General features: G+C 37.4%; 1 protein-coding gene across 2 annotated transcripts; it reads right to left on the reverse strand.

Moving 5' to 3' along the window:
* Nucleotides 1-18,065: 18,065 nt before the first annotated feature.
* Nucleotides 18,066-79,431, reverse strand: AHR (aryl hydrocarbon receptor). 2 transcript variants are annotated; one of them, XM_042816629.1, is made up of 11 exons: nt 79,335-79,431; nt 73,088-73,275; nt 41,290-41,402; nt 37,355-37,444; nt 35,061-35,184; nt 30,857-30,987; nt 29,768-29,970; nt 28,016-28,125; nt 27,010-27,151; nt 24,927-26,193; nt 18,066-21,209 (listed from the first exon to the last, which is right to left on the reverse strand). In XM_042816629.1, the coding sequence occupies exons 1-11, from the start codon at nt 79,388-79,390 to the stop codon at nt 21,054-21,056; spliced, it is 2,580 nt and encodes an 859-aa protein (XP_042672563.1). In that variant the 5' UTR covers nt 79,391-79,431; the 3' UTR covers nt 18,066-21,053. The 2 variants fall into 2 exon arrangements, with proteins under 2 accessions (XP_042672563.1, XP_042672564.1); XM_042816630.1 differs by lacking the exons at nt 73,088-73,275; nt 79,335-79,431 and adding an exon at nt 44,671-44,959.
* Between the last annotated feature and the right edge of the window lie 64,748 nt (nt 79,432-144,179).

Here is a 144,179-nt window from a genome sequence, read left to right on the forward strand (position 1 = left end):
TTGCAAATGCCTGCCAGCTCATTTCCCCTGAGTGTTGATGGCCTTGGTACCCTCGGGACACTGTGTGGTTGAGGAACAAGCCCAGCACCCAGCAGCTTGATCTTGTCAGAAAAGGGTCCATTATGGGAATGTGCTGAGATGCGATGCTCAGCATCTCTAGCGTATGAGTGTCTGCAGGATTATATGACAGCTGTGCAATGGTATTAATGTCTTAATTTTGCATTTACCACCCACTTTCTTCTAGGAACCCCTAGTTTGCATGCAGGGTCTAGTTGCTGTGACCCTTTTGAAATATGTTAGCTGGTGCACAGAATCATCCATGACCTCTCTAAATAGCAGTTCTCCTCTCCATTAGCTTATATTCCAATATTTCACTTTTTATGAACTCCATCCCTTTATTCCCTAGCCTCCTCTTCCCACTCCTCCAGGCCTGCATGGAAGGACTTGTATAGAATCATAGAATGTTTTAGGTTGGAAGGGACTTTAAAGATCATTTCCAGTCCCATTCTATGGGCAGGTTGCCACCCAACGTATCAGGCTGCCCAAGGTCCCATCCAATCTGGTCTTAAACACCTTCAGAGATGGGGCATCCACAGCTTCTCTGAACAGCGTGTGCCAAGGCCTCCCTACTCTCTGAGTAAAGAATTTTTTCCTAACATATGAACTGAATTTCCTTTCTTATAGTCCTGTCCTTTCCTTTCAGCCTTATGTGTGCACCATACCTGTTGTTGATCTGCCTCAAATTATTACCCAAATATTTCTGCTTGTTTTCCAAGGCTTCAGTCAGGACCCCTCCATCATCTTCCAGGCATGACAGCATACACTGCTTTTCCCCGAAGTCCTAGTTTCCAGAGGAGAAGATTGATTTAATGTGGGAATTGCAGGGTTTAGATAGGTTTTTCTATAGGATGTTTCCTGCCTAAAAGTCTTACTTTGTGAAAGGATCCCAGGTAATTCATCACGGTGTATTGTGTAACCTCATGCAATTATGTGCTTGTGCTGTAAACAGTGTAGAACGTAACCATTTCCCAGATTTCATACGTTCTCCAAATGTTTTCACATGAAAGAATTCACATTTCACTTCCTCTGTTGTTGTAAAGTTTCAAAGCATTAATTCTTAGCATATGGGCTTGTTTTATTTTCTTTTTTATTTTCTCTTGTATTCCCTGAATATAGAAGCTACCATAACTATGCTGTACTGTAATTCAAATACATGTTTAACTACATAGCATAACAATGAAAAGCAATTTTAAACAAAAAGTAAATGAACTCAACACTAAACCACAGCATATTTCTAAATGAAACCACTACTGCCCAACAGAATCATTAAATTTCCTGCTTGGTGGGATGAGATGAAAATTGCCTCCACAAACATTTTTCTGCAAAATGACAAAGGATATTACATACATATATATAATATGTATTCATAGGTATATATGCATACATATGGGCTAGTGTCACTTGAACTTTGCTCTAAAATATCCTTGATTACACATCTATTACCTTTTGTCTATTTCTATACAAGTGAAAGATGAATCATACTGTACCACTTACAGGCAATAACACCATCATGCTCTCAAATGTAACCTCTGTACTGAGTATGTCTCCTGTAATTTCTGTTTCTTCATGTACTGGGAGCTGATTTTTTTGTTTATCTCTGTTGTGATTTTTTCCTTCTTGGGAAAAAAAAAAAAAAAAAAGAAGTAGAAGAAAAGGGCTTCTTTGCAGGGCAGAGCGTTGGATTAATTTAAACAGCTGTTGAAAGTTTCAAAATTAGAAAAAATATTTTCTATAATTTCCTAATATAGGTTTATATTAAACAGGTCATTTTGTCCAAAATTCATATTTCTGAATTGTTTGGAAGTGAACTGTATATGGCACAAAAGGCAAACAAGGTCAGAATACATAGTCCTAACATAACATTCCGCCTGATAGTCAAACAAAAGGCAATTCTGTTTCTGTGAAAAAGTGAATTTATAAGTTAGGAAGATAGTACTTTTCTAGCTAAAACAGCATTAGATGTGGGATTTATTACTGCAGGCAAATTCAGTCAGTTATTACCCCTTTGACACAAAGTCAGTGTAGGTTCGTAGAATTCCTGCCAGTCACAAAAACAAAAAACTGTTCCAACCAAAGAAGGAAACGTTGGCAAAAACGTGGAGGAGTCATCGTTAATCTCACAGAGAACAATGAGATCTTCAATAAAAAAATTTAAAAAAAGCAACAGGGAGTTTCTGAAGTGCAGCAATTTTATATCCTCCATTTAAAATGAAATGATGATCAAATAACTTGCTGTAAAAATGCGTTCTCATTGCATTAATTGCGGTGGGATGAACAAGTTCTAACAATACAGAGGTTAAAAACGATCATATTTCTATCCAGCCTGGAAGGTTTCAATAGATAAGTATTGCGAGACAACCTCTTTCGTCTGTGTACAGTTGGCATAAAGAAATCCAGGTCAGTAGTAACTATGAGATTTTATTGTTCTCGATAAGGATCTCCTGAAGGCTGTTTTCGAAGTGCGGCAAAGCAGTAGTTTCAATTCCACAAACTCATAAATCTCTCTGTCAGCTGGGGCTCTGTGTACCAGGAGTCTGGCACTTAGGACTGCATTCTTACTTTGCACCCCTAGAAATATTCCCCTGCAGGGCAAGTTTAGGGAACTTGTGGGAGTGTGAAGGACAGAAGGCATAGAAGTCATCCAGACTAAAGTAAATTGTAAAATATACAATTTTTTCCAAATATTTCTCCATATATTTTTTTAAATTTAACCTTAGCTAAAGACCTGCCACAGACCTGCTGAGCATCTGTAGGAGTCAGTCACATGCTGCGTGATCCTTCATGAAACTGGAGAGTGCAGGAAGACTTCACTTTGCCTTCGCCTGTTGGTTGTTCTTTCATAACTGGGTCATATTAATACTCTGTGAGAAACTTACAGTGCTTGCTTCCGAGTTTGAACCAGTCAAGAGGAAGTCAGCATTAAACTGAGAAAGAAAGCTTTGCCTTTTTTCCTTATTAGTACAGATGATTTTGCAATGAGTCAGTATAAACCCCAGAACTGTAAGACTTATGGGAAATGAGAAGTAGGTCTCAGCTTTGCAGGTGGGAGAAAAGGGTGGGAGGGCACTGCAAATTTATTTGTATGAATGAGAGTATTTTCTTTTATAGCATGTTGCACAGAGTTTGAGGCAGTCCTGTTGAGGAGTTTATGTTCTGGTTGGAAAACTACATCTTATAAAGAATCTAAGTAGGTTTACAAAAAAGGTGGGAAAGGGTGGAATGGTAGGTGGCAAGGCAGGAGCAGTGCAGAGCCCCCAGAAAACAGGATTCTTGCCTAAATAAAATGTAGCCTTCAGCACAGCTGACTGTCCAAAACCATTGTATCACCTTATCATGAGTCACTCAGACCTTACTAGAGAGAGCTTACTAGCCCTCCTGGTAACTCAGCTGAGTTAGTGAGCTAAATTCATAAAACTGAAGAATATAGTTGATGTCACAGTTCAGACACCTTCTATGTCTCAGTAGAGCATTTTGTGTGGAGAAGAAGTTAATTTCTCATTGTCCTGGATCTAATCCATTACAGTTCTGGACAACAGGATGGACAGTATGCCTGATACTTCTTATTCATTCTCCCCTAGCTTTAGAACCTGTAAATATATTCTCAAATGAAGAGTCCATATTTTCAGAGATCTCAGTCCATGTTCAGAGGATCACTGTATCCCTCCCTGACTACAACCTGTATATGACCCCTGAGTATGAGTAGAAATTTTCCATGTGATGGGAAAACCAAAATATTCAACAGTAGACTGTCAAGGCAATGTATTTTTTAACAGATGGAAAAAGAATAATTCCAAATTCAAGAAATCTTGGATTTTTTAGAATGCAAGCAAAGCCCAGGAAGTTTTGTAAAACAAAGAGGTTGAAGAAAGAAAGCCAAATAAAGATGCATAAACATTTTTGACAGTTGCTGCATGTGTTACCAAGAAAGATGAGAAAATCAGTCACTTTGCACACATGACAATGTTACTTCTTAGTTTGCGTCTGCCATTGTATGAAGACTTGTTACTCTGAAGATGAATCAGAATATGCTTTCCCATTATGCCTTAAACTTGGGCAAGAATTAATTTGACTGTAAGAAAGACAGCTAGAAGGCAATCAGGTAAATGAAAAGGACACCCATTAGAAGCACTCATTCTGCAAATGAACCCCATTTTGAACTTTAATGGATTCTGTTTTGGCTGTAGTGTTGTGTGCAAGCTTCATTTGCAATGTTTTATGTACATGTAATGGTAGGTTAAAGTTACATGTTTATTAAAAGAAAAGCTAAAGGGCTTAGCCAATATATGATCATCCTAGATAAAAGCTGATTCATTTTAGCCCAAAGGCAGAATCACTGAAATAAATCCTACTAAGCGCTAAAATCAGAGAGAATCAAAGCTACAAGTCTGGCATGCAAGAGCTTTAATCTAGAAGCACTATATACATTGTATTATAGTTTGGATTTTAATGTACTCATTGCTTGAGGAGAAACCATCTGCTTTATATTATGCCTGCAGTGCAGAGTACACTGATTTCATCACATCACTGTACAGAATAACAATAAATGGACTGTGAACCATTCTTCAAATAACTTATTTAAGAATACAACAACCAGCATAATATTTCAAGGTATGAAAACACAAATAGAGTGAAATAGGATAATTCTAAAAATTTACTTTATTGTATGTCTCAGAACTGCCTCAGTCATCTTCCATTTATTTTATTCTAAAATTTGACAGTTGGCAGTCTACGGGAAGCACTGAAGAGATTCACTCAAAGCCTTCACTTTGTTCCTATTTTGGTGATATTTTATTACAGCGAGAAGAGCTATTGATCTACAGTGTGAAAGCTGCAGAATAAGTCCTGCAGTGCTTATTTTTGTCACTGTCTGTTTGACTCCATTTGGTTTCTTTTTCTTTTTTTTGTTTGATTATTTGATTTGCAAGAAAGTTATTGCCTACAATACAGAGGAAAAATGTAGTAAAATTTTAGATTTTTGAGAATAAAGGCAGAAAATATTTGCTGGTTTTGCAGACAGCTGTGTTTAGAAAAAGCAGATTACATAGTTTTCTGTAGCAGGACTTCTGGCTTAAAACAAAAACAAAAGCACAGTGCTTGCCAATATTATTCAAGAAAAGTAATGTTTTGACACAGAAACAAATGCAGTTACCTGGAACCTTCAGAAAAGGCAGAACTGACATGATGGTGGAAATGATGTTGCACAGTTCATATATTGCTTTGTTGTATCACTTGAAGCCTACAGTGACATTCATGGTTATTACTGTCCACAACCCGTAAAATAAGGTTCAAAGGATGAGGTAGAACAGTAAAAGAAAATACAGTCAACACAATTTTCCACTGATTAGATGACAAATCAATGGTTGTTCTATGCAGTGCAAGGCAATGATACTACAGGAGACAACTCATCCACAAAAAACTGTCAAATCATAGCCTGAAACTTCTATAGCAATCAAAATGTACAGAGTTGGATGTGCATAACTCAAGAGTAGCACGGCATGAGGGCTTTCAAATCTTTCTCTGTCTCTGTACAGAGTGAATACTACTCCTTTGGAGGATAAATAATCACTGAGCAACAATACTTATGGTAGAAATTACAAAATTCTACCTATGCAGAGACATTGAATGTCTCTTTATGTGTGGATTATATGGTCAGATTGCTTTATCACTGGAGAGTTAGCTTTGGTGGCTCAGAAAGCCTCCTCAGATGAAACTGCTGAGCTGTTTTGTGTAGGCCACAGCAAACTCCGATATCAGAATCACTCTCCAGGCTTTACTAACTGCAGACTGATGACAATAATTGCAGTATTGACACCATTCTCACTTGTAGATATCTAAAGTTAGGTGCCTTGCTCTAGTGCAGACTCCCCACTCTTTCACTCTGCTGCTATTTCTGTTGTATTTTTGCATACTATGAGTTAAGACAGCATTAAGTTATGACCACGCAGACTGGCTGGCATGGCTTATTCTGATTCATGCATGAATCTCTAAATCAAAAGAAGTTTCAAATGCTTGGTAAAATAGTCTCAGATGCTGAGTTCTGCATACAGGGAATATGGAAACGTTTTCTGACTCAATCTTAATTAAAGTAAAATGCCTCATATTTGCATGGGGAGCAAGAGAGTAGTTATATTTTATCACTGGGGTAATCTCCAGTGCTTTAGGTCAGCCCCATTAAACAGGTCAGCATTTCACAGGAGTGCAACCAGGACTGCAGGTTCCTCACTTCCATCAAGATTTAGTCATAACTGTGGAGGGTGGGAAGGTGAAATATTTACTTTGGAATGAAATCTGCCGGCGTAAAGGCAATAAAAGTAAAACAAACAACCTTCTCCATGAGAGCCCCTGCTCAGATTAGAAATATCCATGTCTTGAGTTGTTCAGTGCCTGCAGGTTGTGAATACTGGCACTTTCTCTTGTCTCATTTTACGAGATGGCATTAGCAACGTCTTCCTATGCAGTCTTGAAAATCAGAAAGTTTAGAAACAAACTGATGTCATTTTGACTCCAGTAATGACATGCTATAACTGAGCTGCTCTGACTTCTTCACAAGAGAAAACAGAGTAGTCTGGAATGAGGAGATGATACACGCGCAAACACAGATAGGGATTTTTACCTGTTTCATCCAGTCCTCTCTGAACAAAACTGGTCACCGAGGACCTAAGCACTACTTTTCCCAGTCCTGCAGTCCTTTCCCAGTCTTCACAACCATCATCTCTGGTGTTCAGCAACTCCTGCCTCCATTTTGGAAGTTCTGCTGCTGCCTCAGGTGCACTGGCCCACAACAGTCACTGCCACTCAGCAGCTTCCGTGTCTGAGTCTCTGCCAGGAAAGGTCTGGAGTACTTTTGGGAATGTATCAAAATGAGCTGAGTTCCTCTGAATCTATTCTGACATACTTGTGAAGATAAAGCAGAAACTGGAAATACTTAGTAAAAAAAGGAAATATAGAAAATAGGATACCAAACTAGTCTAGTCCTGCTTTATATTTTACTTCTAGCTAGGGACTGAAAATGAGGTTGGTATATGGGATGTTATGCTCTCCTTTATTTTTTCATTTTCTGGACAATGCACACTTTTTCCATTGCAGTAGGCGGAGGAAGTGGCCACACATCTTCAGTTCCCTTTTTGGTATGTAAAAAAAGACTGGAACTGAATGAAACTATGCTAAAACTGTCTGATGTGACATGATTTTTTCTTCCACAAGGTACATCAGTGCTCACTAACTGATAGTAGAATCCAGATAAATGTGATAAAACATGATAAACATGGATTTAAATAGAAGAAGGTTCTTTTGAAATTATAATTCAAGGGATAGGGACGGACTACTACGGTGAGTCAAGGGGGTGAAAGCAAAATATTATGTTATCATTACACCAACCACAAAGAAGGAGTCTGAAGGCTGATGCTATCTAGCATCTGTTGGGACCCAGATGTTGGAATAGATCAGCTGTGTTGACAGTTGGGCACACGTGACAGTGACTGCGTAACTTCAAAGGAAGTCATTCTTGTGTGTAGAACTGCAAGGAAAATGTGTCATACAAACGCCGAAGTAAGTGATCTTTCTGGAACAGATCATGTTGGTATTTTGGGTAAATCAGATTATAATAATAAAAAAAAAAGTTATAAAACCTTAATGAATGCATTGGAATTTGGCACAAAGCCAAGGAAAAATGCTGTACCACTGCTTTTTTTGGGAAAGTGAAGTTATTATTGATGGGTGTGGGATAATTAGTATGTACTTCTTTGAAGCAGAAGTATTTTCAAAGGTAATTTAAAGCTTCAGGTAAATTGCATGTATTTGAAAAATGAAATGCCTGTATTGTCAGCACACACATTTGGCCAACAAGCCATCTAGGAAGGGAGAAGGCTTGTTGGATGAAGTGACAAGAGGGCATAAATCAGGACTCCGCAATACATTACACATTTCTTTTGTGACTCTTATTTACCTCTATTCCAACAAGCACTTGCAGCCCTGAAGGCCTACAGTATCCTGGGCTTCAGCAAGGGAGGGGATTGTCCCTCTCTGCTCCGCCCTTGCAAAGCCCCACCTGGAGTATTGTGCGTGGAGTCTCCAACACAGCAAAGACGTGGAGCTTTTGGAATGGGTCCAAAGAAGGGCCACAAGGATCATCAGAGGGCTGGAGCACCTCTCCTCTGAAGAAAGCCTGAAGGAGCTGAGCTTCTTCAACCTGCAGAAGAGAGGGCTCCGAGTAGTGTCACATTTCAGTACACTTCCTGGCGCCTCTGTGAACATATTTTTATTTTATTTAGAGTAAAATGTTCTCCTGGATAGACAGCCTGCATGATTTAATCACTTACAACAACTTATGAGTCCCAGGTGACCCTTTCCACACAATCCTCTGAGACTGAGTCAGTGATCAGCCAGCTTGTAAAAAGGTGCAGAACTGTTCACAGAATTTTTGGCCTGCTCAGAAAGTTTGTCTTTGGCCCATTACCTCAGCTGCAAACAAAGACTTTTCAGAATGATAAATAGGAGATAAGAGAGGAGCAGTTATGGCAGGAGATCTACTAGAGGAGTAGATGCATCATCTGTGAAAAACAACCAGCACTGTTCCAGCGAGCTGATCCTACCCAGATACATGCAGAGCATATGCATCAGGGATCACAGTCAGGTTTAAAACAGCCCACTTCAGGAATACATCTTCAGAAATTGTCTAATTCCCTCGTCAGGCCAGAGAACTAAAGTAAGAAGAATGAACATAAAAAACTAAGTTGGGTGCCAAGCAGTATCAGCAAAACAGAGGTGCCAGATTTGCTCTTATCTAGGTGTGCCCAAGGCAGCCTGGAATGATTGCTGCAGCTCCCATCCAGTGCCATGGGAACAGCTTTCTCGTCAACGCTCTCTTTCCCCATTGCACAGGGGGGAACAAACTCCCAAGAGAGAACTTTTGGTGACAGGATGCTTACAAGCAGTATGTAACTCAGCTAACTGTGTTAGGTAATTAATCAGAACGGTTTTATGTTGAAGGCTGTTGTGTGGTGACATTCATTTATACAATTAACTTGGGCACACTAAGGCTTAAAAAAGTTTAATCATTGCAAGCTCAGTGCTAATCACATATGAGCAAAAAGGGACTATGATCTGCTGATTAACTAGAAAAATAAGATATTACTAAGGTCAGTTTGCCCTCCTAATTTCCACGTCCATGAGATGGAAGGTAATTCAAACTGTTGGCCTTTTTACATGCTAAACATGCAGATCATGACAGAATGTAAAAGGGATGTACGTGTTTACTATATTTTCTGCTCCTAAGTGTGCCTCAGAAATGTGAGAATGCCACAACATGGCAGTGATTCATGTGCCTGGCTTAGGCTTAGACATCTGCTTGTTCTGGTCTACCAGCTGCTGCTCTAAAATGCTGTGAAATGCTTATGTACATGCCATGGATAGCCCAAAGCATCTAAAATGGCACTAGATGGCTGTGATTAGGTACCTGAATATCTCCCAGAGTGTCATTCATTGATGAGGGCAGGGAGATAAAATTTTCAAGTTCAGAATTTCAAGATTTATTTGTGTAACCACTAGCTATATATATCCTGAGTAATGAAATGACTGATCTCCATCTCATGCTCTAGTCACGTTAATATTCCATAACATACAGAAGAAAGCTACTTCTAGCATTACATGCAGTAACAGATCCTTTCCCTTTGCAACCGTGAATTATTTCAAATAGTCACTCTCCATTCCTCAGAGTTAAGAGAAAAATGGATGATGACATTATCGCTGAGCAAGAAGGAAAAGATGCATACCAGCAAGGCTTGCCAGTAGATTGCTAATACAGCAAAAGTTTCAATTTCTCAGTGAAGGGTAGGGATTATGTTCTGTGAAACCATACAGATGTTGAGAAGTTGCTGAGTGGCTGAGAAAGAAAAAAAAATAATAAAGGAAAAGGAAAACCACACAAGCTCTTTTCTCTATCTGTAGAAAAGATAAGCATCCAAAGGTGTTTAGAAAATAACATACGTAATTCTTCCTATTGCATCAGCCACTCTAAGTGGTATATAGCCAGTTTAGAAAAATACCTAATGGACTAAGCAGGGGGAAGCCAGAAATTAGGAAAGAACTCTATTTTGCTCTATTCTGGTTCCAATGTAATATTTTCTATCTTTTTGCTTTGGTTGTAGAAGAAGTCAGAAAAGTCTGTCAATATAAATAAATAAAAATGTTTTCCAATCTTACTGCATATTCATGTTTAAAACAGGCATAAGAACTTTTCTCTGTTTCATATGAATGATCATCATCTCCAGATTCAAAGCAATAACCATCACTGCTGGAACAGGAGCAAAATAGGAGACCCAAAAATGAGTCAGAGCCAGCAACTGCCAGGGCTCTTTTAGGTGCTTGTGGAGAGTGGAGTTATTTTTACAAGTATGGTCTGCGTTTTTCTACATGGATAGTCACAAGCAATCTCCTTCCTGAGGCATACTGTTCCTAAGTAAGTTAGGCCACTTCTAAACCCACCTGTCACCATCAGACAAGTTAATTTTCTTACTTTGCAGGCTAAACTAAATCCACCATGACTGGGCCTCCAGGTAAGGAGGAACAGCTGGGGAGAGGACACTGGTGGGAGCACAGAGGAAGACAGAGGACCAGTGGGTTATATATAATACACTGTGTTTTGTTTTTGTTTTTTTTTCTTCCCATAAAAAAAAGGGATTCCACAAACAATGCCAGAAATATTTTAAAGCAGCTTTACATGGAATTTCTGTAAAGAATCTGAGAAAAAATTTATGCTGTAGTTTGTCAAGTTCTGTGAGATAAAACAATGTCAGAAAGGAAGATGTATGCTCAGCTGCTCTGAGAGCATGCTGATGATAGCAGTGAACACCCACTGCAGGCCCAGATATGACACACTCAGGCTGTCAGCTGGGGAGTAAACACCTCCCCCTTCCAGTATCTCTGGATTCATTTTGAAACAATTTGGTGAGTTGCTTCCAAAGGTTTTGTACGACCTTCAGAAATACTTGAAACCAAAAAGAGAAAGCAATTTGGCAAGCAACAAGGAGCTGTTTGAAACACACACACAGGCAAGCATCTCCTCCTGGGCTGTACACACACACTTTTCCCATAGAACAAAAGGCCTCAATCATGGACTAAGCAGAGTCATGAATTAAAGATGGGAGAAATCCATTAAGTCACATAGGCTGTTCCCGGAGTACAAGCCAGCTCAGCTGAGCTCTGAGTGCCCAACACATTTGCACCTCCCACTGACACCCAAGGGGCCATCACTGGATTTCCTAACATTCCCCAAACATCACTTGATATCTTGGTCTATCTTCACAGTTTTATCCAAAAACTCCCTGCTGCATCCTCTTCTATCAGAACAGTTCTCACTTTTTATCTTTATCGTCTAAGAAACGCAGGCTGTCACCTCTTTTAGTGATCACTGAGCTAAGTTTGCCATAGTATGCTTTTGTCGCAAAGTATGAAGAAAACAAAGAATTCTCAGTGATTGACAGTGAGACACTAGAGAAAACATTTGACATAAGTTAGCAATGCAACATTCCCAATGTAAAACCAAACCAATGCAAATCTGGCATGCATAAGAAATTTCCTTATATAAAGAAGAAGCAAGACTTTTTCCCATGTATGTATCTAATATGGTGAACAAATGATTCAAGTAACGTTTCTTCATCCAGCACTGATGTAATGGACTATATTCAGTTTTGGCATGGATAAAAGGAAATCCTTGATATTGTTAAAATGCTTCAGAAGCACAATGATAAAAAAAAAAGGAAAGACTTGAGGACTTTCTCGAGGAAGATGCTTTCTTTTGATGAAAAAATAGCAGCTGTTCACCTGCCCTTTCTGCTGGATTGGTCTATTTCATTAACTTGTCTTCTCATACTGGCTGTTTTATGCATGTCATATGGAAATGCCAGTTACTGAATATGTTCTTCTCAACTACAAAATGAGAGAGTAATAGCCAATAAATATTTTGTTGCGTGCCTGCCTGGGAGACAGTACACACAGACAATGACTTAAGGAGAGAGGAAGAAGTGAAGAGCAAGAAAAGAGATGATGAATGGAGGGAAAATGTTTTTTCGTGGAGAACTTGTATTAACTGATCTTTCTCATCACTGGAGAAGGTTTACCAGAGCTGCTGTAATCAGACTGATGAAGCTCTTGCATACCACATACCAGTGAGATATCTTCCTCTGTCAGTGAGGGAGAGGAAATAGATGATGTAAGAGGCCTTTGTATCATTCTGTGATTCATCTGCAGTATTCATGTTTACTGATACAGTTGGTTAAAGTCAGTCAGGTGATGTACTTCCACACAAGGCTGTAACATGAAATAGCAACTTTGAAGGTTCAGGACTGATAAGGACAGCTTCAACAATCTTATGACAAGCTTAGAAAGACACAGGTCCTAGCTTGTTTTATGCAGCTCACCAGGAAACACTCCAGCAGAATGATGACAAGAATATGTACTCAGGGTAATGAGCACAGTGTAGTTGCAATTCACAGTGCTTGATTATTTTTAGTTTCCACTGTGCCTGAAAAGCAGGCTTTGAGACATTAAGAATCAGTAAAATCAGAACAGGATACAATTTATCCTGCAAGGCCAAAAATGCTGGCCTTAAGATCTCCTTAATGTGATCTTAATGGCACCGTACTGACATTCATCAGATATGAACGATTTTATTTAGGTGAACTAACTAACAACAACAAAAAAAAACCTTGAAAGCCACAGAGCCCGCACTGTGGTTACAAATGAGCATGATCCCAGGAACAGATAAGTGGCTGATTGGCTCCCAAATGTTCAGGATCTCAAAATACATGCACAGCGGGTGAGACTTTTAATCTTCGGCCAAGAGTTACTATTTTTCCTATTTCTGCTACTAGGTAAAATCTGCCTGGACATTTTACAGTGTGCCATAAATTAAAGAACACCAAAGGGACCTTTTCCCTTTATTACATCAATCTACACCAAAACCACAGTCTGATTTTATATTGTAAATAAAACAACATATCTGGTTTCTAATTCCAGTAAGCTGAGCAGCTAGCTGTTAATATGGCTCTGGAAAAGGACTTCATGCATGATTTCAGAAGCTGAGTGTAGGTAATTGTATCTGAAATTATACTACTAAAAATACAGTATGGTGAAGGAAAGGTCAAATACTGGCTCTTGAGGGATGGAAGGGGCCCTTCATCATTTGTTGCATGCTATTTTTAGACTAGTGTTTCTCAAATTTTAGGTTACAACTAGGAAGTTATAAAAGGCTTCAAAGAGGCAACGGGTGGAAGCAGTTTGTAGAAGCTCCACTCCTCTAAGAGAACATGAGCGGGCTGCAAGACTTCTCTGGGTGTTTGCCTTACCAGGGAATTGATGCCTGCCTCTCACTGCTGGCACTGCTTTCATTCCTCCTGGGCAGAATTAACTGCACAAAAACTGAAGTTGAGAAAGAGTGCTCCAGGGGAAGGTCTGACTCAGAAGCAGATGGAGTGCTCACCTATCACAGCCCTGAGCCTGGCACCAAGGTGAGGCCTCTGCACCCACCACAAAGGGGGCAGAGGGGAGGAGTGGTGGTGGCTCAGGAGAGTTGTCCCGTGTGCCATCTCTGCTGTAAGGCTGAGCCAAGCCCTAAAACAAGCAACCTACTAAAGTGAATATAGAAACTCCCTGAATGCCACAAAATAGGAAAAGCTGTTGAAGCTAACACACAAATGTGTATGTTAGATGCCTTTGTTTTTGTCTGTGCCACCTTGACCTTGCTACCTCTGAGCTGCAGTAGTGACAATCACTCAACAAAGTGCTAAAGTACAGTGGTATTAAAGTGTGGCAAAACTGGAAATAGTGGGTAGCACAAACCCAGCAGCTGTGCAAACTGGTCACATCCCCCAAGGGGCTTAAAGAACTGAAAGCTGAAAGTGGGCAAGAGCTGACCCAACAGTTGCTTCACCAAAGGAAAACAGACTCTAAAATAGATTGGTATTTGCTTTAGGCATTTGGTGTTATAAATCATCCTGTTTATCCAACTCATTGGAATCTTCTCCCTCCCCCTTTAAGAAAGAAAAAAAAAGAACAAAACAAAACAAAAAAAAAAAAAAAAAAAAAAAAACAACCAAGAAAAAACACTGTTAACTGATCTGTGTTTGCAAGGAGGGAAGTCAGCTCATTTTGAGCATTAACATGAATAGATCAATTATCCCTATTTCCTGGCCGGGGGTTCAACTGATGTGCTGGTTGTAATGCTCTGGATTTTGAGCACAGTGTGCAACCAACCCAGCCCTGGCAGGAGGAGCTGTATCACAGCTACAAGGCTGTTGTGTAAAAGGGAGCCACCACTTTCCCATGACTGTCTCGGACAAGCCCGGTCTTCACGGAGCTCAAGGCTCCATGGCGAGACACACGTCATGATAGGGATCTTCCTTGCAGGGCCTGTTAAGGGGTTAAGAACTTCAACAGCACTTTTGGGTACTGCCTGCCCTTATTCTTCCACCTTGTGAGCAGCACGTGGGCACGAGACTGATCACCTTATTCCCTGAGAAACAAAAAACTGCCCAGCCTGTGAAGCAGCTACTGCTGTGCAGGCCCCAAAGGGTAACAAAACTGCTTGGCCATACAGGTGCTGTTTGCCAAGGTCACCCGAACAATTCTTAAAATGCTTTGTCCTTCCTGCAGAAGCATTCACCTCTCTTAACTAGGAAGCATCACAGACTACAAACTGCATTTACAGCATCTAAATGATGGGCTTCAGTTGTTATGCTAGCATCTTTTAGAGCAGGTTCTAGGCAATGTTTACATGACTGCCAAGAGTAAGCAAACAGGCGTGATCATTACTACACAAATATCCCACTTCTAAAAATAAATAAAATGTTCCTAGGGCGCATCCACTCAGATCTGGGTCTTTTGCCACATGTTTCATTTTGGTTCACATTTTATTACTAGAGAGAAACTGACATGCTGACTTCAAAGCACTCTGAATTTCCACAAGTTTTGAAGTCACAGCTGAATCTGAAATTCTGCATCTTTCCCGTCTTTAGCAAAAAAACACTAAGTGCTGTTTTTGGATGTTTCTAAAACAGGGAGGGAATCTAACCATCTTGATGAATGCAACTTCACTCAGTTATATTTGAGTGGAAAAGCTTGACTTTAGAAGCACGTTAATGAGGTTTACTCACATTCTTTTAACTGATTATTTCCATATTTTTCCTGCTTAACAATAATATTCTTGGCCTTAAGTTCCTGCCATTGTTATTTTACCTGGCAAGATTAAAATTATAGTGTTAAGTTAGCAACATTTCTCTTTGCCTCAGAATTTTCTTATTTATTTTCTTAAGAACTATTGAGGGACTGAAAGTAGACTAGAGCCATAAAGCTACATGCATGCAAGTTTATGTGCTAATTTTATGCACAGATCTGAAACTTGAGGCAGATACTTCTTTACAATTGCATAAAGCAGCACAGGCTCTTGTTATCTTTCAAAGGCTTGATTAGATGCCAGTGTTATTAAAATATTCTTTGGCACACGTTCATGTGCCTTCCATGATCACAGCGTGCCCTTTGTGTGTGTGCATGTTACACAGCAACAGACCTGCCACCAACCATGGATGCATCAATGCTGCACCATTTTGTCCAGTAATTTTTGGGACTTCTGGAAGCAAAGAACAATTCTGTTTTTCATAATGATTAGTGCTAGTGGGAAACCATGATTAGCTGTATTTGAAGATCTACCAGTAAGTAATCCTCTACAGTTCCATTTCTAGTCTGGAACAGCAATCTACAGCTTTTCTAGGAAAAAAAAAAAAAAAAAAATCTAATTATAATACTGTTAACGAGAACTTGGAAAATATGTGCTTTAGAAACCATATACATAAAAATGGAGAGTTAAAGGGAATACTCTCTCTGCTAAGATCATCTCTAACATTTTCTTTCAGCCACAGAGACCTTTCATCTACTGTAGATGCATAAGCATGAAAATCGGGCACTTCTTAATTTTTTTAAAAATATATTATTTTACTTCAAAATCTCAATTGAGAATTGATGACACTTCACCCCACAAGAAGATAAGAAAGATGATGCTGTTGATGAGCACATAAGTACCCTAATTGCTGGTCCACAAACTGTCCTGGATATTCAGCACCTCCTTCTAAAGAACCCAGCTGTCCTAAGTGGATACCGTAGGTACTAGACTAACGGATACATCTCTTGACCCCTCTTCTCTTAGTTATTTGCAAACTATTTGTTTAAAAGTGGAAGATTTTTTTTTAAAACAAGAGAGTTTGTTTCATTTCAGGATATTTTATGAACCACTTCAGAGATCTTGATTTTATTCCTATTGCCAAACAAGCTAGAGGAGGGAGCTGATTTGTATCTCTTGCTTGTCAACTAGTTCATTTTGACAGAAGACTTTATTTCTGGCTTCTTTCAGATACATTAGTTCAGTATGTTCTGAAACCACTTAACTGGTGGGCCCCACAGAGATGCAGGAAACACCTGGTTTGCAACCTCTCAAGGACTTGATAGCCAAGGAGTTCAGTATTGCCAGGATCTGAATAGCTATAGAAGAATTGAGGTAGTTGGCAGCTAAGCAGAGACTTTGAAGTTTTAAACTTTACTATTACAAAAAATGTCGACCTTTCCACATGATTCAGAAACTAGAAATGGATATAAATACCCTCAGATATATTTCAAGTACATTACAGATGAGGTCATCCTCTCGCTTTCTGCTTTTCCCTATTTAACCTTCACTGACCAGTGACAAAAAAAAAAAAATAAAAAAATAAAAAAAAATCAATAGTTTCTTCTAATTTAGCTCTTACTTTTAATAGCAAGGGCCAAGCTCCTCTGGCTCATACCACCTACCACTGAAAAGATGCTCACTGTTCTATGTTACGAGGGAAGCCTTCACCTCCATAACCAGTGAGTGGCAGAAAAGGAGAAAAATAATTTTTTTCTGCTGCTTTGTCTTTCCATAAATACAGAAGGAATTGTTATATTTAATATTATTTTTATGCAGCACAAAACACTTCAATCGCTTCCAATATCTGTCAATTTTCCTGTTCTTATTCTGATAAGAATATTTATCTCATTGTTTTGCTTGAATGTATCTTAGACATCCAGACAGTCATGAGCACAAAGAACCTTTACATTGGTGTACAAAATCTGGTTTAGTTAGTAATTTCTGAATATTGCTTGTTCAGAGCCAAGCCGGTTTCAAGACAAAATAAGACTCTTTAGGCCTCCGCATACATTATAACCACTACAGTGATTTTGTGTTGAGGAACACATCTTTCTCAGAGACTTACATGATGAATCAGAAATAGAATTCCATAACAAAAAGAAAGTGGCTAAGTACAGAAACTATCTTCCTCATTCAGAGAGAACTGGACAGCGAGGTTGTACATTTCTGGGAATAGGCTGACCACGTGCCTTGAAGATATCTCTTTAACAAATAAAACAGACTATAAAAAGGATGGCTTGTGTGGTTCACATTATTGATTGATTATTCCCAGATGTTACTTAATAGATTTGCAGCCTTGTTAAATAACTTTCCTATTTTAGCTTGTTGTTTTTTTTTTTTTTTTTTTTTTTGTGTTGTGCAAGAGGAGTAAACAAGATGACTTCTGTGCAGAGTTATTCAATAAGATGTGTGTCTTAATACTTTATAAGATAATAGCATATACGTAACCACTTAATGTCTTGTCCATTAAGTCAAACAAAATTTTAAGTCTGGTAACCGTAGAGAGAATTACAGTGAAACATCTGCTTTAGAATTGTAATTGATTTTAAAAGATTATCACACAAAGTCAACATACCGTATCTTAAAGAGTAATATCAGTAATTAGAAATCAAGTGAATTGTTAAAAATCAGAACTTACTAAATAAACAATGAATAGGCTACAAACTGAGCTCAAAACAGAAAATGCTTACCTTATTTTTTGCAACATCGACGTAGAGATCTAACCCTGCCGGAACTGTAAACTTACTGTTCACTAAGCAACGAATATAGAAGCCTTTCAACTGCTAATTGTGGCTTACTTTTTACAATGTTTATTAATAAACTCATTTTCATGCAAGTTTAAAAGGAAAATACTAATTCCATGGGCAAATACACACTTGTTCATTACTCTAAATTATGTACATTGTATTTGCATCTAATATTCAGAAGTGCAAAGTCCACAGTGACATAAATAACAATAGGTTCATAAACTATTAGATGACAAGTTTCCAAAAACATTAGTAACTGCATCATAATATATCATTTTGTATACTGCTGAAATCAAACATTTTGCAGTAAAAGAACATACATTTCCGCTACATTCAAGTGATTATTTTATTACCATATATTATGCCTTACAAACTTTATTGAAGATCAGCAACAGCGCTACAAAACCATACCTTAATGCAAAAGATGTACTGCATGGTATGTGCAGGCATAGCAGATGAAAGAGAAGACCTGGAAAGAAAAACGAGCTAGGAAAACTTGTACAAAAATGGATAGTAATACTGTCTAACACTGAGTTATATCTTACTTATAACAGACCTGAAGGACTAAGAGATCCAATTTAGAAACATCTGTGCACTGTAGGTACAGTTTGGTGCAGATCAAGAGTGCACTAATGCAGACAATGTAGTACACGTAAGATAATGCACAAAATCAGCTGATATTCATACAAACAACTAATTTGTTTACAGTAAGTAGGGCAGCACAATTTTAGTGCTGCATCCTTGGCACTTGGTGATAGGACAACATGTATTTGGTTAAACTAATGTAATAAAGAGGATTTACACTGGTTTGTAAGATGTAAAACATATCCCTTTAAACCTTCTTGTTTTACAGCATTTTCTTCTAATTTTCAAGTTCAAATGAAAACATCATACACTAACTAGATATGGAAGACATTTTAGATATTGGTTTAAAGCAAGATCTTACATAAAAAATGACAGGGCGACCAAGTAATTCAAATGATGTTAATCAAATTTGCTAGCGATATCTCGTGCTGAAAATGAAGTCTGAAACACTGTTGTTTGTTCTTAAAAAGCAATCTTGTATTAGAACTCGCAATCTCCTTATGGTCTTTTCCTGAATAATAATTTATTTTTTAATGCCCCTTTCATATATAATAATTTCACTTAAAAGACCTGAAGTCAGTCATCTGAGAAGCTGTAACCAAATTAAGTTTGGCTTAGGATATAATATCCCAAAATGAAAGATATGCTCTCCCAATAAGAAAGCATGTTTCATCTGAGAAAGCATTCAAATTCAAAAGTGATTGTCTTTGTATTAAACAATGTTAACATCCATCTGAAGGGAGCCTGTTTACTTTTGCCTGCTTTAAACTGGCTACATTGCCACTTTATATTATATATAACATATGTAATAAAATATTAAGATGGAATGATGTAACGTTTAAAATTAACTGGTTTAAGATATTTTACAAAGACATTTTATCATATATGAACTACACAACACGCAAGAGTATGAAATATTTTGAACATATACACACTTCTGTACTTTCATGTAGCCTATTATTTCCCACCAAACATTGGTGTCTACGATTCTAAAAATCCTCTCAGGAAAAAAAAAGAACAAAAACCAGATAGATGCTTTGTCGGTGGTTTTTTTTTGTTGTTGTTGTTGCTGCTATTTGGTTTTTTTTTTTTAACCTCTTGAAAATCAAACCAATTAGAAGTAGAATTTCTCTAGTGACTTTTTGTTTCCTTTCCCATTTTTGTATTTTGCACAAAGCTCTTGAAGTGGATCCAACATACATTAAAGGAATAGCCTCTCGGTCCGTTGCAGTGCAAGTTGCTAGGAATAAAATTTTAACCCAAATTGACCCCTTCCCCACTATGAACATTGAAACCTGCGGTCAAAGTGTCAATACCACTCGTTATTGAGACTCCTTTCCCCCTTATTTAAAATGCAAATCTTTTCAATATCCATTTTAATGAAAGTATTTGCATAGAGCAGCCTTGCATTATTTCTAAAGAACATTATGAGTGTTTTAACACAAGATAAGGCACATGTTTTTCAACATTAATAATCTAAAACTAATCCTGAGGAACTGCTCTTCCCCATCGGCAAAATCTGCTTTTTTAACATACCCTGTATTACCTGAAGAAAGCAGAAAAGCAGTACGGAATAAACCAAAATTCTTTTGATGAACTAAATTCAGAACACTAATAGCTCCTGATCATAGTGTAACAAATTCATAGATAAAGAATTAAGTCATACTCCAAATAAATTGTCTTTGGGGGGAGGAAAGGATACAGCCAGTAGCACTGTAGATGTTAGATAAAAGTTCACAGAATGTGGACGAAATCTATAGTGAGTTTTGCTAAGATAAGCTCCTGTCAGAAACAAGGTAGCTAAACTGTGAGGCACTTAAGGTTGACAAGAAAAGGAGGAATGCAAGGGATCTGTTTCATAGAAAACCTGAATTTGCATATCGTATCCTTGTATTAAGCCTTCTATTAAAGTGCTAGAAATGGAGACTTAAAACAAAAGGATTTACATATAAAATAAGTGATTAAAGAGCTTAGTATGCATTAAATTAAGTGCTTTTGATTCTCATTTCAGAGCTTTTTAATTTTTTAATTATTTTTTTTTTTCATGAAGTCTGGAAATAATCCAAGTGTGAAATTATCTTCCTTGTGCCAATGGTGCTATTTGTAAAGTGCCCAATTATTTTTCTAAATAACAAAACCATTTGCCTTATCTTATGTTGTATAGCATGACATAGTCTTTAGTACATATGTAATCCATATCACAATGACACAGTCAGTCTGATGGAAAACAGCACGTGCATATTTTTAAGTCAAGAGTTTTAATTCCACCTGCCACCCTAAAATGTTAGGGTCTTGGATTACATATCCACCAGTACATAGTGCAATCAACCTCAGTTTTTCAAAATCTAATTTAGCTGTTGAAGTCCAACGTTGAAAGACAGACTTATCAAGCTTTTCCTCAGAGCAGCCTGATACCCAGACAAAATCACAGATGGAGCTCTAGATCTGAATTACATAAATCCACTAGATGCCAAATCTGGGAAGGATCTGGGCTCTGTTGGATGATGAACAGGTTGAAGATGTGTGGCAGTTTGTGAATTACTTATCACATCTAACTGAGAGGGATATGCTTCATTTACATTTCCTCCATTGAAACCATTTTGGAACTGGTGGGAAAAAAAAAGATAATATGAATGGTTAGTATGGAAAACTGATGCATTTATCTTTTAGAATCTGCCTGAATGAACAGATTGGATAAGCCCATCTTAAAATACAATCAATAGCTTTAAAACTTTGTGTTAAAGTACGGGCTTAATCACCAGTGAAGCCTACCCTTGCTGAAGTTAGTGAGAGTCTTGCTTCAGGTGAAGGAAAGAAACATCATTATTTTCTAAAGCATAATATAGTTTCCATTTGTAGAAAGCAAAATCTGAGTATTTCTAAATTCCAAATCCAGCTGTTACATTTAAAAGCAACCTATTTACATAGCTTCATGTCTGCAGTGGGATATAGATTTACAGCTCTTACAGGAATGCGTATTCAGTCCTATTTGGTTGCTGAAATGTACTGCATTCAACCCACAGGCTAAGCTATCATAGGATGGGCTTTCTAATAAATGGTCTTCATTTTGACAACACCAAATAATAGCAGTGAATGAGTTTCATCAGTCTTGACATAATTGTTCATAGGATTATTTTAACCATATGATGTAATGCTTCCTGTCATGCTATGAAAAAATATTTTTTTTCTACAAAATACTCCATTTGATCACGCAAAGAAAATTCACAGAAATATTTAAACATTTCTATTATCTCTTTGGGAGTAGCCTACGTTGGAAGTATTCATTCATTCACTCAAGGTTTGTCTTTAAAACATACATTATACATTCACTCATTCATCTATCAAAACATGCTGGTTTTGTGGAAACTTCTTTTGTTCCTGCTGGGCAAACATGGAAATTTGGTAAAACATGCAGTTGTTCTTCTAAATTCTTAATGACCAGACTACAGCTGTGTGAATTACGCTTTAAATCAAATATGCCATGCTCATAAAGATAGAATAACATAAGTTAGAATAATTTGTGGAAGCAGTAGATTACTTCAGTGTTAATATGAGAAGTGCATTCATTAAAATAAAATTTCTAACAAAGTTCTCTGCACAGAATCAAGTAGTCAGCATGTTTTCTCTTGTTTAGTAAAGGAACTGACCTTAAACAAGCCATCAGTTTATCCAATGCCTTTCTGCCCACTGAAACATTTTTGGTGATGGAGACTACGCTGGCTATTTTCCTAATGCAAATGCATGAGTTCAAAGAGTTTCCGTGGGTACCACAGGTTAATCACAAGTTAGGCAAAAGGAGAAGGCAGACGATCACAACAGACTCTTTTTAATCCCACTGGTTTTTTTTGTGTAGAAACCATTGGGAGGCTGAGGAAAGGACAGCAATCTGCACTGGCAGAGCTGAAGTCCACCCACTGTCCAGCCTCCAGGTGACATCAGGAGGGCAGACTTAGTCCCCCACTCCGAAGTGACACCTGCTATCCACTTACTCACAGCTTTACTGCAGTTACCAGTAGCCAGTAAAGTCAAACCTAATTTACTTATTATCATATGTTGTGATACATTCTCCCTACTAACAATAAATAAAAGTGCTTTATTTGCTTTGGTACAGATGATGCTTTACAACACTACAACTTCAAGTGCAGCAGCTATACTTCTAACATACTACTTCCTATGAATGTGCTTATTTTAAAGTTCCACTATCTCCTCTGATACCTCTGGAATTCAAACATATGCAAATACTGGGTTGTCTTTTCCTGCAGCAAGGACACTTCCAGGTAACATGAAAACAAACTTTCTTTGTATTTAAACATTTATCAACAATTTCAGAATCTTACTTTGCACTCAGACAATAAAAATGTTAATTGGCAGATGAGAATAAAGGTCAAAACTAAGTACAGTCTGATACAAAAGGATACAAAAGGTTGCAGGTTTTTGTTTTGTTTTTTTTCTTTTGTTGTTCTGGGGGGTTTGCATTTTTCTGATGGTTTTTCATTTTGGGTTGTTGTTGTTTTGTTTTTTTTTGTTTTGGTTCGGTTTTATTTGACCAGTATGAAGCAGTATGGGTTGCAGAAAACCATGCTATTTGTTTTAGGACAGGCAGTTTCTCCACCCATAAGTAAGCTGTGGACCTACTAAGACTTGGAGATAGCTGTCAGCTAGCTACAATCACTCTTATGTAAACAGTGTAAGGGGAATAATTCTTTTTCATCTCATCAAGAAGTGTGCCACTCTTTTAAGCTATGTGGACAAACATTCAGCAATTCTCTTCAGAGGTAAACAAGAGCTGACACGCAGAAGAGTAGCATCAATTCTTCATTAGGCATCCGCTTATGCAATGCTATCCAGATCCATAAAGCATGCATACATCATGGCAAAATGAATGGAAATTGAACACTCTGACAAAGGCTAAATTTTCACAAAAGTAGCCTTTGTTCATGCTTTTATGACAACCAGGTTAAAAGAAATGTTATTATGGCAGTACACTGTTCCAGCAAATAAAAAGTAGTAGGAACTCATTTAGTGTATTTACTGTCATAGTCATATTTACTGTCTTAGTCATTAGTGAAACTTGGAATTATTTAGGTACTGGCTCATCAAAACCTTTGAGTTATATCAGCATAGCTTTTAAGAAAAAAAAAAAACAAATTTTTAGCCCTGTTACAGGGGTGAACTTGGATGATCCTGGAAATGCTTTGCACCCCTGTTATCAAGCACTATCTTGGATTAATAACACTGGCCACAGCTCTGCAAAAAACACTCAAGTGCTGTGCAAGCCCTGTGCCTGCAGCTTGTCAAAGTACTCGCATGATATTTCAGCCCTTGGACATTTTCTGAACTGTTTTAGCTAAACTTACGTAATTTGGTAATTAGATTTTTTCCACAAATTAAACAGTTTTAAGAACTGTATGTTTTGTAGTTGTATTATGCATACCAAGAACTGGGTATGTTCTACTTGCATTCCTCACCGATGGTTTGTGTAGTTATTTAACAATTAATATTTTAATTTGGTAAATGCTTATACACACGCAGAAACATTTACAGGAGGATCACTACTTTACCACATAAACTCATTGGAGTAAAAAAAAAAGAAGTGTGTCCCTGTACTCAAGCACCATTAACAGAAATAAAGGTTATAAATTAAAAGACCTCAGCAATGGCTATGCAAAAATCAGGAACTGTGTTTTCTTCTTTTAATTTTAAAATTAATTTTATCCATGAGAAACTACACCTAAAACTGTACTTTGTGCTAGAGCAAGACTCCTCTTTTCTTCTGCTTTTATTTCCACTTTCTGCAGAATAATGTAAAAATGCAAAACAAAAGTCAATGTAATTATTTTCCCCCCTTTAGCTTTCAGCAGACTTAAATAGTAGCTTGAGAAAGCTGGCTTTTCCTTACATCCGCACTACAACAATATCTAGATACTTTTCCAGACCCTTACAACACATTCCATGAAGATAAATCTGTCAGACAGTATTGCTGATATCATCTTGTTCCCCTAAAAGCATACACAAACTCCAAACTTTTGACCAACCTGCTTCTCCTTTGCTCCCTTTGGGAAAATTACTGGTAGGTACGACATACCAATTCACTAGTGCCAAAGAGAGCTACCAGGATGCAGATACATATATACAAAACCTTTATCAAATGCAACTCAGTTCAGTCTCATGAAAATAATCAAAGCAAGGACATTCACTCACTGATAACCCACCAGCTGCAAACTCAGCAACTCAATTATGACAAACTGCATCCCAGCAGCCACTGAAAACAACTAAAAATGTGATTCAAAACACAAGCAAAGTGACAATGCTGTTTACCATACCTTGTTTAACAATGTTTGCTGATTTGCCATCATGGGATCATATTGCATTTGATCCATGCTGTTTGGCTGTGCTTCTTGTGTGCACTGGTACATAGAAACAGCACCTGCATAACACGTTTGTGGGGTTAGCATAACCGACTCAGAGTTTATCCCACAGTCAAGATTTTCAGGGGCCTGCTGCAAACAACCAAGAAAATCCTCCAAGTTGGAAGAAGCAGAATAGGCTGATCTGTCAAGTCCTGCTACAGGGAAATCCATTTGGGAAAAGTTAGAAAGCTGTGGCATCATTGCTGTGGGTTGCTTGTAAGGAACAAATTCTTGCCTGCATGCATAGGGTGAAGTGTTTACTTCTGATTTGTAAGAAAACTCAGCAGCAGTGGCTTGCATGTCAGGGAATGTGTATTGCTGGGGCTGCTGCTGTGAGCAAAGAGGCATGCTGGTGCCAGGGCTCCAATTTGTGAACATCCCATTGACTTGCATATGTTTCATTTTCTGACAGAGCTGATGTTGCTGTTGTTGCTGCTGCTGCTCCATGAGCTCTTTCTGATGCTGACGAATTTGATGCTGATCTAATTCTTGCTGTACCAAGCAACCAGCATTCTCGACCAGGGGCTGCTGCTGGTTACAGCCCAAATATAAGAAGTCAGACTTATTTAAGGAATCCTGCACATAAGTCAGGATTTCATCAGTGATGTCAATGTCCCCAATATCATCCATACCAGATAATTCAGTTTTAAAAAACTCCTCATCCTGCTGAATACACTTTAGATCTTCAAAGTCAATACCCAGATTTTTCATGATGCTATACAAATCATTTGTTTTGTTATCTTGAAAGAGCGCTGCACTGTCTTCAGGAAGCGGCACACTGCTGTCCTGGGAACACTCCATTAATTCCCTCTTGAGAATATTGTGACTTCCAGCAGGTAGGAGACTATCTGTCCAGTCACTGCTAACAACACCACTCAGTTCATCCCTGCTGTCTGCAAAGAAGTTCCGCTCAAAGGAAAGTTTGTGAGATGCTGGAGGACAGAGATACACAGACTCATCTTGCCTTAACATGGCACCTAGAAGGGAATTTGGATCCACAGAATCCCTGTGTAATGTAGTTTTGCCTCCTTTTCCTGTGGTGGTTTTATTCCTTGGCTGAGAGGCATCCGATAAGCTGGACATAGGGAAAGACAGCTCATATAACACAGCCTCACCAGTGGCAAACATGAAGGGCAATTTCATGTTACGCTTCCGTAGATGTTCTGCTCCTTCTTCATCTCTGGAAATAAATCATGTATATAGCATAATACTGCAGCACTCAACAGTTATACAGTAATCTTTTTGTCCCCTGGAATTTATATAAAAAAATAAATTATTCTATTGGAAGACATTTTTCAAATTCCTAGCTATTCCAGCTCAACTTGACTCAATGAGCCAAGAGAGAGATTATGAAATAAGGAGCTTATGACTGTAATATGACCTTTATGTGTTACATTTGTAATTAAATCTAGATAGCATACACCATTTTCTGTGTATTAGTAGCTGAAATGAATGCAAGTGGCCTTTTACCATTTGTTGTGGTTTTCTTGATAAAGCAAGTAAATGAATACTTCAACAGTGAAGCATTAATTTTCATCATTTTACAAACTCCTCTAGAAAAATTATTTTACCTGTAATCCTAAATTCTTTATTATATCGAATCCAATTAAGCACCAAAAGACCTTAATATATATTTTTTGCTGTTTCCTCCACATAACCACTACTGGGATTTTTGATCTTTACTAACGAGAATTCTGTATTAAGTATACCTTAGATGGAAAAACTTGGTACTTGTACTACTCTTACTATTTACATGAAATAAAAATGTCAAAGATCTCATACATAAATAAGAACTATGCCATACAAGAAATACCAAAATCCTTTCCAACATTTGCTAGGAAATAAGATTTTCTTTTTTTTCTTTTTTTTTTTTTTTTGGAGTTCCAGATTTGAAGGACACTTATTTAAAAATGAAGAACAACTTTCTGAATGTAAACAAGATCAATGAAAAATGTTCAGTTTCTGAAGCACAGTGCTTTATATAATGATGACTCACGTAAGAGGTCTTTGTGTGGCAATGATGTAATCTGGTCTTCCATTTTTATAGACAAGGCGTGCATTTGCCTGTACCCAGGCCCACCGATTTTCTTTGGTTAGAAGCCTGAAGACAGTCATTCCACTCTCACCTGTCTTCATCACTAGAGTTAAAGAGTAAACATACTGTTTACTGTCAAGTGAAGTAAAATAGGAAAATCTTGCTTGTCATGAAAGTTATCCCATTCTGCAGAGCAATGTACAATCTCACATCCTCAGTCACACATTTCTGTAAAGCACTAATAATGTATTCCGAGTGCAATATGACAATCAATCACTTTTTTAAATGTCTATTTTAAATTATCAGTAAAATAAAAGCAATAATAGCCAAAATTACAAGTAATCATTAGATATCCACAACATACAGGCAACAACATCCTGAATACAAGGGGACTAAAGAAACAAAACAGCTTTCCAGGAAAAAAAGCAACAAAATCTCACAAAGACATTTTTATGCCTTCCAAAGACAATTATATTACAACTAACAACAAAATAAAGAAGTCCATCAAATAGTTACTTATCAAACACAGTACTCTTGTCACATTTTTATCTAAAACAAATTATGCCACCAGACTCAATAACAGAAATTTATAAGACACTAGCATGCTAATTCAGAAATTAATCATAAAAATTTATCAAAAGAAAATATATTATTTCCTAATAAAAAAGTAATCTCTGAAATATTCACTAAGCCCAAAGGAACCTGCTGAATAGCAGAAATCAGATTGAGCAGAGAAGGAAAAGAGCAAGATGTGACAGAAACTGAAATTTAGAACCAAAAAGGCTCTAAATAGGGATATTAAATATATATTTTCATTGAGTATAAACTCTTACAAAGAGCAAAAGATCATGTAAAATGAATAGTATGTTTTTTGTTAATGATGACAGAAGTTTAAGAGTACTTTGATGTTTTTACTGTGAATACACGACTTGATTTTTCATAGTCTTTCTTGAAGAATGGAGCTTACTTCGGACATGATTTTCAGCACAATAAAGCATATCAGCTGCATGAATGAACTGGTATCCTGTTCCTCTCATACACAGCTCTGCTTCAGTGTATCCCAAGACAATCTTTCCTCTGAAAGGTAAGAGCAAAAGATTGCAACATTGCTGATGAACCATTTCAATGAACAAACGCCAGGCAAGATAATTATGGCTAGAACATTTTAGACGTAAACGTTACCTACATTTAGCAGCAATACCGGTTGTATGCAGAAACATGAGTGCTCTAATAAAAAATGCAGTTAACAAATCATTAAACTTTTACCAGTTGGCTTCAGTGACTTGAAACAGGTTTGCAAAATTGTTAGATCATTAAATAAAGATGCATATTACAGTTCAGCTACACTCCTAAATTCCAAACTTTTGAACAAATGACTACACCACTCACCATATACTTTTACAAGAGCCAGCTCCCATTTGTTTCAATAAAACACACTTTTTACTAGGCCTCATCTCACTGCATTTACCTATTTTTACTTCTTGCGTGTAGTATTAAGTAGGGGGCCTAACTTTAGTTATGCAAAACTGTAGAGTTTATCATTTGCAATTTTTCAAAATTATTAAAAAATAAAGTGCATCTCTGAACTACACCCTTTTGTTACTGAATGGTTCAGGGCCTTGGGATTTGTATTTAAGCTTTCCAAGAGATACATCACAGAAGCACAGGCAACAGCTGTCAGGGTTGGCCATGAATAAAATGCAATACTTCAGTGCACATCAGGGAGATGGAGAACTTTAAAGAAGTTGTGAGTGTGCAATGAGATGCATAGAAAGATATAGAAAAAAAGTAGTAATAAAGAGTAGGAAATGGGATGTGTGGTGATCCAAAGGTAGAAAAGAATGGGAAAAAAATAGGAAACAGGAACAATAACTGCACTGTAAAACACGACAAAAATTGAAAGCTTCTGGCAATGTATAATGAAAATAAAAAGAGAGAAAATTAAAAGCTTGAGTTAAAACTTTATTATTAACTTTCATTTGTAGCACCTCAGAGAACTCAAGAAAAATATTTTGGTTTATCAGTACAAATAATATTGAATAATTCAATTCTAAGTTATTCCCTAAGTATGATCACAGGAAATATCCCACCAGAAATGAGTCTGAAAACTCAGTATTATCAGCCAAAAATAGGAGGAAGGGAAGAAGGAAACATATTTCTTTTACATAAGGAATCATCTTAGCGGGCTTAGTGCTATGCTGATACATAGTTGCCTTGTGTTGATCCAGCAATGCAAAAGCTTTCCCAGTTTTCAAAAAGGAAAAAAAGAAGTGTTTGGAACCAGGCATTCATAGCACAAAAAGTTAACTTAATTTGTAGTGAATAACATTTCAACTGCTTTCACATCTATCTGAAGTGCGCAACATAGAGCCAAAAAGAAACACTTATTCTATCATTTCTAAAACCAGGCTTCAACCAGATGAAACAAAATTTTTCTTCTTCTCCAATTTATTAGTATATTATATGTTACTGCAGACTAAATGAGACTGGTGTTTGCCTTTTTTTATTTTTTAAAAGATTGAGAGTAAGAAATCAACATGTTTTTCCAGAAAGCACACCAAGTAAACTTTACTTCTCTATGTACTATCAGGGCTGAAAAGAAAAACTGTAACAAATTCTAACTCAGTACTGACTGAAATACTAACTAGCTTTACATTTTAAAGCCATACTTGAAACTCAACAGCCAATGGGAGAATGCTGTGCAGAATAATTTACTTACTTTGCATCACAGCCAATAGGTGTGAAATCCAGTTTGTGTTTTGTTCTGAAGATGAAGTTTTTGGTTCGTATCTCAAGGATAGAAGGTGGTTGTAGGGGAGTTGCTACCGCAAACAGAGCCAGCTGTGGAGACAATGCAGCACCATCCTTCCCTTTCTTGTTTTGTCCATGGAGAAACTTTAATCGTCCTTGAAAATTCATAGCCTTAGGATTATGAAAAAGTAATTGTTACAGGTTGGAGATACTTAAGATGCAGATATTTCTGTTACTAAGCAAAATGTATAGTGGTGGGTTTTTTTTAGACCCACCAGGTTCAAGATTTATAGAATGGCATACACAAAAGTTAGATAGTAAGTACTGAGTACTCTTGTTATTCTTCTTAACATACAACTTAAAGATATATGAATTATTATACTTACTAAAAAAAAGAACTAGTGGGAAGGATGCTTTGTGAAATAAATACATAGAAAAGCAAATGCCCTTTGAGATTTTAAAATTTCTAATGAACACAGTATTATATATATTTGCAATTAATATAACTTTTCATTTATTTCAGTCATTAGCACAGTATATGCAATTACGTACAACTGCAAAAATCTTTTATAAGCAGTTCTATTTGTACAAAGTCACTTAGATTATAAACTCATATTTCTTTTAAAATCCACAGTATTGAAAAATAAAGCGTATACAGAAAAAAGAGCAACGGCAGTAAAGGAAAAACATAGTTCTGTTGATTACTATAACTCCATAATTTCCTTCATTTCAAGACACTCAACTGAAATAATCCTTAAAATACTCTTTAAAATAATCTTACATGTTTGTAATTCACAAACTATGCAGTGTTCCACAAAAAATTACTCATACTTCATGTAGAAAACTAAGCCACGAGAAATTAGAGAATTTGCCCGTAATTGCAACATGTTAAATGGGAACCTAGAAATAAAGTCTTTGTCATTTAGTGTCACTAACTGAAGTATACTGGGTAAAACCCTCACACATCAGCAGTATCAGTAATGAAACTGCAGTACATATCGTAAGCACAGTGTAGATTTAAGCACGTGTGGAAGTTTTTACATAACTGCAAACTCACCAGAAACCCAGATGAGTTATCCAGGAGACATCGTAATCTGCAGATGAAATTCCTTTCCATAAAGGAAGAATTCTCTGGAGGAAGTTGGTCTGGGTTATAATAATTTGCTGGCTGTGAAAAGCCATTATCTCCTACAGGAAAGGATTATTTATAATGATTATTTTTAGAAGAACACCTAGTGAAGGCTATCTATAACAAATCATCTTCCGCCTCATAAACAAAGCCTTAGGTCATGACCTGAGCAAGAACAATGTAAACTGAAAACATCCTCAGAATTTATATCAATTACAGCACTAGGTTAAGTATCACTTCTTCTAACTGGATTACAATTTAAAGGTTACGGTATTTTAAAACTGCAAACAATTTAAAATTGAAAACAACCAAAAAACACCCCAGCAAACAAAAAAAAACCACATTGTTTTAGATTCTGAATCAGTTGCAGAGAGCAGATCTGCTAGAGAATATAGAACCACTGCTATAATGACAGATCTTCCACAGTGAAGTAGACATTCAGTAACAGAAACTCTTAAGAACTGATCATTCAAATGCTCAGTAAATGGTATCAAGCTGTGAAGCCATTGCTCTCCAGATGCTCAGCTGAAAGCTGTTGGGAGCAATAAATGAAGAGGCAACTTTAGAGGATCACTACAATAAACCAATCTGAGCACCTTTTGTATTAGATGCCAAAAAATAAAATAAAATAAAATAAAAATTAGTAGTATTTCATAACTAAACAGTGAAAATACTTCTTCAAGACAATGCTGATCAACAAAATGTCATAGTTACTGCTCCAAAGCTCCAGAATCTGGAATTCTTCTGCTTAAAAATGGTAATAATAATAAAAAAATAAAACAAATGACAGTCACATGACTAACCACTAGGATTAACAACCTGATTATCTTCTGCCACTTTAGGATAAGCATGTGCTGCCAAGTGGCATTTAGGAAACAGACTTAAACATTTGGAATATAAAGTAAAAACATAAGGTAGATCAATAAACTGCTGATAGAATACATATGTTCTGTATGGGGCCACATAGAGACATCAGAGCAAGTCTACTCAAAGCAAATTTAGCAAAGCAATCTTGTTTACAATACATATTAAAATTAAAAAAGCTTAAAAAAGCTCATTCCTGAGTAATTCATAAACATATACAAATTAAGAAAAACAAACAGTGTAAAGCATTGCTTTAAGACTGCTGTATCTCCATAATTTTTAAATTAGTCCAGATACTCTGAGAGAACTGTTTACCATGCATGTACAAATAGCACTACTGCAGAAAGATCCTGAATTGACCTTCTAGACTTTGCAATGGATTCAGAGATTGTATGCCATTTGCTCACCCACCAGACTATGTTTTCTGAAACACAATTCTGTCTTTTGGACAGCTGGAAAAACTTACAGACAGGCTACGTGTTTGGTGCAGTGACAGATCCATTACGACTAACTGCCCGTTCAGTTTAATCTCTTGTTAACTCAAGGGACTGAATTGGAGACATACGACATCGTTGATGTGCTCGAGCAAGAGACCTTGCAAACTACAGGCTATATAAATCTAACAGGAACGCTGAGTCACCCAGCTCACCAGACAACAGCATTAGGAGACTCCATTTTTTTCTTAAAAGAACAACTGTGCAAGCTCAATTTTTGATGAACAGACCTCCAGTCATGGAGGAAAAAAAAAAGAGTCTTAGTTGGTAAAGCATAAGAGAGGGGAAACCGTGGAATTACAGCCATCAGCAGAACTGTACGTTAGCCAAGGCCATTATTATGAGCTGAGCTGATCCTACAGATAAGAACATTCAGATTCAAGATGGTTGCCACCTAACTTTGATACTAGAAAAAAAAAAAATTAAAAATTCCTGTCACATGGACAGCTCTCAGCAGGTAAAAGCAAACTTACTTCCTTACATTCTACTGCTGCAGATCTTTTTATGTTTCATTTTTTTCTTTTTGAACTGCTTCACCGCAGGTGAGAATTTTCAACACTTTTGTATCTGAGGCATTGTTTCTCCAAGAGGTGCTGAAACAAGTCAGATGCTCTCCAAAGAAACAAGCAAGGATAGTGAAGAAAGGGGCAAGAAACTGTTTGTAAATTTCAGCTCATTTTTCAAGGATATCAACTCTGACACCCCCTGAAAATCTCTGCAAACACATCAGTTAAGGTTTTCTCTAAATAGTTAATGCACTGCATTTATCAGCACTGATATTTCACAAGTATCAGCATGAAGTAAGTCCTTAAAACATATTTTCGTCCAAGTATTCTTAGTATTTGTGTCCCTTTGCTGTTGCCAGAATCTTACTCCCGTGAGACCAGCCACAACTGAGAAAGGTGTCAACTAGTGTGACAGAAAGACTACAGTCCGTTTGAGAAAGTTAATGCCTTAAAGCAGATATTTGGGACTGAAAAATCAGAATCTTGCAAACTTCTCTGAGCCAGGGTTGGGAAGTATGTCTAGGAGGCCCAGGAACAGCTGAGGAAACCCGTGGTCTAGCAGCATACCAGAGCACTGAGAAGCAACCAGGCTAAGCTAACTGGAGCATAATTAGTTCCCAGACTGAGACTGGAATCCGTGATTAAGCCTGAGCCCAATTATAACATATCTATAAATATCTACATAATGTTTGCTGGATGCATTTAAAAGGAAGCAGATTAAAAATAACAAAAATGGGTGGTTCCTTATGATCATAGCTTTTATCCTATGTTATGAATATAAATTCAGTTTAGAAATCCTCACCATCGAAACACTTTACACTATTTGAGGCATGAAAATAATTCAGCAGCTTTTAGTAAGCTAGTAACACAAGGTACAAAACATACTATTGTTTGTAATCCTGCTCAGCATTTGCAATACTTCCATTGCTCAGTAAAATCTGATGCTAAGGCAGGCTGGTATCACAGTATTCAAACACCACATTTTCACACTGAGGTAAACAGAAATCCACCACATAAAAACATAACTTCTGAGGGGCAGTTGTTTTCTACACTAAATTACAATATTAATTAATTGCGTAGAATGTTTTCCATTGGATTTTGTGTAGATTGATCCACTAATAATGTGTTGTTCACTAAATGAGAAACTTAAATATCTTAGCTGTGTGCCATACAAATAACATCAGCTGTTTTTTGGGTTTTTTTTTGAGATTTCTCTGTCAAATCATGGCCTTTCTCAACTATAAAACAGTAAATGGGTAATTGTTAAGGCTTTCAAATTGCTTTAAGAATGATTAATTTATTAAAACAACAACTTTTTTTCTGGATTAAAAAAGCCTATAATTAAACAGTAACATATATTTAAACAACTATTGTGCAAAACGAAGTATTACAATTGTTTCAACAGTTTTGTCATCATTGTTAGGAAGACTAACACTTATCACATGGCACGTAAATACCTGTAAAAACATCTCTGTTTTGATCTGCATGCAACATATTTTTCTTCAATAGTTTCCCAATACTGCAGGTCAGGTAAGGATCAGTCATGATAATGTATGGCAATCTAAAACTAATATGCATAATTCTTGGTTGTAAAGGCTCATTTATATCATCTTTCTTTCCCAAGAGAAGCAGTGATTTACACAGTAGCACATGTAGCATAGTCTATAACACCATAACACTTTAACTAGTATTAGTCATGGAAAACATCTACCAGCCTGAAGTGCTTTAAGAAGCTGTCATACCCTATTGTCTGCTGGCCATCTTAAGCTAATAAATTTGGTGTCATAATCTGTTATCAGGAATAGCAGACTTGAAAGGGAGAACATTATTGCAGAGAAATCACGTTTCCATTCATACAGTGATTAGGTATGAGGTATAACTGAGCATGAACAAAGAGAAAAAAACCCCACAACTTTCTGCATTTATTATACCACCAAAAGAAATTCCCTATTCTCGCTGGTCGCAACACAAACTTGTACGATTAACTGCTTTGCTATTTTCCACAATAAGTAAATCAAATGAGACATTCAGTCATTCTTGCTCCAAATTAAAGTATTTCACTGTAGAACAAAATTGGTGTGCTTGTGGTGCTGTGCTATAAATAGCAGTACTTATTTAAAACGCAAAAAGAGCATTTTTATATTGTTGGCTGAAACATCCATAAAATTCAAGTAAATTTAAAAGTCTCTATTCCTTCCTTTGCTCATACAAAAGGATCTTTTAGAAAATTAATCTGATAAGCAAACATGAAAGTTAGCTGTTTCTCACCTTGCACACTAGGTCCAGAATCTGCAGACTGGGCAGGATTTAGTGCCCAGTGTAGCTGACGTTGAAACTCGGGTCTGTCTTCAGTGTGAATCAATTCAAATACACTCTGGTGTATAATATCAGACTACATACAAAAAGGAAGAAGGAAGGAAATAAAGAATATAAGACTTCACTGACAATATGATGGAAGTTGTGTGTTGCCAACATTGCTACTGGCACAATGGAATAATCTTTGCTCAGGAATAAAAACGTACATTTGCATGCAAATAGGAAAACTTCATGAAACGCTTTTTGGCAGCAGAGAGAAGTAATCAGTCACGCCCATGACTGCAAATACGTAAAATCATAATAAAAATATTACCTTACAACAACAAAAAAACCAACGATTTCTATTCTTTTTTTTAAATCTGTTTTTATCTAAGAAGCCTAGCACTGTTGTGCTTATGTTTTGTTTAAATCATTTCCTCCAACATACTGGTAAATAAAATACTTGCCAGCTGGTTCTTTGACATGGCCCATTCTAGGTGCTCCAGGAATACAAAAGTCACTGAAGACCATAAACTCTCAAAACTAAGTCAAGCAGATTTTGAACACTAGTTCAAAGTCTTATCAGTCCTTAAGAATGCATTAAAATCTGTACTTGTTAAGTTCCTGTATCACCACCATTTGTGTGGTTAGGAGTACGATCTAAATGACAAAGTTACAACATCCAGGATCAATTGTCGAAAGCAATTAAAGGAGAAAAGACAACCATAATGGGAAAAATTCCACCTACAGTATTCAATAGAAATATAAGTCAATTGAGAGGAATTAAACTGCTTGTTTTCTACATAAATCAAAAATCCAGCCATTATATAAACACAAAATATTTTAAAATAAAACATAGATCTAAGAAAATTAAATTGAGTTGGCAAAAGTAGAAGTCAAATTTTGCCCTGATAAATTTCAAAGAAGAATCAATATTTTCCAGAAAAGATTGCCAGAAATGCAAATTTCTAAACCTTCAAGACTCCTAAATCATGTATATGACTTATTGGCACTACTATACAAACATTATACAAAATCTTTTTTTTCCAAGTATTTTTCTTCATTTTCCAACACTGAAACAATCTGTAACTTAAGTAATAATAATGTTTTGCTTGGAATGTTTTCTTTTATGCAAACATTCCACAAACCCTTATCAGTTAGCTAAACTTGTAGACCAAGTAGAGTTTTTCTCTATTTTTAGGCATCAATTGTATTTATCATTGTCCAGTACTCAACAGATGTGAAAATAAATATAAACTGATAACTACGTGGAAATATTTCACCACAGAAGCGCAGTAAACACATATGTGTTTTGCAGAGATGTAGCTCATGGTTGAACAAGAAGGTCATTTGTAACTCAGCACATTTTTAAAAAAATCTTATGTCACAGCAGAAAATTATTCAGTTTATGTACCAGTGTACTTAATATTGAGCTAGATTTAATTGTTGTCATCTATGCAATACTCAGTAATTCAAGTGCAGTCTCCGATATCATCCAGAAAAGGGCTACTGCCTAACAGGAATTCTGTATGCAGGAAGAAGAAAAGGGCAGGGATTGCCAAAGCCGGCATCACTGGACCATCTTTGGATCAATCTGTTCATTGATCTGCCTAACACCCACGCAGAGATAAGAACCAGCACAGCTTAACATAAACTAATCCCAGGAGGTGCATTACGCACAGAACATGTGATCTCTGGATCTTGGCCTTCACTATTTTAGTACATGTTTTGCAAGGCCATACATGATATTCATGATAAATTATAATTAACAAATGCTTGTTTTAAATTAATAAATGAGTGGGAAGGAATGGAGAAAAACAGTGAACTAAAAAACCTACAATTACTAAAATCGTTGAATAGATACTTAAGAAAGCCTCAGAGCATATGGACTTAATTTTTATATGAAAGGTTCCCATTAAAATAATTACCTTCCCACTGAATTATGTCTCATTCAGCATCATAAACTGGGTAACACCACAGTATAAATTTCAAACAGTTGTTCCAGTAAAGACTAATTAAGTGTGAAAATTTCCTATCTTGCCTAACTCAGCTTTGGAAATGGTATTCCTGTTGTGCTTGGCTTGAGGTTCGATTTTAGCTACATGAGCTGATAGAAAAGTAACACAATTTCAAAGTAATCAGCTCAGAATATCTGACTGTGAATTTTATCACACAATCAGACCCTAAACACTGGTGCACTCAGAAATTAACAAAAATTTCTGCAACAAAAAAAAAAAGAACAAACAAACAAACAAACAAAATCTTACTTGCTGGAAACCCAGGTAGTCTTGGATGGTAGATGAGACGTAAAAAACCAGAGCGTCTGCTGTCACAACTAATACAAAGCCATTTAATGCCTGGGAAAGAAATGCAGCAATGTCAGCTTCAGAGACAACTTTTCAGATAATAATTGTGGCTTTAACTTTACCTATACCCTAGTGTCACAATGAATTGTGAAGTTCAAGAACACACCATTATCTTACAGCATAAACAGAAGGATTCGTCATCACCTCTCTCTAAAGCACACATGACGCAATAAAGAAAACCGCATCTAAGGAAGAAAAACGTTCTGGAAAATTCCAGGAAATGAGTCAGGGGAGAAGCAAAAACTTGTTGATGACTTGTTTACTCCTAATTGTTGGAGCTGAGGGGCAGCATGAAGAGCTATAGGCTAATCGAGTAACAACCCTAGTTCACAATGGTTGCACAGTTCAAGTCTTCAGGACATTCAAAAGCCTGCAGTACAAAAGGGAGAAACATCACAAACTGATTCCCAAAATCTCTTCTATTCATAGCACAGACAGGCCTAAGTGGACAGGAAATCAAGCGATCAAGAGTCCCTGTATAGCCAACAAACATTTTATAGCTTACTTAAAATAGAAGACCTCTGCACAAGCTGACTGTTGCAAGCAAACAATGTTTTCGAAGAGATTTCCCCCTCCATGTAGAAGCAGACTCAGTGGCTCCTTGTTCAAAGTCACGCAAAGGACATTTATCTGAACTCCAAATCAATATGGTTCATGGCAATTGTTGTGATAGCAAACAGAACATTTGTGACTTGGCAGCTCATCTGAAAGGTGCTGATTTACTTCTATGGATTTCAGTCAAGATTTAACAAAAGGCCGTCTCGAGAGACTGAATTAAGTATGTTGTGCCACTTAATTTCCTCAGCTGTATTCAAAGTTGAATTTGGCCAGCATACCAAAAAAATATTTTAAAAACTCTTCATTATGCAAAATTATTGTAACTATTAGAAAATGTAAAGTAAGTGAAAGATATTCTATTTGTTACTGTAACAACATAATAGTATATTTTTCTTATGAAACAAAATTATTTATTCACAAATTAACCCCTTTGGCACCATACTACGGTAACCAAGAGAGCTGCTTCTCTGTATTGTGCAGTGATATGTTTTTACTATTTCTTGTTCTTCTACTCATCTAATTAAGACAAGTTAACTATCTGATTAAAACACTGGTGACTTCTGTGCAAAGTACACGAGATGCAATGAATAAAATTTCTGAGAAGTGTTCCAATTTAATTTGTAGACACTTCTTAACTTATCCTCACTCGTCATCACAAGCTTTTTAAAACCTCCTTGTTTCAGTTTAGTGAATTCTATCTCAAAACAGTATTAACTTATAAAAAAGTCTGAAACAGTGAAGCCAATCCAAGACATCTTGAGGTTCAAAGTGTCTCAGAACAGTTACATAAAATCCTTGAGTTCGATAAAGTTCATACCAATCCCAAAGGAGTGGGAAAACTGCAACGGCAGGTGCTTGTGTCCTCCACTGACCTACTTTCCAGTGGATTTCACCTCAAGTGGTTGATATAAAACTTCTGTGAACTGTACAGTGTCTAACCCTGTGCCACATGTTAAAATTACTTATTCTGCTCTGCTTCATTCAAAGCTTCAATTTTCAAAAAGTTCCTTTACCTGGAATTCAATCACATTTTATAGTGGCTCTGTCAGGCAGTTCATTTTGAGGCTGTTACTGCAGAAATCAGATTACCTTAGGTAATCAATAAGGTAATCAATACCTTAGGTAAGCCAAAAATCCTGTAAAACAATAGGGCTTTTTTTTTTTTTTCCTCCCCCTCAGATATCTATGACAAAGGATTGCTAGTAGTTTCTTAAAATATGCAGGTATCCACCGTATGTCAATAAACCCAGTACTGATTTTTAGGGAGCTTTTAGCAAAATCTATTCCTAAATTAACTACCCCTAGAGTTATAATGAAATTTTTCATTGATTTTATTATTTCAGAGCATTGGAGACTATATTTTTGCTTATACAAAAATACTCTCATTACTCCTATACTCCTTGATACTCTAAGTATCAAGGCAACTGCAAAATTGTTCATTAAAGTGCTTTAAAAATTCCACTCGCATATATCATAACACTACAAGACTATGCACCTAAGTTAACACTTTGAAATAATTTAAAGTAATTTTAAGGGATATATGACTTAATTTTAAGGAGGGAATACTGATGTATTTGATCCCTACTTCTACCATATGTTGAAATGGTAAGAAAATGAGTTTTATATGGGAAAGTAAAGATATCTCAATTTTCTGTTTGTTATAAATGAGATAGAAAGGCAATGAGCAATGAACAACGCAGTATATATTCATGCCATCTATGCGAAGAACAGAGAATAAAAAGGAAACACTCATCATCAACAGTATATGGAAATAAAAGTGATGAAAAAGCTCCTTAGCTTAGACAGAAGACAAGGTGGTTACTACTATTTACGTCTTATCAATATTCCATATCTTCTAGGTAATTCCCATCTTCGTCACTTAGCTTCTTACATTCTCTAAGAAAAGTCTACCTGTTTCTTCATTCTCATGAATGACTTTTTGAAGTGTAAAATATTTAACAAATCAAGAAATTCAGTTAGAAGTTCAGTTAATTTATTCCCTCTCCAAGGGGTTAGAATTTATAGTAATAAATATAAATATCTATTTCATTTTCACTTTGGAAAGCCTTTTGTTACAGCACTTCCATCACAGAATATCTTAGCAGTCATAAAAAGTAACACCACAACCTTAAACAATAAGATGACTCCAATGTAACTGTACCTTTTTAGATAATTTACGTAAAAAGATGCTTACCTTTAACACCTCCCTTTTTCATATTTTAATAAAGTTAGAAAAGTACAGTCATGTCCTACCTTCTTCAGTTAGTTGGGAAACCATTTTCCATAAGCATTAAATTTACAGTAAATGTTTTGCAAGATTCTTGGGAGCTGTTTTCATTCCACTTTCTGAACAGTCAAATGTATCTTTTTCTAAGCAAATCACTGCTTCTGATCAACCTACTAATTTGACAATTCTGATATGTCAGTGGGGAAGATGCTCACACAAGATAGATTAGGAACATGTTTCAAATGGAGTTGAAGGTCACAGCAAGATATATTCCATGAAACTAGAACACTGGAATGCTTATCTTAGGCATTTCTTGAGTTTCATTTGGACCTAGTATTTTATCATTGTATTCCATACACTTTGTCATGCTAGGATATTAAAATAAACTAAATAATTTAAAAAAGACACATATCAGTTTTCATTAATGCTTTCCAGTTGTTCATATGGCTAAAAGTTACTGGAAGTATTTTAAAATAGATCCTAAACCTACACTATGAACTCCAGGTTCTCTCAAACAAGAAACCACTGAGAAATCAAGATACTTCCGCAAGTCTAAGCTCTTTTACAGAGAACATTTTTTTTCAAGATAGTGATCAAATTTGCAGTAAATAATTGACGTCTCTAATAATATTCATTAAGGTCAATAGAGATATTGAGATTAAAAAAAGAAAAAAAGGTGCAAAGAATGGAAAAATACAATGTTAAGAATTGACATATTCCAAGAGCTAAGAGATCCCTGCAGATTAAAATCTGCCCCTCAAATTTACTAGTACCTCCAGCTAAAAGTGCAAGAGTGGCTTAGAATCATAGAATTTCTCAAGTTGGGAAAGACTGTCAAGATCATGAAGTCCAACTGCAACCTGACCATATTACCCTAACAACCCAACAACCATAAATTAAAGAAAATGAGGCAATAATCTGATAAGAGGAAAACATCCTTTTTCTATTTCACTAGTGAAAAATAGTATGATAGTCTAACATTATTTTAATTTAAATGGATGCCTAATAGATGCTGTCAACAGTCTACAGGCAGATCCACTGCAAAACATACCTGCAGTAAGAGCTCTCCTTCCAGGATCTGCATCCCTTCTCCAAGTCTTGCTGTTCTGTTTTCCTGAACGCCATTTCTTTCTAGTCTTGTAGAGTTTGAAGATTTTAATGCAACTATGAAAAAAAAAAAAAAAAAAAAGAAAAAAGAAAAAAGTCTGAGTGGTCTTTGGAAGGCTCACTAGAAATTCATGCAACTTCGTGTAAGAAGAAAACATATTTTAAAAATGATTATGAAGTTAATCTAATAGAAGACCTCTATCTCAATATCAAGATTTTTTCATTACTTCTAAAGATAGCCCACCTAGATTCTACGACATTTTCACAATAGAAACAGCATTAGGGAACTCCATATCTATTTTTTTCCCCCCTTTCTCCTCCATACTACAAGGCACACTCACAGTTTGTCACTCTTCTTTATACAGGACATTTTTGTTTCCATACAACCACCTCAAGCAGCATAACAATAATCCTGCTTTAAAATTAGATTACAAATTTCACTAATCTGATTTCAGAAATCTAACTATGGCACCTCACATAACAGCCTGCTCTAAATCTGAAGCTCCATTCAGAGACAGGAAGGAGACACACAGGAACCCTAAGCTAAAGAAAACATTAAGTAAAGCCACCATCATGTTTTACCATTACAAAGCTAAAAATAAGGGCTTTTCCCCTTCTTTCCTATCAGATTGAAATATTAACAGTTCAAATAATTAAGCAAATTTTTCAATTTCATCTAAACTACTTCAACCACAAATAACTTCAATTCACATAACAAACAAACAAACAAAAAACTTAATGGGTAAAGGACGAACAATCAGTCCAAACAGCAACAAAGGAGAACTAGATACTCAAAGCTTGTCCATGACTCAGAAGTTATGTACTTACATAGCTCTAAAAAGAAAAAAAAAAATACAACAAAACACACACACACACAAAAATCACTATCAAATAAATTAAAAAAAATAATAATAAATTAAAAAAACACCAAGTTCCCAAAATAGAAATTATTCTGATTGGATTTGTAATATGCAGACAGCTTAAAATTATGAGTAATTGCACCTTAAGCCCTTACTTTAAAGCTAAAGAAAAAAACAGCAGAAAAATCTGTAAGCTGCAAAACATGGACAATTAATAAAAGCAACTGTACTGTTGTGTTTCCTTCAAAGATGAGGTAGACACCCTAAATTCCAAATGATTTTTCAACCTATTTAAAAAAAGGCTTCAATTTTGGCTTCTCAGAATGCAGAACTCCTAATCACTTTTCAAATATGTTAAATGATAATTTACACTAAGCATGTTAACTGAAACATAAATTATGCCTCTCAGGTTTGTTTTCTTTAAGCTATCACTACAACTCATAACATTCAAGGCAGACAGTTTTCATTAAAATATCCCTCAAAGGCACTGCAGAAGAAAAATGTGTTAAAAAAGAAAATAATAAAAACAACAACTGATTAACGAGCCAGGAATTTATGTCTGAAATTAAATCCTTAATGTTCTTCTTCCGACTAGATAGACAAAAAGTCATATAAAAGGCTACAGAGAGTTGAAATTGCAAATTAATTTTTCACAAGTAACTGAAAGATTGTGTAATATTTTTTCCTCTGCTTTATTTTAAAAATACATACAGAACATTTACTAAAACCCCCTGAAGTCCTCTGGCAAAAGAAAATCTATTATATTATTAATTTACATTACATGCTTATTGAGAAGCTTTGGAAGTTCCATGTAGAGATGCATAACCTCGCCTGCCATTCTGAAAAAGACTATACACAGTTACACCAACTTTAAAAAGTGAAAATAATAAATGAGGAGGATGAATTACAGAAGGTTATCAACTGAATGACGTTCTGCTCTGAATCAGAATCAATTCACAGAGCCATAGGGCCTATATACTATATAGTCTATACATGCTTGTGGCTAGATTTATCACTGTTGGCAAGGCATGCACAGTTACATGTCAGCTTCACATGCTCTGATGAACCAGAACCCAAGCCTTTTGCAGAAATCAGAACATGGATAAAAAGCTGCACAAAATATGAGATTAAAAAAAAAAGGATGGAAAGCACAACTATACAGATCATTAGAAGAGTACATCTTGATAAACATACTCCATTACATTTCTTTGACAGAGAAATCACAGGCACATCTGTGGGTGCTGAAAGTCACCTTATCACAGCACGGGCTCCCTGAACACCCACAGATAGGGTGAAGAGATTGCATCACAGGGAACTTCACAGTTTGAGACTTTGAAGATGCATCACTAAGTGCTGCTCTAAAACACCCACACTTTCAAAGACTTCATGAGGAAATGTCATTTATGGGAAGTTTTTAATCATCCAATCAATAGTTATCAAATTGAAGTGCATATGGTGCAGACGTTCTTCCCTGGTTTCTACAGACTTGATTCCTATACTCTAAAAGTGAAATGCCATTTACTGGGCAGAAAAAAAAAAAAAATGAAGAGCTTAGCAGGAATGAGAAAAAGCCAGTTTCACATAGCAAAAAAATGAAGTTAGCTAGATGAAACAAAAATCAGAATTACAGGTAGGATTTACCATTCATTTTCACTATTTCTCAAAAAAAAAAAAAAAAAAAAAAAAATCCCTTAAATTTTGGTGGTAAGAGATTTCCACAGAAATCTGGTATGCAGGCAGTGTGAGGGAAAAAATAATCTCTGAAATAACTGCTTCAGGTCTGAAGCTGAATTCAAGCAACTCTGTTCTAATTACTGCCAAAAGACATCTTTCATTTTAAAAATGCATGATTATTTGAGAGAAGCAAGTATTAAGCAGTCTTCCTTCTTTCCAGAGAATAACATCCAGTATGAAAAACTGCTTTGGGATATATACTGCACAGCATGAGTTCTAAGCAGTATTCTGAATCAACCATTAACATAAGACAGAAAGATAAATTTCAGGAACTAACTGTTGAGACACTCAGAAATGAATCTGTTATGATGCAGACAACCAGCTCGCTTTGATCTTCCTGAAATTTTAGGAATAACAATGCATCTAGGTTCTAAATGACCTTTTAAATTGCACTTCCCTCAGTATAAATCTTTCAAAGCTTTCACTTCTCATGGGAGAAAATTCTCAGATTCTTCATCTCTTCAGATCAGGTCCTCAAACTAAGAAGCACTGAACATCAACGGTAGCTACTCAGTGAATTAATCTGAAACCATACCTACACTGTGAGCAACAATCAAGAAAGAAGCAGAAAATTTTATGTAACACAATCTTAACTCCTAGCAGAAGCATATTAAAGAACACTAGAACAGTGATTTAACTAAATAAATGGTCTGTCATCACTACATTTCAACATGATGCTGATGATCCTTCAACAGAAGCCCCAGAAGGGGATGAAAAAGGCCTTTTACTACCTTCAAATGTTCCATTCTCTAGGGTTTCTATTTGGCGTCTGGAACCTACTGATATTCTCTTCCTTCCAGGCAGTCAATTCTGTTCTCAGAGAAAACTTTTGTAATTTCCTCACTTGAGAGCTAGATGCTTTGAAGTCCAATCTCCCATATTCTTCTGAGTTCAGATTACAAAAAATGAAAGACCATGCAGAAGTCAATGTTAGCACCCTTGAGCACCTTCAGCAGGAATCCTGGAAACAGAGATTTCTCATTCTGTTTACAAGCAGTTACTACAGCAGAGGACTGAAGCTCTATCACAGGGCAAGCATGACACTACCTGTACCAACACTATTGTCTTACAAAATATTCTGTTATCTGGCCAGAGTACAAGAGATGAGCACTGCAAGCAGCGTGTCTCATCGTGTTGACAATACTAAGTTCAGCCAAACTGTGTTCTTTCATCGTTTTCCTCAAAGCTTGAAAATGTTTAACTTAAAAAAAAAAAAAAAAAAAAAAAAAAAAAAAAAAAAAAAAAAGTAAAAAAGTATTCTTTCAAAGCATCAGCAAGCATAATAAACCATAATAGATTTTAAAAATTATTATTACTTCTGTGTCGAGTGAATAGTTTTCCTGGCATAAATGAATAAAGTGTACCTCACTTAATGGTGCTCGGCAGTGGAGTCTGCAGAGATCATTCTCAACTGAAACCTGAGCATTTCCACACCAAATATCTCTTATTATTCTTCAACCAGTGAAGAAAAATGTATACTTTAACAGACTTCCCATTGCAAAATTCACCTGAATACACACTGATTCAACCAATGTTGGCTGAGAAGCTTCAGGAAATCTTAGAAAGCTACTCTGTATTTAGGATCTTTTATCTTTGCTACCCTTTCTCTCTCAAAGAAAAGGCTTGGCAAAATCTTTTTGAGGAGTCAGACTAGTTTAACGCAGTGCTGTGCAAAGAAAGGAATGTGGAGACAACATCTTAACTGGGTCTTTTAAAATCACATTGAGACGCACTCAAATCTGCATGGAGATCATTTTACTGTTTAGGTGAATGATCTGCTCAAGTCTATAACTGTATTGAAGTAACGCTTGCCTAATATCACAAGCATATCATTAGCACATCAGTCATGCAGTTCTGGAATTTAATCTTAAAGAGCTTCCCAGAACTGCTTTGTATCAAATTTTGGCATAGTTCCCACAATTAGGCCAAACAGGCCAAAGTTTGTGGTCAGAGCCCATTTAGACTGTTTCACAACCTTTCCAGTAGAATTATAAATTCAGCTAGCCTGCTCCAGATTACTTTAACAAACAACAGCTCTCATGAGGGGGGTGGTCTTATTCACTTCAGTAACAAATACTAACCTCTCGCACAAAGTTCACCAACCAAAACAAGACATTTCTAAAGGCCAGGAGAGCACTACTGAGAAAACTGAGTTTAATATTAAACTTCTGCCTAAATCATTAACATATGCTAAACTGCTTACTAAAGATCGATTTTAAGAGACAAAATACTCTCTAACCATCTACCTATGTGCAACCTTTGCAACCTCATCTCCATTACTTAAAATTATATGAAATATTTTGCATCCATTGTGTCTAAGACCAAAAAAGGAAAATGTTCCAAGCTATCAAGTAATAAAAAGAAAAAACCATGCAATTAAAGATTTTCTTTTTTAGAAAGGTGCACTGTTTATATATTTTGTACAGAACTACATTTGTACTAGAGAAGATAAACTGTAGAGTTTATTAATAAAACCAACATGCTAAGGACTGCTCTGTACTTATAAAGTCAAGATAAACACAATTCAGAATTATCATACATTTGTGTCTGAAGTTTTAGTTACATTAAAAAAGGAAGAAGATCATCTTTGTAGGCTGAAGATACAAGTAAAATGTGTTATTTCAGAAGAAAAAGTTTTCAGTATTTTGCACACTTAAATGTCCCGTACTTAAAATTTGAATTTCCTATTCCATCATTTACAAATTCTAAAGATAATTTTCGAGCTTGCTTTATATTGTTTATTTATATTCTGCTAACAGCTAATCAACTATTTACTCCACAGAACAGGGGAGGATAAAATACAAAGCGACGTATGGTAGACAATTTATCCTGTTCTGTTCACAGAAATTCCAGTAACTAAAAGTCACTTAAATTTATAATTATACTATAAATACAATAACATTTTGTCATTTATTTGTTTGGATGGGATGGCTCTTCCTTTCTGCCACGTGAGTTCTTACACAATCAGGATTTTGAAGCAGCATCATTTAGAATATTCAAAGATGTTGAATCTTGCAGAAATCCTGCCTGATTTCTGATATCTTGACCTCCATTTATTCTTTCATCTACTAGCAATTAAATCTGAAAGTTTTGATACACATCAGCATTTTCATTTCTTAGCAAGTCTAAAGACAAAATTCATGTCTTCCTGGTAAATTGCATTATACAGTATGGCTTATTAATTATAGAAAACCTGATGGATAATAATGTGTATTTTCCATTAGTATCAAAACAATAAAACAAATACACTACTAAAAAAAATAATAGTTTTGACACAAACAAGACCAGTATATGCAAAGAACAAATTACAAAAGTAGCCATGAAAGCTAAATGACTACATTTTATAAACATAAGCAAAATGAGGTTGACATTGCACATCTGGGAGTGACTGGTGTCAGAGCATCTTTTTCCTCTTATGCATGTGAATCTTGGAGATCTTTTCCAACCTTGGTGATTCCGCAATTCTATTATTAAGACAATAATGGGCTCAATTTTCAAAGGACACATCTTAAAACAGGAAAACAAATAAAACATATTCAGGAGCTGTATATGTTTTGATATTTCCATAACAAAGTTCAAATTCAAGTTTAAAAAAAAATTAAAATGGTGACAAAATCCTCAAACTCAGAGGACATTGTGATTCGATTCCCGAACTTATCTTAAGCTAATTTTAAAGACATATAAAGATGTCCATAAATTTAGAATAAGCAACTGAAAGAACCTATGAGCCATGGGAGACATATCTTCATCTGGCCTCCAGGAAATCACTCCTGGCTCAAGACAGAGGCAATACCATGAGGCAACTGTCACAAGAGGATAAACCATGTCATTGTGAACACATTCAAATAAGCATTATTAGGTTATGGCTGGTGAAGGGGACTGAGGGGAAAAAGCACGTGTACTAAAGTTTTAACAAGAGAGATGAAGGGGGGGAGGAGGGGAAAGGGAAAAAAAAAAAAAAAAGAAACAAACAGAAAAGGGTAAAAATTAAGAGGACAAAGAGTCTAGAGTCTGGGAATTTCCCAGTGTTTACACCAACTGAGGTAGAGATACAGACTGCCTACTGATGTGTACAAATCCCTAGAAATCACACATTGCTAGACTGCAATTCAGATTTTGTGCCAGCATTACAAAAAGGATTTACTTGGTACCACAAATCAACTGTTTAAATGATGACAGTCCCACACATGCGCACTTCTGAATTTTCAGTCATCCAGAACTTTCCAGTTTAGCCACAGCTCAACCCAAGTAAAATGCATACTCATCAGTTGTACAATCAGATACAGCAGACAGAGCACAAGTCTAGCCATCTGTGAGGGCATCTGTGAGCGACAATTAATTTTCTTTAAGGGAGGAAGAAATGTAGTGTTTACTCCAAACCCCTTATGCTAGGATGGTTAATATGTATCTCTGAAAGTAGCACTAAAAGGGCCTGAACACAAGAGGAACATTTAGGGGTTGCAATCAAAGCAACTATTAAAATAAAGCTGTATTTGTTTGCTACACTAAACAGAATCATTTATGCTTTCAGTACTATCAGAATAAAGATTCCAATACTAAGGTTATACTAAGAATTGTCCTTGAATGTTCTGTAAAACATCAATGAAACCAAACATAGGAAACAACAACAAAAAAAAAACAGTAAATATTTTGCCAGAGTTGCACTGAAATTACTAAAGGTACAGCTACAGAAATTCCCAAGGGGTCTCTGTACTTACCCTTCAGACAAGTCTTCATACATATTTTACACTCAACAACAGAAAAGCGAAAAAGCAACACACATTACTTGAATCGCTGCAAGAGTCCAAAATACTCTCTTCACTGCAATCAATATCTAATCAATACACGTGAGGAATAAAGAGAGCAGATTTCTTCAACATAAAGTGCAATGGTTTTCAAGTGTGTGATATTTCAGATTAAACTAACAAAACTAATGCAATTTTAAAATGGTTTTCCTCATTAGAGGAAAAAAAAAAAAAAAAAAAAAAAGAGTCCAGCGAGCAAAATACTATTTTCCAGTTATCTATGATCAAACACTAGGCTTAAATAATTCATCACAAAAGCTATTTTTAACATAAGAAAGTCTGCTGCTTGCTCTTTCAAAACTGACACCTCTGTGAGTTCAGACCACTGCTACTTGATTTCCAGATCTATGACAAGGATACATTTCTCAATGTTTAGAGTTATAAATCATGAGAGACAAAAAGTTGGCAAGACTGTCAGCTTTTTTTCTTGTCTAAACTTATATCAAATTTCACCGGCCAAACTCAAAGGGAGTTGTGAATTTCCCAGAAATTACAGTTTGGGATCACAAGATTATTCATGAGACAGTGAGCATACCGTTTTGTAAATAAAAATATATTGATGCTTGATAAAATTTACCAATAACAAACAGAAGCAGAAAAACCTTTCACAAGGTTTCAAAACCCTTCTGTATACCCTCTGCTTGTAAATCTTCTTATCCAGGAATATTGTTACATTAATATTTTAATTTCTGCTTTTAGTCTAGTTTTCATATGCTGTATTTGAATACATATTAATGTGCATACTGTATCTCTAAAGCAAGATTTTCCCCCAATTGTTATATCATTTAAATAATTTAATTGAATGGCATATCTGCAAGAGTTCATACAAATGCAGAATAACATTTTTGAAAGATCTTAAAGTTGCATTAGGCGAACCAAGTTTGTAACTTATTTGCTGTTTTACTACAAGCAGTTACATGTTTACTGAGCTACTATAAAACTCATTTAAAATAATAGATATATTTGAATAGTTATTTGAATAGCCATTTAAAATAATAGATATATTTTATATAACTGAATAGATATTGTTCTGTCAAATGCATAACTACACAGGTAAATACCAAACAGCAGAAGAATAAAGCTCCTCCTTTCTAACCTGAAATATGGGAAAGCCTCTATTTAAAAGCTACTACTCTCCCTCATGTTCTTTTGTAACCTGCAAGAAGCTTATTAGGAGTGAACTTTAAGCTCCTTCCCCGATAGAAAGCTGAACAAGTACTGGCAGGTAGCTGGGCAGGAGCACACCTTACCTTCCCAGTGTATTTGAAAAGATTTCCACATACAGCAGGTTCCTAAACCAAAATGCTGATAAGATGTTGGATTTCCATTATTGTGCTGGAGAAACATATAGTTTCTAATATTACGTATAGACTAAATAGTTAAATATCCTTACATGGTGACGTTTTATCTGCAACAGACAGGTGTGGCATCCAAAGCTCACCTTTTCCAACATTAAGACAGCATTTTAAGGCAGTTTACGTAAGTTTCAAAAGTGAGAAAGTTAACGAAGAGTAGAAAATCTTCTGGTTTGTACAGGTTTTCAGTGTATTTATCTCGAGTGCATTTTTCACATGATTACAGATGCTGTTGCGCTGCTGTTAATGTCAATAAGTTAATATATGTATTAAGTTAAACCATATTATATACTCTGGAAAAGCATGTGTGCGCTCACGCATAAATGAGAAAAAGACATATTAATGAAAAAGAGGAATTTATCAAAAACGTGATAAGAAGTTAAGAGGCTGGATGGGTTTGTGGCTCTCACAGAGCCTTCCTATGCGATATGGTGGAAGTTATAAGGCACCACATGCTTCATTCCCTAGAAAATAAGAGCACAAGTCCCTAGAAAACAAGAATCAGAGCACTGACTACAGCAGTGCTGCAAGGATAAATGCAGGAAAGATTCAGAAGGTCAGGCAGATTCTAAAATTAGGAACCTTGGAGAGAGATTATAGAGCCTCGTATGAAAGCTATATGAGATAACACCATGTGGTTGAATAGTATTTATGTATTCATAGGACAGAAAGCTGTGGGGTTTTTTTGACCAAGTTTTAGAAAGCGGAATTATCATCAGCAAGTACTATATAGCCTGTTGTTATTAAAGGTTAGGCTGACACACCACGAGAAAACCATGTCCTATTAATCATGGTCCAAAGGAAGAGGGAAGGATAAGGAGGTGAGGAGCCCTGAGCAAAGGAGACCTGCAACAGAGCAGCTGAATTCCATGAGGAGAAACTGAGACAAACAGCCCCTTTGCCTCACGTCACCTGCTCTTCCCAACAGGAATGTGAAGCCTGTCAAGGCTGTCTTAGAGCAGATCTGGAAAGACCTCCCTTCCCAGACGGAAGTGGATTGATAAAAATAAAAACACAGACAAATCACAGTTCAAAGTTTTGTAAAGTTTCTTCACATATGCTAACATTAGAAGGATAACATTAATTAATTAATTAAATATATATAATAAAAATTATACTTTGAGTTTTAACACACACTTTGCTGTCAAACAACTTATATACTGGCCTTTCAAAAAAGCAACATTTTGAACAGGAATTGTGTGCAGAATTGAGCAGGAAGCATGTGAAGACAGCCATAGCAAAGATAACACAAAAGTTCAGTTTGTTTTACTGGACCTTTCACCAGTTCCAATACACAGAACTCTTTTTTGCCTTAAAAATACTTCAAAACCATTTATACTTTTAAGATTTAAAACTTAACTTAGAGTTTTACTTTGGATTTAAATAATCAGTCCATTTAAGATGCTCTCCCCACCAATTCCACGCCATTTCATAGCATACGTTATCATCTTTGTCAAAACATAAAATTATAATCAATAAAAAGGCCTGATGAATCTAGGTAAAGATTATTGTTAATACACCACCTGTGAAGTCAAGACAGATACTTGAACAGTATTCATTAAGCATCATATTTAATTGCCCCAATGATTCACATAAACAAAGAAAGCTCCTGCCTCGAGTAGATTGCCCTGAAGGCCAACCACACAAGAACAAAGGATGAGATCCTATCTCAGATTCTAGCTCTAGATTTCAGTTTCTTGTCTAAGTTTCATTCTTTGTAAGAACTGTACAACCTGCATGGACTTGTATGGGGATTTATTTATTTAAAACTATTTAGAAATATAACTCACTGTGAGAATTTGTCAGCACAGTGGATCTTTCTAGAACTGCACCTTGCTATGGAGCTGAGAAGGTACCCACATACTGTTGCATTACACTGAACTCTCAGCTCCAAATACGCAATGTCTCAACTTAGAAGGGATTTCCATCCTTTTCTATAGAACATTAATCCACAGATTTACAGAAGATACGAGCATTTGTTAGGTGAACAAATATACAATTTCACTGTCTGTTCATTTCACACGTTCCATTCTTGTTTGGGAACTCCACATATTTGTACTTCTAAGAAAACTAATAGACAAATAGATATTTGAAAAACTGCAAGTAATTACCATTTCCTCTAGGGGGGAAAAAAAAAAAATAAATGTCCTGGACACATATTCAGCCTTCATGGTGGCTTAAGTAACATTAGAAAGTTAAGCTGAAATGCAGAATGCCTTAATGGAGACAGCAACAATTTCAGCCACTGCTGAAGAAATTTAAAACTGCAAGGGAACTTCCACTAACCATAAAATTTCAACTGACATCAAGCAGGACCTTAAGAACAGCTAGCGCCTCTTCTTTTTTTCTGAAATTACAGTAACACTCATTTTGCTTTTAGGAACTTCCAAAACACCAGCACAAATTTTTTATCCCATCCAACATATTCCTACATCTTACTATGACAATCGTTTCCATTAACTTTTTTTTTTCTCACTTCTAAGCATTATCCTACCTGGTACTTTCACAGACAGCTATCATAGCTTTTACCCTTCATTTTACCAAGCTAAACATGACACAGGGGCTGCTCTGACAGTAATGCTTCCTATTTTATTATGTTGGTCCACAACATCTGAGGCAGGTGCTGGTCATATAGCAGTAGATGTTGAACCTTCCCACCAATATTCAGTGATATTTTTACCACGCAACAGATGGCAGCAGTGGGGCAGCCTGACAGAATGTCCTGACATGGCAGTTTGTATGAAGCAAAGGGGTGAAAAGGGGAGAAATTCAATTTCTCCATGAGGAAAAAATTGCACCCATTGACATTCATTTACACTTTTTATGGAGATCAAATAGTGGATGCCAGCAAAGTGATCCTTCTGAGTTTTCTGGAACCCAGACAAACCATCAAGTCTGATCACTACATTACAATGCTGACTGAACTGAAGGTTCAAACTTCCAGAGTCAGGCCAGAGAAGACAACCTTTCTCCCGCAACATGATTAAACCACTCCTCGTTCCAGATTGAAGACCACAGATTACACTGCCAATTTTGGCTGAACTATTCTCCCATATCCATTGTATAGCCTGCCTTTGGTAACTTCTGACCTCCATCCTTTAGGAAAATGAAAAATGGACTGTGCGGGCAACATTTTCCTACCAATGATGTCATAATAGCAGCTGTGAAACTGGGTCACCTCCACTGGTGCAGTTTTGGTGGGTTTGGGTTTGTTTTCCTTTTATTTTTACTTTTTAATAAGAGCAGCATGCAGGCTGTTGTTAATTGCTGGTGAAAATGCATAGCTAATGGTGGCGACCACACTGAAAAAATGTTCTGTACCTGACAATTTGTTCCATCAAATAATTATGCTCTTTGTATCTGTTTTATTTTTCATGACATAAATAGGTGTCATCAATTTCAGAGCAACACGCATATATATATATATATGTATGTATACACATGCACACACATCTGTGGAGAAAATTATCTATCCCATTTTTTGGTATCTGTATATAATACACCGAATTTTCATACCTGCCACTTTACTGATGAATCCCAATCCCTTCTTTCACTTCAGTGGAAATAAGTCCAAGTTGAAGTAATACCTACCATCCTTCCTGTTGAAAATTTTGGATCTACACAAAAAAATAAAAAAAGGTTTCCTAAATTTGAAAGTTAAAATTAGAAGGCAGGTTCCCAGCTGGGGCACTAATCACAGAAGACAAGACTAGACCCAGATCCAGTTCCAGCTTCAAGAGCCATTCAGCTATGTTATAGCTGTTTTGAAATATGCATAAGCTAAATCAGAAAACTCAGTTTTGAAAAGACTTTAATTTAATTAACAGAAATCAACAGTCATTTAACCAGGAGCACACTGAATTAAATATGACAGCATATTTCTTATGCAGTAAAAGCTGTTCTCTACAGATAAGGCAATAACATCTGTAAGGACAGTTACCACATAATACAAACTGTAATGGAGGATTAGCATTCACTGTATTGGGCTGCCACAAAGAAAAGAAAAACAGAAACAACCTAAGAGCCAAAATTTCATTTTAGCTTTAAGTGCTATAATGTGCATCTAATGAGATAATACCTGCATGATATTAAATTTGTTTTTACATAGATTGTTCAGGGCCTTACTAAGATAAATGTATTTTGGTTTCTTTGGTGCAAATTTTCAATTAAAAGTTTGTGCCATGCCTTATCAAGAATACTTGGATTCTTATTAGAGTAACCTCAAATCAATTCATATTTTAATAGTGCCATCTGTTTATTTTCTTCCTCTTTTTTTTTTTTTTTTTTTTTTAATCTCCTGCCAATACAGCAGAAGATGAAATGAAATAAAATCTAAACATGCGGTTTCACTTACCCTGCCACAAGTAGTAATGTTCAAGGTGGCAAAGACGTATTTGTTCGATAATTATGTATTTCTTGCTAAATTGTTCCACATGCTTGGAAGATTTGGCATTTAGCCAGGATGAAAAGCAAAAACACTTCTAGTAGTTGAACAGTTCCTCCCCAAAACTCTTGTCAAGTTATCTCAGTGCAATTGCCCTTTAGGCAAAAAGATTTATATTAACTATTTCTGTCCACTACATAGGACAGGAAAACATGCAATTCCAGAAATGTACGCGCTTTGCTTAAACAATTCAAAATACAATGAGGAAAAAAATGTGCAAAAATACATTTAAATATTCTGTTCATAATTGTGTGTTTCTGGCTTCACCTGCTTTACAGAGGCTTTTGAATTACTAATATTTCTAAATATATTCATTTGAAAGTTGTCATTAATGGGAAAATATATTTGGTGCCAACGTTGAAAGTATTCACCATCTTTGTTAGTTCCAACAATAGAAACCAACCCACGAGTAAAAACCCACGAGTCTATAATTGAAGACACTTGTTTGTATGCTCTACCTGATTAAAGATTATTTTTGATAAAACAGAGTGACAACCTATCATTAGTCTTAACATGGTAGTGAGGAAAATGCTCAGGCAAGGGAGTACAAGAAGATACTGAGCTCTAGAGGGCACAGAGAGCAAGCATTAATGACAGCAGCACTACTTCCTTTCTGCATTCCTGGCCTTTGATCAGGAAGATTCCAAGCTCATCAAGATTTCTAATTTGTGCTTGTAAATTACACCATATTATGATATTACACTTTTTCCTGCCCAAACATACTGCTGCTGTGAGGTGTTTTGTAGAAATTAGTACCAGTTGATTCTGAGCACAGCAAATACTGCAGCTTTATCACCCTGACCTTACAGTGCAGTTCACAGGACCAGCAATTTGGGAACTTTCACTGAGAGCTGTATGCCTTTCCCTTGCTGTCTCTGACACAATGATACTGTAAAATAAATAATTTAAAACTGCCAATCAAAACTTTACAAGATAGTTCATTACATAAATTTATAAAAGGAAATAGAAGAATGCCTCTACTTCTCCAATAGAGATGAAAAGTTCTTAGAAGATCTTGGTAGCATTTACATACAAATACATTTCAGACTGAGTTTTATAAATCTGCAACAATGTTCTATTTATGTACAACAGCTTCAAAATCACAAAGTATACAACCTTTTTTCTTCATATGCACATGTGATATGGCATCCCTGTATAACAGTCTGCCATTAGGGACAGCATTAGGAAACAGATCTTGTATTCCATTACCTTTACTCAGCTTACCCTAAAATTTGTTACAAATCATTTTCATATGTTTGAATTCATTTGTTCTGTTTGCATTAAATTATATTTGCTAAAATGGGAAAAAATGTATAATGTAAAAGGAATGGAATGTTTCATAATGCCAGCTTCTACTGCTAACATAGAATACAACATTAGAAAGCAAGAATAAGCCTTTGTAATACAGCCTAATTGAACACTAAAAATTACTGTAGTTCAGTGTGATATATCTGCATTCCAAATCTATATAAAGTTGAGGGAATCTCATTCTCATAGTATAACAATACAAGAAATAATAGAGAAATAAATTCAGTGTTTCTAGGACTAAAGATGTTGACTTGTGAAGATAAGAAAGTCATCCAACACCACCCTCAGCTTTCTGTCCACCTGGAAATGTGTATTACTCGTTCTACAATCTTGAGAGATTTAGTGAGGGACGTATTTGCCTTTAAGCTATGGTAGTTGACAGCATATGGTGTTCATGTAAAGAAAAAACAATAGCTCTTCCTTAATATTGTCAGCAGTAGAATGCTGCAACTCAACATTCAAAGCCACCCAAGCTTCAGCCATTTCTCCAAAGCTCAAAAGCTAATGCAAGCCAGAAGCTGGAATCAAGTTTGGTAGAACATACTTAGAAACATCAACTGCAGCATCCTGGTTTTGCAAGCTCCCTCCATGGATGTTGGATGATATCTGCAAAGCTGATGGCTAAAAATTAGAAGTCTCTGAACTCATCATCCATCAAAGAGAGAAGATTAGTACTATTTTTTCCCCATAAATGTTAACATTCCCTAAACAGCTCAAATTTTCACTCTTTATTAAACAAACACATTCAATTAAAAAAAACCAACCCCACAAATACGGCAAGGTGGTGAGAAAGGTTAGTGATTCATATTACTTACCAACTTAGGAAGACTGAAACTGAGTACTTGTCTCCAGTTAAGTGGTGCATACATGTGCAAATTACACAGTCAGTTGAAATCATGACTTCTGACTGCTCTCTCAGATATGTTCCACAAGTGCAAAAGGACATTAAAATACATATTGCTGATGATGATTATGCCAGTATGCAGGGAAAAAAAAAGTACTGACCTTTACAAAGCTAAAACAACCAGTGGAAAAGTCATGTCCTATTTGCACAAAGCGTATCCAGAACATCTGAAATAGAATATTGTTCAGTCTCATAAAAGAAAGACACTAAACTATCCGGAATTCCTTCTCCACGAAAGCTTGGTGTTCTAGGTGATGTTTTTTAAAAAAAGTTATTACATTGCTACAAACTTTTTTAGACTACTTCTAGCTTTAGCAACAAAAAAAGTTATTGAAAGTATTGTCTGTAGTACCAGACTTGTTTTTCTGCATGAAAGGCTGTGAAGCTACAAATATTTTCTTCTCAAACATAACACTATTTAACTTAATTTGCCAATTTAACTTGGCTTAATTCAAGGGTGAGTTACAAATAAACGTAGATAGAGTTCAATAACACATTTCTTAATAATCATAAGAGGAACTATGGGTGTTTAGTCTAGTTAGTACTGTAGTAACTGAACTTTTCACTTTTACGTGCCAAACAGCATTTCCATCCTTAGATTGCAGTGCCAAGAAAATCTACTATTTCATTCCCAACATTCAACAGTAATACACCAACTATACATATATAAATATAACGCTGCCAATTTTGCAGAACAAATTCAAATGACAAAATACTTGACATTCAACCTGTTTCCTGGAAGCAACTTACCCTGCAACAGTACAGTAAAATATTTCAACTATTATAAGCAGCTCATCTTGTTCATAAAACTGAAAATCAAATTTGGGTATAGCATCCAATTAGAATTCTTACTGTTGCAAGACATAAATATAGTAACAATATTCTTGTACAAAATCTTTTTTTTTTTTTTTTTTTTTTTTTTTCCAACTTCTAGCTCCATTTTTCTTAAATAGGTAATACACTTCTATGAAGTGTTAAACTGGGATGACAGTTAAAACCAATTTTAAATTTAAATCCAAAGTTCATGGCTTGTTATCACATTTTCAGAAAGGAGACAAACATTTAATTTCATAGAAATGTATGTAAAAAGAGATGCAGCAGCAATGTTACACAAGCATACTGCATTGGCTACAGATTTACCAGATTTTGAGATTAGTTTTTGAATTACTAGAAAACAAGCAAGTATAATTTAAGTGTAAATCCACAATGCTTATTATAAATGTCTTGGGAGGAAAAGAGTTTGTGGCCTTAATATGCATCTTAATATAATAAATATACCACCTTAAGGAGTTTTAATTCTCTTGGTTGATTGTTTATTAAAAAAGTAGCACTCAGTGAAATGCCATTAATTTTAGTAATTTAGTTCTACTGATTACAATGATAAAATTGCAAAGAAAAACATAAAGCTATCAGAATACAGAACAAGCAATTCCCTAGACATCTTGCAGATGCTGCCAAATAAGCTACAGCCTCTGTTAGGCATTAAGTTTCTAATTAAGGGAGATTTAATTCTCCTGGATCATTTCACAGTGGTGACATTGAAAGTGGTAAGCTTGACTACTTATCTTTCCAAAGAACCTTCTACATATCGATAGGCCTGTACTTGCCTACAAGCACCCTGTGGTACAGTCTCCATTTTAAGTCTCAAACTTGGAGTTCAAATTCTTGATGAATCTTAAAAGAGGTCCTCATACCATCTAAAGACTTCTTTCTCTGATGGAACTAAACAGAAAGGAGAAACTCTGGCCATGACATAAGAAGACAGTAAACAGCACTGTAGAGACTGGAATTCCCTCTAGGAAAAGATGAAGACCTGCCTGCTGGGCAGGTCATAAAGCACACTGGTAGAAGGCATAGTTTGGGGAAAAGAAAAATTATTGAGGCAATTCCTCTGAAATTCTCTTGAACTTTCTGTTTAGATCAATATGGCTCTAATATGAAGTTTAATAAGGCTGTGGACATGGAGTTGGCTAATGCAGCCAAAGAATCTTCTGAATACTTGAGACATACTTCAAGTATGGAAATATTTATATGGAGCGTAAATTCTCATGTTTTATTTTCATCCCGAAAGAAACATGACCTACTTTATGAAAGACAGCAATTGTAGGCTTGGGGGCCATTACCAAATTAAAGAGAGACAGATCTTTCTCCAAAATGATCTCACATAGAGAAGACCTCAATGCAGCTTTCAGTAGCACATGATTTTGAACAGCACTGAAAGACTGCAAAGGCCTTGTTGTTCTGAGATGGGTTTAAAGTAGTAATGATTCCTGAACAATTCAACTTAACTATACTTTTATTGAAAATATCAACTAGTATATCATTTGAATTTGCCCACTTCCACCTTATTTCCCTCCCCATTCATTTCCACTGCTGACACTTAAACCTATCTATACGCTCACTGGGAGAGAAGAGGCAAAAATAAACTGTGGCTACATTCCTGCCTAGGACAGTTACAAGTTTAAACTGGGAAAGTAAGGTAAATAAGGTAAAAGGTTAAAAGAGACACAGGGTGTCTCACCAGACTGGTTGCCAACCGTCAGGTACCAAAATTCAGACAGAAAGCAGCAAAAAATAGGCAAGCAGCAGACATTGGATAATCTGTTCCCATTCTTGTACTCCAGATAGTTTTCATACTGTCTTAATTTTAAAAAAAACCTATATCTAAAAGGTAATGGTCTTTCAGATGTCTTTGTCAGCACTGAAGATTCTAGCTAGTAACAATGATAATGAATTAAAGTGCTTTGCACATTAATTTGATGAAACAATGCCATTGAACCCAATTTTCCGAATTATACCTAAGTCATCTGCCAGCACAAAGAAAAATCTGAAACAGGGTTTGGGCTACTAGGGACAGAAGTGAGGAGTAAATGACCAAAAGAGATGAGTAGGTTATAGATAATTGTAGCACAGGCACAATATCCCAGGATACAGTCAAAACTCAGAGTGGTGTTAGAAATTTGACCACACCTTCATATATAAACAAGGCAGAGTCATTTGAGCCCACCTGCTCCAGAAAAGAAACACATTTCATCATGCAAGGCACTCTTCAGCCCTGCTACCTGCCGCATCACACGCTCAGTATTTCTTGAAACAGTGCCCCAACTTTTGATTCTGAACACATACCTGGTCACGTTTTATGAACAGGCAGCACAAATCTATTTGGTGAAGGATAATCTATTTGCACACACATAAATACACTTGTGTTCTCTCAAGTATTTTTTAATCTTTTGAAAATTAGAGAAAAAAAAAAAAAAGCTTTTTATTACTTAGGAAAGTTAACCGTTAGTTGGCCTGTACAGCAAAACAAAAGGTTTGCTGTTTTTTCCTTTAGCATGCTCCCACTACTGTGGGAAGCAGAAATGTCTGAGAAGGAAACCACCTTGCATAACATTGTACTGAAAAGTCTGAGTAGTCAGCCACAGCTTTTTCTTTTTCCAGTTCTCAGTCAACATTTCTTCTTGTATCACAAGTACCAAAGGTAAAAATAGTAACAGAATCACCTTATTGACTGAAACTGACTAATGACCTTTTTCTTCCTTCTGCTATGGTTTGAGAGAAGCAAATACCTATTTTACTCTTCAGATCTGAAGCAAGTCCAATGTTTAAGTGTTGTCTTTAAAATATCTTCAAAGTATGCATGCCAGACTAAATGCAACTGGAAAGTTTAAGCAACTGTGATGACTTTTTCCCCTTATTTTTATAACTAATTCTATTTTCAACACCCTACATTATATCCTATTCCTCTAATTAAAATATCAAAAGAAGGACAGTGAATCAAGAGAGTCTTTCTTATATTATAGAGCATATGATGTTAATCAATCCAGCTGACTTATACAAAGATGCCTGCTGTGTCCACAGAGCAAAATGCTTTCCAAAATGTAACTGGTAGAGTAATTGGATTATTCTCCCTACAATAATACTCTCACAGTAAGTGGTTTTTTTTTTTTTAAAAAAGCTACAACAGTAGCTTTGCATTCTTAAACATGGCTCGAGTTTTAGAGATGAGGAGATAAGTTTTAAAAGCCCTTTACATAATGAAGACACTAGAATCTAGAATATTTTCCTAATGCTATAAAGATATAAAAAACTGTTTTAAAAACTTAAAACCTAAGAACTCGAAATTTGACCTGTCTATAATTTTCCTCAACTTTTATAGTACATTTTGTTCTCCATCATTCCCAAAACGCAGCTTAGCAAGCCCTGAACTGTTTTTCTTAAGATTGTTATGAAATGAAAAATAAAATTTAAAACCACCGTATGTCAAAGATCTGAAAAGCTATTATATGCAACCAAATTGCTCACAACTTGATCAGACTACAACCATCTCAAGCTCTGCTACATGGGATGGCTAAAATTCATTATTTAAAAAAAAAAAAACCAAAACTTTCTTGCTTTATTTATATTGCTTTTTAAAAGAACAAGTAACAATATTATTCAGCATGGAATGTTAAGTGTTTATGCAGTAGCTCCCTTACAAAAGGAGGACATATCTTCAGATGCCACAAAGTAGTATTTAGCACACTGCTATGTTTTCTTAGGTAGAAGGAAAATCAACAACTAAGTTGAATATATTTTTTCTTAAGTGACTGAGTGATGCTGAACTTAGTTCACAGCATGCTAATTAATCACTCTAGAAACATCATGCTAAGTCAATAAGCATCTACCTCCAAAAATGAGAATTCAGTGATTGCTTTTGGAACAGTTAGTCTTTGTTCACACAAACACTTGCAGTAACTAGAGCAGATGTTTCCACATTGGTATGTGAGATGCTTCAAAGTTATTTCATCTGTGGAGTTGGCATCGGTAGCCACAGATCCTGACTTGAGGAAAAAAAAGTAATAAAATCTGAAGCCATCACAACACTACATAGTACAATCTCATCCCTTTAAAAGCCTCCAAACACATGCTTGCTTCTTGTTTAGAATACTTTCACTGTACTCCCAAACTGGGAGACAGAATGAGATTTACTGGGAGTGAATAGGCAAGCAGCCATTTTTGAGGAGCAGCAAGAAGGCAGATAAATATTTCTTATCCTACAGCATAGCCTAAGTTGTTACGGTCCTTGTCCAAGGTGGTCATTGATAAATCCTGTCAAGCAATTTCTAAGCCACTAATGCATCAGCGCTCGTTTTCCTCCACTTAAATTAGAGCCTGAGCAAATGAAATAGCTGAGAAAAAACAACTCTCAAAATGGCTACAAATAACATTCTTATGAAGTAGCAGAACAGCAATTAGCAAACAGTGCGTTTATGGCTAGCCAACTGCAACTGGTCACCTGATGTCAGAAATTTGGTTCAGAGTTTATATTTATTTATTAAAAAACATCTATGTGGAATAAAACTACTTTCTTTTGCTTTTATCAATTACTTTAAAACAGAAAAGTAAATTGCAGGAAATAAGCAGTTATTCAAATACATCAACTCTCACTTGGGCTTTGAAGTTTAACAACCACACACCAAACCATGCACTGCTTGTGGTTTTCAACACTTGGAGGCAATGAACTCTTGTTCTGTTCCTATCACAAAGAGGAGTCAAGGAGTCACCTGCTGAATCATCCAAACCATAACCAGACTGACACATTTCCTCTGATGTACTTCCCATTCAATTACTTGTCTGGGTATATCTTCCTTGGTCATACAGGAAAAATAAAAACAACACACACAACAAATGGAGATGTATGCTTGCAAATTGCAGTGTACCATTAGGCTTATTCACATGACACTACTTTAGGCCCAAAAAGGGAAAAGAAAGGAAAAAAAGCTTGCTATATTATCAGATGTGAGAGATGTAAAATCAAAGACAAAGCAATGTTTTACTTCCTTCAGGAATTAGATCAAAGGAAAAATGAGCAAGAATGCACAAAAGTACCTGTCCATCACATCTTTGTATTTTTTCACCTCTAAATTTTAAAACAGTTTATTTCCCCTCTCACTCTTCCCCCCCATGCTTTGGAAAAAAGCTTATATCCCTAAAGCTAATCAGATATTTTCCTTTGTTTAAAAATAATGATTCATTATACTTTTCATTTATCACTTAAGTAGAAAATGACAATTAGCAAAACAGATTTATGTATTTTTAATTAAATTCCAAATTCTGAAACAAATGACTGAACTCAGCTAAGTAAGTCTTTTTGAAGTATCTGCTTTCTTAGTTTTGTGCACTAATAATCCCTTTTTTGGAGCTTGGATCTAGCACACAGCATTTAACTTATTTAAAATAATAATAATAATAAGCTAAGTAGTGAATATGGAAACCTTTGTTTTGGCTTCATCCAATTGATGGCTCAATGGAAATCTCATAGAACTTTGCCTGGGGAATTCCTGTATGCTTTCAACTGAATAAAAAGATATGGTCAATTACATTTCATATCATACTACGTAATCAAATAGCTCAATTATTCTACAAGCAAATATGATGTTAAGTTTTGCAATGACTGTATTAAAAGGGTGTGGAGTTGAGTTTGGAACGTTGCTTTACTACACTATTCAAGATCAGCCCTTGCTTTATACGGGCAGTAACAATTAAGCAATTTCTAACAGAAATACCTCTTTACTTATATTGAGGCAAAAACATACATTCAACCAAATGAGATGACATCCTTTAACACCAACTCAAAATCTAACAAAATCTAACACAAGTCCTTCTGGAATGCCTGAAGCACGACAGAGAAATCAAGTGAACTTCTGGAAGTTTGCTTCCCTTCCAGCTCAAAACAGTCTTCTGCTTGTGATACAAGCATTCTCAGCTTACTTCACCATCAATGTCAATGGACCTGTTAAAGATGAAATTTTCAAGTCTCCAAGGGCAATTAATTGCCATGTCCAATTACCTTCATGTTGAACATTATTTCTCTAATATCCCTAGCTACAGCTTCCCATATGTGAACTTCTCATGTTGTAACCTGTAACTGTTACCTTTTGTCCTGTTACTGTACATTTCTGATAAGAATCTGCTTCCGCTATACACACCCATTAAGTAGTTAGCTTACAATGACAATAACATCTCCAACTAGCTTTCTCTTCCGAAGACTGAGCAAACCTAGATCTTTCAGCCTCTCCACACACAAGGTATTTCAGCTCCTTAACTATATAGATTGTAATCCACTGGGCTTGCTCCAATCAATGCACCTTATTCTAGGAAGTTCAAGACTGTACCCAGTACATCACATGTTGTCTAAAGTTGCAAATAAAGGGCAAAAAACATTTTGCTGGATCTGCTGGCCACTCTCTTGCTAACATAGCTCAGTATACAGTTGGCCTTCTTCACTACAAGGTAACATATACATTGCCAACACCTGTTCAAACTGTTGTCCACTAGAACTCATATTCTGCAAAGCTTCTTTCTAGCTGGACAGTCCTAAACCCATACTGTTGCACGAGGTTAATTTCAAGATGCAGGACTGAGCACGCCTTTGTTGAAGCTCAGATTCCTGTCAGCCTGCCTCTCTGATTTGCTAAGGGCTGCAAAGAGCAACTCTGCTCTCTAACCCACGGCCCACTGCCCCCTGTTTGGCATCACGTGAGTTGTATAGAGTCTGTTCCATCCCACAGTGGAACAGCGAACCCTGAGAAGCACCACAAATGGACTCCATGCTGCTGCATGCACACAACCCTTGAAGTCCATTCATCCTAACCACAGTGCATCAGTTGGGTAATAAGAAAACAATGAGAGACAACACTAAAGATGTTAGGGATCAAGGGCTTCCCACAGAAGGGCACAATCATTGCATTCTACCTGCAAACTCTGGTGTGTTGCACAACGGAGCAATTTTTTTCCTTTCACATCACTAGGTATAACACTTTAATGTTTATGCCACCTGTTTAGAATACTGACCAGAAGTTAATATTTGTATTGTTCACCTTTTTAAGCATCAGCAGCTATATATACATACACACACACACACACACACACACACAGGTTCCATCTGTCTACAAAGTTTCCCAACTAAATAGGCCAAGAATTAAAAAAACCTTCAGTCTCAGTGGTCTGGATACATTTCTTATCACGGTCTGATAAAAGTGCACGAACAACACATGGAACAGCAAGAAGAAGATAGGGAGATACCATTATCTTTTCCTTCAAATATAAAATATTTACATTGTACATTCACGATCAATAAAAGACAACATCCTTCAATTGCAACTCAAATGCAGACATCAAGAATCAAAATGAACACACTAAGACTTGATGCTTCAGTAGAAAAGCTAGTACCTTGTGCTGTTCCACAGAAATTGTGTGTTGAACACAAAACAATGGAGTCTGATGCCAGAGTCAAAATATTTGACTAGGCAGACTATGGACTTGCTCCAGTAAATTCCTACTTTATGCAATCAACTACAATTTGTCTTGAGGGCCCATGTATGTACATCTTTTAGCTTATTAGACATTATATGCTGCCACGCATAAAGTGTGCAATACAGAATAATTCAAATGTCACATGGGTTGAATTTTAAGATGCAATTATTCAGAGGAAAAAAATGAGCATCTCATTGTACAATTAAAAGCAGAGTTCAGCATGCATCACCAAAGGCAACTAATTCCTATATGTGTGTACCCTACTTTAACATTCACAGCTGGCAAACAGCAAAACTACAAGCTCTTAAAGCACTTTCAGATAAATGTTCTTGGTCTTACAATTTACTTCATTTAAGTTTCTAGAGTAACTACAGTCAGTTTAATCGTTAATGTTATGTCTTGTTAAAAGATACACTTTAACAAGTTATCATCACACTGTAGTATAGGAAGTACCTGAGGTTTTCCCCAGAAAACTTTTGTCAACACGTTATCTGAAGCTCTGAAGAGCACTCGAAATTGGCTATTTTGCTTGCTTCGTATTCCCTTAAAAAGAATTTATAAATGAATCAATTACAACAACAGAGCTATGGTAACTAGAACCAACCTCTAGTTATGTAGTTAGATTTCTGAAACAATTCACAAAGCAATCATTCATTAACTATTAATTTCTCTATCAAAGCACTTATTGAGCACAAACTTCGTATACTTAAGAAAAATAAGCAAAAAAAATTTTAGTTACATTAACAATCTCATAACTAGCTAGAACAGTTAACATCTACAGAGCTCACTCAAACAAGCAAGTCTTACTTCCTTATCAGAACACATATAAAAGTCAAACATTAAAAGCTACGGCATTTCTCCTATCAACGAGTACATGCAGGAGGAAGAGTTATAAAGGCACATATCCCACTAAAGCTGTTTCACAGATTATTGGTACACTTTAAGGAGCATTGATACTAAAGTTAAAATTACCAAAATATGTTGGGTTTATTATTATTATTATTATTTTATTTTTTTTTAAGTCACATTCAAGCAAATTGTACTTGCACAAATTCTAATGAAGCCCATGGAACACAGATGTTGCAAGCCTGATTCTATCTCTAATTATGCTTCTCTGATCAACTGTATTTGGAGGAGGGTTCATCCGTTACCATAGTTCGCTTAAAAACAAAAGCTCCAAATTTCATCATCTTCAGATTTACAGTTTAACAATAAAGATAGCAACAAAAAAATAAAAAAATCATAGGATTTGGAATATATGGTGTCAGAAAAGTTGCAATACTTCCTGAGGATGTACATTTTACCTTGTTACTTGTTCTGGTTTTGAATATTATTCTAACCATAATAATGTCAATCTCAAGAACATCTATCTGTTTCGCACTGAATAGTTTGCAAGATCAGAGCCTTAAATATAAGCAAGGCAGAATATTCACTGCAACATTCACAGCAAAGCATACATAATTATATTTAAAACTGACCTCCCTACTAACAAGGGCTACAAAGACAACCTAAACACTATTCATACTGGGACTGGGTTTTCAAGAAATGTAACAACAGTTTCGTGGAACATAAGAGGCTCCTAAACTGATTTCCCATATGGTTTTGATTAAGAAATATATGTAGAATAGAGATGAAAATATAACCTTTTACTTTCCTTCCCTTCAATGGCAGTTCTAACAATGATTAACAGTAGCCACTCAAATAATTCAGTCCCAACAGTTCCAGAAAATAAAAAAACACAGCTGAAGAATAAATTTACTATCACTGTTAGCAACCAATTTCCCTTTTATTCCACAGATATGCTCACATGGCAAGATCTTACTGTCTGATAAGTAAAGAATTTGCCATTTTATATATTCTTTATGGGACATACTGAATGTCAGCTGTATGAACGCACTGCAGAACAGGGCTGCCCAGCTGCGTTCCCTGCCTAGCGACACAGCACTCCTAGAACATCTCTGATCAAGGTAAGAACCAGCACGTAACAATGAAAACATACACATAGTGAGATTGAAGGTGATGTCACAGCTACATGGCTTTAATCATTGTTTGTGAGGATCAGAATTTAGGACTTCAAAGCCTAAATCCCTACTTATGTTCTGTTATGTAAAATACAGGCTAAAATAGCTAGTAGCAGACAAGCCATAAATGCTTAGTACGACTGGATTGGGGTAGGGCAAGGAACAGGAATACAAAAGACAAGCACAACAGCTGGGTAGAGAAAATAACTTGAATAATGTGGTAGTCTCACCCTGAAATATCCACACAGTCTCAAAGTACACATTATGTGATAATTTTGGATGGGGGCAGGGTAGGAGAACTGTACAAGAAAAAAAACAAACACATTCTTCTCCCCCTTTTTCTTTGTTCCTCCAACTTACAAATAAGATGTAAAACATGGAAGGGAAGCTGCCCTTTCATAAATACATGAAGAAAGCTGCATTACACAAACGAGTAAATATAACTGTCTGAAATGAAAGCAAGTCTGGTTAAACCTGATGCAGTATCCTGGCCTTGGGAGGTTGAGTTTAATCAGTAGTTTTGTAATTTGAGGTTTCTGTTTGAGAGAATAATACGGCACTTGGTGAATAGGTTATCTATACCTGTGAGCTTGTAGATATACCACAACTATTCTCAATGAGAAAGAATACGTTGTCTTCCATATTATCTGCCTTTATCATCTGTACATTTTAAGCCATACTCTTCAAAGCGGGAACCTCATGCAGTCTGTTCTCTCGAATGTGCAGTGTGATAGACCAGCAGGCATTACAGGAAAAATACATTATATCAAACAATATATTTTATGTGATGACAATGGGTGCATTGCAAATTTAAGCTATGTTAAACCAAAGAATATGTGTTAATTATATCACAAAGGAAAATTAGGCAATGCAAACTTACTGGAAAAAGTTCTTAAGTATTTTGTTATTGCTGTGTTTGCCAGAATCACTTGCATACAACATAAGAAACCAATCCTGAACTAATTTTGAACAGAAACTTTCTTCTGTAATTGCAGAATACTATCCAGTAAGCAAGAGAAAACAGCCACATACTTAAAACCACAGGAATTCTTACTGAAATGGATGAAAGAATAATTAATAAGCAACATGTTAAATTTTGTTTCTAATGTATCGATACACATACATAGCACAGCTTCTTCACTTCAGCTTCTCTCCTTGATTCTCAGTATACCTCAAAAAAAAAAAAAAAAATCATTCCCCAAAATATAAATAAAAGAGAGCAAATGCTAACTCTAGTTTCATTCTTAATTATTCCTTATCTCTTTGACTAAAGACTCACTTTAAGTGTTCTTTCTTGCTGCAGTAAGATACTATATGACAAATTGACAACATTATAGGGACCAAAGCTAAAGGTAAAAGGTTTTTTTTTTTTTTCATTTTAGCAGGCACAAAGAACACAGGTTAAATGATTGTCCAGTTGTGCCCCAGATGCTGAACTTGCACTTCTCCCATTTTTCACTTCTATACATTTTTCACTGCTGAATGCACAAACGTACTGGCACTTAGCATCAAAGCAGACTGAAGTAATACAAGGACAAATACAAAGTCATTCTTTAGTGACAGTCAGCAAACACCTGCCTGATTTATCCCAGTCTCTTAAAAATAACAAGCTTGCCTTAAGCCACTTTCAGAAAGTATCTTACACACAAAATAAATACTCCAGCAGTGATTTAAGCTAACCTGCTTGACTTTCAGGACTGCTAATCTATCTACTATATGCAGGTAGCATCACACAGCTGAAAAGCAACACTGTCCCAAATATCTCCTTAGCTTTGACTGACCAGATGAGACCTTCACATTTCACGATGAAGCAGACTTGAGAGTCATTATTTTGTGTACGTTCAGTCTGGAAAAAGAACTCATTGAAAGTTCTGGTGAAAGCTCTGCAGAGAAGGATTTGGATGTCCTTGTGAATTAAAAGGTGGACGTGAGCCAGCAGTGTGCTCTTGCAGCCCAGAAGGCCAACAGTATCTTGGGCTGCATCAAAAGAACAGCGGCCACCATGGAGAGGGAGGTGATTGTTCCCCTCTTCTCTACACTTATGAGGTCCCACCTGGAGTACTGTGTACAGGTCTGGGACTCACAGCCCAAGAAAGATATCCAGAGCTGTTGAAGAGGGTCCAGAGGAAGGCTGCAAAGATGATCAGAGGGCTGAAGCATCTCTCCTATGAAGAAAGGACGAGGGAGCTAGGCTTGTTCAGCCTGAAGAAGGTTCTGGGGAGACCTCATTATGGCATTCAAGTATTTGAAGGGAGCTTGTAAGAAGGAGGGGACTGACTTTTTACGCTGTCTGATTGCAACAGGACAAGGGGAAACAATTTCAAAGTAGAAGAGAGAAGAGTTAAGCCAGATGTTAGGAGACAATTCTGTGCTCAGAGAGAGTGGCGAGGCCCTGGCACAGGCTGCCCAGAGAAGGTGTGGATGCCCCATCCCTGGAGGTGTTCTAGGCCAGGTTGGATTGTGCCCTGGGCAGTTTGATCTTGTGATTGGCAGTCCTGCCCATGGCAGGGTGCTTGGGACTATGTTACCTTCCAACCCAAGTCATTCTACAGTTACTTTCAGCACCTACCAAAAACTCTTTCTTGACTACACAACATAACGTTCAAATTCCAGCATACAGTCAGAGTGCCTGACATTGGCAGGGGGAGTCATCTACCACTACGTTAACTTGAGAGTGACCCGACCACACAAATAGCATCTGCATCACTGAGCTGCTGTTGCTGACGGGCAGCATATATAAGGATGGCTTAACAGCAGCCATTGAATAAATGAACGACAAACTACAACAACCAAGTGCAACTGCTTAGCAGAATATCATCAGTTACTAACAGAAGATGTTTAAAGGTTACGGAAAAAAAAAAAAAATGTACATCAGTGTTCTAGAATCTGGAAAACGTTAAGCGCGCTGAAGCTTACTACATTTCAATCTTGACACCACAGAAAAACTCATCTGGCTTTAACTTCGGAGACTATTTTGAACTGTCTTAAAGACCTGGGAAGGAAAGATTTTTTGTCTTTTACACTTAGCTTTTAAAGTAAGAACTAAGGATTTCATAGACATCTAAGTGAAGCACGTTCATTCAAATTGACACAACTTCTTGAGATGTCTTTCATAAAACAATTCCCTTTTTCATCTCCTCTCAAACTTCTACCTTATCAAGACAGACATCCACTCTGGATTATTTAAACTTGGAAAAATGCAAGTGTTTTCTTTGAAAAAAATATCCATTGTTACAGCAAAAACCTGGGTTTCCTTTCAAGCAAGATCATATGATTATGCATTTATATTTTACTTTCCGCAGGAATTTACACACCCCCCCTTTGCATCCTGTTATTCATTTAGCGTTTCCCCTCACTTCAGCATGCTATGTTAATAACGGAGACCTGCTGGCTCAGAACGGGCACTCAAGGTGACAATCAACGCTCACTCATGCACTCATCAGTTATTCTATAGGGCTCTCCTCACTTATTTTTTAAGCAGCACAAAATAATCCCTCAAAAATCAGTTCTGTGAGAAGCACTGGACAGGTAGATCATTAAAACAATTATCTTAGGGAAGTGGATGGATTTGTTATTGTTGTTCTTAATTACATACTTTAAAATACTTCTTTCTCTTCTGGAAGGTCAATTTCAACTGAAATATATTTTGTGCTACTTAAGTACTCTAAAATAGGAAAAAAGATTTTCCTCCTATTCGCAATAGTGAATTAGTCATTGTTTCAGATTGCTTCCTGATGTTTATCTTTAATCAATGTTAGCCTTTAAACGCTTTCAGATTGATACTGATTAATGATCTCATTTGTAATCTTATCTGTAAAGAAATAGCAAGAAGTCTTTTTCCAAGAAAAAAAAAAAAAAAAAAAGACAAGATAGCATCACAGAAGCTATTATATCTGACCATATAAACAAATTTGCTTCATGCATCAGACATTCTGAACTACATAAAAAGATAATCAACATAAAACTTATTTTTCCTTTTAGACTCAGCTAATTTTTTTTATTTTATACTAAGTGCTAGAATGCATCTAGTATACACACTCATTCCATGCTTACTATAAGGAAAGTAAAAATTCTGTTGTTTGATTCATTATGACACGAATAACCTGCACAACACAGCTAGGGTCCAGCATATTCTTAGCAGTTGCATGTGTCCATATGAAGTGGTCTCCATCTGAACAGCGCCGCAACACAGTTTAATTTGCTTCAACTTTGCATCCATAAGTAGTTAAAACTGCAACTTGAGATGCATATACGATTTATTTCCTGCTACCACACATCTAATTTATCACTGTTTTAAGCATCTGAAAGCTGATTTAAGATTCAAATTAGAAACAATCAATGGATATAAAGTTTGGTGTGATGAGATTACAGGTTTTTGAATGTTTTTTAACAGCACAAAACTAGTAATGCAATTATTATTTTCCTAAACAGAAATCATAGTATTAGCCCCTTTATTCCAGGACCTTCAAGTGCAAATTAACAGAATACAACAAAACAAAAATCAAACATTTCCACTGCATGAGAAAGTGAGATTATCAATCCAGCCCAAGTGAGGCAAAAAGTTTACAATCTTCTATTCATTTCAGAATATGTAACTTTTCTTCAAGAAAAATTCAAGTGCATTATTAGAATTGAAACTTCCTTTTCAATTCAGAAAAAGAACACCAAACAAGATGAATAATTTGTTCTACTGCAATCAATGTGAAATAACATGTCACCAAGACTTTGATGAAACTGATGTGCCAACAGAAAACTTATTTCCAGCAATATCTTTTTTTAAATAAGGATATTTGCTACCATAAAATATTTCACAAACTCAAACCTTGAGGAGATCCCATACTAAGAACCACCCTGAACATGCCCAGGAATCAAGACACTTGCACGTATTCATCAAGCAATAAAATACTGGATATCAGCTTACAAGCATTACCAAACTGAAGCCTCTAGTCAAAATAAATGAGAAAAAGAATTCTGTAGTCCCGCAGTAAAAAGTGAAACTATTGTAGGCAAGCTAGCTTTCTTCAGTCCTCTTATGTATGGTATGGAATCACTACCAAGACACTGAAATAACAAATCCTCAACCAATAAGGACAGAGGTTATTTTTTACAAAAAAAAAGAAAAAAAGGTCCTTAGTATTTGCAGGTATCAGTGTAGATCCATCTTCAATATAGCATCATAAAGTTTCTGATTACAAAAAGGAAATTTTTTTTTTTAAATACCAGCTCCCTGTTTTATTCCAGCAAAGACAAGGACTAAATCCTGCCTTTGAAGAAACCAGCAAGCACCCAATGCAGCCAACCACCCCTTTTCACCCTACAGAAGAACTCAGATAATGATAGAGGGGGGTAGCACTCATCTACTGCCTCTGAGGCAGAACAGGAGAACATGCACATGGCGTGATTACTGCCCTGAGCACTGCTGCACTACGCAATCCTGGGCTACGGTCAGTAGACACTGCCCACACAACTGGAGAACCTTAGGTGTTGTCTTAATGCCTCGTGCTCTGCTTTAATCACAGCTTGAACACAGGAAAGACTTTGCCACTTTCTTTAGAAGTCACCTTCAGAATAAACTATGGGAAGAAGCATTAGTTGTTATTGCATATAATATGAAATCTTTTTGATGCATCATTAAGCAAAACATGCAGCGGATTGGAACTCATGATATTTACTCAATTGTAATGGCTTTATAAGGGCTATTTTCGGAGGGGTAAATGATAAATCCCAGCTTCTAATTTTTCAAAGTTTAAGAAAAGGACTGAAAGACTTATTAAGGTCTACACTGCCTCCAAATGCAAACCTTTGAAAGACTGATGAAATGTAAGTATTTACATTTGGTTTTCAAGAAAGCGGAAAGCCTACTTTATACAGTCATACTGTATATATCCATACAATTGTATGCTCCGCTAAAATAGAAAAAAAAATGATTTTAAGTACTTCAACAGCGAACACAACCTGAGTACAAGCAGCATTGTGCAGGCATTCCTAAACCAAATAAATTCCCAACTGTTACCTTCAAAAAAACTCTTGGCTCGCAAGTAACTGACGCTGAGCCTAAGCACAGACAACTTATCCAATTTGGCGATAACATCTTGAGGGAAAGGCAGAAGGCTTGCCAAGCGATCCAACTCCGCATTCAAACGGTCCCTGTGCCTCTTGGAGGGATTGGATTTGACTCCTTCGGCTGGAGATGGCTTTACTCTGTGGCAAAAAAAAAAAAATAAATAAAAATAAAAATAAAAATAAACAAAAGTTCTTTCCCAAAATGAAGGCAAATACTTGTCTAACATTACAACCTTTTAAACTTTAACATGCAAAATGTTTTTCCTAAGCGACTTCTGTTCCTCATGGAAAAAAGTAGAATTCTATCTAAGATCATTTCACTTTCCTCCCCAACACATTCACTGTTAAACAAAGCAGTAAGACCTGCCATAGCTATCTGAACACGTAATGGATGTTTGCAAACTCAGATATAGCACTTGTAAAAACCTTCCTACACACACATTTGCCTTGATTTCTTTCAAATTATGAATAATTCAACTTATTAGTGTACAAATTATTTGACAGTACACTCAGGTTGTTGTTGTTTTGGTTTTTTTTTTTACTTGAATTACATTTTTTCACAAATATCTTTAATTCTTCATCAAGGTTTGGAACAGGTTATTGTAAATTAGAAATAATACATGGTTAAGTAACTTGCTAGACAACAAGGCACTCAGAACTGCACAAGAAAAGATACAGCTCAGTCAGCACGTAAAATCTTCCTTGCTAATACCACTGAACTCATTCTATATACCAACTCTTAGCTAATGATGTTTCACTTGAGTATGATATGACAAAGGTGGCTCTGCAAGGTGCATCATTTCTCAAGTATTATCCAGGCAAGACACTCCCTTGTATATGATTAACGCAATTTAAATATAACTCTAACAAAATAAATAAAGCTCAAGATCACTAAATGTCATCAGTAACATTTAAATTTGCCTCAAATAGTTGTGTATAGAACAGCCTTCAATGAAGGCAAAAAAAAAAAACCAATAAATTTCAAACTTTAAGCAAGTAAAAGCTGTATACCTGTCACTGAACAGCTCACTATTACCAAATCAAAGCATGTTCCAAAAAGCAGTGGTCCCCTGGAAAACAGCTCATGACATGCCAATTAGAGCAGCACTGAATACCAGACTTCTCTATTTTCACGACTGCCCTCCCCTTTGCTTAAAATTTCTATTAGCAATTTGACAAGTTATGTTGAAACAATACGGAACTGGGCAATTACCTTGACAAATTACTCATTAGATGTGATTGTTTTTGCATTACTTTCATGTAAGTTTTTACTTCCAAGTAGCCAATGCATAAGGATTCCCCAAGTGCAGCATAGAACATTTCTAAACATTAAGTTGGCGGTATTTTCAGCATACCATGATTTTATCTAATTTTATCTACTATGACCCAACAAAAATCCGTGATTTAAATGGAACTGTCAGGGACAAAAGAAATAAGGATGGAAATGAAGGGGAAATAAGTAGTAACTCGAACCATTTTCCATTCTCTTACATAAACTGTTGATGCACAGGGCTGCCTTAGCTGCATTGCAGAAAATTACCTTCAAGTACAATTAAATGCTATGTCAAGATTATTTTTATTATTAAAAAAGGGAAAAAGGAAAAAGAAAAAAAAAAAAAAAAAGAAAAACACTACAGAAGAAAACAGGTTTTAAGCTGACCTCCTGGGCACCACCTTTTACCTTACTTACAGGAAATTCAAACTCTCTAATCAATCAAAAGCCAGAGATTGCCACACACTCAGTATCTCTCAAGTAAAGTACAGTCCTTATCATCCAACAGCTGCAAAACAAGCAAGGACTGCTAATTCTAGCTTTACCATTGTAAAAGAGGTACTACCACAACATTAACTGACTACTGTTTTCAGAAGCCTGCTACAGACAACAGAAATTTCAATTGCACATGCTTACCATGCATGCCTTCATTGATATTAATAACACTACAAGTGCATGAGTATCTGGATCTTATTATTAAAAGGCCAAAATAAGTTTCAGTATTTATAGGCTAATTTGTATTTTAAAGGAAAATTGACGCAGTTCCTTGAGAAAATGAAATACAGCACAGATATGTTTTGTTCATAACATACAAGAAAACCTTTAGGAGTTCATCAGAATGACTTCACTGATTAGAAAAAAAAAAAGGGCACAAGGAAGAACACGCGTGTCACCTCTCTGACAGATTTAATCTTTTCAGCTGTGTGTACTTTTCATTTCATCTTCAATACAGCATGTGTTAACAAGTTATTCTTATGTCAATTCAATTAAACACAGGTCAGGTATATGAAACTCATCAGTTACTACTGAACAAGTGCTATATAGGTGACACCCTCCAAAATTCTCTATTTTAACAACTGAAAAAGACTCCTATGAATAGTATTATCTGCCACAGTGAATTCACCATTTAGGAACGTTCAGCTGCTGATCTGATGCTGTGCAACCGTTTGTCCTCCAGAAGCAGTCTGTCACTCAGTTGCTCAGATTGGCTTAGTGACCAAGTGACTATGACAGAGCAATGGGGACAGCCAGGACACGAGGCAAGAGCAAAATCTTTACACTCAGTTTTAACACCCTTCAATGCTATCTAAGACCACAAGCCAGACTATCCAGAAAAAGAAAAAAGCATGTTCCTAGCTGCCAACCATAGCATCTACATTCAATTATCTTCAGTTGCTGCAGCTATTCCTTGCAAACTGAATACTTTTGCAAGAAGTACTACCAAAAAAAACAGGAAAAAAAAACAAAAAAACAGGAAAAAAAAGCCATCAACCACACAAAATGAAACATTAAATGCAATGAATCTTAAGTAGCAGTTTACAGTTTACACGTAGCATACAGGTACACCAACAAGTGTACCAGTTATCACCTAATCTAATAAGTTTATTCTAACTATGCCAAAAGTTTTGTAGTGCTTCCATTTCACACACAAGGTGCAAGCTGCTCTATGTGTGAAGAGCGCTTTAAACAAAGCAAGCTTTTAATGTTTGTTTTTTTTTTTTTTTCTTTACTGATGAACTTCCACTTCTTGGCACTTATTTGTTTGTCTTGAAATAATAAATAGTTGTGAGGTTTATTGTTGCTGCTGCTGTTTTGTTTTTTTTTTATTATTATTTTATTATTATTATTATTATTATTTAAGTTAAACATATATTTGCACTGCTTTCTGAAATCACTATGCCTTAATATGTACCTTTAATTAAGGATCAACCAGCCAAACGTTTTTCTCTGGAATATTTAGTATCATGAATACATTCATGGTAACATGGAACAAAAGTGTATCATTTCTTATTTAGTCTGCTTTTTCAAGAAACATGCTGTTACGCTTTGTGTGTCTGCACAGTATGAAACATTTAAATCCCTCCACCCCATTCCTTGTCTATTACATTCATTCCGTTATGCAAAACAATTTCTACCCAAACACTGAAAAAGAGAACAACAAAGCAAATCACAGCAGGACTGAGCTAGCAGGCAGAAAAGCATAGGAATCTAAAGACAGCAAGGTGAAACAACACATATAAAATCCTTTACTTAATGTTAGGATCCACCTCCAGTAAACTTCACTTCAATAAAACAATGCATTTTATCTTACTAGCATGCAAAATCAGCAGTTCAGTTAATAATCAGTAGAGAAAAGGCATACAAGACCTTAAAAACAAAACAGAAATAGAACAGTCGAAGAAAAATTCAAAGCAGGGGCCGCGCAGAGCGGCCACCAGGGGGACCCGCACAGCTCCACCACCCGTGGGAAGAAATCTGCGGAAGGCTCTGAGGTTCTAAGAAAGCTACATTTCACTGGAATGCACATTGTGTATTAGGCTGTTGTTTTATTTCCCCTCCAGATGACAAGATAACAAGATGAAATGCAGGAACAGTTGCCGCTTAAGTTTTCCCATTATTGCGTTTTCTTTTCAGCTGTGATATGGTGACTCCCTACCGGATCAAAACAACACGTTTCTGTCAGGCGATTCCCTGTTGAGTCCAGTCCTTTACACAGCCCATAAAGATAGGGTGGCTGCAGGGGGAAGCTTCCTATGCTGCCTCTGAGTTACTGCCATGACTTAAAGTTATTTGCACCTGAAGCAGGAAGTAGTTCTTCATTTGTTTTAACCCATGAGCACTGCTGCATGCTAGCTGCCCACTGCTACAGACTAACAACGACCAGGCTCCCTTCACAGCTACATCTATGACAAATGAAACATCAAAAAGAAGCAACAGCTTCACAAAAGGCACTACTCCCAGCAATGCATCACTTCTTTCATTTTAAAATTCTCTTTGAAGAGCTCTGAATCCTACTTGGAGGACAAAATACCAACTTCAAACAGACTCAAATCACAGCAGTGCCAAACCGTGGGGCAAGGAGCAGTGCTGGAACCGCTCTCCCCTCCTTCCCCCCAGTCACTTACAGGAGCTTATGACCTCCCTCCCTACTTTTCAGCCCAGTGAATGCTCTGTAATTAGCTATGTGAGAAATCAGAGCCTTCCCACCACCCGCAATGCTCTGCGAGGTTGGTCTAACAGCATGAGCAACCAAAAGTCATAACCACTAGGAGAAGAAAAAGCAATACGTGCAAGATAAATTCTGAATAATTTCTGGTAACTCCAACAAGACTGGCTAATAGTAATGTCTTCTCTTATAATTATAGGTGAGCAAGCAAATGCAGAGGAGGAGACATCTATCCGTCCCTTTGGTATCAAAGGGCAGAATACCAAATAGACATAGTTTCCATTAGCAACAAAAATAGGCTCCAAGTTCAACTAATATGACAAGCATGGCCACCAAATATAAGAAAATAGATTACGGAAAGAGATTAGTAACGTAGATACAACAGTAACACAAAAAGGAAAGTTTCACATCCTCTAATCAAGACCAAGAATGTAATAGCCAGCCAGACATTAAGCGATGCGACCAAAAAGGCAGAACAGCTCACCCTTATGCAATTACAAGAATTACTTGCCCTCAGCAACCAACAGTTGACAAATACTACCAATGCATTTCTACTTCACAAAAAGACAACACTAATTTCTTCGTTAAAATCCAGACCTGTAGAGAAGACTGATTCACTGCTTCTACATTATAGATTGGAAATGAGTAATCGAAAAAAGCAAACACTGCTCTTCTCATAATGACTATCTTCTAGCCAGAACTTTTTTTAAAAAAGGGTATGTTTAGAATTCTGCATTAATTTGTAGACTGGCTGTGTGCATGCACTCATTCTCATAGCTCCAACTGTACAGAAGTGAGCACCCAGGCTAACTTCACTCCCCCCAGCACAGTTGTCTGCTGTCAATCTGAGAACATACACTTACATTGGGATTTTATTAAATATTCGTCATTCTCTTTAATGCTTTTGGAGTTCAGGTGATTATGGTACTATTACAAGAGTACTCAGTAATACACTGGGATTTTTTGAGCTTTGCATCACAGCTAGTTTTGCTAGCAACTCCGAAGTTCAGCTCCTCTACTGCTTGCAACTTACACTGACTTCTAGTCGAAAGTGCGGGTTAAGCTGCAGTCCTGAAAATCACTCGCATGAGATGACCAGCCCGCAAAGCCCAGGGCTCAAACCTACCGCAGGTGCAAAACGCGAAAGCACTCAGGCACTAAGCTGCAGCCCAAGTTTGAAAATACCACGACAGACACTTGTTTTTTGGCCTCTTGGAGCGATCCGCAGCACCCGCAGTGGAACAACCGCCACCATCTAATATAGCAGTGGCGGCTGCAGCCGGCCCAGCGGACCGAGGACAGCCCCGGGCTGAGGACCGGACCGATCCCCCCCCACCCCCGACCTGAGCGGGGCTGCGCCGCCTGCGCCGGGAGCTGTCACCTCAGGTGCCTCCCGATCTAGGTCAGCCGCCTCGAGCCGCCGCTCCCTGCTCCCACCTCCGCGCTCCGCCCGCAAGCCGCGAGGGGACCTCGATGTAGCTTTATTTTCACAAGAAATCCAAGAAAAATAAAATAAATCCCGTGGAACCCCTAGGGCGCCGGAGAAAGGCGGGCCCGCAGCCCACCCCGCACCGCCGTGCCCCGCAGCCGGCAGCCGCACAGGCACTCCGCGGCCCAGCCGGCGCCGGGAAGGGCGGGGGGAACCCGCGCCGGGGCAGCCCCACGCCGCGGTGCCCGGGCGGGACGGACGGAGCAAGGAAGCCAGCCCCAACCCCGTCTCGGTCTTTCTCCCTCCCCGCCCCGCGGAGAGCAGCTTACATTTTCTGCACAGGTTTCCGCCGCTTGCGACTGGCGTAGGTGACATTGGGGTTCATCCTGCCGCGGCTCCAGCGCCCCGCACCGCCGCCGGCCGGGGGCCGCCTCGCCGCCCGCCTCGCCCCGGCTGCCGGGAGAAGGCGAGTCCCAGCGGCGCCGCAGCTCCTGCCTCGCCCGCGGGCCCCGGCCCTGCCGCCCGCCCGCAGCAGCACGCTCGCAGCGGCGGCGCCTCCCCTGGCCCGGCGAGGACGGAGGGAGGCGGAGGTGGCGCGGGGCGGGGATCCCAGGTGATCGGCGGCGGCGACACCCACTCGCCGCGCGGCGCCTCCGCACGGCACAGGTGTGAGGGCGGCCGGCTCTTTGCGGCGCCGCTCAGCCCCGCGTCTCCCCACCGATCCGACGCAGACTCCCGGCCGACCCCGCCGTCTCCTCGCCCGTCTGCTAGCCGAGCGCCCGTCAGTGTGCGCGGCGCCCGGCCGGGCCGGGCCTCCCCTCCCCGCCTAGCTCAACCCAGCCCCGCTCCTCCCGCGGCCGCCGCCGCGCTGCCGGGCTGGGCCCGCCCCGCAGCCTGACAGTGCCGCCGCCCCGCGCCGAGGAGGCCCCTTGCGGCGGCCGCGCGGAGGGAGGAGGGGGCGGCCGCGCCGCCATGTTGGGAAGGTCAGGCGAGGGGACGGCGGCGGAGCGCCGCAGGCAGCGTGGGTTTGAGCCGGGCCGGATAGCGCTGCGGCGTGGAGGGAACACGAGGCACTCCGCCTTCTGCCGCCCTGAGGCTGAAAAGACTCAAAGCGGGCCGCCTCCTGAAGTGGGCTGGGAGCAGACCCCTGGCAGCGGCCGGCTGGGGGAAGAGGTGGGAGCGCGGCTGCACCGAGCGCAGGGACCGCAGGGCGCTCAGCGCAACGCTGCGGCTCTAAGGGAGCGGAAGGGTCGCTGGCCCGGGATGCCGTCAGTGCCTCGTGAGGGGATAAGGCCGCGAGTTATGGCGCTGACGCGTGAAACTAAACGGTGATGTTGAAGAAAAGGAGCAACATCGCAAAAAGCACAAGGTGCTGCCACGCTGTCGACAAACAGAACCGCTGAAGGAGCCCCTTCAATGCCTCTGTGACCCGCCGCTGCTTCGCCCTCTTGTTTTCTTCCTCCGTTTCCTCTCACAAGAGCGGAGCTCTTCCCACGGAATAACGGCAATAAATTTTGCCTCCGCGCTCAGCCTGGGAGACGGGGAGTCGCCCTGTAAACACGGCCGTGCGCGGCGGTGCCTGCGGGAGAGCCTTGCTGAGAGCATCCCGGAGCTGGAAGCGCTCTCCCCGGCTCCTTGAAGCCCGCAGCCTCGGCCCACGTGCCGCCTGGCAGCCGGGCTGCGAGCTTTAGCCTTCCCTCGCTCTCCCTGCCTGGCTGCGAGGAGGCTGAGGCAGTGTCCTTGGTGCTGGCTTGCTCCTGCCTGCCGACGCTGGCCGGGCTGCGGGAGTTCAAGCGGCAGCTACGAGCACTCGCGCGTTCCCTCGCTGGCTGTTGAAACCAGCGCTGTGGTTATGCAAGCTTTCCGGCTCCGCTTTGCTGATGGAGTTTGTCAGCTGTGGCGCAGGTATTGCTATACGGCAGCCGGTAAGAAACAGCGCCGGGATTGTGCAAGGCCTGGCTGCCCGGCTCCAACATCCCATGCGTCCCGCAGTGGCGTGGGCCTCGTCCTCAGAAGTGCACAGCGTGAATTAGACAGCATAACGCACGCTTGTTTACCAGCTTAATTGCTCGAGTTTAATTGCCTGGGAAGCTATCCCAGATGCAGAGTGTGCTGAAGCCAGAGTATTCAGATAAAATTAATTTAAATAAATCTTCAAAATGCTAGCGTGCTTGCTGGAAAGCAAGGAGTTGATCAAATGATGTTTTGAAAAACAGATCTTCAGCAAATAAAATATGCGAAAATCCGTGGAGGAAGAAAAGTACTGAAAGAATGGTATGCCTTAAAAGTTGCAGTCACATTCCTGCCACATTCCAGGCCAAGCACCTTTGCAGAGGATGTCAGCTCCTTACTGCTATCCCTTTCCTCATCATGGTCTCTCCTCACCAGACCTTGCAAGCACACTGGGAAAACAAAGGGCAATTACATGCCACATCCTCCTGTCTTCTCCATCTCCTTTCTTCTGATTTTAGAACTGGAATAAAAAATTGATGCCTTCTATACTCTCCAAACCAATCCAAACTCCCAGTTTCTTCCAACTTAAACTGCCCAGTCCCTTTCACTACTCGTCTCACCCCTAACCTCTTTCTGCTCACTGGCTCCTTCCTCTGTCAGCATAAGTGTGCTGTGATCACGCACAACACAAATTGCTGCTCTGCTTTCATTCTTCTCTTCATCTACATTACCTTTGCGTTGAAAGCTTTCAGCCATTGTTTAAAGCTCTTCTTCCAATTTTTGATTGTTTCCAGTCTGTCTTTTACTTCTTCACTAAGACTGCACAAAATCTCCAGCAACTTGTTATACTTCACTGAACTTCAAGATCTTAGCTGTTTCTTGACATTTTGTGCTGCTTAAATACTGTCAGACACCCAAACATCACTTCATAGGATGATTGAACTTGGCAAGGACCTCTGGAGATCACTTTGTCCCAGCCCCCTGTTCCTTCAGGGCCACTCAGAGCAGGCTGCCCAGCCTCACATTTAAGTGGCTTTTGGAGATCCCCACAGAGACTCCACAGCCTTGCTGGGCAGCTTGTGCAGTATGTAAGTTGTCTAGGAAGTTGTACAGGAGGTTTCACGAAGAAGGAGATTGATTTTAGCCTCCCATGATAAACATCATCTCCCCACTCCATTCTGAGGCCATGGAAACCTGCATGGTGCCAGCAGAGTTCTCTGGTTGCTCTTCAGCTCAAGGATTTCGAAACAAACAAAAACTGTCACTACTAGGCAGAAATCTTCTGTACACCTGTACAGCGTAATCCTTTTCACTGCAGGCTACTGGAAATCAACTCCTATGGGTCAAACACCTTTTTAACAACAGATAGGAGATGTAAGATGTTCAGAAATCACCTAAAAAACCTTCACACCATGTTAGCTACAGCTTTTACAAATCCACCTTCTCCTGGTGTTCTTGCTGTTTCTTGTATTAATCCACCATTTTGGTAATTTCTTTTCCACTTATCTATGTGCAGTAGAGATCTTGCAAAAACTCTATAACCATGATTCAGTGGTCTTCCAGCCTCCTTTGCAGCACAATGTGGTTTTGTCTGTGTGTTTCTATTACTATTCTTTTTGTGTGTGTGTTAATATTTGGGCAGGTTTAACAACATTTGGTCTTACAAATAATGGATGTGGCTGATCTCCTATGAATAGTTCAAAGGGTTTAATTCCAACACAGATCGTTTTTATGTATATTGTCCAACCCTAACCAATCTCTTCTTATTTTATCTCTAGCCTACTCCCCAGGTGGCTTATTAGGTGTAAGCTAAAGATCACACTGTCTCTTAACAACTTCTCTAGAACCATCAACAATCACTTTTTTCCTCATTGCTCAAATCCAGTATTTCTGTTTTCAGTCATGAACTGTGAGTCTATCCAACAGTGAGATTTCTAAGAGAAGCGTCTGCGTCTCCTGTGAATCGTGCCTTTCCCCAGCACATGTGAGGTGCTACATTAACTAGCAGGCTCCTCCCTATCTAGCACACTGTGTTACTACGATCCCCTGAAGCTTCCAGAGCTCTTGCTTGTCAGCAGTCACATCTGCTGCCCTGTCTTCAAAATGAACAATTAACTTCTGTTCCAAACGTCATTTAGGCTCTGTTTCTGCTTCTCCTGCCATGCACAGACTTCTCTCTCATTTCAAGAGGTGGGCAGCTGCTTGGAAAGGGAACTTGTATTAAACAGACAAATTCCTGAGTGAGCTGAAGTTTCACAGGAACACCACAAGACCAAGAAAAATCTTGCTATTTGTGAGGAATTTATAAGAATTATAAACAGTGCTTGATATCTCAGGGTCATCTCTGACTCATTTCTATCCTTTATCCTACTCTTTCTATTCATGGCCAAATCTTTACTTCCCTCAGATTAATTCTGTGTGCTGACTTTTTCTGGCTGTCTTCAGTGCAAATAACGCAGAAGAAATATGCTTTGATTATTTGTGATTCCTTTTCTGCATTCTTGGAGACAAGATAACTGTGATTTAAAATTATAATTTTTGCAGTTCAAATTTTGGGGATAATTTTGGGGATATGTACAACTGCCGCTGGTTTAGGCATTATTTTCCACTGTAACTTTGTTCTGCTAAGAAAGAGAGCTTGTGGTAACTTGGATGACTTTCTTTGTGCTCAATTCAGGGAACTAACCATCAAGGGAAACTGACTTAATATCAGTGAGTGGACTTTAGAAATTCCCTGACCTAGCAGCCTTCTATGGTGGCATAACTGCATCAGTAGATGAGGGGAAAGCCACTGATCTATCTGGACTTCACTAAGGCCTTTAACACAGTACCCCACAACATCCTTTTCTCCAAATTGGAAAGATATGGATTTGATGTGTGGATTATTAAATGAACAACAAAATGGCTGCAAAATCATGCCCAGAATGGTGGTCAATGGCTCAATGTCCAGATGGAGGTCGGCGATGAGTGGTGTCCCTCAGGGGTCAGTGCTGGAACTGATGCTCCACAGCGGGATCAAGTGCACCCTCAGCAAGTTTGCAGAAGACACCAAGCTGGGTGGTGCAGTCGACATGACCAAGGGACAGGATGCTGTCCAGGGGGACCTAGACAGGTTTGAGCAGTTGGCTCAGGAGAACCTCATGAGGTTCAACAATCCAAGTGCAAGGTCTTGTACCTGGATTGAGGTAACTCCCACAACCAATACAAGCTGTGGGATGAAAGGATAGAGCACAGTCCTGCTGAAAAGGACTTGGGAGTACTGGTGGGTGGCATCTAGACATAAGCCAGCAATGTTCTGGCCCGGAGAGCTGACTGTATCCTGGACTGCATCAAAAGAAGCATGGCCAGCAGGCCAAGGGAAAGGATCCTGTCCCTCTGCTCTGTACCGGTGAGACCTCACCTGTACTGTGTCCAGATGTGGAGTCCTCAGTACAGGAGAGACATAGACCTGTTGAAGCATGTCCAGAGTAAGGCCACAGAAATGATCTAAGAGATCGAACATCTCTCCTATGAAAACAGGCTGAGAGAACTGGGGCTGTTAAGTCTGGAAAAGAGAGAGCTCCAGGGAGAGCTGAGAGCTGCCTTTCAGTATCTGAAGGGGGGCTATGAGAAGGGGACAGACTCTTTTACAGGGTGTGTTGTGATAGGACAAGGGGAAATGGTTTCAATCTAAAAGAGAGAATATTTAGATTGTACAGAAAAAGTTTTTTAAAATAAGGGTAGCAAGTCACTGGAACAGGTTGCCCAGAGAGCTGTGGAATACTCGTACCTGGAGATGTTCAAGGTCAGACTGGACCAGGCTTCAAGCAGCCTGATCTAGCTGTAGGTGCCCCTGTTCATTACAGGGGATTTGGTCTAGATGAGCCCTAAAAGTCTCTTCCAACTCAAATGATTCTATGATTTTATGACTATGAATATTAAATAAAATTCTTTCTCACTTGTTTAGAACTTAAATGGAAACAATTATATCTTGAAAAAAAAAAAAAAAAAAAAAAAAAAAACTTTTTAAAAAATAATAAAATGTTTTTTAATTTTTTAATTTTTTTTTTTTTTTTTTTTTTAAGGAAGCCTTATTTTCATGCTCTATTTATACTGTAGAAAGTTTTAATGAGAATTAGATTGACAAGAAACGTGGGGTTTTTTTCTACTATTTGAATTTTTATCAATGCAGGACAGAACAAGCACATTCTTCTTCCCTTCCTCCATACCCCTCTTTCCTGGCTCCCTCCATTTCCTTGTGTGAGCTTCTGAGATGCCAGTGTTTATAATTACACTCAGTATTCTATTGAGTATTTAAGTTGGGGAGCATTTCTAGAAGTTGAAGAGTCAATAAAGCATAAAATATATGAAACATAATTAATATTTGGGCAAGTAGCCTATGAGCATTACAACACAATTAATAGTATTTTAATTTAAAAACATGGTATTGCAGTAATCTGATGAAATCTAGTCTTAGTAGTTAAACAGACGCCACAAAAAATCCTAAGTAAAATAAAAAACACAACTAGAGACAGTGCTTGAGACTATTCTAGTTCCAGAAAACATGAGAAATTAATAAGCAACATCAGTGGGAGAGTATCATGATCCTCCTCAGATCCTATACTGTGTAGAGCAAGAACTATGTTCACCTGCAAATGCAGAAAAATAAAGGAGAAAAGGAAAAATACTGTTATGCACTAAGTGTAAAAATCTGTTCTTTGCTTACTCTTCTCAGGTTTTCTCTCATATGCAGGAATAAGCAAAATAGAACAAATTTGTACAGAAACTGCCTCCCCATTCAAGAGAGTTTTTTGTTTTGTTTTGTTTTTGTTTTTTAAACTTAATATATCCTAAAGAACCATCAGATATAGCAAGCAACTAAATTTACCTTGGCTGCCTAAAGCAGTAATCAACCCTTTTCCCCACAAGCATGATGAGCAGATTTTATTGTATGGCTAAAATAGTCTTTACGTAGTCTTTCCCAATGAACTTTTTGGTTTTGTCCTGGAAAGTGAAGAGCCACCCATTATTTTAATCCAATCTAATGTACTCCCAGTCAGGTAACTGAGAGCCATACAGAAGTCTCCAATAAGAGCTGATCCCTTCCCACAGGCAAACCAGAAGGAGCTAAGAGAGCCTACCCCCTCAACCAAAACACCTGCAGCTGGATGTCTGCGTGCCCTGGACTTTTTCCTTCTCCCCTGTATTTGTTAGGCCATATGTAAAAGTTGTCTGTAACTACAAACTCATTTAAAGAAAAACACCATTTCTGCATACGTTGCACAAATTTCATTTTTCTGGCAGTCATGTAATTGGGATCAGTAAATACCTTCTCTTCATAGGATCCTTCATGGCCACTGGGAATCACTACTGTATTTTCTTAGTTTCCACTGTATGGTGACTGCATACAAAGTGCAAATTGGAAATGGTCACAAGTTTGTGCTAATCCCTCAGCTGTACCTGTGAATTTTGTGGTAACACGCCGAAGCCATGTAAAGGACCATTTTAACAATTTACAACTACCAGTGATTGAGTATAGGTCCCATGGTGCTGGCAGGTTCTCTAGTACATGGGACTATATTTCCAATACTTCTGACCATGCAGTTAAATAAATAGCTTACACTTATTAGTATGCAGAAGCAGGAAAGCATGGGTCACCATGTAAATCACCATGACAATCAGCAAATGTGGACAACACATGATCCAGCTGCACCAGCATATGATCTCGCTGCACCAAGATGTTCTTTGCAGAAAAAAAATACATGAAGAACTGATTTTTTTATTTTTTTATTTTTTTTTTTTTTTTACTTCTGCTTTAAAAAACTGCTGAACTATATTTATTAACAGGGCTTCGCCACTAAATTGGCATATAATATTAACAAAACCTGCGGTTTGAGAGGCCCTGAAACAAGCTTACAATTATGGTGTCTAACTCAGTAGGCTGCAAATTTTCTTTCTGCTCTCATTAAGAGGAAAGGGTATACACAAAGTCAGACTAATGAATAAAAAAAATGATCTAAATTAGAAGCGACAATACAGTTGCCATACCAGAGCTAAATTTCTGTACTAGTAAACTGGAGCTAATTTTAATTAATATAGCTAGATGTCATACATTTTAATTTAGCTTTATAAAACTTTTCTGTGATTACAACAAACTGTAGGTATTACATTAATGGTTATTGTATTCTATCTTTTCGGGGTACTTTCTATCAATTCTAGAAGATGTACATGGAGAAGAACATGAAAAAACAGCAAACAGAGACACTGATATCTGAATGCCAAAGGTCGAGGCAAAAATCAATTTGTAATCTTTACAATCTCACAGAGAGATTTCCATGAACATACTTCATAAGTAAAAACAAAAAGAACAAACAAACCAGAAAGCCCAAGCACAGTGCTTTTAGTACCTCCTCAGGAAATAGCCTCCCTGAGGAAAAAAAAAAATGTGTTGTCTGCAGTCTTTTTTGAACTGCTTTCATGATTGATAGAAAGTGCAGTCATCCACTGAGTTCATAATTCTTGAGAGTGAACTGTGCCTGTCCCCCACCTGATGGCTGTGCTCACAGAGGCTGCAGCCTGTCTGGGACCTGGCTGAGATTACTGATTGACACCATGTCTCAGTGAATGTAATTTTTTTGTGTTTTCAACCTGCAGCATCTTTTTCTATCCAGCATCCACTACCACAACTTCAGGTCGCTCCAGCAGTGTTTTCATTCATTTTAACTGCGACTGAGGCACCAGAGGAAGTCAAGAGAGGAGAGGGGACAGCGAACCTTGTCAGACAGGGATGTGGGGAAATAACAGTCTGTGGAGAGTGAAGACAGCATATATCCAGAGAGTGACTGCATTGCATAATGCAAAGACACTGGAGAAAGGGCATCAGGAGCAGGTATGTGTGCAAGGGAAACACTTGAACCTTTATTCTCCTGTCCTGGCATGTTTTTTTCTTCTCAACCCTATAGAAGAACATGCATGTACTGAAAACTGCCCACAAGCCAGTTGATATATTGTTTGTTTTATCCCCTCTTTTTTCCACATTTATCCTGTTAAGTGTCCTAACCAGACTGTGTTTACTTGTGTCCCTAAGCAAGCCACAACTGTTGCTAGCTACATATCATCTTTATAGTCCCATTATCTCCAGCTCTCTGAATCCAGTCTGGCCCACAGAGTGACTCCTAGTATTTAACACTTGCTAGTAATGAGTGTTCTGAAAACTTTCCAACCAATGTGCTCTGCTTGCAAGAGAGATGTTTAGCTCCTCAGTTACAGCTACTTACCTGTTAATTTTCACTACCAAGAATTGGCTTCAACATAGAGCCCCAGGTACTATCTCACAAAGTAAAGTTTTAAGAGTCTTAGCCATGCAGAAGTTGTCTCTTAAAAGTTAGTATGTTATGGACACGTCCAAAACAAACAAAGAAATAGACCAGTGTCTAGAGTGCTCTTCTACAGTTCAGAATGTTCATTAAATATTTTTCCTTTTACACTAAAATGATTGAAAATGTTTAATTAGAAAACTCCTCTTGTAAGAACATATGCACATCTCTTTTTTTTTTTTCTAAAGAAAACAGGCTTTTTATCATTTCTATTCTAAATTGTGTATTCTATATTGAGTAAGTAACTTTGAAATGCCCCAATGAATAAAATATTAAAGCACATGAAACAATCATAGGCATATGAAATGTAAAAGATCTTTCCAAAAGAAGTTCTTAGTTTTAGCGAGTTATTCTAGAAATCTTCTAGATCTTCTAGAAAACATGAGGAAAACAGCTTCAAAACCTACACAGTGCCAGTTTTTAGCAGTTCTGGTGATCTCAGTGCAGTACTGTTCAGAAATGCTTCCCCAGTGTTTCACACAAATATTCTTACTGTGTCCCTATAGCTACAAAAAATTCCATCACTAAGATACCGCAAATGCTTTAGCAGTTTATCATTTCTCCTAAATAGTCAAGAGAGCTGCTAGCTAGTCTATCTACCACAGATGAAAAGTTGTTCATTTTATAGGTATAAAATATTGCTAGTTTATTTCTGAGGGGATATATCTGGAGCCAGTTTGCAACTTCCTTCATAAGAGAGGCTTACTGAAACAGATATCCTAGGGGCAGCAAGACTCCAGCTAGCATGAATTTTTGATCCAGGATTTCTCCTGTAAGAATTCCCTGACTCAACACTTGGCAAGTTTGGATCTAGGCTCTTTCAGGTTATAAAATTCAGTGTGACATTTCTATAGTAATGAGCAGTGTGAAAGACAGTTGTTCAAAGGTAGATGAACATTCCTTTCAGGGAACACAGGACAATAGTTTGAAATAGACCAGGATTTGAAAAGAAAGTGAACAACAATAACCACAGGCATTGAGTGAGGTGGACTCACCCACTATAAGCAGGATGCAAGCAGCCATACATTTGTCTGTCTGAACCATTCATTTGACCTTCTGGTTTGGTAGAGGTGGTCTGTGGTCTACATAATGGCACAAGATCACCACCATGATTTTTTGAAGTGTTTTTCTTAAGTGGGAAGAAATAGTTTCCAATTTTGTTGCTACATCAACCACAAAAAAATCAAGTGTTACAGTATCCATACATCTGAGCTACAGTATCTGGGTCCTTGCCAGCTTATAGGGCCTATTTAATTTCTTCTATCTATCTAAGATATCTATATTAGATAAGATATATCCTATACACCCATGTTCTAACATGAACCAATCTGCAAAAATAAATGGACAAAGAAAGGGACAAAAGAGCAGTCTTCAGCTTATTTCCATAAATATTTCTGGTGGCCTTTTGAGTATTCAGAGCATCTTGTAATCTTAAAATAATTCTTCCTGTTTGAAGCCCTCAAGGAAAAACACACACAAGGAAAACTCCGCTTCCCCCACCACACAGACCTTCTGCAGTAAACTGAAAAAAGAAAGCCTTCCTAAAAGTGGAGGCCTGAAAACAATCTGAATTTGGGTTATGAACCTTCCTGTAGGAACCTCTCGCCGGCCGCAATTGTTTGAGGAGTCCCTGTTCCAGAATGTTATGGCTAGGTAATGTTTGTTCAAGACGTATTGCTACCCTTGTATAAAATATTTAGGTAATTCCCATAACATTCGCAATATGTAACAAGTATGTATTTCATGGTCTCTATTGTTTAAGGCCAAAGCTTGAACTAAAGTCATGACAATATTTGTAACAGACACAATGAGGCAGCTATCTTGCTCAGGGCACAACCTGCTAGTTACCTCTTGTGTGTTTTTCCCTTGTTTTCCTTCCCTTTGTAGTTACACAGATGGAAGAAACAGAGCTTGGTGTTTTTCTGCCCTTCATCTTAAACTTTTCTATTACAGGCAGAACAGAATAAAGAGCATCGCCAGGAAGTTACTTTCGTTTTAAAACCTTACATTTCCTGACAGAGATAAATACGGTTACCTGTGGGTCGTAGGAACCACTATTTTTTCCAATGAAAATGCCATAAACTACAATGATTTTGGATGTGTCTGCATCATTCTTCTCTGAGATGGATACCAATGCTCTGTATTTGCTGAGTTTACTCCTTCAGCTACATACACACTGTCGATCCATAATCAACTGAATAGTTGCTACAGTATCATAATTTCACACAGACGTGACTAATGTCATTAAGCTTGATGATGCTGTTGATTGCTTAGGCTTCAAAAAAAAAAAAACCTACTGTAATCCTCTCCAAGTTTATTACAACTGCTGCCCATAAACAACACAAACTGCATGACAGACATACATCAAACTAGCCTCTAAACATTTATACATGCCCAACATTCAGTTGGAAAAAAAAAATAAAATAAACTACATTCACACCTAAAGTAGAATCTTCTACAAATGGAAAAGTGTTTCTGATATATGCCACAGTCTTACAGGGGGTGGGTAAGGAAAGATTATGCTGTACCTATTGCTGTCAAATTACTATCTTTAATAGCAGACATTTAATCTGTTTTCTTAGCACTCAGGCTAAAAGAATACATAATATTGGTAATATTTGATACATTGTGCTTATTTAATTGAGCTTCTTTCACAACAAAAATATATTTGCATGTTTCTAAACATCAGAGATACTCCATATTTTCAGAAATAACTGGTAAAAATTAAGTAATTTGTAGAATAAGCTTTGAACAGTACTGCTAATTTTAATTCAACTGTGTCTTCTTTATGAAAGTAAACATTATTTCTGAGTAGCTGGGTCATTTCTATCTATAAAAAGCATAGAAATCACAGTTTATTCTGGCCATATTTCCCAATCCCTTCAATCTATTTAGCTTAACAGATGTACAGATGCACACAGATGAAAACAAATCAGTCCTTTTCCAGCTTGCTGTTTAAGAAAATAATCAGGACAGCAAGCTTGTGGCACTATTCCTATCTTCTCTTGTAACTGAGACTAGTGAAAAGCATATATGAGGGTAAAAAGTACATTAATTTATAAGAATCATAGAATGGCTTGGATTTGAAAGGACCTCAAGGATCATCACATTCCAACCCCCCCTGCCACAGGCAGGGGTGCCAGCTGCTAGATCAGACTGCCCAAGGCCCCATCCAACCTGGCCTTAAACACCTCCATAGACAGAGCATCCACAGCCTCTCTGGGCAACTTGTTCCAGCACCTCACCACTCTCAGTAAAATACTTCTCCTGATGGCTTGCCTAATTTCCAGCTTATCTTATTCCCCCCCCCCTCCCCCAAGCACTCATGTAAAAGAAGTGATTCTTCTCATCAACTCAGAGCATTATACTGCTTTGCAATGGCTTCTGTTAAAATTAATGGTTCACCCAAACTGCAGGTCTGTTAGCTGCCAAGTTTGGGAGCACGCGCTGGCAGCATCCTTCAGTGGGATAAGATGAGATTCACTTGAGCATAGTTTTCTTTCTTCCTTTTCCCTCATTTACTACACTCCTGCCTCTGCTGGAAAAGAACCAAAAGGAAGGAAAGGCAGCGTGCTCTGTGCATCAGGGTAGCTGAACCACAGGGTTAATTGCAGACTACTTCATCACTATAGTCTAAATGCAATCAAGAGGAGATATTTCTAAACATCAGGTTAGCAGAAGCTAACTAATTATAAGCATTTCTGCAATTTCATCATATTTTCTAAGTCCTGATGATAGGATTTCAAAAAAGAAAATAAACAAAACAAAAAAACCACACAGTGGTGCTCATTGGCTTGACAAGAAGCCACCTGTACTTCCAGATGTACTGATCCTCAGGCTTTTATGCCTTTCAAGTCAGTATTCTGCAAGCCAGTCACTCAGACCAGCAATCAGGTAACAGTCTTAAACAGTAAGCATGGTTCACTCAGGAATTTCAGCTGGGATTTGGACCCTACAGGACTTTCCTTGTAGGAACTTGTTATGGCACGTTTGCTCTGACACACGGCTTCAAAATCAGAGTAATATATGTAACTTCATGCAAGGCATGAAGGATAAGATTTTAAAAAAAGAAAAATATATATATATTCTTTACATAGGAGTTCAACTACATCTTTGAAGTTTCCCCTTTATGAGTAAATCCTGCTACTGAAAAGAAAACAACAATCACGTTATTTTAAACAGACATATTTGTCACATTTGGTGGCTTCTCCTTACAAACCTCATCCTGTCTGAAAGGTTCTTGAGATTGTCAGTTTCTTTTGAGCCTAGACTTACCAACTTTTTCATGTTGCATTCCTTCCAAGCATTGCTATCCCAGTACACGCAGTATTCAAGCGTTTTCCCTATAGCTTTGAAGAAGCTCATGCATGTTACACCACTACCATTATTTTACCTTTAAATCTTTTCTTTTTCTTAAAAACAAAACAAAACCAAAAACACACAACACACAACCCTCTTTCTTTACTACTTTCTTTCATCTAATACTTAGCTTTTGAATGGGCAAGCAACAATACAGAGCAAAGCTCGTTAGTCATTGACAGTACCTACTTCATCCTTCATCGGAATGTTTTGTTTCTTTTGCAGCTGTATTCTGCACAAAGACACATTCATGAAGCATTACACAAATATAGATGTTTTGCTCTTATTCCTTGTTTTGACTCACGTCTTCAAAACAACAAAAATGCTGGAGTAAAAATATCATCTTTAACTGCTTTCTTACAAAAAATAAACTGCATTTTGAACAAAAAATGTAAGGTATCTGAAGTTAACACAAGGAAAGCACTATTAGATGCTATTAAAATGAATATTTTCCTCTTTGGACAGTTCCTATGACATTGCTTACTTGCTTTTTCTTATTGTGACTCCCACTGTGTTAGTATACAAACAGACTGAAACTGGAAGACACCAGCAATAATAAATTGAAAACGCAGTGGTATGCAAGTTGAAGGTTGTTCTTACAATACAGACTTAAATGTTTATATTTCTACAGTGAAAAATTAGAAGTACCTAAAGCTGTGGGGGAATACAGGGGAAACTGGAAAAATAATTGATTTGAGCAGAAACAGCAATGATTCAGCCTTGCAAAAAAACCAAACCAAACCAAAAAAAACCACTTCCTTATTTCAAATTTTTTATCCATAAGATAAATCCTTAATGTAGGCTAAGGTTTCTAACCTCTGGAGCAACCACTTAAAAAAAAAACCAAAAAACAAAAACAAAAAAAAAAACGCAATTTGAAATAAGGTTGGGATTACTGCTTAGAGGATATACTGAAATAAGTGAAGCTCATGTGCATCAAAAATTAACTACATATATCCAGCTGTTCAAAATAGACACAGATCTGCCTTTTGCTATTGGATTGTATAGTGTCTTGCATAATGAATCCTACACAATACAGGCTCAGATTTTGCACACACGCTGAGGCACTTTCCACATATGACCTATTTCATTTGAAGCTATCAAGCTGAAGCAAACATGCATCAGTTTACATTCTGTATGCTAAGTAATAAATAAATTTGAATTATTGTGAGAAGACATGTTGAAGAGTCAGAACTAAACTGAACACCCAGCTTGAAATCTGGAAAGCATCGACTACGTTAAGTATATTAAAATACCATATTACAAATACAAATAGCACAATTAACACATAATTCAGGTGGTAGAAATTCAGCAAAACTCAGTAGCAGCTTACTGATGCCTGGGTGCCAAACAACTGCTGAAGAGCTGTTATTACTTGGAGGACAACAATGGAAACCACGAGAAGAGCTCTCAGGGAAATGTTTCTTTCAAAACATTATTGCTCTTATGTGGTTTTGCTGCAAGCAAGCTTGTAGATAATGATAATAATACTAATTTAAGTAACTAATAAATTGTTTCTAAAGAGTAAACAACCCGTACACACCCTTTCTAGGCAAAATCACACCATCACAGGGGCTGGAAGGGACCTTTGGAAATCACCTAGTCCAACCCTCTGCTTTTCCCTACACTATGTTGCACAGGAAAGTATCCAGACAAGTCCTGAAGACCTCCAGAGAAGGAGACTCCACAACCTCTGTGGGCAGCTTATTGCAGTGCTCTATCACTCTGAAAGGAAAATGTTTTATCCTCACGTTCTTATGAAACTTTCTGTATTCCAGTCTGTGCCCCTTATCCTGTTGCTGGGCACTGCTGAAAAGAGGTTGGGCCCAAACAATTGGCTCCCGCCCTGCAGTTATTTGTAGGCACTGATAAGATCTACTCTCATTCTTCTGCAGGCTGAAGAGTGCCAGGTCTCTCAGCATTGCTTCACAAGGGAGATGCTACAGGTCCCTAATAATCTTTGTGGCCCTCCAGTGGGCTCTCTCAAAGTCCCCTGTCTGCCTTGATGTGTGAGGAGCCCAGAACCGGACACAGTACTCCAGATGTGGCCTCACCAAGGCAGAGCATACAGGGAGGAGAACCTCTCCTGACTTGCTGTTCACTCCTTTTTAATGCACCCCAGGATACCAGATCCTTCTCCGCAGAGCTCCTTCACAGCACATCAGCTCTAACCTGCACGGCTTCATGCGGTTACTCCTCTGCGGGTGAATAACTCTACTCTTGCCCTTGTTGACATCCTAAGGTCCCTCACTGCCCAACTCTCCACCGGTCCAGGTCTTACTGAACAGCAGCACAGCCTTGCCGAGCGTCAGCCATTTCTCTCAGCTTTGTATCAACAGCAAAATGCTAATAAGTCACACCTGTTTGCTTTTGCTACATATCTTAACTTTGTTTCACTCTAAAGTCAGTCTCCTATCTCAGTTAAAACTTTGTTGACAAAGACTGTGAGAGAGCATGGGATTTTAGGAATTCTCATGAAGAACTTCACATGGCAGCAGGAAATCCACATCCTTCTCATCACTGATTTTTGCAAATATTTTCCAAGTTTTATAGAAGCGAGCTAAGCTTCATAAATCCGTACATCCACAGGCTTTAGGTGAACTTCAAGGTGGATCTTTTAGTATTTTAGTGTAGAGATTTTAGCATACATACAGCAAACAGTCTCATCATTAACAGGTAGTTGGTTATCTCAATTTGTGAAGAAGGGATTATTATTGAGTTATTACTGTTATTAAGTTATTATTATAGTGTAAACCCATGTTATATGCACTATAAGCTAGGGAGTTGCAGGAAAAAAATTACTAAAAGAAAAAAAGTCCTAAAATCTAGTAGAGATACCTAATCTTCATAGAATCAGTCTAATACAGATGAACCAATTTATAATACATAGGTTGCTCCAAAAGTAATGCCTCCTATTTATTTCCTTGGAAAATACAACAGATACAACAACCACAGTAGCACTAGATAGAGCAATTCTCAGCTACAGAACACTCTTTTTCAACTGTGCTTTTTTTTTTTTTTTTTTTTTTTTTTTTTCTTTTTGCCAGCAATAAGCAAGAGCCTGCATGCCACACTCATAACAAATCTGCACCAGTAGAGATGACCCACTGTCACTCTCTCTGCAATACACCACCCACTACCTCACTGTGTTCACATCCACTGTTTAGTCTCCATAACCACTCAGCAGGCATCTATGAATGTCAATGGCTGCCATTTTCTGCATGGAGGAATTAATTCCACACCTTTGCTTCTTACATGTCAGATGCCATTCGGTCAGACTGCCCCTCCGCTGTAATCTGTCACATGGCAACAAAATATAATGGAATGTAGGAAGATTCAGCCTCTACTAGCATACCAGCAACATCTGCACTTGATGCTGAAGGCCAACACAATAAAACAGGAGGCACTACTTCTGGTGCAAGCCTTGTAATATAAATAAAGCAATGAACAATAAGAGAGAGGGAGTATGATGACAATTAAATGGAAAGCATAGCCAGGAAACAGAACAGAAACTGTATCCAAAATTCAGCAAAACTGACCTAAGGATTGGAGGCAATAAAACAGAAGTTAATCTGATCATGCAACAGTCCTTATGACCTCTTTATACTGATAGGATCATTCCCCTTAAGAGGAATTAAAACTTACAAAGGAGTAAATACACCAAATTGTGCTAGGATGAAAATGCTCATCAGATACTATTCAGCACGCTGAAATATCCATACTGTGAAGTCTGCCTGTGAGACCTGACCATGTCTGTCTCTGATGGCAATTCTGTTCCTGTTCCCTAACTGCTTCAGTTGTCCTCTCTCTTCTCCAGTTTTTAACAGACCACCAGGAGGCACTTAGGTTTTCCATCTGCTTCAAGTAAAACATAATGCTTGTGAAATATAAACCAGCTTCCATTCACAACTCTGTCAAAAACCTTGAGATTAATATAATTTAAGATTATGAAAGCAAAGCAATAAATCCAGAATTTCTGATACAGACTATGAACATAAAATCATATAATATATATTGAAATAAGATTAAAAAGCTCAATAAATTTATGTGCCTTGAATTATCTGGAAGCCAAACAACATTATACAACAATAGCAAATAGACCAAAAGGGAAAACAGATTTATTGAAAACAGTTAAACCAGTATTTTCTTTAATTATGATGCATTACTGTTAACAATAATCACTTCCTATGTTTAGCTATTATAATTGTGTCTTCATTTGGACACATCTAATCAAATTGCCTCAGCATAATTTAATAAGTTTAATGCTTTATATAGCAGTGCTAAACCTAACAGCTGTATAGTCCTGTGCACGTGCAGAGAAAAGCATCATCACAGAAAGCATGATGTGAAATACCCCAAAGTACACGAAGCTGTAAACTACTTTAAGTGGATTTCAAAGATGTCAGCATATGGCACGTCACAAAGTTATTTGTCCAAGAGGCACTAAACTATATTCTAGGCACTAAAAATATATATGTGAAGTGTAGATACAATTTTTCCATTTGCAAGAATTCACAGCATTGCATTCCATGTATTATATTCCACACATTAATGCTCGGATGCATTTTCATATAAATAATTTGCAAATAATAATAAAATAAAGGAAATAAACAAAAAACCCGAAATCATTATTCCTTTCTCCATTTGCCAAAAAAGTCAATATTAGCAATAATGTACCCTGGAGGTAGGGAAAGACAGCTCACGTTAAAGTGTCAGTAGGCACTATCTTTTTTAAACTCAAGGCAACTTCTGAACATACTGAAAAATCTCATCTGAAAAAGCAGGCAGCCTTTAGTTAGAAAAAGATTTTATATGCCTGAATATATTTTAAAACATTGTAGAAACGTAGGGATCAATATTTCCATTAATATCAATAGTTAAATTACCTGTGTATCTGCTTTTATATTGAAGTATTAACTGGGTTCAAATACACTCACAATACCTTTTGAATCTCTATTTCTTTTCCTAAAAGTTACTTTAAATGTACTTATGTTAGAGTCTCATGTCCTTTCCAATTGTCATTTCCATCAGGACAGTAACAAAAGCTGCTGCCTACACTAGCCATAGTATTTTGGGTGTTCAGAAATGAAGGCATATTTTTTTATTCCAGCACACCTTCTGTATTTGCTGTATTTCCTTCCTTTCTTCTTTTTCCTTTTTCTTCCTCTTTTCTTTCTTTTTTCATTAAACAACAGAAACACAACACACAAACAAACAGCTTCCTTAATCATGTGCAATAACAACACTAGAGTTTTAGACAGACATGAACATTTCAGTATTGTGTCATAATGTAATTGTGCAGGGTTTTTTGTGTGTGAATTCTGAAGAAAAGTGAAACCTATGTGCATGGTTTTACATTCATACAGCTTGATGAACTGATATTTGCAAAATACATCTGACTCATAGTGCCTCCAGATTTGGGAAAACTTCTGGAGCCTCACAGTTCACAAGAAAAGAAACTTGCACAGACCTTTTGAGTTGAATAGATGGTGAGACCAAGTTCAACCACTTCCTGTCTTCAAATTAGGCACCACTTGTCCCTCCTTTCTCTGCCTTTGCAGCAACTGACCACAAAGTCTAACACACAGGTGAAACAGCTTCAGGGTTATTCCAGACAGAAGCAGAGAGATTTTCAACAATTGAGAAGATATTAAAAGAAAGCATGAAACAATATTCTTAAGGGTGATGTAAGGTTGTAAGGGTAAACACATAGGTGTTTCTTGAGGGTTAAAACAAAAGAAGCAGAGGCTTCCACCAACACCGGGGAATTATCTCTTCTTCAAAATGAAAACTGCCTGCCCCATTTTAGCATCTATTGTAGTTCTGTATTTCATCCAAAGATATGACAGTGTCAGACTTATGCCAAGTGCTGCTAATTGTTTTCAGCTCTCTTAATTGCTTGACTTTGCAATGGAGAGTGGAAAAAATAAGAGGGTGACTATAAATAGTCACCCCATTATTCAGCATGGTACATTCGTTCACTTTATTATTTGCACAGAAACAAGGGAAGCCAAGCAAAGATTGAAGAAAGAGGAAGAATAATGAGGTAAAGTGTTTCCTGGACCTTGCCAGACTTCTTTATTCTCAGAACTTCCTTGTCTTTTTTCACATAGAACGTATACAAAAAGCATACTGGCTACACTGGCAAGACTCAGTTCAGGTTTACTTCCCTTTTTGGTTTACCATAAGGATAAAGATGACAGTAATTAAGATATTCCAATCAGGTGGCTTCACAAGAAATTCAACAAATATCTAAAATATCTATGGCTGGTGTACAAAATAAGTAGCCTTCACATTTTACATTGAGGTTAAAAAGCCTTATGCTTAGAGACAGTGATATGCTTTTAAATTTTAGTTACAGTCTTTCCATAACTTTGAAAATATTCTCATCCTAGCTTAAGTGTTAATTGGTTCACAGAAAAGGCCTTCATTTTGGTGCAGCAAAAGGAAATCACATTCAGAAAGACAGGAGAAGAAGAAAAACTAAGATCCAATGCTGTTCAGAAACTCAGCACCTACTCTCATTCAAAACCAGTTGAGAATCTAAACATTACAGTTGGTTTACAGCAGGAAAGATTATCATAGTGAAAATGGGAAAAGAAACAAACAGGGAAGGAATGCTCACCTGTATCCAAAGATCTAGGTTGTCAGGAAAGATTCCACAGAGGAGGGATCTCCAGAAAAAGAACGTTTCCCAGTTGCAGTCAGCCCTTGAATGGGGTCTAGGAGGGGTTGAGCCAGGCACCAGTCACACAGCTGAATTGCTTTTACCTGTGCTCCCATGGCTGACTCAGTCCTTGCCTCAAGTGATCAATCAGTAGTTCAGGCCGTGACCCAACTGTTCCCATACACTAAAACAATAACATTTTTGCCTTTCTGGAGTCCCTTCAGTCGGGAAATCTGATTGTATGCTAATTTGCCCCTGGAAAAAATAACTAAGTAAGAAATTAAATAAGCCCACATACATTTAGACCTATACTTTTCTAAGCAAGGACTGATTTCAGGAGATTCTCAGGCATTTCTCAAGAGGATGTGTTATCTTGATTAGTTGGTCATTTAGTTCATCTGTCATGCCAGTGAATGTACAAAATAGACATTATTTCCTTAACCACCACCCAAATTTTCTCTCTTTTGATAAGAAACAATGCAAAGAGGAAGCTGAGTTCTCTTCCTCCTCATCTATGTCCAGCAAGATTGGATGCAGTTAATCTCAGGGCTTGCAGCAAAAGAGCTGCAGCCTTTTCCATTAGCATCTAGGAAGCCAGGCTCTGAAGCAGAATAGCCTAACCTAAAGAAGCTATTTGCTCATAGGAATTAGAAAAAAAGAAGTGTTAATAGATTAGAGAATCCAACCCTACTCTAGGATATAGTATAGATAATAGAGAGGTTTTAGTGGATAAAAACAAAGGTGTCTGAGATAGTCTGCATTATATTTAATACAGAAATAATACTGGAGAGTAACAGAATTTAAAATGCAAAAAGGCAAATAAGTAATGTTAGTATTTGGTACTGTGCTTTGATTCCAATTTTAGTGATTTTCCAATTATTTGCCCAACTCAGGTGTGCATATAAATTGCCTTGGGACTCCTAAGGTGTGTGAATTTGTCAAAGACGGCATTCTGGCCTTTGTCTGGTGCTTCTGTATGGCTCTTGGTTGGAACAGCAAGAAATACAGCAGGCTGCCTAGCACCATGCTGTGACCAGCACCTCTGCAGAGAAGGCTGCTTCCAGCACAGAGGTATGCTGTCTGTTCAGGTGTTTTCCCATGAAATCCCTCAGATGGGAGGCTTAAAGTAATAAGCCCTTAAAGGGATCAGATTGTGCTCTGGTGGGGGGAGTTGCTTTTATGTTCTCTTCTTTCTCTGAGAAAAGGATCAGCAAAACATCTGCTGTAGGATACGAGGCAGTTAGAACACGAGGTTTCTGATGGGCCTTGGGAATGGGAGAGAAGATGAATCCTAGAAAAACGTGCAATTGGTATGAGCATGCTGCTTGAAAGTATTTCTGTAAACTACCAAAGATACTTCTGCCATCATCATTATTACGTACAAAAATATAACAAGATTTAGCTTACTCTAAACTAAGAAACTCAAACTTCCAGGACATACAGTAGCCTGAGAAACCATAAGTCTTCTTCCTTATGTAGTTATTAACAGCTAGGAGTAACAATAGTGTGAAATAAGACAGCATATGATCATATCATCAAAGGCAGTACTGTAATATGTACATACAAACATGGGATAACAGTACTGGTATCTCTTTCTGCACTATGCAGCTTATCTTCTAGGTTGGATTTAGTGTAGCGTTTTACATTAAGCGATTCCATCTTTACACACTGCAGTCCTTTAACTCACAAAACTTGTTATAGCCCTCACACTGTCAGCTGTGGACACCTCAGCTATGCAACTGTAATGTAGTTTTACACATTTTTCCCTCCAACAAAACATGCTAAGAAGCCTAATAGAGTAGGCAAGCAAATGAATCCCCAAGGAATATTCCCACACAATTACATACACTTAACTAATGACTGGAAAGAAAATGGTGAAAGAATGGTAGTTTAGATACACAGTCAAGATGTAACTGTAATAGATTACAAAAGCAATGCTTCAGCTCTGCAACAAGTCCTGGGTCTTGCAGTTACCTACTTGCACTGATGTTTGACTGCTCACCCTTAAAAGTTCCAGGAAATGTAGATGAGAAAGAATACATCAAGCCTTTATTGAAAGTTCTGTGACAGTACTCACTGACATCTGGGATTATTTCCAGTAACAACTGCCCTGAGGAAACAGCACAATCAGCAGCTATGAAGTCCAAAAATTAGAAATTAGTTTGGCATAGAAATTAGTAATCCTGAGGAAAGAAGCCAACTGAAGAGCATTTTATACATCTGGCATCTGGTGAATAGCTGTTCTGTATGGCATGGAATGATACTGTGGGCAAAGATTTCAAACACTCTGGAAACAAGTGGCTTAAATTCAAGCCTTCTGAGGACTGTGTTGATAACAATATGGAAAAAACTGAATTATGAGGCTCCTGGGAAAATTGTGAACCACAAAAGAGGCATCACTAGAAAAAAAAAGAACTGAACAGAACTAAGTACTGTTTTCCAAAACTCTTGTGTGGAAATAAACTGAGAATGTGTCCATCTTAGAGAAGACAAGAACTGAGATTGTTAATACAGTGTTAGTTTGTGATAAGTAGAAAAAAAGATATTTTTAATTTGCTAGAAATACGAAAACCTGTCAGTTCAAAACACTATTATTTTCAGTGCAAGTGAAAAACATGAAATTGAGATCCACAATATTAAAGGGACTCTGAATACTGCTTTAATGTAGGGCTTTGTCTTGTGTGAGATGGCAGAAGGCTGTGAATAAACTCATGTTCTTTAAATCCTAATGAGATTAAGGCAGCAACATGATACAATTTGATTAATCTTTTCAATAAGAACTAGAACGCATTTGGTTTTCACTGCTGTAAAAGAATCACTCTTTTCTAAGTGTGTTTTTTTTTTTTTATTTTGATGGAACATCCAATATAACATGATGTGGATCAGTTTAAGGAGAATCATATTTTATTATTTTCTTCTTTATTATATTTTACTGTTACTTTAAATAAAAGCATTTTTGCAATGCTGATGAGGACAAATTCAAAAGCTCTAATTAACAAACTCTAGACATGGGTAACTCTGAATGTATACAAATATAAAAGAAGCCTTGAGCCGGATCTGAGCATGATGAGCAAATTATTCTAAGAACCATTACTTAAGTATCATCAGCAGTGCCAAACAGCAAAGAACAAATTGTAAATTGAAAACATGACCTTATGTTTTCCTTAATTGCAGGCACTGAAAATTTAGAGAGCCTGACCCGCTATTAATTTTGAGCTTCTAAATCTCTGCTGGAGAACCTTTGACCTGGGGCACTGGACACAGTCTGCAATTTCCTTTTGTAAATCCTGTTTCCACAGATTTTTTGGTTTCTTTTTTCCCTTCTGAAAGGATAGAGCACAGCCCTGCTGGTAAAGACTTGAGGTTACTGGTGAATGGCAGCTGGACATGAGCCAGTAATGTGCCCACATAACCAAGAAAGCCAACCATATTCTGGGCTGCATCAAGAGAAACATGGCCAGCAGGGCAAGGGAGGTGATCCTGTTCCTCTAGTCTGCACTGATGAGATCTCACCTGGAGTACTGTGTCCAGATGTGGAGTCTTCAGTACAGGAGACACACAGACCTGTTGGAGCGTGTCCAGAAGAGGGCCACAAAAATGATCCAAGAGATGGAACATCTCTGCTACGAGAACAGACTGTGAGAGCTGGGACTGTTCAGTCTAGAAAAGAGAAGGCTCCAGGGAGACCTAAAGGGGACCTACAAGAAAGGAGGAGACAGACACTTTAGCAGGGTCTGAAGTGATAGGAGAAGGGGAAATAGTTTCAAACTTAAAGGGGGAGATTTATACTGGATGCAAGCAAAAATTATTTTACAATGAGGGTGGTGAGGCACTGGAACAGATTGCCCAGAGATGTGGCGGAAGTCCCCCATCCCTGGAGATATTCAGTGTCAGGCTGGACCAGGGTCTGATCAGGACCTGATCTAGCTGTAGGTGTCTCTGCAGAAGAGTTGGACTAGATGATCTTTAAAGGTCCCTTCCAACTCTAAGGATTCTCTGTTTCTATGAAATGAGTCTGCAGAGCAATTGTAGCCTATGGCTCTCTACTCTCCTGCCTTCCAGTTATTTCTTCAGCTCAGCCTCTGATTTAGCTGCCTTTTAAGCAAACTATCAATCAGTCATGTTTAGTTGGGTGAACTTCCCAGTGAAACTTCTACCACCTTCAGCAGCAGACACGGAACACCAGCGCCTGAACACTGTCTTGCATTTTGCTACTGAACAGGTTTTAAAGACCTGTTCCTTCTGCAGAGAAAAGGAGGTGATATTTCTCTTCTGTCATACTATATGCAGTCATCAGCTTCACATATACAAGACACAAAAGTCAAAATAGAAGTGAAGTGGGAGGGACACTGTCTTCTTCATTCAGCCTCCAAATCTGCAACCTCTTTACAAGCCGAAGAGCTTCCATGCTACCTTTGAAATTGCAAGCATGTACTAATGGCAAAGAAATAATTTTACTTTGAATGCTGGAGCATGAAAGCCAGGAGTGAAGCTAGCTGCTACCTTATCATTGTCAAAGCTAGCCTGCACCAACAGCCACTGTGGTCACTGGTGAAATTCAGAGGCTGTTTGTGCCTAACAGGGAGACTCTTTCAGATGTTGCTCGTGTTTCTCGCCGCGAGAACCCTCTGCAGCACAGAGGCCCGGTCTCCCCGAGCACCCCGGCAAGCTCCCTCTGCTGGGGACTGTGTGCTTCGTGAGGGAGAAATGCAGAGCTCGTTCTGCAAAGAGCCCTCCTCCAGCTCCGAGGGATTCCTTGCTCATCTCTTGACAGAGCTAGAGATCGGGAATAGATGCAACCCCTCCTAGTTTAGCCAGACCTAGGGAGAACGAACAGCATTTGTTTCTATAGTTTCCTTCTTTAAAGCTGTGGCTAAAAAAAATAAAAATATGCAAACAAAACAAAAACGCATGTACTTGGCTTGGTTCTTTTCACTTTGTTTAAAACATATATTTCAGTGGATCCAGAGTGAGCTGAAGAATTAGTTTTTTCAGCCATCGCTACCACTGAATTCTGATGTACTTCAGCAAAACATATTTTGGTGTTGGCATTTAATGTGGCATCCTCTGCAGATATTTCACAAATGTGTTTTTTGTTTTTTTTTTTTTTAAAAAAAAAAAAAAAAAAAAAAAAAGATAAAAGTAAAAATAGAAACCTCAGCTGTGGTTTGATAACCAGCTTCCTCATAAACCTAAGGAGGATGCTGAAGTCTGCTGACACTGATAAAGGCAGAGCTCACCCTGAGCACTGTCTTCTCACGGCAGGGCACAGCCCCAAAAGAATGTCATTACCCATCTCCCTAAACTTCCCAGAACTGTCAGCTTAGGGCTTTTTATACTTTTTTTGGATTTCTCCTTGGTGTTTAGTCGTGCTCAATGATAGGAAAAAAAAGCAGGGATACTGTCCAACTGCCTGCAGTGCCAGGTTTATAGCCTTGTCCTTACACTGATAGGAAAACAGATGAATTAGTTTATCGGCTACTAGCTCCCACATTTTTCCTGAGCTCCCAAAGCTCCCAACTTTACCAGCTGTCTCCTGCTCCCCGACTTAGCAGGATGATTTCCCTGAATAAGAGTCCAATAGCTGTTATTCTATGTCCAGGTCAGAAGATGTTATTTGACTGCCAGGTATTGCCTCCCATTCTCCAGCTGGGTACCGACAATTGTCTCTATCTTTCAGGGACCTTTTCTTTGGGAACTGAAAGATTACTTCTAAATACCCCTTACTGCACCCCTTCCTTTCACACAATGCACACAATGTGCATTTCCCTGCATGTGTTTTAGACCAAAGCAACCTAGCAATGTTTTAAATCTTACTCTCCTGATCCATTTGTTCGTCTAATTATACATCTAATTTACTGTTACTGGCAGCATAAATATTCTGGCATATCAGCTTTGAAATTCTGAGTGATGTTTCTGCCATTTCTTGACATTTAGTGCACAGAGGTGTTCAACTGCTGGATAAACAAGAAGTTACTATATTTGCTAATCAGATAAAATGACGGAAATGACTGAAAAATCATGTTTTTGTTCTAATACCAATTTCTCACTGATACAGCCAAAGAGAGAAATATAGATCTGAAACTACACCCGTTACTTCTGAAGATGACAAAGTCTTCAGTGCAATTTCTCCTCCCACTACATCTTTCTGTACTCTTGTGGCTTTTTAAATCCATAGACTCACACGCCCACACTGAGCATCAAAATGAATCATTTTCCTCCACAACTTCCCCCACGTCTACCAAGATTTTAGATATCTTTTAAAACTGAATAACCAAAGAGTGTTAGTAGTCATGTGCCTATACATTTAGAGAGACAGTCAAGGAAACACGCCACTGAAATGCCACCAATGACATAAGTTCATGTAAAGACAGTGTGGTGTATGTTATGCTTATCAGACCATCAGCTCTCTTTCCAAGGGAGGTTCCCTCTTGAGAGCCTCTGATAACTTCCATGCAAAGCAACCCCACTGAGGTAACAGGCATACATGACTGTAGTTTGGCTCAGATTGCTGAAATGTCAGGGAACAGGGAAACACCCATTTCACCCCACGGCTGATCTCAAGCATCTCAACTCAAGTGTTCTAGTAGTACTGGCTAATATCAGGAAAACACATGTTAGGCTACTAAAAACTGCGTGAGTTCCTTTCCAAACCAGAAAAAAAAAAAAAGGGAATCCAAAGAAAAATAGTTAAAGAAAATCATGTCACAACACTGGGGAAAATTTTAACTGATAATGAAATAATTTTTCCTAGGATCACAGCTGAATGCATCAGTCTAAATAGTATGCTGCTTATTAAACATAATGTACATTTCTGCTTTTCAGTAGTAGGAAGTAGCCAAAAAAAATAAAATAAAAATAAAAAATCAAACAGTCCAGGAGGACATAAAACATCTGTCATATTAACCATTTAACTGTGGAAATACCTTTTCACATGGGTTTTAAAAATCAGTAGGGATATGTGGGCATGTATATTATGTCTCTTATTCTTTAAAATCTACAGTGTAGTTTGCTCTTAAATTTTTATAATTAAGAAACAAAGCCGAGGTTTCCTGTGCACAAGCTAGCACGCTGTGGACAAGCTAACACCCTATTTTTCTCTTTTCTTGTGAAAGAAGTGTAAGTTTTTGCTAAGAGGAGCTGTGAGTTTGTGTTAAACAATGAAGACTAAAGAAAAAAAGACAGCTACATGTGTTTGTGCATGGACAAGATGAGTTAGTTGTTGTCTTGAGTGAAGTGCACTGTCTCTCCTAGACAATGGAAGTGCAGCTCTTGGGATAACTAATAAAGCAGGTGAAGTGCCAGCCTCAGTGACTACTGAGGAATGCTATTAATAGTGAAATGTGAACTATGCTAGGAGCTAACACATTATTTCCATGTGAGTATTCACTCAGGAGAGATCAGGTGAGGAATATGAAGGGAGCCATTTAAAATTGGAAGAGATTTCATAGAGGTTTATCTTCGTGTTGTTTAGACTTATAAAATACAAAGACATTGCTGAAGATTTATATGGTGCTTACTATTACTGAACTAGACTACCACAATCTGCTGTAGATAGCTCATCATTTATCTTTGTTTAAGGCTGCAGAGATTTTACCTTTAGAGATGGTTAAGAAATGGGTAAACATCTGCCAGCTGGTTTACAAAATGAAGAATTTGTGGCAGGAAGATAATGGTCTGTAAATACAAATCATAGCTTTTCCCCACTCTTTTTTTTTTTTTTTCTTCACTTTCACTTTGCAGGAAACAAATTTCTCATTCTTTATAAGTCTTTTGATTAAATAAGTAAAATAATTATTTAATACAGTTTAAATAGCCAACAGCCAATAGAGGCATATGATACCAGAAAATTTGTCATGTTTTTGCCAGCTGTAAACCCTGCAGTGAAGCAGAGCTCTCCCTCCCATCATCATCTGTCTGAGCACACAGTGCTTTCCCCAGTGCAGCTAAACATATCAAAACCACAACAGACAGGTTTCACTGGAACAAACGATAATCCCAAAGCAATTCATTATGCTTTTTAATCTTTCACATGACAGCCATGCTATTGACTTTTATCTGTGCTATTTAAATAAAGCACCCAATAAGACCGAGGAAACAATGTATGTCACTAAAGACCATATGCGTACACAGAATAAAAAATCTTTTGGTATGAAGTATTATAGCTATGTGGGCATTCTGTAAGGAGCTTCTAGTTTTCTCTTTGCTCATGTTGAGAACCCTCTTCAGCATAGCTGCAGACAGGCTTTCAGGTAGGTGGGAGTGCATACCTGCAGTGGAGTCTTGACAGTAGTGAAGTTGGGGGCTTCCCTTTTTCTATAAAACAGGTGTTAGGCAGACAGGAGAAGTACAAGCTCCTACACGGCGATCTGCTTGCAATTTTTGTGAGTGAAAAGACAGCTCATTCTTCCCTGTTCTTCCACATTTGCCTGGTGACGTGACAGCTGAAAAACCTCGGAGGGATTATTTTCTCTCTCATTCTGTCAGTGATGTACTGCATTGTTTATGTGCTGGAAGCAGGACTGAAATGTAACCTATTTCTTATGTGGTAGCGATTGCCAGGCAAAATTTTTCTGGTAACCAAAAATCAGGATTGAATTAGAAAATAAAAGCATTTTGATGCTGTTTCTGATTCATCCAAAAGCCTGGCACAGCCCTTAACTGAGAAAGTAATAGCAGCTGTTTGAGGAGCCCATGGTGACAAACGAAAAGGTTTTTTTTAAAAAAACTTTCTGATGTGATGTGATTGCTAAAAATGAGAGAAGAGAGTATTAATACTTTTATAACCTCTGCTTGCATTAAACACAAACATTTCTAAGTTACTGAAGAGATACAAGAGTACAGTAGTCCAGTTATGGCAGCCTGAACTACAAAATCATCACAAGCGAAAGGTTTGCCTGTCTGTTGCAACTTAACAGTATTTCACACAAAAATTCTCACACCAGAACTTCGTGGATGTTTCCTTCCATGTTACAAAACAAAATGATGGAACTGTCTCAGTCACAGAATGATTCCAGGAAGCCCATCTGAATCCTCTCTGTAGTGTGAACACCATTTCCACAGGAAGGCTGGTGTTGTATCAGTAGCAAACATAACAAATTTTACACATATACAACATGAGAAACAGCTGTGCACCTCCCACAGTGTGGATGTCCTTTTAGGCAACCTGTAGATTCCTGCAGTACTTGCTCTGGGCACTTTTGCAGGATTGGGCTGTTTTATGATTAGAAATATGAGGTTAGAAATATATGAGGCTAGAAATATATGAGGTAATGATCCTATTTGGCGAGAATCTAATAGAATCCCCTAAGCTATCAAGGAGTGAGGAGTATAAGGTGGCTATTTGTTGGACATTATGGAGCAGGCAGCAGAAAGGATGAAGATCTGCTCTTTCTGAAAGTTGTCCTCAGTTGAGAAAGAGGACAGAGAAGCACAGGGGTGCAAAAATATGGATTTATAGTCTAGCGACGTAAATGCTCTTCAAAGCTTGGGAGATGCCACCAGCAGTATGTAGCTCCTGTAAATGAGTACTCCTGTTCTAACATGTCATACAGTTCCCATTACAGCCCAATAAACTTCATTTGAATACGAAAAACCCTCTGCTCTTATGACTTAAGGCTGGATTTCACATTGAACAAGTTTCTTGCTATAGAAAGGAGTCTTTGTTCTATGTAATAGAAGTGGTGTTGATAGAATAGATTTTATGGAGGAGTATGTGAAAATAGAATAGATTTTATGGAGGAGTAATAGTTGTGATTATATCATTTCAAACGACAGTTGAATCTACAACAAGAGTAACATATATATCTAAAACATGGACATTATGCAAATCATCATCACATGCAAGCATCACATGAAAGCTTTTTTTTTTGAAGTAGAAAGAATGGTTCCTCATATACAGTGGGTGATGTGTCTATTCTACTGCAACTGTGTGAAGAATGTTGTCACATCTTGTGATGTCACCTCCTCTTACTGGTGGAGGCTATAATTTACATATTTCATCTACAAACTATCTTCATTTCAACAGATGTCTTCTCACAGCAGAAATTTTGGAAACAAAAGCCAATCATTTTAGCCACAAGATATGAATCACATTGCAGTAGCATGAAAACCAAGGTTTAAAAATGCTGCATACTCAGACATAACAAATAGAGAACAAAGATAGCAGTCTATCATGATAGAACAAAGATAGTTGTCTACAATAATTCTTGAGAATTTCTACAGGAAATTTTGTTTGCTCTGTGAAAAAAATAAACTTTATAGTTTACTTCTGAATGAGGCTGCTTAAAATCTAAAAGAGTCTTGAACTAGTAATTATCATTTTGTTGCAGATAGTTCTAGTTTATATTTCATTTCAAACTATTTCTCATTGACTTTTAAAAATCTGAGACATTACTTGCTCTTCAATGTTAAAACTGAATTATTTGGAATTGAGATTATTTAAGAAAAGTCAATTTCCATGTTCTAAGCAGGTATTTCTTTGAATGCTTCTATTATTTTTGCCATATTGTTTTTTTAAATTCTTGTCCTTTTCTCCTTGAAGCACTACAGTTTCATCATTCCAGGATTAAGGAAACACAGCTTCCAGTCCGACAATTTGATACCCTTAAATTTAAAAATGAATAAATAAATATCTATATATAGTTTTATAGTTTATATTGTTTTGTACAATACACACAATTTATGCAGTATAAAATAATGGAGCCAATGGCCTATTTAATTCCTGGAAGCATTCAAGGCTGGGTTGGATGGAGCCCTGTGAATCCTGATCATCTGGTGGATGGCAATCCTTCCCCTACAGAGAGATTGGAACTAGATGGTCTTTAAGCTAAGAGATTCCGCGATTCTCTGAAAAAGGTCAACCAGCATGCAGAGAATGCATTGACGAGTTATTTTCACTTTGAAATGCTGTTTTTGAGAACTGGGTCTGTATTATTGGAGACGTCAAGCTAATGACTGCCTCAATAATGTTTTTTTCGATCACAGGGTCTGAAGTCAAAATCTTTTAGAAAATCTAGAAGAAATTTATGACTGTTTTTCATGGAGGCCCGTCAGTTTCAAATATCAGCATGAAAGTCACTAAATCCCACCCCACGAGAACTTACATTTCAGAAATTCTTATTTGCAAGAATATACAGTTCTTTTTTATCTGAGACATCTTTGCTTTTAAATAAGGTTTGTGACATCCTAGCTTCTAGTTTTGCAAACTGTTGTGGGATGAAAGTAACCTTGTAGAGAGTTCTCTAATCCAGGACATCTGTCTGTACTCTGGCACAACATAGACGCCAAAGGAAGCAGCAGCAGCAGCACAGCATTACGTGCTGGAGAGCTGCTGGTCAGACAGCGTCATAGTGTGACGTGCTGCTGTGCAGACAAGGTACTGCAGATGAGTTGTTGGCCTACTGCACCTCATCTCAGTAATTCTTCACTATCTCTGCACTTACGCTGTGCTGAACGCTTTCTTTCTCTCTTTGCTCACATCCTCCTCCTGTTGTCCTCCAATGCACACTACTTTTTCTGAATACTAGTATTAGGTACTCAACACTAGCACTCTGTGATTTCTTCATACAGTTTTTGCTGTAGCTGAGACATAGACGTGACAAGGTACACACCCACGAGCTTCTGCACATTTGTGTTCATGAAGGAGTTGCAGCCCTGACCCACTTGTGGGCTGTCGCTTCACCTCCCACAGACATCTGAAGTGTAACAAGTGTCTGAACATTCTACAGGCATCAGTTTGAAGGCTAGAAAAGACAGGTCAGTACACTGCAGACAGAAAAGTAATAGAATTAAAATTCTCAAACAAACAGACAAAAAAAACCTTCAAGAGTTATGAATAAATGCTTTGTTATCCTTCAGCAGAGATGCACCAAAATAAAATTCATTTACTATATGAGAATTATTGGGAAGAGCTTTTATGGATATATAGTTTGGTCAACAGAAGTTTTGTAATTTTGGCCTGAGACAAACAAACCAGGTGGTTTGTTAGAATAAAGAATATAATGTTTACCCTTCTTTCACCAGCTCCACAAATCTGAACTATCTGGCTTTTAACAATTAGGAATAATATAATAAACACACAGAAATTTAACAAAATGCTGATTTAAATTAGAAGCATGAAGTTAATACTCATATCCTCCATTGCTCTTCTGCACTGTAGGGCAGAAACTAAGCAAATAAATAGAACTGAATATAACAGACTTCTGCCTTCAGCTAAAGTTGAGATTATTAATGCATGCAGACAGGTCAAATACTGTTGTAGTTTCACATCAGTTTCTTCTGTTTTACTTCCATATTTTTGAGAGCTTCCCTTAGGTAAGGAACACATCTGTTTGCATCCGAAAACAATAGATACGCTCAGGCTGGAATGTGGAGGAGGTTTCTCATCACAAAACAAGCACAGCACTCTCCTGGCAGGCTTGCCAGAGGGCACAACATAACTAAGAGTATGAACTGCTCCACTTACCATCTCTATACAAACACAATTTTTTTCTCCAGACTTGGCCTTGATGATACCAGGAGAATGTATCTGAAGCTAACACTGCAATATCTCTGTTTAATTCCTGACAGTGGAATAACCCATCCATCGAACTCACAAAAACAGGTTACTTCCATTGTAGGTTATTACAGTTATTTCCAGTTCAGATTATTACAGCACATAATAAAAATAATAATAATAATAACAATTTTAAAATGTGCCATATGCCAGCAATAAATTTATGCCTGAACAGGGCAAAACACTATCCAGTCTACAGACAGAAAGAGATTTTGTCCTCATTTTTGAAATGAAATCAGTATTTAATCTTAAATTACTACAATTATTCATGCAATTAACGATGCAGTCTATTGAAAATGTAATTAGATCCACATTAACATGTAAAAGTACCATTTGGCCAGGCTTTAAAGATTCAGTCATGAACAGGTTACATGTACACTACTAGTACAAGATCAGTGTTAGAGATAGTGACTTGGCAGGGATATTTCCTTCAAGCTATGGGGAGAAGAGAAAACGACATTTTTAGTGTAGTCACTAGATGAACATATTTCATGATTAATAAAGAGTCATGAGTCACTTTCTTGGAACAGAATGAAAGGAGCTGCAGGACACAGTGTTTGAAGAGAGAGAATTTGGGAAATTCTGTGATATTTGGACTGTGTTTCTTGATAATTCATGTATATGAATTTAAACAACTTTGGGGAGCAATCAATGGTTTCTTTTAGTAAAAATTAACCACAGAAGTAAATGATGCAGCAATCTGACTGTCAAAATGAAGCATCACTAGGTAGTACAAGTAACTAACATAGTTTTGAAGAAAAAAGCAAACCATAGATTTCTAGCAAGTGTTTTATAAATAAAAAAAAATAATAAAAATGGAGTACTTCTAGCAATATAAAGCGCAAAGGAACTAGATTTTCTCCTGGTTTATTTAGTGAAACATTAATGGTTTAGCAGGTGATACTTGGGAAAAAGAATCTCTACTTTATAAAAATGTATGTTTAATTTTATATACATATATATACATATGTATTTATAACAGTTGTTTAATGCTTTAGATAGCATAATTATTAAGAAACCAACAATGATGGAAATTATTCCATCTAATTCAAATGCTTATTTTAGATATAGGTTCAGCAAAATGTTGGGGCTTGATATAGGACAGAATATTCATTTATCTTTATTTTGAAATGATCAGTACTACCCATTTCCTATGTGGTATCAATTTCCATCAGCTTAACTCTGTACTCGAGTATGTCCAATTTCTTGGGTTTTTCTGCAAGACTTTGACGAAGCAGGTTTCCACCATGAGAATCCTGAAAAGAGTATCAAAATCTATCACTCTCCAAGACAGGCACTGTGAGCAAATGTTCTGAAATTCTGAAAAATTGGAAAAAAATCTGAACATTCTGAAACGATTTAAGTGAATTGTCATGAAACACTGAAGTTTAGCATAGTATATTCTAGGCCTGGCATCTCTGAAGTGTATAAATCAAATTAAAGTTTTCAGATTCTCTTTTGGACAATATTCTGCTTTACCTTATTATGAAATTCCTTATATAATCATATCTGATAAGAAATAAAGGCTGGTAATTTGTCATCAGAGCCTCCAGAATTATGAGAAGCAAGATATTGTATAGGGAGAGGGAGATCTGTGCACACAGTACTGAAAAAAGCCTTACATTGGGATGTTTGTCTTTCTCAGTGACACAAAATATGACTTAGAACAATTAATTGATCAGGTATGTATTTAATACACTTTAATACACTATGGTGAAGAAGTAAGAGTTTGTATTGTCCATTAAAAGGGAATATTTCCACTGGAAGAAGAAAAATAGGAAGATGTTTTGATCTGATTAAGACTAAGAACCTAAAATAGCTATCATATCTTTACACTCTGGCAAAATATAAATAGTTAATCCTTATCCGTAAGATAAATTGTTATGAATATATATTTTTATTTTAATAAGCTATTATACAAATACATCCTTCCTAAATTGTGAAAATTTGAATAATTTGTCCTCAGGGAAATAAACACTTTTAGAAATCTGAACACACGCAAATTGTTGTCAGTAGCTGTTTGTCCAGGTGGAGGCTGGTCATGGATGCTGTCCCCCAGGTATCTCTCTTTGGACCAGTGCTCTTCAATATCTTTCTCAATGACACAGACAGTAGGATTCAGTGCCCTGTCAGCAAGTTGGCAGATGACACCAAGCTGAATAGCACAGCTGATAAAATAGAAGGAAAGAATGCCATCCAGAGGGACCTAGACAGGCACGAAAACTAGGCCTATGTGAACCTAATGAGGTGCCACAAGACCAAGTGCAAGGTCCCAGGCATGTACAGACCAGGAGAAGAACTTGTTGAAGGCAGCCCTGTGGAGAAGGACTAGGGGGTCTTGGCAGACAAAGAACTGGACAAAGCCAGCAGTGCGTATCCACAGCCTGAAAGGCCAACTCTATCCTGGGCTGCATCAAAAGAGGAATGGCCAGCTGGGAGAAGGAGGTGAGTGTTTCCCATGTGCTCTGCCCTCATGAGGCTTTGTATGGGATACTGTGTCCATATCTGAGGACCCCAGCAAAAGAAGGATGCAGAGCTGTTGCAGCAAGTCCGTAGAATCCTACACTGTGATTCTATAAAAGAAAAAAGAAAGAGATACTTCTTTACTGAGCCTATTAGAAAGTTTGCAGTTGTAGCAGACACATCTGTATTTTTGTCTTTCAATAGAATTTCAACCCAAAGTGTGGAAATAACTGAAGCCAGATTACTCCTGCAGGTGAAGTAAATAGATCTGACATGAGCAACAAAAACAGACAAAGCAAATTACTTTCAAGTGTATATTCTTTTATCTAAAATAAGCAGTCCACCTACTTCTTTGTTGTTTTAAACACAACTCTTCCCTTGAAGAGAAGTTTTCCTCCCTGAAGTTTAAACACAAAGAATAAAAAACTGATTACAAAAGACACTAAATTTTACAAATGTACCTAAAGGACATGTTCACAGTGCCTTGGGGGAAAATGAAAAAGTAAGAGCAAATAGTAAATTTTTTCTAGATGTTCCTAAATTGTCATGAGTTTTTCAGTAAGAGGTGAAGACTTTAACTTAATTTGCTGAACTCCCAAAAAACTTCTTTCACTTAAGAAAAATCTTCCCAGTTCCTCTGTTTTCTTTCACATCTCAGAAGGGAAGTTGAGGTATAACTTCTTAGATAGGTAAAGAGAAAATTCATAAAGCAGTTATGATTTCACTAAGTAAACCTGTCTAAGACTTTCACTGAGCTTCCTGATAAAGCCAAGGATGTTCCGAGTAACAGTTAAGTGCATGCCATGGACAGGTTTAGCTGCTGCTCCCCTTTTTTGTCCCTTTGTGCTCTTTGTTCCACTCCAGTCAGTGAAGGTAATTTAATTCATATTGAAATAACTCAGATTCAAGCACGGCCTAAACAAATGTGTTTATTCTGTCTCACAGAATTGAAGGAAATTCCATTCCTCCTTTTTTTTTTTTTTTTTGTTCTGTCATTTCTTTTAGCAACATCTGCACAGTACAATCAATAGTTAACTTCTCACAGATAATCTCCACCTCTTCCCCCTCTCCCAGCTCCTCTTCCAGCCACTTCTCCATCACCATTTTTAAAGGCTTACTACAGTGCTGCAGTAACAGTAAGTATCATTCAGGGGCTATGTTTACAGCACAAGACTAATCCTTTATAACTGCTTAACTGATAGGTCCTGTGGCAGGTTTGTAAAATGTAGCTGATTCAGACATCTGGGCTGATTCATAACTTTTCAAAACATAAGCACTTTTCAAAAAGTGTTGACCAAACATTTTTCCTACTTTCCTCAGTGAATAATGTTAAAAAGTGAAGATAAGGCAGATGAACCGTGCTTTCTTTTGCTACATGAGTGATAAGAAACAGTCCTCTTCCCCAAATAAATTCAGTTTACTGTCATCAAGCATCTAAAATTGAAAGTAAATACTAATAAATACAATGACAAAATTACACCACATTGCTTTGTTTATGTCACAGGTTAAAAGCTCTTCCGCAAAGGTCTGCTTTGCTTCTGCTGTTGTGCAGTACTTTATCATGCATGTCTAATTGCACTGTGTGCCTGATTTTAATTTGGTCATTAACTAGACAAAATTAAACAGCTTCAAAATGAAGGTTTAAATATCAGTCTGATAAGCATATGATGCTACGGATTCAGACAGAAAATCTTAGCTTGAACGTTTGCACATAGGTCTAAGAGGAAAGTAGAAAGATGAATGAAATTCATCTTGCATACAAGTTTCTCTGTCATCAAAGTATAGCCATCAATTTTAAGATATGTTATGACACCATTTGATCGTGCCTGAGGGCTATCAAAGAGTGAAGCCCTGCTTCACTATGTCTAGCACCTATACAAATGCAGATACACACTTCCTGTAAAGTTTACCGAAAACACAGAGGAAGGGAAGACCAAAGGTAGAGTTAGAGGAACTAGCAAAAAAAATTGTTTGTGCTGTGTGAAAGCTGCACTTTCATGTTAGTTTCTGTATTGATTAGAAAGAGCTAAATTAAATGTGGGAGGGGTGTGGAGGGGAAGAGTTTTGAAAAGTGTTAAAGGGAAAAGGACAGAAAAGGAAGTGTGAAATAAAGATAAGGATAAAACATGAAGGTGAAGAGCCAGTCATTCATTACAGGAGAAACTGTAACCAAATCTGGGAGCATTATCTGAATGGAAGTCCCCAGTTTGGTTCTTACGGATATACATGAAAGCTTGGCACTCGGTTAGACATTTGTCTGCTTCCCTAAAATTCCAAGAAGAGAGAGGAAAAGAACCTTGTAGATGTCAAATCTCAGTGGCACCAGAGCTGGGTTCTCTTCTGCACTGAGTTCTCCCTGGTGATGCTGGGCATGGAGGCCGTGCTCACCTTCCATGGTGCCCTGAGAGGTGCCAGGTAGAAAGAACAGGAGAAAAAAAAAAAAACAACAAAAACCACCTGAATTAAAACACACAGCAGGTGTGTGTAACTATAAATAAATTCAGAGAGTAAAGGTATGTCAAAGCTTGGGTAAAATAAATTAAATTCTTTTACACTACACACAAAAACCACTCTTTTGTACAATTCTGTTACGCTGCTCTTTCAAGACAGAAGGATTTTCTAAATGCAATAATTCAATGTGAAATAGATAAAACACAGCAAACAAGTTAACACCCTGTGTACAGTTGTCTGAAAATTCCTGCAATGAGATGATCACATACATCATTACATGTTGCTGACTCATTGCTGGAACAAGAGAAAATAATTTCCCTTCAGGAACATTAATAGCTTATCTGTTCTCTCTCATCTGCAAACTGAAACAATAATAACTTTGAAATCATAGCAAATGATCTCCACCCGTGGCACTGATGAAATACTGAAGAGAATCTGTCCAGGTGAAACTGAAGAGGTGCAACTGTGAAATAAAAACATCTGTCTGGAAAAGTCTGTATAGGGCTTTGTTTGAAGAGGGTAAACATAAGGACAATGTTCAGTCAGTTCCTGTAGCGGAAAATAAAGAATACTAAAATGTACAGATATGCTATAGCCAAGAAGAAAAAATTAGATGTCTTCTGTTTGATTTTGGCATCTACAAGGAACAAGAAGTTCCTTTTCTGAGTAAGTTTCTCTTCTTAATAACTTCCTAATCTCCCAAGGTATCATTTTTTATTTTGCTCCTTAATTGAGGAAGTAGAAGCAAAAAAAATTAGAACAATATATTGCGAAATATCACAACAGAAAGATACTATTCTAGAGACAGATTAGTCCGTAAAAGCAGAAACTGTACTTCTGAAATGTAAGTGTCTGGATAAGCACTTACTGTATTTAACAATATTTAAATGCTGAATACAAATGTTTGGGTTACAAATACAAATCTTACAACATTTTTCTTACAATTGCTCCAGAGTAAGTGAAACTTCACTTTGGCTCAAACTGGGACTGTCCAATACTCCTGAGTAGTTCCAAACTATACTGGATTGCTGAGACATACGGTGCCAACCACTCCCAGCAGCTCTGGGCACCTTCAGCAAAAATTGATAGGGTGAAAGCCAGCTCCTAACTCAGGGTCTCATTTCAGTTCTGTCTTAACACTGTTTTAACTTCCTCGTCCCAGGAAAGTGTCTCAGTATAGGTGCTTACATTCCCTGTACAGCCTGTGAATGGAGACCCAAGAAGGAAGGCCCAACCCACATATCCCAGTTTTTTTCTATCTCTTTGAGCAAACAGACAATTTTAAAGAACCCCAGTTAATTTTTGATAGATAACTAAAGACATAAAAATAAATTTTAGGCATGTCAACCTGTACACGAGCCATCTTGCCTAGGTTTCTTCTGAGAGTAAATACGTAAAGAAAACAGCACAAGCACAGCCTGTTTCTATAGTAAGCTAATAAACGCTAATAAATTATTAGAGAAGTTTTGCTGAAGGGGAAAAGAGAGGGGCAGAACATGTTTTCCAAAATAGCACTCACAAATACATTTTACATTATTACATTTAAAAAGTCTGGGGAATAGAATTAGAGCATATGAACTCCAGTTTCTTCCTCTCATCCTTCCTCGATATCGAGGACCCTAATTGATTTCCTATGATTCTCCACAAGCACTTCTGGTCCAGCTTCAAAGGAAAAAATGGAAAGATGAAGAAATTGTGCTAGGGCCTGATAGTTTGGACAGTCTTCTAGGGTGTGAGGTCAGTCCTTCATAGGCTACAATAACGCCTGGAATCCATGACACTTATTCAGTGATACAGTTACAACAGTAGATTACTGTATAAGCTGTAGCCCAGATGCCAAAATGGCAATTTTAGCTGTAGGTTGAATGTATCTACCTTTTCAGGGTGATAGGTAGCTTCTGAATTCAGCTTCCTATCCATCCAATGCTGGATTATGTTCGTGCCTAGAAGCAGGTGTCTACATCCCAGTAAGAGGCACGTCTTCATACATACATGCAAAAAAATCACAGTTTAATGTCCATATAATTTTAATCTATTGAAAAAGATTTTGAAAAATTTTAATCTTTTGAAAAGTCATTGGAAGTAGATGGTTTATGTTGCTCTCTGAAATGTGAATGTATCCTAAAATATTTATTCAATTTAGACTAGGTTAGATCTATCTTCTAATATATAGATTTAGCATTAAACAGTTATTAGACCTTAAATACATGGGGAAAAATAGTACTTACAGTACTGTTACTGATAGAAATAGATCTGGAGTCTGCAGCATAAACAGACATTCTATTTTTTTATTAATCCAGCTCTGTGAGGATTTAGATGCCTATAACACATGGAGGAGTTATCTGCTATTGGGAGAACTAATCTCAGTAGTTCAAGAAAAGTAACAGATGAAGCTGCAGTGGTGTGATTTCTAGGACAGCTGAAGCTCCATAATGTACAAAAATGCTACACTGAGTGGCTGGTGGTGTGTATCAGGCAAAAATTTAGGCAGCTGACCAAAGTCAAGCTTCGTTACTCAGCCTTTGAGTCAACATAACTTCACCCTTACTGCTAATTTCAGGCACAGTTGTCTGGGGCTTTACCAATGGGGAATTTTGGGCTTCAGTTTTCCTTATGGTCATTGAGGTGGATAATGACTCTATATGTACATAACGAACCTATATATTTATATGTAAATACACACACACTAAGTAGATAGCTTCATTGTTCTCTTTAGCAACCTGTTATTTCCTGCTTTCAGTTGTGGCACTGTCTAAATTTGAGGGAGTTCCTAGCTGTTCACATTAGAATATGCTATCATTTTATATTGATTGATTATAGAAATCTATTTGTTTTCCACAGTAAAAGACAGTAATCCATTTTTCTGTACGGCATGCTGTACAGCATGTGCTTGCAGGGTATGAGCTCCTGTAAGCTTAGCAAGTGAAATCCAGACCTCCTTGAAATGTACTGAACTCAGTGGTTCTGCTGCTGGCCACCAAAAGTTCATACTTTTACCTTCATTTTCTGTTTTTTTTTTTGTTTTTTTTTTTTTTTTTTTCCTACAAAGAAGAAAGGCGTCCTTTAATGCTGAATGATTTTAGCTGAAAGAAGTAAAAAATGTATTTAAAATTCCTGTTTTCATAGCATTAGGAGATCTACTAATAATCTGACTACTAGCACACACTTGTGAACGCGGTTAAGCGTTCATCTTCATCGATCATCTTAAAACCAGTATAATTTTAGAATCTGGAAACAAAACCTAAAAATCAGCAAAAATCTAATAATTATTCATTGATGACTCAGTGTGTCATTTATCCCCCATTTGTTACCAAGAGAACTTGACACCCACTTCCTACCACAACATCACTACAACCAAAACAGCATTAGTCACAATATTGCTTTGCTGCTATGACTGCTCTTGTCTGTGAAAATAACGGGGTAGAACAGGTTTTCTTGACATCGTCATTAAGTTCTACAGTTCTGAGTTATCAGGGGCCAGCTAGAAATCACATTAGAAAATGACAACATGATCTGCAGTTTTCAATCTGTCTTCTGCAAAACTTTTAAATTGGTTCTGCTAAGTGACTTGAACTATACCACACTCTGCACCTTCATTTGTGTAAAGTGGTTGATGGGCTTTTAGTGAACCTTCTGACTGAAGTTATTTTTGAAGTTTTTACTGAATTTTCTTGACTGCTGAAACCACTAGAACAAGAAACAGCTCAGTACTAGGAAGTAATATTCTGGTTTGTAAAATATGTTCTGAGTTTTGGGTTTTTTTTCTGTTTTGTCTTGTTTTGTTTTGTTTTTTAATGTCATTTACATCCCAGCTAGATTAAATCAATGAACTGTAAACCTCTTATTCACTGCTAGTGAGACCAGCTTTCTTGTCAACAAAAAAAATCACAAAACTGTTAGGGTTGGAAGGGACCTCCTGAGATCACCTAGTTCAACTCCCTATTATGGTGGGTTCCCTACAATATGTCACATGGGAAAGCATCCTGGTAGTTTGGAGTAACTCCAGAGAAGGAGGCCCCATGACTTTTCTGGGCAGCTTGCTCCAGAGCTCTATCACTCTCAAAGTAAAGATGTTTTTTCTCATGATCTTATGAAACTTTCTGTGCTCATCACCCTTTGTTCTGCCAGGGGGATCCCATCCTATAGATAATAGTAGGCACTGATAAAATCTCTTCTCAGTTTTCTCCAGGCTGAACAGTCCCAGGTCTCCCAGCCTTTCCTCATAAGGGAGATGCTCCAGGTCCATATTGATCTTTGTGGCCACCCACTGGACTTTCGCTAGAAGTTCCCTATCTTGATTTGAGGATCCCAGAATTGGACACAAAACTCCAGATGTGGCCTCACCAGGGTAGAGCTATTCATGATCTTTTTAATGCACCTTGGGATACCACGGCCCTTCTTGGCCACAAGGGCACACCACAGATTTATCTGCTCCAAAGACAGGGATATGAAGTGGCATTCAAAATACTTCAATTGATCTGTTTTGGGCTCTGACAACTTTCTCCAAAGAAAACATTTTGCTAAAACTTTCTGGCTTGCTATGTTGAAGACATTTTATACTGGTCCTATACATGTTGAATTTTATAAGTTATTCTGAAGTCATGCATATACTTTAGACTTACCTGTAAACCACTTAGTGATCTCCTTTTTCTTTTCCAGATAGGTCTGTCTATCTCTGTAAAAGAATAAGACTGATGAAAAGTAGTTTCTTAATAAACAATGACAAAAAACAATCATTTTACAAACCATGTTTTTGTAAGTAATTACCTTACCATAGTATTGCTTTAATATATAATTTCTGTTTTAGAGCTCCTGTTCTCATTGTTGGCTAAGGTTTGCAAATTACTAGATAGACTTGCATGACAATTCTTTGTCACATAGAAAATTTGTCTTGAAATCTCCTTCTGTGTCAGCACAGAACGAACTCATTGAAATCATATGGCAAGGAGCTACTCAGAAAACTCAGCATCCTACTCGGAAGAACTTTTACTGTAAACTTGGTATTTGAGAATTCTATACTAGAAATCTATACTGTTTCAATTCACAGTGAGGTGAGAAAATCTTTGTGGGGAAAAAGAAAAAAAGAGAAATGTAATTTAAACTTCTGTCTTCCAAGAGGAGAGTAAAACCTATTCTCCAGGCTAAGCTATGCACAGTGACATGCTCTCACTGGAAATTCTACTTGCTCTCAGCCTCCTTGCCAAATCAAAACTCTTTTAGTTTCTGCATAGTTTTTTTGTTGTTTGTTTGTTTCTTTTTTTTTTACAGGAAGAAGTTTTAGCAAACCAGATACAAGGCTAAATATGGTGGCTTTGGTCCAGTGAAACACTTCCTCCTTAACTTTAGGTAATGACTTCACCCTCCCTGTTTCAAACACTTGAGATTATGTAGAGTGTTCCTTTAACATTGGTGCCATCATAAGACAGGAACTTAATGATAATGCACTTAGAGACAACCAACCTGTTATGATTCAAAACAACCATGAATACCATGCTTCAGGAATTCATTACTGTTACACTGTATTGGTTTAAATTGAAAAAAAAAAAAAAAAAAAAAAAAAAAAAAAAATTGAGAAAATTACTAGGGAAATATTTCTGGAACTTTCTGTTTATACTTTTCCCCCATTCACTAAGAATTAAAAATCATGGGTATTTATGAAAGCAAATTGCATTTCAACAAGAAAAAAAGAAACACATCTGTAACTCTTAAGTATATGAGAATATAAATATGAGGGCCATATGAAGGCCTGGGATGTTCATTTGTCTTATATAACTGCGTCAATAATTTTGCTATAATCTTATATCTGTATGCCTATATGTGCATATACAAATAAATACATAGTGAAATATTTCCACAAAAGGCTTCACTGCCTGCTTTTGGATTTAGCACTCCTTGTCTGAAAAATAAGAAAATGCTTATTTAATCTCTTTTTTGAAGTCTAAGTCCACTTGATATAAAAGGAATGATCCAGAATAATAATAAACAATAATAGATACATAGATAATAAAGAAGAATAAATAGGCTAGATAGGTATTTCCAAAGTGGGATAAAAAGTTACAGGAAGATCAGGTCATACCAATTTCTGGCCTCTGGTGCCAGTAAAGTTACTTTTATTAACTCTGTGTAGCTAGATAGGTAAGGACCAATGTCTGAAGCTGGAGTCATCTTCCAAGGTGCTGAGATAGAACATTTTTCCACACAATTCATGTGTTTATCTCCAAAACTATGTACGTTAAGATACTCCTTTAATTGATCAGGAAACCAAGGAAAAAAGTATCTGCCCAACCCCAGAGTAGATTAAGAACCAGCATTATGGAAACCAATGGTTTTCATCCAGGTTTTGGCTGACATGTTCAGGACTTTGGGTCTCTGCTACACAGGTACTGACAATGAGTGAAGAACATGTGGCAAACCAGTGAGAGCCCCATGTGAGAGACCTGGAGTCAAAGCTGGAGCAGAGCCCTTTAGAAACTTAGAGAGAGATGCTGAGAGAAAATATAGACTTCAAAGACCCAGTATGTTGCCAAATGAGCAAAAAGGAACCCAATTATTCCTGCAAATGTGGCCAGCAGGCTCAGTGGTCCAGCTGGATGCCAAACTCTTTTTGCTTTATATTCAAACTCTCTTGAAGCCTCCATGTGTCAAATATTAAGCATATTTTAGATAACTGATTTTTAAAACAAATGGAAACTTTAAGTAGTTCATCTAAAATCAATTGGATTCAGCAAAACAAAGGCTTTACTGTAATTCAGAACCTGAAAACATTCTACATCAGGTAAGTAGTCCATTCAATCTTTGGTAAATCACATATTTTTTTATCATTGTTTTCTTCCAAAGAAAGATACTTGCGCTCACAGAAGTAAGGATTAAGCAGGATTTAGTACTTCTGAGTGAACAGGCCACACTCTGAGTCTTCTCAATAATATTTGCATGCTCAAAAGGAAGAGTGAATAGTACATTCCTGTTGTGAAACGTTCCCTCACTTACTGCTAGGAAGAATGCCTTGGTTTGGTGTTTTGTTTGTTTTTGTTGTTGTTTTCATTTTCCAAGATTAAGCACTGTAAATGCAACTATAAAATACTAAAAATTTCTTTCTTGCTTTTTGAGTTAACTACTGTTTTCTGAGGTAAGGACAATTTCTAGTTAAAGTGATAATGATGTAGCATTTGTCTCAACAATGAGGCTTACTTATATATTCCACACGATTGAGGCAACATCATCATTGTGTAATGGTCTTCTATAGGCCTAGCTTTGCTTGTTTGCCAGGCTGGATAAAAACTCATTAACCCATTTCTGATCTACAGAAATGCTTGATGGTTACAGTCAGACCTGGTAGCCCTTCAATGGCCTCGTTTTTTAAAAAAAGATCATTGGTCTCTTCCATCTTCTCAAATTCTGGATTGCAGAAGAAGTTACTTTTAAGGTTCTACTTCTGCAGCCTTATCAACATTACAACAATCTGTACCACTACTGAAAAAAGGAGGGCCAATGCACTTCCCTGTGCAGCTCTAGTCTTTGTGTGACTGCTTCACGTGCTGCATCAGAGCTTTGGGCTGCCTGAAAGCGCTCAGCTGAGAACAAGAAAAAACAAACCCAGTAGCATGCATTTCATCTGGACAAAAGCATACGACTGCAATCTTAGCAGAGCTGATGCTGACTGAAACATAGGGCAGCCTCAAATTTTTCCCAAAATAGACTGAACACTAGCTTACTACCCTGCCAGCCCCAGAAATGCACCTCTGGCTCCAGCCGTGCACAGAGCACCTCAACAATGACCCAGACAAAATGAGTGGCTATATATATCTGGACTGATACGCGTATATGGGTAGATAGCCATCACTCTCAGTGTGGAACTACATAGTATAGGTGGTTGAAGGCATTCATGTTGCTACCTGCTAGAGATCTCTGCTTTTACATTTCAGAAATGTTTGCTCACTTTGAAATGTTTCAGAAGATTGAAAACAACAATCTTTTGTCCCTACACCACTTCACTCCAAAAGGAAAAGCACAACAGACAGGCATTTTCAAGGTTTCCCAAGTAAAAGTTACGTTATATTGCTCACTGTTACATAATCATGGTTGAAATGAACGTTGTTTTTTTTCCTTGGGTAACTAAATCCATTCTTTGAACTCCAAGTGTTGGTATGCATTAAAGTCAGAAGAATATCAAAAGTTCAATGCTTGAAGGCATGTCTCCCTTTTTAGGCAGTGCTTAGGTCTTGAACTTTGGAAGAAAAAACTGTATTTTTCTAATACTGCTATGACTACATCTGCAGCTGTCAGGAGATCTATATCCAATAGCCCAAAAGGCATTTTGAAAAGAGTTAGATTCAATTTTTAATGTGAAAGAAAAAGCTTAGTCCATTTTATTTATTCCCTTTAACCTCCATACACATTCTCCTTTTCTCTTCCAGTACCAAAAAGGATGTTAACACTATCTTTAACATCATTTCTAACACAAAGTATGAATTCTTGCTGTAGGGTTGTATGTAGAATATATTTCCTCTATCCTTATGCCGGGGTTCACTAAAATGATTCAAGAGCATCCACTAATACAACATGTACTGGGGAAAAAAAATACAATATTTATGTGCTGCTTCTAAATAATAGAAAGAGTAAAATAAACAATCAAAGTTAAAACCAAAACAAAACAAAAAAAATCAGTAGCTCTAAGTCACTTAATAGCTTAATCCAAACCATAATTTCTACTGGATATTGCTGAGATCCCTGCTTCTGTAAAATGTACCGTATTGTACACCAGTTTTGAAATTAAATACGTATACATATGTTACAAAGTATCTTCAGTTATCACATCTGATATGTTCTATGTCTTGTGTTTAAAAGGGGCTTCCAAAAATGGAAAGATTCTTAGTACACTAACACTGAAGGAGGGGTTAAGTCATTCTTTGAGTGAAGGCTCTTCACAGAGAATTGTTATAAAATATTTTGCAGATACTTGCTTTTTTTTCTGATGTCTACTTCTTAATATTAAAGTGATAAAAATTTTATTTGGTGAGGAGATATGATCTCAGTGTAACCTAGATGAATATAGACTGGCTGCTCGCAGTGCTAGCATATGTAATGAATGTGGCTCAGTCACAGGCAGTTGCCAATTGAATGGTTGGATGCTTTGGTGGTGTGACCACTAAATCTGAAAAGGCTAAAAGGAAAAGAAAAGTTGGTAAGGCAAAAAAGTTCAAGAGAAAGGTATCATTCATTGATGATGTTAAGTCACTCCTCATGCAAGAAAAATTAAATGTTCCAGCTAACTCTGTAGTTAAAATAGATTTTCAAAGTAATAAGTTTGATTTTTAAAGAAATGCCACAGAGGCTCCAAAGAATTTCCTTTGTACCATTGGTATTGGAGTTGGACCTCAGGTGGTGGCCCAGCTTTAGCTGCACTCACCAGTTGCCCCAGAAAAGACAGCCTATCCATGCTTTCTGATATTTTGCACTGTATTTTCAAGAATAGGCTAAGGATGTACAAATTCCGTTATAGTGAAATATATTTCAATGCATGCTGGAGTAGTTCCTTCCAATTGACAGGTCGTTTTTGCCACTTTGCCCATATTGTGAATGTATTTTTTTTTTGTTCATACAAAACTGGCCTCCCAAAGAGGTAATTGAGCAAATTGTATTGCAACAACTGATCGACATAAGGAAACATAAATAAGTTCTTGAAAAATCAAAGACCTAAAGTCTATTTGAATTAGTGTGCTGAAGAAATTAGATTTATATGTATCTCATGTTCCTTGGGCTTCTAACTGAATTAGTAAATGAGAACAATCTTCCCGTTTCATCCAAGTGAAACTATCTCGGGTAACACTGCTGTAGTGTAGGCTGCAGTTAGGTTAGGCAGTTGCTGGATATTTTTTCATTGTAACTAAATCATTTAGCCAGCAGACATTGCTGTGGGATTTAGGAAAGATTAAACTTCTAGGATCCTGCCAAAAGCAATAATTAAAGTAACTACGATCTGCTTATGTAAACAACTGTCTTTTTTATTTTAACTGGGACCTTTGCCTTTTACTAGTGTCAAACAGAATAAGCTTCCAAGAGACACAACATTCAAGAGGTTCCCTCTAGAAATTGTATTTTCTGAAATGTTAACTCACCACATCATTTGCATACTCAGCCTATGCTGAGGCAAAACATCAAACTCTTGAGAATTATTTACTGAATGATAAACCAAGTTTTAAACAGAAAAATTCCTGAAATCACAGTGGAGCACAAGATTTTTAATATATCAGAAATATAAGAAGAAAAGGGAATAGCTATAATGAAAAAAAAAAAAGATAAACAACTGAAAAAGAGGAAGAACAAGCAGTAAACTTAAATTGTGCTGGGCCTCGAGTGCTCAGATACTCAATTTCTTGCCCTGTAAGTTGGTAAAAGTTATCTGGAACTGGTTGTTCATGAACATCAGAGACCTGTGAGACAAAGACTTTCTCCAGGATGAAACCCAGGTTGTATGTAGCAGAAGGCTTAGACCATGCTGGAAACAGTAAGCTCTTTCCATGAGTAGCAAAGTGACCTCCTGGGGGGTATGTGCTCCCTTCCCTCCTTCTCCATTGAACTCCCTTCCCATACCACACATAAGCTGCACAGACCTATTCTGAACTAGCCCTGAAAGTCCTGCAGCAGGAAAGCAAGGCAGGCAAATGTTTCCTGTCCTTCTCCCAGAATAAATATGTGAAGATAAGACTCCCAAAACTCTGAGTGTGTGTCCAGTCAAGAGAGGATTCTCATCTAAGAAAAGCAAGGACAAAGAACATGGTTTTTGTTGTGTCTGAGTTATGTAGGGACTTGTATTATGCTTTCACTGAGAGTGGACCCTTTTTGCTCCTTTTTGCTCTCTAAGAAGCCCCAGACTCTGTATGTGACTTCCTGTACACCATAGCAAGCTCATAAGGGCTCCACGTCTACAGTTCCCAGTTTTATGTAGTTATTGGGTACTAATAGGAATTCAAGGACGTGGCCCATTACCTGTTACTTTTAGCATGTGTTTCATTTATGTTTCTACATTTCATTGCATTATTTTGGCAGGAAAATAAGGAAAATCTTGTGTCAGACTGCTGAAAATCCATTCTTAGCCACTGGCAAACTCAACATTTATTTTTTCATCCTTTAAGTCCTGTTTTGAGGACAATTGTTTTAACTCTATTTTCCTATCCTTTAAGCAAATTAAAAACATTGTGTTAAAAGCAATGCCAGCAATGTTTTCCCTAATAGACTGATAGACATACAGAGTTTATTGGGATAATTAAAGGCAGACTGGTCTTAAAAACTAACTATTTCCACAGAGTCTGAGAGTCTGTCATCGAATTAAGAGGAAGCAGTAGAGGTATTTCATGATTCCTTTGTTGCAGACCTGCCCTCAAAATTCAGTTTCTAGCTAAGACTTAACCTCTCTACAATGCTCAGTGCTAAGCAGGAGGGTTTAAGACATTTCAAAATTGAAGAGACCACCAACTACTTTTACATATTATGTTCTGGCTCCTTGCCAATTAAACTAGCAACATCTTAGATACCCTCATAACAGATAACAATCTTAAAGAGATTTACAAATGTAAAATGCAGTAAAAGGAAATCTAGATATTATTTTGTATGTCTTTCTATAGAGCTGATTACATTTTCTTTGCAATCAGTTACGCGCAGAAAAAAATCCTGATAGTTTATGTGAGATGTGCATTCACTAGGTGACCAACACCATACATCCTCCCTTAATCTGTGTTTAATTTGACACCAGCCTATCACTCTGCCAGAGATGGAGACATGGAAGCCTTCAATTATTTGCCTGTGCTCTGAAAACTTTATATCACTAAATTGGATGCTTAACTACTATCTTCCATGTAGGCCATCTCTGACAGCCTGTGCACGGGTAGTCCTGCTACGTCTGGCTCAAACTGATCTTCAAAATATTAAGCAGTTAGGAAGAATGAGTGATTAAAAGCAGATTGCAGCTGGTCACTGCTAACATACAGCCAGCCATGACCAATAAGCTGAGCAATATATGGCAGCCATAACTTTTAGAAGTTTCCTGAGATAGGAAATGCATGCTCATCTGATAAATTGTTTCTACTGTATTTGTTACAGGCATAGGTGAAGGAGAATGACAAACAGGGAAGAATTTGCTGGGTTATAGCCAATGCTGTTAATGTAACAGAGATTTCATTGCTCCCTCGAGCATGTTTAGTTTCTTTTAAGAATAGAGGACAAATGGTGCACTTCCATAAATCCTTGTACCATGTTCTTTTGAAAAATATTGGGGAAAAAAAAAAGTTTTTTAATCATGTAGACACTGGCTGACTCTTAGAACTAATTTTGCAGATTTAAAGACAAATGAAGTACCACAGGCCTTAGAAGCACAAGCAAATATTTTCAGAAGGTTTTTTTTCTTTGCATAAAAACAACATACAGTACTGTTCACTTGACCTCCATTATAATGCAAAACGTGGGCAATTGGTTGTTTTCCAGTGCCGAGGTTTAGATACTAAAAGGTGCTATTGATGGGCAGTAATCATCAATATTTTTCATCTCAACCTACCTGACAGAGAGCATCTGAGCAGAAGAGAGACACAGCACTGTTTTATGAAAGTGCCCTCAACCCACTTTACTCCATGTAACAGAACAAAAAGCACAATAACAGCAGAGCAGCAAGATCCCAGGCTACAGCAAATAAGGATTCTCTCAAATACAACAGCAGTTGTCACAGAAATAAAGGAAAGAAACCACTTTCCTTCAGAAGGACTCATGTACGCAGAAATCTCCAGAAAGATACTTTTGCCTCCATTGCCAACCCTTAAATGAGGTCTGGGAAGGGGTGGAACCTGACTCCAATCCTTGCAGAATTGCACTTAGAAGCACTGCATGCACCTGAGCTCTCCTAGGTTGGCCCTGCTTTCCACCAGGTGCTCAATCACTGGTTCAAGCTGTGACTTAGCAATTCCATTACACTCCAGGTCTGCATGGCTTCAAGGATATGTCATCACTGGGGCAATCAACTCAGATGATCATGATTATAATGCTCCTATCAGACAGTTGAGCTGCTATACTGCCTCTGCAATCGCATTTAATAGTTTAATATAAAGCTGCACTTTTTAGTAATTAGGCATGCATAGTTTATTCACTTAATGTTTTAGATAGTAGGAACTTTCAGAGCAAGCAGCATTTCTTTTGGCGATAAGCTAAAACCTCCCTTTAGCCCCAGCTAAAAAACATCCCCCAAAACACCTCCCCCCCCCCAAAAAAAAAATCACAGTAAGTAGAAAGGTTCTAGCTTGTAGCTTGCTATCTATCAGCACAAAAAGTTGTGAAAACAAAGCAAAATTTGGATCAAAGGAGGCACGTTTACCTAGGTCAAGTTCATCAAGCCACTGCTGTAGTCTGTACATGAAATACGTGCTTATGAAATGCCAGTTACAGATAATGAATGGTCAAACATCTATCCTCTCTTTCATGAATGTCAGCCCCATGTCAGATCTCTGTCTCAAAACCTGGCTTAGCAATCAAAGGTGAGAGCATTCTTCCTGCTGATGTGTAGAAATGAACACTGCACTATTCAGAAATTGAAAGAATGTAACTCAGACCTTGACACATCATCACAACCCTAAGCGTTAGGTACTGGTGATCACATCATTATAGGAATGTTAAAGCAACTTGTACAAGCAAGCAAAATGACATGACTTCAGGTTATATTAAATACTTCTGGGAACAAGAGGAATCATCCAACCAGTGGTCCACTAACCTGAGAATTTTGTGGCCAGTCAGCACTGCAGCCCTGCTACAAAAGGCGACTTATAAATTTCTATTATTTCAGCTTCAGTAAGTGAACATTTACTTACATATTCCCTGAAATTGGCGAAGTCAGTCTCCCCAAGGGACATTCATAATCTAGCTTATGAAAACAAAAAACATACCGATAAGAGCATAGCCATACTGATATCAGTGCCTTTAGTTAGCACAGTCCCCACCTTCTCTTTCACAGAGCTGCAGCCATTCATAAGAAGATCAAGCTGAGCAGAGCTGTGAACTAAAATCATCAGAACATAACACAGCCAAAGTCAATTAACTGAGCCTAAGGAAGGTATGCTACAGCTACCAAAAGCACCAAAGAAAGGTATCATTGCCTTGCAATGAACAGCCTATGTATCAAAAACTCAAGGTATTTCTTTGTGCAGATCCTATAAGCATTAGTTTAGATTAATGTAAGTTTTCAGTAGTTTGATGCCATTCTTACTAACTTCTTCTGGAATGTGCTAGGGGTCCCATGGCACAGGAGTGTGAGAGATCTCATGCTTTTTACCTGCTTTGGTTGCAGAACACCTTCAGTGCAGGTAGAACATTACCGGTAAGACTGGGAAGTCAGCTAACATGCCTATCTCTATTTACACATTAGGAAGGCTGGCTGGGGACAAGCTTGCCCATTTCACTGGCAGACTTCTCTTTTGTAACTTTCTGAAGGAAAACATAAAATCGAAGTGCTGGAAAACCCTATAGGAGGAGAAAACCCATAACATTAAGGTAATGAGTATTAGATAATGAAGAGCCATGTAACAATTCTGAACATTTTAAATATTTCCACATTCAATATTAAAATATGTTGAGTTTTCCTAGTTTAAAAAATATTTCAGTGGAGTATAGCAATTATTTCATCAGGGTGTCGAAGAAGCCTTCCATTGATTTTGACCAAAAAAGGCTGTTTTGACACAAATTACCCACTTCCACTTTTTAGAGCACGTTTTCATTCAAACCGGTACAGCTTTTCAGCCTTCTGGTTTCTCCTGAGTATTTTAAGCAGCAGTTCCCCCTGTCCCATACTATTCTTGCAGAAGACAAATGGTATTGTGTATGTGCATAAATCCCGTGCACAGTAGGAAAGTTTACCTCTAAGTGACCTTCAGCATTTCATGTAATAACTGTATTCTGGATGGATACACTTATTCTATCTGAAGTGACATCAACTAAACTTGAAATAAAGTAAAAGTAATTGCAGTACTTAAATAAGGTAAGATGTATACCTTGTTTAGCAATGAAGTTTAGCAGCTGATAAGATTACAGAAATTGAATGAATGGTGACCCCATTCACTTCCTTATGATTAATATAAAAGCTGAAATTCTGGCAAGAGAAAGCACAGAGGATTCAAGAGACGGACAGCCTTTGTTGGCCACAAGAATCTAAAGCAATTGCCCATATGATGGGCTAAGGAGGGGTAAATAAAAGTTTTTTAAAGCCATATTGCCAGTGATTTTGCTACCTGGAGATGTTTGGTAGCTGAATTTTATGAGGATTATGTGTACACAGTGAGTGAATGTATCTGAATTTTTTTGGTATTAAAGGACAGTGAGACACGTACATACTTGGTGCAAAGAGTATGTTTCAGAGTTAGGAATTCTTTGTTTTTGCAGCAGCTTTGGAGCACCTTTTAATAATTTGGGAGAATATTTTTAATGCTAACTATGTCTGGCACCATGAGACTGCCAGGTCTCATATTTCAAGTACTTCATGTTTGCCAAACATATGTGCAAGCTAAGGATGCCAGCAGGGAATTTAAGGTTAACTTGTTCTTTTTGACACATCCATACTGTTTTATTTTTCCCTCCACCTAATCCGAAAGATCCAAGCACTATCATCTTCATTTTTGATGTCTTATAGATTTACATGGATTTGGAATAAATAATTCTTCCTTTTAACTGTTCTGATTATTTCCACTAGTACAATAAGGCTCATTCTTTGTGCACAAAGAATGTGCAATTTACACAATCTAGACCAGAAGTTTGCATAACTGTCATGGAAATGTATTCTTTTTTTATGAATGTATAATGTAAACACTGTTTATATTGTACTTAAGGTGCTCTGAGAAGTAACCCAGTCATCACATTTGAACCAACAGGGAATATAGTGCTAACAGATATAACATTTGTAGAAAAATTTTCATAAGAAAAATTGGTTTAGCAAAAAAGAGTAGCAGCAAAACACTTGCAAAGGAATAAGCACTGAGATCCTTTTTTAGACTTAATCAGTGGGAGTAACATAGAGACCAAGGGTGCCTATAGCTTTCCTAAATGTGTGCCAGCTGCCACTAAAAGGAGTCATCTGAATGAAAACACAGAGCCAATTACTGGCTGCATCAGCTTCAATGGGAGTTTCACCAAGATTTTGCCTGTAAGAGCAATCCAGTTTTGGCTCTGAAGAAAGAGTTGTAATGGAAAAAAAAAAAAAAAGAAGAAAAAAAAAAGAAAGAAAATTAAATAATAGTAAGCAGAGTATCATGGCCTGGAAGTAATATTTAATGAAGAGGTGCAATATGAAGATTATGAGGCGTAGGATGGAAAATGATGCCATTTAAATACCAAAATCTCAGGGATACACCAGCTATTTAATGAAGACGAACAGCTCCACATCTTTGCTGGACTTGAAACAAACTAACATTTATAGGGATCTGTTTAAACTCTCATGCTTAGCTGCTGATCCACAGCTTATTCCACAACACAGATGCCTAATGAGCAGATATCTATGTTGAACAAGAACATAACTGAACATATTTAAATCATTTGCTAAGAAAAATAAAATTTTATGAGAAAGGAGAGGTGCAGAGGCAGCTGAAGGGCCAAATTCTGTTCTCAGTTACACATACGTAATTGTGCTGATTTTAAATTCATGTACTCGCATGTAAACTGAGAGCAGATGTGGGAGGAAAAACAGATTTGGTCCGAATTTGATCAGTCTGCCTCAGCCTGAGAGACATCTTGAGAGTTTGGTTTCTAAAACCTGTTTTTGTTTCATTGAGAACCACCTGCATCAACCAATAGCTAATTAATTCTACTAATTAATTTTAGCTATATTAAGCATTACTTTCAATGTTCTGAATAATTCAGGATGAAATGGAGAGGGATTAAAGCATCTCTAAAACACATTGCATCAATTTCTGCTTTAATCAATGCTCATAGAAATCAAAGGATTTATCCATGTGCACAGTATACGCTACAACTTATGCAAGCTTTTGGTCTGTATTATCACAGAAAACAGGTGACACTTTCAGTCTCAAATGACTCCACTAGCATATGTCAGTGCCTATTTACAAAAAATAAAGGTAGGATTTTGCCCTCATACGGCTACACTGAACGTGGTAGAAATGTTTGAGGGTGTTTTCCATTATCATTGACATAATTTACATTGAAGTAGACTACATTTCCATCTCTGCTAACACTGGGATATCCACAGTCTCACAGGTGCTGCATTGCATTCGATATAACTCAAAAAGAGGAGAAATTATACTGTCTGTGTATGAGAATGGAGACTCCTGTAGGTAAGACTACTTATACTACTTATATGCCTTCTTCTGTAAATCAGAAGCAATCTACTTAAAAATAGAACTTGATGTATTAGAGCAGGAAGTTTGATCACTAGAGTGGCAAGAGGAAGGTGTCCACTTTCCCTACAGCATTCTGTAGCCACAGTGTTTATGAGTGTTCACATCAACATTAATTTTACAAAGAATTATTTCCTTCTGTGTAGGGCAAATTTAGTTCTTCTTTGGAATAAGTACATTTTTTTAAGATGCTTGCTCAACAATGCTGACATCTTTTACAGCTGAGGTTCTATTTTCCAATGTGAATGAAATATAATCTTCATGCACTTCGTGTCTCCATCCACGTCCAAATTCACATTATGCTTTCTATTCTCAACAACTGCATTCAGAGGGCATAAGGTAGCTGTGGAAGGAAGTGTGCTCTGTTCTTGGTTCAAATGATTTTGGCACAAGACAGATGTTTTAAAAGATATATATCACAAAGAGAGGACACAGAAGGGCAAACCTTCAATACATTTACATCAAGCCTTACCATTCTTTTCCTGCTCCCATTTTAATATAATGGCTGGAACAATATGCATACATTGAGAACCAAAATAATCCATGTATTAGAAAAGTAAGCCAGAAATCTAAAGTCCAAATTTAATCTATGATATTAATGTTTCTGTTGCATTTCAATAAATAAATAAATAAAATTCTTACGTGTGTACACAACCTCATGATTGAAATCCAATTCAGAAACATTTTTTTTAGTATGTAGATCTGGGATTTCATGTTCAGTATCTTGACTTTTCAACCTTTCTAACATAATATGATTTAACAACAACGGGATTAAAGAGCTTTCCACATGGAGTGCATAATTCAGTTTTGTATAACACAGTCCTGTAGATACAGGGCCCACCAAATCTTCAAACCTCATGCTTTTACCCTTCCTATACCCGTGTGATGTCATTTGCTATTGATCACAACTGGAAAGATCATGCTGGGCTGCAGAAGCCTCTCATTTGGCTTACTGTTGTTACTCTTACTTTCTAAGAAGACAGTAAGTGATAATACCATGAACTTTATTTAAAGATAGAATTGCAATGCTTAAATGGGTTGCAAGAGTACTTCAATTGACGGATAGAAATGACTTTACTTATATGTTATCTCCAGTCACCACAGTTCAGTTCTTTAAAGAGACCTTTTACTCAGACCCTTTGTTCCATGAAAATGCTTACCACAAGGGTATAGTAAATATCTCAGTAACAGAGAAGAGACGCTCAAAAGCATCCTTAATATTAGCAGGTCCAGTAAAAGAGAGAAATGGTTATGCAGGAGGTATGATCCAGAGCCACTGGCTCCATTGTGACAATGTTTCTTTTATCATTTCCACTTAGATCACAGTCTTATGCCAAGTGAAATTGCCTAAAACAATCAAAAAAAAACCATCTAAGCAGGCATTTGGAGCAATAACATTAAAGCATATTCAGAAAGTGTGTAATGTGCACTTGTACCTGTTTATTTTGTCATCTGTGAATTAGCATCTTTTTTTAAGTCATTTCAAGTTCTCTTGAACAGGCTGAACTTATTTGCCATACTTCAGTTCCTTGTAGTTTGTATTCCTTGTGCCATTTGTATTTGCTTAGGGAGAGAAAAGTCATTACTCCAATAAACGTCTGTGTCATAAATACACTGCTTTTCATGCTGTACCCACCAAGATTCTGAGTATAAATCTGTCATTTTCATTTGTGACAAACTCACAGCAATGATTGGTTTGTAAGCCATGTTGTCTCGATCATTTAGGGCTTTTTTTTTTTTTAACATTTTGATGTCCAGTGAGGTCTGTATTGATGCGTATTATTTAACATCTTTGTTAGTGACATAGACAGTGAGATTGACTGTACCCTCAGCAAGACTGTGGGGTAGTCATCACGTTGGAGGGAGGGGATGCCACCCAGAGGGATAAGGACAGGCTTGAGAGCAGGCCCAAACAAATATCAGGGGGGCCAAGCACAAGGCCCTACACATGGGTTGAGGCAATCTCCGTCATGAACACAGGCTCAGCAGTAAAAGGATTGAGAGTAACCTTGAGGAGAGGGACTTGGAGAGGTTGGTAGATGAAAAATTGGAACACACCTGCAGTGCTGCATCCAAATCTGGGACCTCCAGATCTTTCTTTTCACAAGAAAAATACGGAGCTGTTTGAGCACTTCCAGAACAGAGACACAGAGATTATCAGATGGCTAGATTGCCTCTTAAATGAAGACAGACTGAGAGAATTGGAGTTGTTCATACTAGAGAAGAGAAGGCTCTCACGAGACCTTATACTGACCTTCCAGTACTTAAAGAAAACCTACATGAAAGATGGGAAAGAATTCTTTATTAGGGTGTGTAGTGATAGGAGGGGGGGGGGGGGGGGGGATAACAATTTTAAACTCAAAGAGGACAGATTTAAATAAGACATCAGGAATAAATTCTTTACTCAAAGGGTGGAGAGGCACTGGAACAAATTGCCCAGATAAGCTGTGGATGACCCAACCCTGAAGGTGTTCAAGGCCACAATGGATATAATATAATATAATGCCCAAGACTTTGGGCAACTTGATTTTGTAGAAGCTGTCCCTGCCCTTGGCAGACGAGGTGACACAAGATGATATTCAAAGGTCCTTCCCAACCCAAACCATTCTATGATTCTATGATTTGACAGTCAATAGCCTCAGACAAAATGCAAGTGCATCCATGTGAAAAATGAGAACTTCTTTCAACAGGATATGAGTCTTCAGAAGAAGAAAATACCTATTTCTGGACCCTCTGTATCTACTAAGTGGAGTTTCTTGCAGAATTCACTGTACCCCAACGTTAACTATTTACTGTAATTAATCAGTCATGAGACTTCTTCCGTATCTGCCTTGTCCAATTAATGTAATTAACCAGTAACAAATTCTGAATAATAGCTACTTACTAATATAATAATAAATACCAGGGATGGAATTTTCAAAGGAGAGTAAGGAAGTCAACTCCCAAGGGTTGTGTTTTTAAAGGAAAGAGTTCACACGCAATTGCTTTTATGGAGTATTATTCACTAATTAGTAGAAAACTACATAGCAGATTCCGCAATTATTGCAACTGGCTGGTAGCTGAATACAATTTTCATCAGAATAATAGATTATTGATTTTAGGGAAGAAAATTACTTCCTTTTTTCTTTTTTATTAACAGAGTCAGATTAGAGAAAAAATGTTTATCTTTTTCTAAACTGCAATTCTAGTTTGTGTTCTGTTCCATTCAAAACTTAAGCTCTCCTCGTGTCTTTCCTACCATTTGGCTTTAGAAAACATGGTTCAAAATGCTGATCATCATTACAAAGACCAAGTCTTCAGTTTCTACAGAGCTATGATTAACAACTTCTTTCTAGCCCTAGAGAATCAAAAATAATTGAGTGCTTAAATATAGTCATTTGGCATAATTTTAGATATCGCTGAGTGTCTGACACATCAACCTAGTGCTTACAACGTGATAAAAGGTGTATAAGATATATCTAGCCTTAAGTAGAAGAAGAGACATGCTACAAAGTCCAAACTGGTACCAGACAGTTACGATTAGGTGCAGTAGTCTATTCTGAAAAGATTAAAAATAAATAAATTAATTAAAAAAAAGAAAACAGGATGGGAAGTGCTAAGCTTCATCCTATTTTCACATTAACAAAAGCGAGAACGTATGCTTTGCTTAGGACCAGAAGACGAAACATCAAGACAGAAAATAAGAATAGTTTGCTAGACTGTACTATTAATGGGTTGATCATTTCTATCTGATTCCTAATGGTGTCTGGAAATTCTGTCTTCCCAAGGAGTTTAAAAGTTTCCCAAGGGTATACAACATATCTCATAGGTATCCATTAATAGTTTTTACATTTGATCTAAGATAAAGACTTGGGCACCTTCAAACCAATTGGTTTCTGAATTCCAACAAAATAAAATAGCTCTTCAATTTATGTTTTGCTTCTCATGGGCTTCAAATGGCATATGAAACATGAGCTTACCTCAGCCATATCAGCTCTTTGTCCCTCGTGCATCCCATTGTGTTAGATAAGAACATATACTTCATATTTTTAAACGTTTAGAACTTCCACAGAAAATCTTTTCTATGTTTCCATAATGCTACTTACTGCCAGATTTATGTGACTTTTTTCAGCAAGCTATTATATTTCCATTTTTCAGAGTTTTTTAATAATAAATTATCCAATTTAATAACTATACATCTGCAACATAACATTGAAACTTTATGAAAATACTGTTTCATAAAACAATTTCCGCCTACAGTTGTAGTCAAAGAAGTTTGGAAACCATGTACCTCACTTCTGACTGAGAGTTCCATTCAGAACTACCTAACATTTTAGTAGTTTGGCTCCAGAACTAATAAAGAAGCACAAGAAGTTATATAACAGGAGGTTGTTTTTTTTTTTTTTTTTTTTTGCAAGGAGTCAATAATTCAATGAAGTAATTATCTAATTATATATTTCTTTCAACTCCAATATCTGGTGGAGGATAAAAATATTTCTCTTTTTTTACCCAAGCAGTTAACAAATGCCTTGGGAAGGTGCTGGTGGGCATTTTGTAAAAATACGTATTCAAAAGTTATACTTCCTCCAACAAAGCAAATCTTTGCAAAGAACATCTGCTATGAATTTTCTGTGCCTAAATTGTAGAGTGCTAAGTGAAAGAGTTGATTTTTTCTCTTCTGCCAATAGCAAAGTCCTTGAACCTACATAGTTATTGTGTTGTATAAGTTATAGTCATGCTTACACACCTGCACACCTTCAGACAAGCAAGGCTCCTGGAACATGCATTAAAAATACATCCATGACAACCAAACTTCTGCTTTTGTTTGTTGCCTGATTGCTCTCTCACACTGAAATTTCCCAACAAGCTTGACCTGAAATAGTTTATTCCAGAGGGAAGAGCGGAAAAAAAAAATAATGATGAATAATTGCATTGTTTAGAATCTGACATTCCCAAACTAAGAAAGTCTTTAGAACAAGAAGTAGCAAATATTCCAGTTTTCAGTGTCTTTACGACATCACTGAAATGATGTGCAATATCAAAAAATTGCTTTCAGTAAATTGGCAATGGCACCCAGTGAATCTTATATAACTGTCTGGGTTGCAAAGAATAGTTGTTTGAATGCCAGCGTGTTCCCAGATTGAGTCAGGCCCTCTTTTCATGGCTGAAAAAAAACCTCAGTTTTTCCCGTCAAATGAAAATAAGCTGATATTCTTAAGCTTTTCACTAATGCTAGATAACAGGGAGCTACAGAGAAGATTAGCTGAACTTCTTCATGTTAACTGTTGAAAGACTCTGCTGTTTCAGTCCCAGAGCTAAACATGATCCATAACATAGAATCTGAAACAAGGAGGAGCCAGCCTGTCAAGAGTCATCTATTGTACAATTCATTTCATGTAATCCTTTCAACAGCTATGCTGCTAAAGACAGGCCAGCCATGTTGCATTTTAAAAGGACTATTTTTGCAGAATAGTGTTGCCCAAAGCATTTCCTGTTCTTATCATTCCTATAGCAGTATGTCTGGAGCTCATTACCAGTAGCCCCTACTTTCAATAGTAGATCTTTTACAAAAAGATGCTCATTCATGCCTTCTCCCCTCATCCCCACTGATTTGCCTTGTGAACTGTCTGACGATATATCACTGCTGCACTGATTCATTTAGTAAAACACAGACTTATTCACATCTCAAGAAAATATGTTGAACAAAAGGCAATTTCTTAGACCACCCACTCTCTGAAAAGCTTCTGTGTCTTGCAGATAGAAGAATTCAAAGATGTTGAAGAAATTCATTTGCATCTTATTATTCAATGTTTGTTAACTAATTAAGTGGCTATGTTGAAAAGTCATACTATGGATATGTTTTGTTTTTCTTCCATCGAAAAATATATCCTAAGAACATTTGGTAACAATTCTATGTGTATTTGGTCTATGCTGATGGCCCCTATGTGCTGCTTGTTATGAGAATATTAAATTAAATTTAGTATCATAAGGATAAAATCAAAAGAATAAATGCAAAACATTATGGAAGCTTCAATGATAAAACGAAATTCATAGAAAATGTCTTGGAGAAGCGCATGAAGATAAACTATTGAAAGAGATTCTGTTATATGGTAGAGAAAGGAGTTTATGAATCCAGATGTCTGTTTCTAGACCACAGTCTTATTGATAGGACGGCATGAACTGAATTTCTGAAGTGGTTATTGAAAATCAAACGGAAAATAAAGTGTAAAAATATATATTTTCAGTGAAGATGTAGTTCAGCAGAAAGTGCAGTCATGTGCCTATCTTGAAGCACAAAAATCATCTGCCTACACAAACACTGCATTTCACATTTCTCAGCCACTGGACTCAAAACTCTGCTCTTGGCCATTAATTTCAGAAAATGTAATAACCTGAACCCATGTCCAAGCCTGCTGACTTTGGTAAAAAGAGTTTTCAAGGAAAATTTTCACAGAGACCTTAAATCCATTCTCACTGACAGCTGGTAGAATTTGCATGCCTGCCTTCTTGCTGCGGGTGAGCTAGAAATTAGACACAAGGAAATTTATACTCTCATATTCTTCATGAGGCATATAGTTTTCATGCAAAAATTAAAGTAGAAATTTTTAGTTACTTGATCTTGAGTAACTTGAAATACTCAGTTACTTGATCAAAATTAATATCTGGAAGGGTCTATGACTCTCCATTGTCATCACACACTTCAAATTCATCCAGTGACTTCTCTAGCTCTTCATGGCCTTGGACAACCAGGCTGTTGGTCATTGCATACTCTCTGCCAGCCCTTGGAGGAGTGATTGGATCTGACTTTGTGATGCACTATTTCAGCAAACTAATACAGCAGTACATAAATTACTTTTTTTTGTCAGCATAATTTTCCGATCATTTAATGAGATGAACCTAAATGCAGCGCAGAGGCTGACAGGAACAAGCAGAGATGACATATCAAGGATGAGAGGTACACTGGCCCCACAAAAACCATCAGCTGAATTGCCTCATCTGTGGAATTCAAGCCTGGAGTTAGTGACTTAGACAATGAAGATGAACACACTACTGAATGCAAGTCTGACACATAGGAATTTGATCTCTACTGTTGTATATAAAATTAGAAAAAATGCTGAAAAAAGAATAAATTGTAAAATTATGACTTCTAAGACTCCAATCCCACAGGGAGTTATCCCCATGCTTATGAGTCCCTCTATACTCTAAGTGACTCTCCCAGGAGCATGCTGCCTGCTAAGAGAAATACTGCAATCAAAGTCATATATGCCATGTAAGAATGTATGAAATATCAGGATGTATTTCTATATTGTGATCAAAAAGCAGGTGAAAATAACATACTTTCTATTTTAGATTTATATCTTTCTGTGAAATACCTTTTAAGCATTACCAAGAATTGAAAATGAAGGAACTGCTCATAAATTAATGATAGTCTTGAAGATGTGAAGACTACAGTGTTCCAAAGTGACAGGTCTCATGTGTACTTGTTACTGCAGGATTAAGAATACGATAATTACTTCCTTAAATAATCTAACTAGATGCTTGGGTTGGTTTCTTTTCCAGTAATCAGCAAGTAGTTACTGTAAATAGACATAAACACACTGCTACTGTTATGCATTATGAAAATCTAGAGAAGTGCTGTATTCAGGAATTCCCCAATACTAGCTCTGCAATCTGAATTTCTAAGTCAACTTCTGACTTCTCAAATACTCATTTTGCATTTATATAAATATATGCCCAAGCAACTTCACTGAAATACCTGTTTTCTTACATTGCAGTATTGCAGTGTAGCTTTTTTTTTTTTCCTCTAGGGCATTCTCAAGGTGGGGAAGTTATCATACTGTAAACCAGAAGACCAATAAACAGTCCAATAGCTGCTTCTGACCTCTCCTTCCTTGTGACAATCTGAAAGCCAACTGCTCTGGTGTGTCTACAGCACATGCTGCAGGAATTTGGAAGAAAATAAAAGGGAGGCAAAATGCTAAGTAGAATGCCAAAGTTATGATCTCCAGACTTTACCTACTATCAAGGGGCAAGGATACCTTAAAACAGTGTCTAAGGGCAAGAATTCTCATTTTCCCTCCTTGCCAGTAATAGCCTAATGCTGTCACTATGCTAGCCAAAACCGAACAAGCCTCTTTTCTTACTTGACAACTCAGTTTCAACTCAGATTAGTTTCTGGATCCACTTTAGCATGAGGCCATGCACATGCTGATGTTGGCACAGGGCAGGGAGAAATGGAGGACCAAGAGGGCAGGGCTGCCTTTTCCTGGGGTACTATACTGTACATCCTAGCTTACTCACACTACTTTTCTTGTGTGAACAAGTCTTGGCCCTCAAATTCCTGTCCTCTTGGTTATTGTTACTGACCCACCCAGTCATACAAGTGAGAAACGGATTGGGTGCACATTCTGGGTACATTCAAAGCAATGGAAAAATTCATAATAAGTTTCATTAGAAGAGAACTGTGAATATTTTGTGTCGCCATGGATGAATGGAACTGGACTGTGATTTAATAATTATATTTTTAATGCAAACACTTTTGATTATTCTGTACTTGAAGCACAAACGTTAAGATACTTCAAGAAACATTTTTCTGTGCTATTTCTATCACAGTGTGCCACATATTTTACAAGATCATTATTTCCTAATAAAAGGAGTTTAAAGAATTTTCTTACAAACATTGTTATTTCTTAGCAAAAGGAGTTTCAATATATATATATATAGCATTATTTTTTAACTAAAGGAATTTGAAACTTTTCACATAATCATTACAGTTTTTCAGAGCTTACTCCAAAACAAATGCTCAGCACCGAGACCACCAAAAGATTGAAAAAGGGAAAGCAAAAACAAACTTACACACTTCAAAGTAATTTTGCTTTAAATCGCTATAGCCTGAAACAACTCTGTCTCTCGCAACGTGAGAAGAATTACATCCTGCATATTCAGACATGTTACAGGATATGTACATCATGAGAGTGTTTAAACCACTGCTTTTTCTTCTCTTTCGTTACTTAAAATGTATCTTTAGCTTTTCCCAAACCACTTGCGTTTTACATGATTTTTTTATGCCATACAAATTAACTCAAGGATACTGAAAAATATTCCTGATTTTGAACCTCAGTAAACTTTACCATGAAATAGACAAAAGTTCTGGATCTACAACAGAAGCTAAAAAAAAAAAAAAATAAATTTAGGCCTGCTTTTTTTTCCCTCAGTTTTGATGCAGGTTTGGTAAAAATCTTATTTTCAGTCAAATCTCCTGCTTTTGCTTGCACATTGTTTTGCCTGGATTACTAATGCATCGCCATGAATTTGCATGCTACACTTCTCTTTGTGACTTTTTAAAGCATGATTTTTTGTGTTTGGTTGTTGTTTTTTTTTTGCAAACTATGAAACTAAGCCATTCTACTATCAAACGTATGCACGAATTTGTCTTCTGTCAATTTGCTTCATTTTAATTCACAGCAGTATGAGAATTACTGAAAGAATATACTACATGGTACTAATAAATTTCATTTAATCAATTAGCTTGTACTGAACACATTTTCAGCCCATGAGTTTTGACTAGATAATTTAAAAGACAGCCTACAGGTCCATGCGATGTGACTAACAAAAAAGGTGAAGTTGTGTTTAAGAAAAACAGCATGCTAGGAAAGTACAAAGAAAAAAAATCCCATTGGCAGAGATCTCTTGTGTTTGGAAGCTGATTTTCCCATTTCTGTCTGGGAACAGTGTTGGAAACGAGGTTCAAAGTAGCAAGGCAAGTACATAATGTTAAAAAGCATTAGTTTATACAGCAATTCTTACTGGGTTTTGCCCTTCAGTTGTGCCTCTGAGAAAACAAATTGAATTTCCTGATTTCAAATGGCAAACTCTGCTATTACATACTTTGTGATTTCAAAGAGCATCTGTCATCACACAAAGACAAATACATTTCTCAGAGAAACATCTGGTGCTTTTTTAAACAAGCCTCAGGCCAGGTCTGCGCAATGAATGAAATATGCACTATAGATAGAGTG

The sequence above is a fragment of the Centrocercus urophasianus genome, unplaced genomic scaffold (assembly GCF_019232065.1).
Source record: "Centrocercus urophasianus isolate 14NV4802_14NV808 unplaced genomic scaffold, USGS_Curo_1.0 seq_16, whole genome shotgun sequence".
Lineage (NCBI taxonomy): Eukaryota > Metazoa > Chordata > Aves > Galliformes > Phasianidae > Centrocercus > Centrocercus urophasianus.

What these genes read in the sequence shown, in the direction of transcription:
- AHR (XM_042816629.1), bottom strand. Translation starts at nt 79,390, where the DNA reads ATGAACCCCAATGTCACCTACGCCAGTCGCAAGCGGCGGAAACCTGTG. An exon ending in CGGAAACCTGTGCAGAAAAT is followed by an intron (nt 73,276 to 79,334) that starts GTAAGCTGCTCT and finishes TTTTTGCCACAG; the next exon opens with AGTAAAGCCATCTCCAGCCG. An exon ending in TGCTGAAAATCATGTCCGAA is followed by an intron (nt 27,152 to 28,015) that starts GTAAGCTCCATT and finishes CTTTAACTCTAG; the next exon opens with TGATGAAGACAGGTGAGAGT.